Source organism: Ambystoma mexicanum, chromosome 3q (assembly GCF_040938575.1).
Source record: "Ambystoma mexicanum isolate Mex_15411 chromosome 3q, UKY_AmexF1_1, whole genome shotgun sequence".
In the NCBI taxonomy this organism is placed as follows: Eukaryota; Metazoa; Chordata; class Amphibia; order Caudata; family Ambystomatidae; genus Ambystoma; species Ambystoma mexicanum.
Genome location: NC_090926.1, coordinates 1,021,246,822 through 1,021,391,000, shown reverse-complemented (window position 1 = coordinate 1,021,391,000; position 144,179 = coordinate 1,021,246,822).

Genomic DNA, 144,179 nt, shown 5'->3' with positions numbered 1-144,179 from the left:
CCCTTAGGAAACCCAACCCTGGCAAAAATACCAAGGAGGGCCTTGGCCACAGCCTGAGCTGTAACAGGTCTCATAGGAATTGCTTCAGGGTACCTAGTAGCATGGTCTACTACAACAAGTATAAACCTGTTGCCTGAAGAGGTTGGAGGGTCAAGAGGACCAACAATCTCTATTCCCACCCTCTCAAATGGTCCTCCCACCACAGGGAGAGGCACTAAAGGTGCTGCGTTCTTGGAGCCACTCTTACCAGAAGTTTGGCAGGTGTGGCAACTCTTGCAATACTTATCTACCTCAGCCCCCATTTTAGGCAAATAGAAGTAGATAGAGAGCCTTTCCTTGGTCTTCTTGAAACTCAAGTGACCAGCCAAAGGTATCTCATGAGCTAGTTGCAAGAATTGGAGTCTGTTCTCTTGGGGCACTACAAGTCTTTTGTAGTCTCCAGGGATTGGCTCTGTCGGTTCACTATAGAAGACGCCATCTTCCCAGTGTAACCTATACTTCCCAGGCTCTTGCCCTTCAAGCTGAGAAGCTGCCTGGTGGCGAAGACCTTCCAGAGTTTGTCATTCTCTTTGTCCCTTACTGAAGTCTGCCCTGTTGGGGCCACCTTCTGCCAGTAAAGACTGCAGCTCAGGATGGTCCAAAGGGTCCAGATCTGTCATGTGTATCAGGCAGGTAGGTGGGGCTAGCTGGGTGGAGGCTTGGCAGGCCTGGCATAGGTACACAAAGAACCCATAACAAATCCCTCCTTTTATTCCTTGCTAGTGTTTATAGTAACTTCCTGGTTACCACTTCCTGTTGCCAAACACGAAGTGCATGATAACTCATGAGCTCTCTAGTGTTTGGGTGTGGCTGGCTATATAAGCCACACCCAAGATTCTTCCAGTGCTTCGTGTTGCTTACTGTGAACTGTATCAGCAACACACTTGCCGTGCTCTGGATCAGCCAGCATCTGCTTACCTGCTCCGGATCATCCTGTTTCTGCTTACCTGCTCTGGATCATCCTGCTTCTGCCTACCTGCTCCGTATCATACTGCTTCTGCTTACCTGCTCCGGATCATCCTGCTTCTGCTTACCCGCTCTGGATCATTCAGCTTCAGCTTACCTGGTTCTTACTCTATGCCGCAGCCATCTCCAGTCAAGAGGGGACTTCAACACTGGCACCTGTAAGAACAAAGAACAGCATTAACACGCTCGCATCAGTAACGCTGTGCATACTCACCGAATCTTCCAGGTTAGTTGCACGAGCGCACAAACCCCTGTAAGAAAGAAGAGACATTATTCATTGTGCTCGCTCCAATAACGCGGACACTTCTTTCACTGAGCTCTCTCTCTACGCGGTGCATACTTAGCAAAAGCCTACGTGCAAGCTTACTTAACCACCATCGCTCCTGCAGAGACACAGGTGAGTGTGACAAGATCTCCAATAAGATCCTGGCTTTCTACTAGATCTGAATCCTCAGTCTCTAGTTCAGCCACACAGGTTTGTACCTCCCTCTCAGCCTCAGCTGGAGGAGGAATCACAGGTGTGATTTTGGACAACCTAAGAGATTTCCTGGTTGGAAGCACTGGAGTGCTTTCTGCTGGTTTCTTTTTGGAAGTCTTGGGTTTCCCCTTTGCCTCTGGTTGCTTGGAAATTGCAGTTAGTAACTTTTCTTTTTCTATCATCTCCTCAGGAGAGCCTCTCAAGGTCCTCTCCCTTGCAGGTCTGGTGAGCTCCTGTAATCTTTTACTGGGAGGTCTGGGAGTACTTGACACTACTCCAAGATCTTTAAGATCATTGCCCAACAAAACCCTTCCAGGTACTTCAGATTGGATACTAACAGGTAATCTGGCAGTCATGTCATTGCACTGGATGAGAGTTGGTAACTGGGGAAGCATCTGCGTAGGCCCTCCAGCTAACTTGGTGAGGCATTTGGGTGCCTTAGCAACACCCTCTACCTTGAAAAAAGATTCATCCACCACAGTTATGCTGGACCCAGTGTCTCTAATGGCAGGGCTCTCCTGACCATTCACTAGGACACCTTTCCTTATAATACTCTTTAGTATTATTTGGGATAGAATTATACACATCTAAATTCTGTTGTTCCCACAACCCCAAGGATACTAAAGATGCACTAGCTGAGACGCGGATGGGGTCTTCAGCTAGTAGTTGAAAGTTTCCACTGGTCATTGGTACTTCCTCATCTGGAGTGAAGGCTAAGGAGACCGTGTGGACCCCTGAAGGTTTACCCTTACATCTGGGATCCCCTTTCACATGATCAGTTGAACCACAAACATAACATTTTCCAAATGTCTTTATGAATGGTGGCTTGTTCTGACCCCCTTCTGGTCTGGGACCAGAAGGTACACTAGCCTCATTCGATTTCCCTTGTGGCTTAGAATTTTGTTTGTGGCCCTCTTTGGAATTGGAATTATTTGAATTCTCTTTGTTGTCTTTCTTAGGCTGGTTTCCCTCGTCCTTTTTCTGAGTAGCCCCAGAATCCTTGTGAGTAGCCCTGTTGGCAACCCACAAGTCAGCAGCCTTAGCTAGTTTCTTGGAATCTATTTCCTTGGAATCAGCCAAGTGCTGTCTGAGCTCAGGAGAGCAGGCATCATAGATAGACTCCAACATGACAACATTTTTCATTCCTTCAAAAGTGTTCACTCTGTAACCCTTAATCCATCCCTCTAAGTTGTTCAAACAATCGCTCACCCAGCTAGCCCAAGGGGTACGTAGCATCATGCTTTTTGAGGGTCCTAAACCTCTTAAGGTACTGGGAAGGGGTCTTCCCAAAACTAGCAATTAAAGCTAGCTCCACACATTCATAATCCATCCTATCCACCTCCCCCAACTCCATTACCACATCAGATGCAACAGGGGGGAGCCTAGAGAGTAACCAGGGAAGCAATTGATTCCCTGTGATTTCCAGGAGCCCATGATTGTATTCAAACATAGCTAACCAATCTAACACATCCAACTTAGGTTCATACATACCCACAATCTCTTTAGGCACCCGGGGTCTCTTTGGACTGGAAGATCTAGAGGATCCGGGGAGAGAAGCATTTTCCAAAGACAATTTCTACATCTCTAGCTCATGATTGAGCTCCATTTCTTTGAACCTTAATTCTTGATGTTCCTGTTCAGTTTGGGCACTAATTCTTTTGAATTCAAGTTCAAGCCTCATTTTTTCTAGTGACATAAATTCTGGACTTAATGTGGGACCTGACATAGGTCCAGTAGACGAGGCTTGAGGCCTTTGAGCAGGCAGCGGGCCAGAAGGGGTTATATTGTCAGCCTCCTCTTCAGTAATAACATCTTCAAAATTATCATCCTCAATATTTGCTACAGTTGCTGGAGGAGTAGGCACTACAGCCCCATTCTCCAGACTTTGTTTTTCTAACAATCTTTCAATCATTTCTGATTTCTTGCCTTTGACAGGAAGACCTTTCTATCTACACAGATCCCTTAAATAATCAGCAGTATTTGTAAGGAGGGTCTCCTGGCTATAGCTTTCCATCTTTGACTTTTTAATATTAACTTTTAGTGATGTGTTAAGCCTTGTGGTTAATTGAACCAAGGTACTAGCAGCACTCTAAAATGTAAATCCAATACTTTAATCCTCCCCGCTGTACACCAGTGTTAGGCAGAATTCTTTGCAGTTCCCTTAGGGAGCACTACAGAAGATTAGGACTACAGGTATATGCAATAAATCCCCTTTGGTGTCAGTCTGTACCACACAGATTTAGTTGGTAGCTGTGGCTGAGCAGTCAGACTTATCTCAAAAGGGAGATGAGCAGTATTCAGGGTTTCCACAATAGGACTACACACACAACCCACGGCCCTTCTTCGTCGAAGACGAAGAATCCATCAGCGCCGAAGGAGACGCAGGGCACCCCGGCGTCTACCTCAGCAAAGGGCTAAAGACACGCCGAAAAAGCAGAAGGGGAGCCAGGAACTGCCCCCTTCATCTAGAGGAACTCCTGGCCTACCGGAAGGCTTGTCAGACGGCGACGGAAACCTTTCTTCAACGTTGTGGGAGAGGTCAAAGCGTTTCCAGGCAGAAAACACTAATTTCCCCCCCTAGACTACTCAGGGGTACCCCATGAAACTCTGGAGAGACTCCATTTCTGTATGGAGAAGATGGAAAGGTTTATGGAAACCCAAAACCTACCAACACCCAAAAGACCAAGAGAAGGACCCCAGGATGACCCCAGGGTCAAATTTCCTAGGCTGTTTAATCCTTCACATGAGGAATTAAATGTGTATGACCTCACTGAAGAGGAACAACATTTTCAGGAAGAGGATGATTTTATGGGTGTAGAGGAAGAACGAAACCTAGAGGAGGAGGGTTTTCAAGAAGATCCAAATACAGGTGCAGGGGGCTTCGGAGAAGAACTAGAGATAGTTACCTCACACCCCTGGCAGTCCCCATCAGCGTACTCTGACCCTGATGCCATAACCCTATCTCCTCCCAAGGACTCGCCTATTAGAAACACATCTCCTATAGATGACCAGCCTACGTTTAATGCACTGTTGCGCAAAGCAGCAGCACATTTCGAATTAGACACAGGGGAGACCTCTCCTGACATTGACTTTGTGGAAAAAGTAATTAAGGAGAAACCCCCTGTCAGTCAAACCATTCCACTTCTTGCCTCAGTAAAAAGAAGAATCACCCCATCTCTATCCACTCCTGCGTTGGTCAGAGGGGTCAACCCTCGTATAGAAAAACTCTTCAGTCCATCTCCTTCTGACCCTTTGTACGTCAGGTGCCACTCCGTACCAGACTCCCTTGTAGTAACAAATACAAGGAAGAGAGCAGGGGTGCCACTGTCCACCAGCGAGGCACCCCCAGACAAGGAGGGGAAAAAGCTGTATGCCCTGGGGAAAAGAATCACGGCTTCCTCCGCTTTCTCAGCAAGGATCGCTAATAATAACTCTTTACTAGCAAGCTACGCAGACGCACAGTGGAGCAAGCTTCGTAGCGACGCTGAAGAGGCACCAGAACTCCTGCGTACACGCCTTCTGGCCACAATCACGGAAGGGACACAAGTGAACCAAAGCATCGTTAAAAACACTTTAAATGCTGCAGAGAATGCTGGGCGTTCCCTAGTCCAAGGGATACTCCTCAAACGCCATGTCTGGCTGCGCAATTCGGGATTTAAACCTGAAACACAGGCTTCCCTGATCAACAAACCTATAGAGGATACCAATCTCTTTGGTAAGGCAGTTGATGAGGCTCTAGGAAATGCTAAAAAGGAGTTTGACACAATCAAGACCCTTGACCAGATTTCTAGGCCCCCTAACAGACGCGGCTATGGCAATAAGCGCCTTTTTCGTGGCCAACGCCAGCAGCAGAATCAACAACAACAATACTCTGCCAACAACTGGTCCTCTAACCAAGGTAATAGTGGCCAGTACAATCAGAGAGGCCAACGCCGTGGCAAGGGGAGAGGCCGGGCCTCTACCCCTAGAGGCTCCCAGTCCAGTAACAGCAAATGACCCGAAGATTCGGGTCCCCTCCCATGCATCGCCGGTCGGGGGCCGGTTAACATCGTTTCTTCCAGCATGGGAGGGAATAACATCAGACTGTTGGGTACTATCAACCATAGCCCGCGGCTACTGTATAGAATTCAACAGTTCCCCAACATACAAACCCCCACGGGGACGACGCATGACACCACAACACCTCGCCATCCTTCTACAGGAAGTGGAACAGCTACTGGAAAAAGGAGCTATAGAGGTCGTGCCTCTATCTCAGGTAACGGAAGGTATTTATTCAGTGTACTTCCTTGTACCCAAAAAGGACCTAACCATGCGCCCTGTATTAGATCTGCGCCCAGCGAACAAATATGTCAAACCCCAAAAGTTTTGCATGGTAACCTTACAGGAAGTAAACCCCTTGCTATCACAAGGGATTACATGACAACACTGGACATGAAAGATGCATACTTTCATATTTAAATGTTGCCAGCGCACAGAAAATACCTCAGGTTCATGATAGAGAACAAACACTACCAGTTCAGAGTGCTACCCTTCGGGATAGCATCAGCACCAAGGGTATTCACGAAAGTACTGGCAGTGGCAGCGGCCCATCTGCGCAGGTTGTCCATCCCAGTATACCCTTACCTCGACGATTGGCTCATAACAGGGGATTCTTACGAAACATGCTTCTCCAATACCCAAAAGACAGTAGACCTTTTGTTCCAACTGGGCTTCTCCATCAACGAGAAGAAGTCCAGCTTAGACCCCAGCCAGATCAAACAATTCCTAGGGGCTCTAATTCGAATAAAGGACGTCCTCGTCTTCCCCTCCAACGAGAGGGTCCAAAACATGCTGTTTCAGATCCCCCAATATGTGGCAGGTCGAGAGGTGACGGTACGCAAAGCAATGCGCTTGCTAGGAATGATGGCGTCATGCATTTATTTGGTACCTCACGCGCGCCTGCGCATGCGCCCAATGCAAGAGTGGCTCAACAGCCAGTGGTGTCAGGCCAGCGGACAATGGGACGATCTAGTGGTGCTCTCGCAGGCCTTGGTTCTCTTGCTACGGTGGTGGACAAAGGATAGGGAAACCTTTTGCCACACCTGCAGTGGAAGCCACTCTAACCACAGACGCATCCCTTACAGGATGGGGGGCTCACCTATCCCATCAGACTGCCCACGGAGTGTGGACTCCGAGCGTAGCATCCAAGCACATAAATCTACTGGAGTTACTGGCGGTGTTCAAGGCACTGAAAGCCTTCCCGGAACACCTACAAGGAAAGACGGTGATGGTCTTCACGGACAGCACAACAGCCATGTACTACCTCAACAATCAAGGGGGAACCCACTCTCCAGGACTGTCCAAGCTGTCCCAGAACATCTGGAAGTGGGCCCTCAGACACAACATGTTCCTACTGTCACAACATGTACCAGGGGAACTCAATCTGCTAGCAGACGAACTCAGCAGAGACTTCCCCCTGCCCGCAGAGTACGAATGGCGTCTTCGACGTCTTCACACAGTGGGGTTTCCCAGAAATAGACCTGTTCGCAACTCTGGAGAACTCACAATGCCTAGATTACGCCTCCAGGTACCCTCAGAACCAGTCCAAGGGGAACGGTCTATCGATTCCATGGTCAGGGAAATTTGTTTACGCTTTTCCCCCCGACTCCCCTTCTCAACAAGATTGTGCACAAGATGCACCGGGAACAAGCATGATACTAGTGGTCCCTATGTGGCCCGACAACCATGGTTCGCTCATCTGATGGAGATGTCTCTGTCTCCACCAGTGAAACTGCCATGCCCGTACAACATGCTGTCACAGGACAAGGGCAGAACACTGCATCCATGCCCTCAAACCTTGAACTTAGCAGCCTGGCTCCTGAGGTCATAGAATTTGGACATTTACAACCTCCACAAAGGTGCATGGACATCCTCAGGGAAGCTAGAAAACCTAACACTCGTCACCGTTATTCTAGCAAATGGAAGAGATTTGTCATCTGGTGTAGAGAAAGAAGCTTCAATCCCGTTGACTGCTCTCCCACACGAATTGTTCTGTACCTGACCCATTTGCTGGATTCAGGTCTAGTATTCAATTCTATTAAAGTCCACCTAGCGGCACTTTCTGCATACACCACTTCCCAACTCAAAGTGTCATGGTGGAAAGTCCCAGTGATCAAAGCCTTCATGGAAGGGGTAAAAAGGATACACCCTCCAATAGCAAACCCAGCTCGCGGCTGGGACCTAAATGTGCTACTCACCAGGCTCATGGGTTCACCCTTTGAACCCATGCACAAGGCAACTCTTAAAGACCTCACTCTTAAGACTTATTTTCTAATAGCTATCACCTGCATTAGGAGAGTAAGTGAACTACAGGCTCTTTCTGTTCTAGACCCCTTTGTAACGGTTCACAGAGATAAGGTGGTTGTACGCACACACCCAAGGTTTGCACCGAAATTCATCTCGAAATTCCATGTCAACCAGTCAATAGAACTACCAACGTTCTTTCAAAATCCCTCAAATCTAGGAGAAAAGAGCCTGCATACACTTGATGTGCGCAGAGCTGTCATGTTTTATATGGAAAGAACTAGACCACTGAGAAAGACTAATCAGTTCTTTGTCTCGGTGGCAGCAGGAAGAGAAGGAGATGCAGTATCAAAGTCCACTATATCTAGATGGATTGTTCAATGCATCACTCTCTGTTATACTCTTGCTAAGAGAGAACTACCCTTCAAGCCAAGAGCACACTCTACTCGTGGCACTGGGGCATCCATAGCATTCATTGCAAACGTTCCCCTTGAGTCCGTCTGCAAAGCGGCAACCTGGAGTTCTGTACACACCTTTACAAAACATTACTGTCTAGATGCCCACTCTAGAGCTGATTTCCAGGTGGGACAAGCAGTATTAAGACACCTTTTTTCTACTGTTCCTTCTCACAACCCACCTCCAACTCCGGGTACTGCTCACTAGCCTATGCACAGCATGTGATTCTAAGCAGATTAACAAACATCAGAAGACAATGCATTACTTACCGTAAAAGCATTTCTGATGGTTGTATCTGCTTAGATTCACATGCGCCCACCCTTCCTCCCCGCTCGGATGGAAGGAACATAGACATCCTTTTATATCGCTCTCTTTTCTGTACTCACTCACGTCTAGAAGGCTCCCTCAGGGCAGAAAAAATACAAACAGAGTGACCTCGACGCGTGAGGGACTGTGCAGAAGCCCGCCAAAAGGACGAACAAAGGATCCCCGACCTGGGTTAGGATTTCAGAGAAAGACACGAGAAAGAAATATTATTAAAGTTCTGGCAAAAAAAAAACACTGGTTAAAGTTAATAACAAAATAAACAGGCGGTATGTTAGAGGCTGTCAGTAAAAGTGGTAGCCTCGAACAATGGGAAAATCCCATTGGGAAATATGCGCGGTTGAATGTTTACAGTAGTAACCACTGCCATCAGCCAGAAACCTTGAAGAGAGGGACTGTACGGTACCCCCTCGAAAATGAACACTAGGGAAAAACTATTAACCCTTTCCAGGACTTCCATAGTAAGATGGGTTGTACTGGTTTAGTTCATAATTATTGACTAGTAAAGTCAGTGGGGACTTTACATGCCTTGGGAGACAGTAGTCAGTCCCAGGGTATGGAGTCTTAAATTTGGAGGTCGCTACAACACCCCTATGGTACTGCACTGAGGGTGCTGTGTACCACACATGTTAAAAATATGATTCCTTGATAGGCCCCCTAACGCACTTATTTAATTCCATTAGAGACCAGGGGTACACTTCCAGAGACATGTGTACAGCAACCACAATACTACTACTGAAACCGGACAGAGACCCGGCAGATTGCGCAAGCTATCGCCTGATCTCGTTATTAAATGGGGACGCGAAGATCTACTCCTTAATTCTAGCCCGATGACTGGCAATGGTACTCCCGGGGATAATTCACACTGATCATGCGGGTTTTGTGAAAAGGCGACATACATACGATAATATTCGGAGAGCCAACAATACAATCGAATGGGGACGCAGGTCAGGCCAGGAATTCTCAGTAGCAGCTCTGGATGCTTCCAGAGCCTTCGACAGTTTAGACTGGGGTTTCATGAGACTAGTTCTTAGAAAGTTTGGTTGCGGACCAATGTTTACCCGCATGATAATGGCCAACTTTGCGAACCCGTCTATGAGATTGATACTCAATGGGAAAATGACCGAGAACATCCCCATTCAAAAAGGCACAAGACAGGGGTGCCCTCTGTCGCCCCTGATCTTTGCCATGGCTATGGGGCCATTTGCATGTAAGGTTCGGGGTCACCTTGAGATCAGGGGGGTGGAAGTGGGGGTTGCTGGACAACAAAAGGTAGCTCTATACAGGGACGATATCCTTATGTTCTTGAGAGACACTGGACATTCCTTACCAGCAGCCCTACATTTGTTGGAGGAGTTTGCAAAGGCCTCAGGATTTAATATTAACTATCCCAAGTCTAAAGTTCTTAACTTCACAGAAAAGTTAGACCGGATTCCAATATGGGAAAACCAATACCCCCTGAAATGGGAGCATAAAGCAGTTAAATACCTGGGGATACAGTTGACTCCCAGTTACAGTAAACTTTACGGCGCCAACATCCCTGACCTCTTTAAAACATTAACCAATGATCTAAAATGTTGGCAACTCCGGGAACTATCCTGGATTGCGCGGATTACCGCTGTCAAAATGACTCTTCTTCCTAAATTCTTATACGTAATAGGCACCCTCCCAATCAGAATTCCGGGCCCAGCTATTCAAGCTCTACAGAAAGAGGTAATGAAATTCATCTGGGGGGGGGGGGGGGGACCGAGAATCCCCAAAAAAGTACTTTTCAGGCCACAGGTCCTGGGAGGATTGGGGGTACCAGACTTTCGTAGATACTTATGGGCGGCACAAGTGGCCCCAATGCTGCAATAGACAGCCGGGGAGGAGAGTAATCAATGGGTCACATTGGAAAAAATTGCGACTAAGATACAACTTAAAAACCTGGGCTTTCTTGCCACACGAAACAGGGGAAAAGCTCTCTGGTATTGGGATAAGATATTGCGACATAAAAAGATCAAAGTGGGGGGTGGGCCACTCACACCAATCGCTTTTAATCCAGATTTCATCCCAGGCATGCAGGCCAACTTCTGGATACACTGGGGGGGTAGAGAACACAATATGGTATTACATGACATTTATATAGATGGGCTTCCCCTGACGTTCGAAGACTATAAGATTAAGTTTAACATTCCAGAAGGAGAGCGCTTCCATTATGCCCAGCTCGGGCACTGGGTCTCAAACGCAAAGGTAAAAGAAAGGGCAACTAGAGATCCAACGGGGGTGGAAATTACAATGCAAGAAGGCCAGCCGGACAAAGGGATAACCAGATTATATCACCTAATTGAAGGGACAGATCCCGAGGAAAACCTCATATACAGGCAAAAGTGGGAGGCGGACTTGGGGAGATCAATCACTGGGGACACTTGGAGTCGCATTTGGCAGAGAGCCGCCAAAAGTTCTAGATGCACCTCAAATAAAGAAACAGCATATAAATTATGTCTCTGCTGGTATATTACACCAGTTCGTATACACTCAATTAATCCAGAATACCCTGTGACTTGCTGGAGAAACTGCGGCCTTCCAGGGGACCTTATTCACATGTGGTGGTCTTGTCCTTTAGTTGAAACCTACTGGAAAGAGATTTTAAGTCATATTAAAGAAATAACTGGGGTGCAGCTTCCATTCGACCCACTGGTGATACTTCTGGGAGAGGTAGTGGAGGGATGTTATGCAAACTCAGGACCCACGGCCACACTTATCACTCACATGTTGAATGCAGCCAGGATTACAGTTGCACACGCATGGAAAACCAAAGAGGGCCCTGTAGTAGCCATGTGGTGGCTAAGATTGTGGGGGGTGATGGCTATGGAGAAAGTGACGGCATTAGCCCTTGGCTCATACACGAAATATTCAAACACTTGGCTACCGCTGCATGAATTCATGAATGATAGGGAACAGATGTTCTTTAAACCTAGATTGCTCCGGGCAATATCTATTATCTGAAAGCTATGAACATCATGTTGAAATGTGGTTCAACCAGTTGATTTCTTAAAGCAAGGACAGAATACTTTTGTCGCCTATAAATTGGGATATGTGTTGGGGATGGGGGGTGGTGGGGGGCTTTAGTGGTTACTGAACAGGGGTTGTTAAAAGATGAGTAATGGTTTTGCTGCATCCCAAGTAAGGGTAAAATGAGTTGATACGAAATAATGTATATTTGTTATCACTTTTAGTTATGGATGTACCTATTCCTACATTGCTCTGAAAACCTAAATAAAATTGATACATTTTTTTTTTAAAAAGATGATTCCCATGAGGGTGAGAAAAACCCCATAGACCATAAGCACACAAGCAATCTGTCTAAGAGTGGGGAAAAAAGGGGTCTCACTCTTAGCAGGAGAAAAAAAGAAACCCTTCAAATCCAGCAAAGCTGCTGGGGGACTATATAGGTAAGGGAAATTAGCCTTAGAAGAGAATTCTCCCTAACAACGACTAGGTGGACCACATCTTCATCAAGTGGGGCAGGGCCCAGGTAGATCTGGTTGCAACGGCGGCAAACTCCAAATGCCAGATGTTTGCCAACCAAGGAGCCTGGGGGATGCATTCTCCTTTCAGTCGGAAGGCCGGTTTCTGTACACGTTGCCTCTCCTGCTACGAGACATCAACACACTCAGACACTGCCAATGCAGGATGATAGTCATCGCCCCAGCGTGGCTGAGGCAGATTTGGTACCCAGACATTCTCAGCTGTCGCTGTCACCTACGGTCAAGCTACCAGTGCTTCTGAATCTTCTCACCAGAGAATGAGGCGCAATCATTCACCACAACCTAGAATCGCTGAACCTGAGGACTTGGCTCCTGCAGCCCTAGAGTTTGGAGGATATGAGTTTCCGACGGACTGTAGGGAGGTCCTTGCCAAGTTGTCGACTTTGAAGTGCTATGGTCGGAAGTGGAAGCGTTTCGCTATGTGGTGCTGGTCTCTGAAGATTACCCTCCTGAGGATCACGGCCCCGCAGATTCTTCCTTACTTGCCATCCTTGGCCAACGCCGGACTGGCGCACGCCTCAATCAAAGTGCATCTGGCGGCTATCTCCCGCTACGCCACGTCTCCAGGAATATCATCACTGTGGTCTCATTGACTCTCCAAGGAGTGCCTCAAAGGACTATTTCGATCTTTCCTGCCGGTGACGGCTCCTACCCCGTCGTGGGAACTCAACGTGGTGCTGATGAGGCTCATGGGGTCCCTTTAGCAAAACGAAAAGGTGATGGCTGGAAGGTTTTGAATAAATCATAACCACGGGCAAAGCTCTGGGCAACCCTCCAGACCATCGTTTTTCAGTCTGCCAAGCCATTACAGAAGGGGAAAAAACATATGCAAATCAGCCAAAAAGGGGCAGTCCAGCCCGAACTGCTAGGTCACATCCCTTCTGCACGAGACCACAAGCATCCCCAGACATGTTTCAGCCTTGTTGGGCATCATCAGTGAGGAGTAGCTTGGGTCTCTAGGCCCGGCAGACTCGGGACCGACGTCTGGGCATACCCGTCCCACTCGGGGTGACTTTAGCAAAGCGAAAAGGTGATGACCCCCATCGACGTGGAGAGGGCAGGAGCCCCCCACCACCGTCCAGGACCGCAGGACGTCCAGGATCTCAGCGGAGACCTCCCGACTCGACGGAGGCGGCGTGTTCCCCTCACAGGATCCGCAGAAGATTTCTGCCATCTGCCCCCCCTGGGCACCCCCCTGCATCTGGCCATCTGCTCCCCCTGGGCACCTCAGCACAGAAGCCCCTACCGCCTCCTGCGCCCCTAGAAACACGCGCCCTGACATTTTTTAAAAAAACAAAATGTCGGGCGCGATGCGGCCCGAAAGCGAGGCTTGGCATTAGACGTTGCCTAGCAACGGTGTGTAGGCTGCTTTTAAGCCCACACATCCGACGGCAGGCGGAAGCCGGCGGCCACCCAAGGCCAACATAAGGCCGTCTGCCCTGTTTGCCCCCCTCAGACCCCCCTCGACGTGGAGAGGGCAGGAGCCCCCCACCACCATCCAGGACCGCAGGACGTCCAGGATCTCAGCGGAGACCTCCCGACTCGACGGAGGCGGCGTGTTCCCCTCACAGGATCCGCAGAAGATTTCTGCCATCTGCCCCCCCTGGGCATCCCCCTGCATCTGGCCATCTGCTCCCCCTGGGCACCTCAGCACAGAAGCCCCTACCGCCTCCTGCGCCCCTAGAAACACGCGCGCCGACATTTTTAAAAAAAACAAAATGTCGGGCGCGATGCGGCCCGAAAGCGAGGCTTGGCATTACACGTTGCCTAGCAACGGTGTGTAGGCTGCTTTTAAGCCCACACATCCGCCGGCAGGCGGAAGCCGGCGGCCACCCAAGGCCAACATAAGGCCGTCTGCCCTGTTTGCCCCCCTCAGACCCCCATCGATGTGGAGAGGGCAGGAGCCCCCCACCACCGTCCAGGACCGCAGGACGTCCAGGATCTCAGCGGAGACCTCCCGACTCGACCGAGGCGGCGTGTTCCCCTCACAGGATCCGCAGAAGATTTCTGCCATCTGCCCCCCCTGGGCACCCCCCTGCATCTGGCCATCTGCTCCCCCTGGGCACCTCAGCACAGAAGCCCCTACCGCCTCCTGCGCCCCTAGAAACACGCGCGCCGACATTTTTAAAAAAAACAAAATGTCGGGGGCGATGCGGCCCGAAAGCGAGGCTTGGCATTACACGTTGCCTAGCAATGGTGTGTAGGCTGCTTTTAAGCCCACACATCCGCCGGCAGGCCGAAGCCGGCGGCCACCCAAGGCCAACATAAGGCCGTCTGCCCTGTTTGCCCCTGTTCGCTCCGGGGAGCTACTGTTACTGATAGACCCCTGATTCCCCACGCAAAGTTCACAGGCAAACTCTGCATTAAGGAAAAACTTTTTTAATGCACTGAACGCGGATGATCGTATATATACTGGACATTAATCCACGTGAGTACTGTTACTGTTAAACTGCTATGCTATAACTAGCTACAGTAGTGCTCCCCTGTTGCCCCTGTCACGTGCTATGCCCCATGCCCTGGATCAGACACCCATTGTCCTATATTGTGCCTTTTGATCGTTATATGGTTCATGCTATGCCTGGTGTTGTGCCTCACGGTAACCCACAAGTGAATTGTGCCCTATGGTCGCCCACAGACCACATTTCAGTTGTGTTGTGCCCCATGGTCGCCTACAGACCAGTTTAGAATTGTATTGTGCCCTATGGTCGCCCACAGACCACATTTCAGTTGTGTTGTGCCCCATGGTCGCCTACAGACCAGTTTTAGAATTGTATTGTGCCCTATGGTCGCCCACAGACCACATTTCAGTTGTGTTGTGCCTCATGGTCGCCTACAGACCAGTTTAGAATTGTATTGTGCCCTATGGTCGCCCACAGACCACATTTCAGTTGTGTTGTGCCCCATGGTCGCCTACAGACCAGTTTAGAATTGTATTGTGCCCTATGGTCGCCCACAGACCACATTTCAGTTGTGTTGTGCCCCATGGTCGCCTACAGACCAGTTTAGAATTGTATTGTTCCCTATGGTCGCCCACAGACCACATTTCAGTTGTGTTGTGCCCCATGGTCGCCTACAGACCAGTTTAGAATTGTATTGTGCCCTATGGTTGCCCACAGACCACATTTCAGTTGTGTTGTGCCCCATGGTCGCCTACAGACCAGTTTAGAATTGTATTGTGCCCTATGGTCACCCACAGACCACATTTCAGTTGTGTTGTGCCCCATGGTCGCCTACAGACCAGTCTAGAATTGTATTGTGCCCTATGGTCGCCCACAGACCACATTTCAGTTGTGTTGTGCCCCATGGTCGCCTACAGACCAGTTTAGAATTGTATTGTGCCCTATGGTCGCCCACAGACCACATTTCAGTTGTGTTGTGCCCCTTGGTCAAAATGCTCTTTTGTGATATTGACTGCCCCAAACTGCCCTGATTTACTTTGTGACCTGACCAACAGCGTTTTTGCCCACCTACCTGTACATCTCTTGTTTACCAATGCAGCCCCCTAGCCCACACCCCAAAGCGCCTACATACCTCCCTTCCACTTTTTCCATCTTTCTCACATCCCTCTCCTTTCTGGCTACCTGCAACATGCTGCATGCGCACCCAGACCAACATGCCCACCTTTACCCTACCCCACAATCTGATCTCATACACAACACACCGTCATATGCACTCCATCCCACACTCAACTTCCTTACCGATCCGGTCGGACACCACCCACTCCACCTCAGGCTCTGTAGACTAAGAACTCGCACCAAACACCTCCTTACTCTCCGCAGTACTCCACACTCCACACTCCTTAGGAACTACAGACTCAGCTCTCGCACCCATACATCAGCCGCCCAGACTTCCTTCCCTGACCACGCTCACTACCTTAGCTCTCATCACGCTGCATGTGCCACGCCTTAGCCTCACACACCCAAATTCACACCGCCCAGCCCCAGCACCACCAACACACACACTCTACATCCAAACTTAAGATGCGCTCTCATCAACGCGCACTCTGTCCATGCCCATGCCATTGAAATCAATGACCTTATCACCACCCACAATCTCGACAAACTTGCCATTTCCGAAACCTGGCTCCATGAAGCCTCCAGTCCTTCCATTCACCTCGCTCTCCCTGAAAACTATACCATCCTTAGACAGGACCGTAAAAACTTAAAAAGTGGTGGCGGCGTCGCCCTCATCTTTAAGGACACCCTCTCCATAAGAATGTGTAATCAACAATGGGACAATAACGCCGATCTCCTCACTTCCAAACTAGCCCTTTCACCTAATTGCACCATAAACTTTATCACCTACAGACCACCAGGATCTCCCCTTGACTACCAAAAGCAACTCCTCCAAAACATAGGCAACAACCTCAAAAGCACCACCAAAAGCATCCTTCTAGGGGACATTAATCTTGGCTTAGCTGACCCGAAGGACAAAGCAGCCGCAAATTTAGCCAAAGAATTATCTAACATGGGGTTCGAACACAAAATTACTGCACCCACTCACAGCAAAAGCAGTTCCATTGACTGGCTAGCTGATCACAACTGCTCATCTGCAATTACCTCCATCTCAGCCCTTCCATGGACGGACCATCACCTCATCCAATTCACCATTCCTACCACGCCCACTCATAAAACCTTAACTCATGCCCCACCCGCTAAAGTAAGAAGCTCCAAAAAACTCACTGCTGCCAACCTCGCCCCTCTCCTTGATACCCCGCAACTCAAGCATCCATTCCCCCTTGACCCTACATCTCTAGCCAACATCTACTCCAGCACACTCACTCAAGCCATCGATCTCATTGCCCCGCTAGAAGAGAAAAAAAAGGGAAAAAATCAATACACTGCAATTCCTGGTTAACTGAAGAACTATCCATCCTACGCACTAAGAAACGCAAAGCCCTATCCAGGTGGCAAGCAGCGCCTAACCAATCCTCGCTTAATGACTTTAAAGAGATCTCTCTGACCTACAAAAAAGCCATATTCCTTGCTAAATCCGAATCCTACAACCAGAGAATCACTAATGCCAGTTCCAAATCAAGAGAAATTTTCTCCATATTCAAAGAACTCACCACACCAGCCTCCAGCCCAGACGAAATCATCAAGGATGAAGCATGGTGTACAGGCATCCAGGCTGCTCTCCTCAACAAAGTTAAATTACTCCAAGACAAAATAGCCTCCCAACGCAAAGCTCTCAACACCCCCACCTGCCAGCCCATAACTTTCACCTACAACTCTCCTTCACAAACACCCCTTTTTGCCTTCAGAGAAGTCTCAGAGACGAAAGTCAAGGACCTCCTTAAAAAAATCAAACCCTCCACATGCAAAGGGGATATCTGCCCACCCTCTGTAATCAAAGAGTGCGCAGAATACCTCACCCCCATCATCACGGCTTTCATCAATGCCTCTTTCGCATCTGGAAGTGTACCACAATGCCTAAAAGAAGCTTGGGTCCGCCCGCTCCTAAAAAACCCTCTCTCGATCCTTCCTCCCCTAACAACTATCGCCCCATCACCACCGTCCCCTTTCTCCTTAAAATCCTAGACAAAGCCGCACATAATCAAATCCAACACTACCTGGAAACCAACACCATCCTAGGCAAAAGACAGTCAGGTTTCCGCAAAGGCCATGGGACTGAATCTGCTCTTCTAGATTTAAAAAATCAAATTACTAAAATAATGGACACAGGCAAACCTGCCCTCCTCCTCCTACTCGACCTTTCTGCAGCATTCGATCTGGTCGACCACAGCATTCTCACATCGCACCTCTCCAATGCTGCACACTTCTCTCACAAGGCTACCATGTGGATCACATCCTTCCTTGAAGGCAGGGCCATGAAAGTGTACTCTGACCAGGATAGCGCCCCCCCACCACTATCAATTGTGGAGTCCCACAAGGGTCCTGCACCGCACCGACCCTCTACAACCTATTCACCAAACCCCTCTTTGACTTACTGGACTCCCTCAACATAGCGTACACCAACTACGCTGATGACACGCAGGTCCTCCTCCCCCTCTCTGGAGACTACGACCTTGACTCAGAAGCCCTCCTCAAAATCTACTCGACTATCCAAACATGGATGGCTATCAATGGTCTCTGCCTAAACGGAGACAAAACCGAAATCATCATCCTAGCCCCTAACGAAACTCTAACCAAACTCAGCCCCGATTATTCGCACATGCTCATCGACAGTATTAGCATACCTGTCTCCTCTGCCGTCAAGACCTTAGGAGTCTACATTGACGCGACGCTCTCAATGACAAGACAAACCAGCGCCATTGCCTCAGCTTCTGCCCTGACCACCAAACTCATCTACGCCATAAAACCCTACCTCACCACGCCCAACTGCCTCTCCATAGCCAGAGCTACTATAGGAGCCAGATTGGACTACTGTAACGCCCTCCTGACAGGCACTTCGTCAAAAAACCTAAACAGGCTCCAAATAGTGCAAAACAATGCCCTCCGTGCTGCACTTCACATTCCCAAAACTGACCATATCTCACAGGCCAGAAGACGCGTCCACTGGCTCCCAGTCAAGGAAAGGATCAACTTTAAAATCCTCACCCTCACACACAAATGCATCAACCACACAGCACCCCCCTACCTATCTGAAACTATAACCAAGAACTCCTCCATCCGCCCCAGAAGAAGTCATCACGCCAACCAACTCCAAGTACCCACTGTAAAAAGAGCCAAAGCCGGCGGCATTGGCTTCCCTCACATAGCACCTAAGCTCTGGAATGCCCTCCCCAACTCACTCAGAGCAGAACCATCTCTGTATCTCTTTCGCAAATCCCTCAAAACCACGCTATTCAACTAACTCCACCTTCCCTTCACCCACTTCAGCTCGCACACATCTGATACGAAAAGTGTTCGATACGAAATGTTTCCTGTAATGAAAATTGCTTTGTAACCATCTTCCTTCCATTGTAACCAGACTATGTATGTATTCATGTAACAGCGCCACGATGCCCCCGGGCTGACGTGCGCTTTAAATAAATCCAAATAAATAAATGGCTGGAAGGTTTTGAATAAATCATAACCACGGGCAAAGCTCTGGGCAACCCTCCAGACCATCGTTTTTCAGTCTGCCAAGCCATTACAGAAGTGGAAAAACCATATGCAAATCAGGCATGGTCCTACCCCAAAAGGGGCAGTCCAGCCCGAACTGCTAGGTCACATCCCTTCTGCACGAGACCACAAGCATCCCCAGACATGTTTCAGCCTTGTTGGGCGTCATCAGTGAGGAGTAGCTTGGGTCTCTAGGCCCGGCAGACTCGGGACCCACGTCTGGGCATACCCGTCCCACTCGGGGTGACTTTAGCAAAACGAAAAGGTGATGGCTGGAAGGTTTTGAATAAATCATAACCACGGGCAAAGCTCTGGGCAACCCTCCAGACCATCGTTTTTCAGTCTGCCAAGCCATTACAGAAGGGGAAAAACCATATGCAAATCAGGCATGGTCCTACCCCAAAAGGGACAGTCCAGCCCGAACTGCTAGGTCACATCCCTTCTGCACGAGACCACAAGCATCCCCAGACATGTTTCAGCCTTGTTGGGCGTCATCAGTGAGGAGTAGCTTGGGTCTCTAGGCCCGGCAGACTCGGGACCCACGTCTGGGCATACCCGTCCCACTCGGGGTGACTTTAGCAAAACGAAAAGGTGATGGCTGGAAGGTTTTGAATAAATCATAACCACGGGCAAAGCTCTGGGCAACCCTCCAGACCATCGTTTTTCAGTCTGCCAAGCCATTACAGAAGGGGAAAAACCATATGCAAATCAGGCATGGTCCTACCACAAAAGGGGCAGTCCAGCCGAACTGCTAGGTCACATCCCTTCTGCACGAGACCACAAGCATCCCCAGACATGTTTCAGCCTTGTTGGGCGTCATCAGTGAGGAGTAGCTTGGGTCTCTAGGCCCGGCAGACTCGGGACCCACGTCTGGGCATACCCGTCCCACTCGGGGTGACTTTAGCAAAACGAAAAGGTGATGGCTGGATCCAGCCATCACCTTTCTGTTTTGCCCTAGGCTCATAGGGTCCCCCTTTGAGCCTATGCATCAGGCCCCTCTCAAGTTCATCTCGTGGAAAACGGCTTTCCTTGTGGCCATCACCTCGGCCAGGAGAGTTTCCTATCCTGCAAACAGTCCTATCTGACTTTCTACGAATCGCAGTGCTGCAGACGCAACCCATCTTCATGCCGAAGGTTCTGTCGGAATTCCACCTCAACGAACCTTTGGTATTACCTGTTTTTTTTTCCCCAAAGCCTTTGTCGCCGTCTGAAAGTGCCTTGCACTTGCTGGACGTTGCTCTTGCCCTGAAGTTCTATGTGATGCGCACAAAGTGTTTTCGGAAGACTTCTTAACTGTTTGTGAACTTTGGTCCTGTGAACCATGGGAAGGCCTTGTCCAAGACTTTCATCTCAAAGTGGCTCTCCGGCAGCATCACGCACCGTCATGGCTTAGTGAACCGACTGATGCCCGGCCATCCGAGAGCTCACTCCACCAGAGCGATCACTGCAACAAGAGACTTCCTGTCTGGTGTGTCCCTGTTTGGCATCTGCAGGGCGACTATGTGAAGGTCCACGCGTACCTTCCTGAGATTCTACTGCGTTGCCAGGGATTCCGGGGAGGAGTCCAGGGTCGGCCAAACAGTGCTACGCAAACCTGTTTGTTTGAGGTAAGTCTGTTCCAGAGGTAAGAGTTGATTGCCTCTGTTGAGCCTTGCTGCCTCCCGTGATTGTAATGTTGTACTGCTATGTATTCTTATATTCATGAGCATGTGATTCCATGCCAGCCCCATTCTGGAGTAGGAAGAAGTTACTTACCTGTAACTATTGTTCTCCAGCATGGGTATGGCATGGATTCACATGCAAACCCTCCCTGTAACCCCTCTGCGGCTCTTCCTGGTCATACTGCCAATTTACTTGCTACCAAATCTGAAGATGGCTGCCAGAGGAGGGGTTTAGGGAGAGGACTGTCATTGGATGCGGGCAGGATGACCCAGAGGACAGTGATTGGTTTAGGGGAGAAATACAATTTGTAAATGAAAGTGAAACTGTTTTTTCTTTTACACAGGATTCCCGGCCTGACGACTGGGATATTCATGAGCATGTGAATCCATGCCAGACCCATGCTGGAGTACAATAGTTAGAGGTAAGTAACTTCTCCAGCATGGGGTCTGGCATGGATTCACATGCTCATGAATATTCCTCGTCGTTAGGCTGGGAATCCTCGGTAAAGAAAAAATCAGTATCAGTTTTGTTTCTGATCTGTCTTTCTTAGTAGTAACCAATCACTGGTCCCTGGGTCATACTGCCCCCAGCCAATGACTGCCCTCTCCCTAAGCCCCTCCCCTGGCAGCCATCCTCAGATTTTTACCGCACATTCAAGTGTTGGGAGTCCTCATGCTTTAGCTCTCGAGCTTTTATTGCGTTTTACGATTTCTTTTTTCAAAGAGTTAATCTAATGTTTTCGGCCAGTTCAGCCTCAAGCTCCACCGTTTCTACTTCCGATCAACGGGGACCCGTTTCGGATTTTTCTATGAACCTCAAGGGTGAAGTTTTCGTCGAGTTACGCTTCTTGGAGGATTCCAGAAGATCTGAGGCCTACCTCGTGGACATGGCCCAGGACAAGGGAAGCTCGACGCCCGGATCCAAGCTGTTCAGGAACTGCCCTGGATGCGGATTACAGAATGTTGAGGATGAGCATTCGAGATGTCTCTACTGCCTTCACAAAGACAAAACTCATGTGGAGAAGGACTGTGCGTTTTGCCAGAACATGTCGGAACGGACCATGAAGGATCGGCGTATCCGCCTCACCATCTGGCTGGAAGGGAAGAGCCCAGCAGGTGAGAAGAAGAGTTCGGAGCGGTCTTCTAAGTCCTTTGAGGGCTCCCCGGCGACAGGGCTCCAACAGAAGGCAAAGCACCGCGAGTCTGCGGGCAGTGGGAGATCCGAAGGGTCGGGCTCCTTGGCTGCCAGGCAGGGCGCACTTTCACCGACGCCATCAACCACGAGCCAACGCTCTGACTCGGGGAAGATAAAATCTGAGAACCCGGGTAAGCTTCTGGAGAAGATCCTGGTCGATCTCGAAGGAGTCAGCCGAGGGGGAACGAGGCAGTGACCCTCCCCCCAAGGTGAAGGCCTCAAGCGCCAAGGTGGTGAAGGCCTTGATTCACCCGGCTAAGGCCTCTATCGAGGGAGTCGTGGCGGCCATGACGAAGCCTGTGGAGGCTACGCCAGTGGAGGCGACCTCGGGGCCTAGAGTTTCCCTGCCACCGCGGAGGGAATCCTCTTTCCAGCCCATCGATAAGACCCCCGTGAAGACCCCGGTGGAAAAAGAGGCGGGGGGGCGGTGGCCGTTACGGACACGGACTCAGCCTCCGAGGAGGAACTGGTGGAAGTCGTGGAGGGCCTCAACAAGAGGTTTGAGGACGTCCGGTCCCATGGGGAAAACCAGAGGAGGCGGATGAAGAGAGCGACGGTGGCGCCGACGAGGCTCCCGTGGAGGAGGAGCAACCATCACGCCCGTCGCAACCAGTGCCCAAGCCGCAAGACAACTCGGCAGCCATTTTGATGGCTATCCAAACCTTATGCACGGAGATAAGGACAAGGTTGCCTCTACCGCCAACGGACGACCCAGCAGAACCGGGCCCGTCGGGGAGCCCTCCAAGCAAGCGGAGGAGAGTTCATCCCCCCCGCCCTTCCAGCCCTCGCGGCCCGTTCAGCCTTCACCTCCCTCTCCTAATCCTAGGGAGGACACGGGAACAGATACAGCCACGACGGGGATGGATGACGACGGTGGTGACAATGGGTTGGGCCTCCCATCACCACTCCCTCGGGCATCCCAGCCCGACGAAATTGGCTCCTTCCACGACATGATTGCTTGACGACATCTGGGACTTGCTATCCTGAAGAACCTGTCCACGACGCCTGTCAAGAGGGACTGGTACGAGAAGAAGTACCGGGTCCCCCATTCTGCACCTTTGTGCCTTAGGGCCGCGCGACCCCGGTTCCAGTCGTCTCGGCGGCGGCCAAGAAGAAAGCGGCGGGGGCGACGGCTTCAACTTCGACGTCGCCACCTGACGGCGAGGGTAAGAGACTGGACTCCATGGGATGACGAGTCATCTCGTCTGCAGCGTCGACAATTAAGGTGGCCAACGCCCTAGCGATTGTGGCCAGCTACGACAGGGAGTGGTTCAAGATCGCTCCCCTGCTGGACTTCCTTCCGGACGACAAGACGTACCGCCAGGTGGCCCGTTCCTTGTCGCAAGAGGCCTACAGAGGGCGCGGCAAGTCAGGAGGATCCCGTCACCGTCGCCAAGGAGGCCAATGTGGCAAGGTCGCCTCCAAGCAGGACTGAACCGGCCGTAGCGTCGGGCCCCCAACTGAGCACCCCGGTGAGAGGCCGGCTGGCAAGTTTCGTCAGCGTGTGGGAGTCCATCTCCACCGACCGTTGGGTGCTAGATGCCCTGGCCCACGGGCACACTCTCGAATTTCTTTTTTTTTTTAAACTTCTTTTTATTATTTTCGGGAACAATACATATGGAACAACAACCAGACAAAAAATAACTCCACCCCCCATCCAAAGCACCATCAAGGTTCCCTCCCCACCTTTCCCCTTCCCACCCTATAGCCGTAGATGTCCAGTAGCTTGACTCTTTGCGGGCACCATTGTTCCCTAAACTCCCCTTTCAAATAGGTCAGTGTCCCTCCCCACTCTGCTGCGAGTTCTCCAGCATGTTATTAGCTGCATATGTAGCCCATTCCATTGATACTATGTCCCACATTTTTCTTAGCCAGTCTTGTTCTGTAGGAATCGAGGGAGACTTCCACCTCTGTGCAACAAGAGCCATCGCCGCCAGAACAGAGATCACTTTCGCCTTGGTATAACCTCTCTCCCCTCCATCTCCACCCCTACCCGAGAGTATCTCCCGGGCGTCCTGGCCGCCGCACTTCCCCAGAGCCTGGGTGCGTGCACGCGCGAGATCGCTCCAGAAGGGCCTGAGCTTGGGGCAATCCCACCATATGTGGGCCATAGTTCCTTCTTCCCCACATCCCCTCCAGCACTCCCCCGACTTGGTTGGATACATCCTGTGCAAATGGGCTGGGGTATAATGGCAATTATATATGTACTTATACCATGCCTCCTGTAGTTGTACCGCTCTTGCCATCTTCGGGATCTGCCTCCACAGCCTCTCCCACCCCTCGTGCCCCAAGCTGACTCCCGTTTGTTGTTCCCAATTATTCATGTACCGCCAGGAGTGTTTCAAGCTTGTGGGCTCCAATTTCTTATAGAGGTCGGATATGAGCCCCTTGGATCCATCGTGTGTCAGTAAAAATCGTTCAAATTGAGTAAGATCCCATGTTGCAGCCTTTCTTACCTCTGTGGACGTTACCCAGTGCCTAATCTGGAAGTATCGGTGTCTCTCCCTCTCGTCTACCCCGTACTCCTGTTTACAGTCCTCGAATGTTTTAACCCGTGGCCCGCTGAACATATCCCTCAGGGTTCTGCATCCCCTACTCTCCCACTTTCGAAACGCCCCTCACTTCAGCCCCGGCGTGAAGTCCCCATTATTAAAGATCAGAGAGAAAGGCGAGGGGAAGGTTGTAAGTCCTCTTCTCACCACTGCCCTGTCCCAGCTATCCGCCACTCCTTTCGTGATTGCACTTAAGTAAAGATGGGGTGGTCTCAGCCTCCGTGGTAGCCACAATACTTCTCCTAAATGGTGCTGAGCTACCGCTCTATCCATTTTTACCCTGTGTTTGAGTCTGCTGAGAACCATTCCCTGATCACCCTGAGCTGTGCAGCTTCGTAATACCGTCAGATAGTAAGCGTTTAGATAGGTGCGGCCTCCTGCCCTCCCAGATAAAGACCTTAGCTGCTTGGTCTAATTTTTTTAAGACATTTTCTGGGACTGACAAGGGGATGGCCTGAAAGAGATATAATAGACGTGGAAGAATAACCATTTTTAGAACCGCCCTCTCCCCAACCAGGATATCCTCAGGGCACCCCATTTCCTTAAATCTCTTTTGACTGCCAGTAGTATCGGCTCATAGTTTGCCCCAATCCAACCCGCCAGTGAAGGGGTTATCCTGACCCCCAAGTAACGCAGCCCACTAGGACTCCATTTAAACAGAGAGAGCGCGCCCTCATCTCTATCGCTTCCCCCTCCCCTAGGGACAGATTCATCAACTCAGATTTCTGTAGATTAATACGCAGTCCGGACACCTCACTGAATTTGGCAAGTAGCTCTATGCTGGCCTTGATAGACACCTTTGCATTCGTAAGCGTGAGTAGCATGTCATCAGCAAAGGCTGCCACCTTGTGTTGCACCCCCCCGAATGGTATGCCCTGAATGTCGTCTGCCTCCCATATTGCCTGGAGAAGCGGTTCCAAATAAATCGCGTAAAGCAGCGGAGAGAGGGGGCACCCCTGTTTAGTCCCCCGCTGCAACCTAAATGGCTTGGACATTTCGCCATTCAACAAAATACGAGACGTGGGATTTCTATAATTAGCTTCGACCATGCTTATAAACCCCGCTCCCAAGCCCATTCTAACCATCACCTGGAATAAGAACGACCACTCCACCCGATCGAACGCCTTTTCAGCGTCGAGCGCCAAGAGGATCGCCTGAGTGTTCGTGTTACGGGACGTCTCTACCAGGTGGGCTACCCTCCTGATGTTATCGGAGGTTTGCCTTCCCAACACAAATCCTGCCTGGTCCTGGTGAATTAACGATGGTAGGTGCCTATTTTTGGCGAATATCTTGGCCTCCGTATTAATAAGAGCAATTGGGCGGTAGGAAGTGCAATCCTCTGGGTCTTTCCCTGCTTTATGGATAAGGGAGATTTTGGATTCCTCCATTGTAGGGGTGACCCCGCCTCCACCTCGAAATGTATTGAATAAGTTTGCTAAATGCGGGACCAGCTGATGAGAGTACGTTTTATAGAAGGAGGCCGGGAAGCCATCCGGTCCAGGGGCCTTGTTAAGCGGAATAGACGCGATAACGGCCCGCACCTCATCCTCAATAATGGAGCGGCTCAGCTCCTCACTTTCCTCCCGAGATAGCCTCGGGAGAGACAGGTTTCCCAGGAAATCTTCCTGTGATTGCAAGAGCGGGCCCTGTGAAGAGTACAATGCTTCATAGAAGTCTACTAGTCTCCCCTGTATCTCCTCCGTCCTCGTAAGCCTTCTACCCTCCTCATCTTTAATGGCCGTTATAATCCTCTGCTCCCTCTGCCCTCTCAGAAGGCGGGCCAACAGTGAGTCCGCCTTATTAGCCTTGGCGTAGAACCCTTGTCTCACCCTCAACATGGCCGCTTCCGCTTTTTTTGTCCTCAGGATCCCCAACTGTCCCTCCGCCAACCTGTACTCCCTCTAGGCCTGCCTCGTAGGAGTCTCTTGTACCTGTGCTATGGCTGCCTCGACCTCCCTTTCCAGCTGAGTCTCCAACCCTCTTAGCTGCCTGTTCCTTTCCGCTTTCATAGCAATGAGCTCCCCCCTTATAGTAGCCTTGAATGCGTCCCACCTCGTACTCTGACTCGTATATGATTCCTTGTTCCTCTCAAAGAAGTCCCGAATCTTGTCCCCAATTTCCTCCCTCAATACTAGATCCCTCAAAAGATCACCTGGAAACTTCCAACTCCACACTCCCGATCGTCACCTACTGAGACACATGGTCATCTGGACTACCTTGTGGTCAGCTACCCCAAGTGGGCCCACCTCTACGGCCTCCACAGTCCCCAGTAGTCAATTCGCGACTGGGTCTTGTGGATGCCGGAAAGGAAGGTAAACCCCTCCTCCTCCCCCCGGAGAGCTTGCCATACATCCCTTAACCCAGCGTCCTCCCATCTTTCCCTTAATTGGGGAGACGCCACCGTGCCGCCCCCCGCATTCTCTTGTCGAGACCTGTCCCACCCCCTATCCCAAGCAAGCTTAAAATCCCCCATTCATATCACTTGCCCTCTCGCGAAGTTCTCTAGGGTACTTAGGGTGTCACACAGAAACTGGTCCTGGGCTGTGTTAGGAGCATACACTGAAGCAATGGTATAGCAAGAGCCCTTTATCTCCCCCCACACCATAATATATCTCCCATCCGTATCCCTAAGAGCATCTTGTAGTCTGAAATTAATCCCTCTTCCCGAAGGCCAAGGCCACCCCCCCTTTCTTTGTTGGGCCAGACGCGAAGAATATCTGTGGGAAGCCTTTCAAGCGTAGACGGGACTGGTCCTGCCGTATCAGGTGAGTTTCTTGCAGCGCCAATACGTCCGGCATACGGGACCTAGTAAATTGATCCAGCTTTTTCTGTTTGAGGGGAGAATTTAGCCCCCTCACATTATGCGTTAGCCACCTGAAGGTTATGTTAGAGCCCCCGGCCCCCTCTTCCGCCCACCTGTCCACCCAGCCCCAAGATCACCCAGGAAATGACCTCCCCGCCCTCCCTGGGATGGGTGTAAAAAAACTACCCTCTTCATCACACTCCCGCCAAACACGCATGCGCGCCCGATCCCGCTGGTAGCTATGGATCCCCCCCACCACCCACCCCACCCTGCAACCCCAATTTAGGGTGAGACCGCCCCCTCCCCCCTGCTACACCCCCCCACCCCCCGGACACTTCTGTCCTTATTCGTCCCAGGATCGCCTTGTTACCGCAAGTCGCTCCTCTCCCCAGCCCCTCCAACTCCAATGAACCCTTTCGAGGCCCACCACCCCTCTCACAACCGAAATTTAGGGACCGCCCTGGGCCCCGGACTCTACCTCCCCATACTTCCCCATGTGACGCGACTTGTCCCCCTTTTGTGGCCTCCTTCTTTTTTCCCCTATTGTTGACCATTCCCATGGCCTCAGCCTGGGCCTGAAATCGCTTGTTGTAGGGGAGCCCCGATCTGGGTTACCCTCCAAGTCGATGTGCAGCAGATCCGCACCCTCCTGAGCCGTCGTAATACGCCTTGTCGAACCCTCCCACTCGAACACTAGGCCAAATGGAAAGGTCCAGTTATATTTGATACCCTTTCCACTGAGTACTTTCAGGATTGGGCCCATCAGTTTTCTTTTGACTAACGTACTGCCCGCCAGATCCTGATAGAGAGCTATCTGCTGACCCTGATATGTAATCGGTTCTCTCTGACGTGCCAGCCGTAGGATCGCCTCTTTCTGAGCATACCTGGCAAACCCGGTCCAGCTCAACTTGCTCCGGGGAGTCATTTCCCAGTATATCTGCAAAGATGGTCTGTGTCACCGCTTTTAGGTCCTTGTCCTTAACCGACTCCGGCAACAATTTCACCCTAATGTTAACCCTATGGGACCTGTTTTCCAAATCTTCAACTTGTGCCTCCAGGTTCCGGGTGGCCACATCTAGTCTCTCAATTGCTTCGCTGTTGGCAGTGGTATCCTTATCCACATCCTGCAGGCCTTTCTCTAATAGGTCAGTCCTTTCGCCCAATTGCCGCATATCCTGCCGGATCTCCCCCAGAGCCTCATGCAGATCCGCCCTCATGAGCTGAAATTGGTCCTGGAATGTCTTAGCGAGGCTAGTCTGCAAATTATGTACCTCGCCTAGGAAATCTTGTTTGGACATCAAGGTGGTCCCCTGCGCAGCTTCCAAGGGGGTGTGGTCGCTTACCCCCTCTTGTTCCTTCTGCGCTCCTGCTCCAATGTCCTGTGGGGACCACAGTGAGCGAAGGGTGCCAGACATGTCACTTGTACTATGGGGGGTACGTCCTCCTTTTCCCTTGGCCCTGGCAGACATGGCAATCACCTGCCCCACCGCAGCTTTCTCTGCCAAATGCCAAAGCCGCGCTGTGCAGCAGATCCTCCTCGCAACGAACAGGCTGCACGCTCTCCTGCACTCCTTTTAGCCATTGGGGCAACCCTCCACCTCCACTTTTGCCATGAACCCAAGGGGGCACAGGAGCAGCCCCAGTCCCCCACCAGCACCTGGGGGGAAGGAGGGAACTAGGGCTGCCTAAAGGCAGATCCTGCTACCCCCAGTGGGACAGGTCCTCTCCACAAGTCTCTGCTGCACTCCCGGGGGGGCCCACCCGCCCGGCAGACCGGCGCCTTCGCTCTCTCGAGCACAGTCCCAGCCGCGGGAGCCCCCCCCCCGGGAGAACTCCAATCAGCCGCGGCACTGTCCTCCGCTGTGTCCTACCTTCCTCAGTTGCGTCAGCGCCAGCCGCACACAGGTCCCGGGCGCTCCCCTCTCCACGACTCCGCCAGGGTCCCTCGAGCCTTCCCGAGAGGCAGCGCACAGGGCCGGCGATCTCCCGGCGACCGCGCCGGCCCGGGCAACCCGCTCCGCCGCCACCCGAGGCCAGGAAGGAAAATCACATCCCTCATCTGCTGTTAAAAGTAAGGGCGATGCTCAAGAAAGGTGCCATCGAGCTCGTCCCGAAGAGGCTCCAGGGCTCCGGAGTATACTCAAGGTACTTCCTCGTCAGAAAGAAGACCGGCGGTTGGCGCACCATCCTGGACCTGCGTCGGTTAAACAAATACATCAAGGCCCAGAAGTTCTGGATGGTCACCCTCCAGCACGTGCTGGGACAGCTGGAGGCAGGCGACTTCCTATCGTCGCTGGACTTGGAGGATGCTTATTTCCACATTCCCATTCTAAAAGGACACCGACAGTTTCTCAGATTCGTAGTCCAAGGGCGGCTCTACCAATTCAAGGCCCTGCCATTCGGATTGAAATCGGCGCTCAGGGTGTTTACCAAGTGCCTAGCACCAGTGGCGGCACAGCTGCGCCTGCAGGGGATCCATGTTTACCCCTACCTGGACGATTGGCTCATCCGAGCAAGGACAAGGGAGCTCGCCGTCGAGCACACAGCGAAGACTGTCTCACTGCTCACGGATCTGGTTTTCTCCATCAACTTCCCAAAATCCTGCCTGGTTCTGTCGCAGGTCGCACTGTTTCTGGGAGCCAAGCTCGATACAGTGGCACGACTGGCTTCTCCGTCGGAGGAAAGGACGAAGGCCATCTGCTGGCCACGGACGTGGCAAGGGTGAGGTCCATGAAGTCCCTTCTCGGCATGATGTCCTCTTGCATTACCTGGTACGCCTATGCAGGTTGCGGAGGCATCCTCTACAGGAATTCTTCGACGCCCTTTGGATGCAAGCGGCGGGCAGCTTTGAAGACAAGATCCCGCTCAATGAGATCTTCCGCCAAGCTATTCGGTGGCACCTGCGCGCATCTCGCGGCGGGCACGGACTTTCAGACCCCACGGACTTTCAGACCGCAGCACACCAGGAGACGGTGACGACAGACGCCTCCCTGGAGGGATGGGGAGCGCACACCAGAGATCTGCACGCGAGAGGCCTTTGGTTCCCGGAGGAGAGGTCACGCCACATCAATATCCTGGAGCTCCGAGCAGTGTTCTGGGCCCTCAAGTCGTTTCTCCCGTCCGTCAAGGGCAAGGTGGTGAGGATCTTCACTGACAACACCACCACAATGTTCTACATCCGGAAGCAGGGAGGAACAAGGTCCCCGGCCCTATTCAAGGAGGCCCAAGATCTGTGGCATTGGGCCGTTGCCCAGGGGATGTTTCTGGTGCCCTTCCACCTAGCAGGGATAAAGAACACCATTGCCGACTCGCTGAGCAGGTAGCTGAGCTCATGCCACGAGTGGGAACTGCGTCAAGACCAAGTGGATCGGCTTTTCCGACGATGGGGCAAACCCCAGATCGACCTGTTCACGACGGCGACGAACTCCAAGTGCCAGAGGTTCGCCAGCAGGTTTCCCCAGCCGAGGAGCATGGGCGATGCTTTCTCCTTCCCCTGGGACGGCCTGTTCCTGTATGCTTTCCCCCCCGTTGCCGTTGCTACTGTGACTCGTCAACCAACTCACGAGGTCCCGGTGCAGGATGATCCTCGTTGCACCAGCGTGGCCGAGACAGATCTGGTTCCCAGACCTTCTGGACTTGTCAGCATCCCCCCCAGTCAAACTATAGACGGATGCAGATCTTCTCTCCAGAGAAGGAAGCGCCATCCTCCATCACGACCCGGGGTTGCTGAACTTGCAGCACTAGAGTTTGGAGGGTATGATATCCCGGCGGACTGCAAGGAGGTGCTTGCAAAGGCCAGGGCGTCCTCAACTCTCAAGTGCTATGGACACAAATGGAAGAGGTTCTCTGTCTGGTGCCGTGCACAGAAGATTAACCCTCTGCGAATTAGGGCCCCACAAGTGCTGCTGTACCTGCTGTAGCTGGCCGAGGCGGCGCTGGCTCATGCCTCCATCAAAATACATCTAGCTGCGATCTCCCGCTACACCAGAACTACGGGACGATCATCTCTGTGGTCTCATCACCTGGTGAAGGAGTTTATAAAGGGACTGTACCGTTCATTCCCGCCGGTGAAGGCTCCGGCCCCGGCGTGGGAGCTCAACGTGGTGCTGACCAAGCTCATGGGGGTGCCTTTCGAGCCTCTGCATTCGGGACCGTTGAAGTTCCTGTTATGGAAAACAGCATTTCTTGTGGCCATCACCTCCGCACGACGAGTGGGAGAGATCCAGGCCCTATCCTGCAAGCCTCCATACTTGCCTTTTCACGAGACGAAGGGTGGTGCTGAGGACGCAGCCCTCCTTCATGCCCAAGGTGCCGTCGGACTTCTATCTCAACGAGCCCTTGGTGTTACCAGTTTTCTTCCCGTCGCCCTTCGTCGCCGGCCGAGAGGACTTTGCACTCGATGGATGTAGCTAGAGCACTGAAGTTCTACGTGGACCGCACAAAGAGTTTTCGGAAGACATCACAGCTGTTTGTGAACTTTCGACCTGTGAACCAAGGGAAGGCCCTCTCGAAGGCTTCCATTTCCAGATGGCTCTCCGGCTGCATCATGCACTGCCACCGGTTGGCAAACCGACCGTTGTCTGGCCGTCCGAGAGCCCATTCGACCAGAGCGATCGTTGCTACCATGGCGTTCTTGTGTGGTGTGCCCGTACTGGACATCTGCAGGGCTGCTACGTTAAGGTCGACGCACACCTTCAGGAGATTCTACTGCGTCAACCGGGACTCCAGGGAATAGTCTAGAGTCGGCCAAGCAGTGCTGCGCAACCTGTTCGCCTGAAGGTGGGCCTGATGAGGAGGTAAGAGTTGCTTAATGTTGAGTGGTGTAATGCTTAATGTTGAGCCTTGCCAACTCCCGTGGTTGTGCATGTGTGTACTGCTATGTATTCTTATATTCATGAGCATGTGAATCCATGCCAGACCCCATGCTGGAGAAGGAACAAGTTACTTACCTGTAACTGTTGTTCTCCAGCATGGGTCTGGCATGGATTCACACACAAACCCTCCCTCCTACCCCTCTATGGCTCTTCACTTGGTCATACTGCCCCTTTACGTGCTACCAAATCTGAGGATGGCTGCCAGGGGAGGGGCTAAGGGAGAGGGCAGTCATTGGCTGGGGGCAGTATGACCCAGAGACCAGTGATTGGTTACTACTAAGAAAGACAGATCAGAAATGAAACTGATACTGATTTTTTCTTTACCGAGGATTCCCAGCCTGACGACGGGAAATATTCATGAGCATTTGAATCCATGCCAGACCCATGCTGGAGAACAACAGTTACAGGTAAGTAACTTGTTCCTTGTTCCTTATCACCAATGTGACTAAGCCGTAGAGGACGGAAACTAGGCAAGCACTACAGAATAAGGTTTTGTCCTGGCTCCATGCTAGAGTTGGCCACGAATGAGTAGGAATGGAAGATTTAAGAATCCTTCGGAGGACTCAAATACCAGAATGTTGTATGGAGAACAGTACTGACCGTATCATCATTGGTTGTGGCCAGAGTAATTTTCCAGGGTTCTTAAAGTCGCACAAGAAGCTGAACAAGTTGTCATTTGCCTCCAACTTAACTTTTTTTCTATCCTCCTGCTGATTGCTGTTTTAATTATCTTCTTGTTTTGTTGTACTGTTTAATTTCTTTTTTGGCCTTGTTTGGTCTGTTTTTTAGCGTCATTTTTGTTCTTTTTTGGTGTCTTTTTTATGCCTTGTAGTCTGTTTATATCCTAGCGCCCTTATGCATACAGACCTGTATGGCAGCGTTCTACAAATAAAAATTAAAAAATAAATGAACAGCCTCTGCTTGAGAAAGAAAATAGAGAAACGTGTGTAGCCTGACAAGTAGTGAACCATAATTCGAAAAAAACATAGGAATGTGTCAACGCATGTTTGTAACTCTAGACATGTACACCACGCCTCCAAAATCGATATGAGAAAGTACGTGTAGGGAGAGAAAGGAAGAGGGAGGCTGTAAGAAAAAGATTCAAGGGCCATTGAAGGTGAGCTCGCAAGTCAGAAGTGCTGCTTATCAGTGGTTTCGAAGTCACAGGATGTGAATGGCTGCCGCGGGAGATGCAGCTACTGTAGTTCACAGATGGGTCTGATATGATGTGGCATTTATAACGTGCCTGTACACAAGTGTTTCTAAGTGTGACAAGACAAGGAGGGGCAAACAAGGTAGGACAAAATAACAATCTTACAATGCCTTATGTCATTCAGATTGCACAAGTGCGGGGAAGACGGAAGGGGACAAGCGCCAGAAGGGAGGAAAAGGGGGGCAAGTGCAGTTAACACACAAGTGCAGCCAGCTGGTGGCTCATAAGTGCAGAGAGAAGGGACTGTAGGGTTGCAGATAAAGACCCTTAGGTGCTGGGGAGCCCAGTGGCAGTGCGAGGGCAACTGGACATGCAGGAGCCTGGGCCCAAGTTCAGAGGGTGTCCAGTGCGTGGGTAGAATAATAAAGCGTTTGTACTACATAAGCATCTGACTACGTACTGATGTTATTGTGGAATTGCTATGACATCATACATTCTGGCGTACAACAACTCGACAAAGGGTAAACAAGAAGAATAGCATCCTCACGTACCAAGATGATCTACGTGCCTAATTGCTGAGAGAGTAAAAAACTCTGTGAAAACAAGGACAAAATAAGGATAATAGAAGAGTGCTAATAAAGATAAATAATAAACTAAGAGGTAAACATAGAAGTCAAACAAGAGAAAGGAGAGAAAAGTAGAGTTAATAAACGAGTGATAGAAAGAATCAAACCCAAAGAGGGCAATTCGAAGGAAACACCAAAAGAATATACAGATGATATATTTAAGGGTAGATTAGCAGAGATTGCAAGAAGAGCCAAGGAAGTCAAAAAGACCGTAGGAACAGATACGATAGTGAAATGTTGCAAGGTATATTGAAATACCATGCATATGAAAAGAGAACAGTGATGATCTCTACTTACTTGCTAGACCTTTAACAGATCCACAGATATTTTGACTATCCATAAACATACCCATATCGGATTGGACAGCACACAGACATCTCATAGACGCAGATTTAATAGAGCATAAAGAGCAACACTAGATTGGTTCTGGATAGCCAGTAAAAAGAAAAAATAAAGCAAATCTTGATGTTTTCTAGATTGCACAACTCCTTGTTCAATCTTTTTAGAGGATATATTTTGACGCGTTTAAGATTTGTTTTTTGAGGTGTTCATATGTTACTGTGCATATTTTTTCTATATACTTGGATGTGCCCTGATGATGGATATTTTATTATTGAAAATGCATTGGCCAAGATATCTGTTCTCCTATGCTTTTGTTTGATGGTATTTCAAATGTGTTGACTACTCATATAAGCAATCTGTACTTTGTTCCACAAAGGTGATCTATAGATAGATCAAAAGTAATCTATTTAAGGCTTGACGCTACTTGTGCGCTGCTGTGACCACACAGCATTAGAGCTAATCAGCTATAATCTCGTGTACATACCTTCACCTGGCAGTTCCCCTTCAGTTGCTGTAGTGCTCCTCATTTATGTTTGATCTAGATTATTTGAACAGATTTTTGAACTAAGGTGGTGCCCACTCCCCTCTTGATGATTTAAACAACGCCATCATCTAGGCTTTCATCCTTCTACTCTCCATGTCCGGTAAACTTCTGTTGAACATTTTCTGACAACTTATTGCAATCATCTATTGAGGAAATCTCAGAAAGGTAAGCAATTCCACAATGTATGTGCATCCTTCCATGACTTTTTGGCCCCAAAGCAGGGACATTTGTCAAATAGAAACAGGACAGGAGAATCAAATTAAGGAAGTCAAAACTGATCATGTTCGATAACTAGGAGATCCCTACATTGGTTACCAATTGAAAAAGGGATTACATTGCAGACCTTGTGCATTTCCCATGCTTGCCTTTACGGGAAAAATGTCCCATCTATCTCTCTAACCTGCTCTGCTGACTCCCTATCAGGCGAACACGGAGGTCTAATAACGCATGCCTCTTAAAATGCCCAAAGCCAAACTGTCTCTTGTGTCGGTGTTAGGGAGATTTATCATTGTTATGCTTCATCCCCTCTCTAGTGAGAACCCCAGCACTTTGTAATGGACTTCAGGCATTTTTTCTATAACCCTGAATGAGTGGAGCCCTTTGTCCACTCATACATTTTTTTGAGCTTTGTCTTTTGGAAATCTGTTATTTGTATCTTACCTGTTCCATGGAGTCTATTTTCTCCATAACTCTTTAAGGCATATGTATTTTACTATTTGCAGTACACAGCTCTTTATGGGCAGTGTTGCTGGGGACCCTTTGGGACTTCCTTAGAGACTCTTTTCTATATCCTAGAGTAAATACAGTTCTTAAGGATAGAGGGATACTTAGTATCCCTCCTAAAACATTATAGTCTGAGAGATTGGCACACATCACCCTAGGTGGAGTGCCAAAGGGATACCTAGTATCCTCCTTCTCACTGCTCCTGTGACTTTCTAGTCACCTAGGCAACCTATTTATGGCTGGTGGCAGTGGGCGTGTTCTACCAACTATTGTGTGATATTTCTACTGCAGGCTATGTCCATAGGCCTGGTAGTGCACAATAGTGGCACCCAAGTACTAACTTTTGGGCTCCCTTCTTTTTTTGCATTTCTAGTGTGGTTGTTCTTTGTTAGTCCTTCTACCATTCTGGGAGGGGGAACTCTGTGTGTTTTGCCTTTGGCGGAAAGCCTGGGGTGTCCCTGCCTGCCCAGACACACTGAAGCCTAGGGAGGAAGTGGGGGAGGAGTTTTCCACCCACCTGTCCTTTGTCTGTCATTGTGCCTGAATAGAACCAGCTCCCACTGTGGGTCTGGCTGTCGCCCCCTTCTGTAAATTGTAGAGAGAATGCAGAGGAGTGAGTGCTGGAACTGTATAAATGGTGCTCCTGGAGTTGAAAAGCAAGTCGGCCACTGGAAACTGAATTAACCGAAGAAGATGACCAGAGACGAATACAGACCCTTTGCAACACTGTGAAGCGACCACTGCTGTCCTGACCCCATTTTCTATGCAACAGAGTTATTCCGAAGAGGACTCCTCCTTCCCTTTGACTGGTGGGAATAACCAGTCCCAAGTCAAACTTTGATTTGAGCCATCTCTGAGGTCCTGTATGTTTCTAATGCCGTGGAAACCCAATACCAGAAGACGTGCTGCCCAGTTCAGGTGCAACGTAATGGAAAGGCTGAATACGTCACGTCTTTGCTGAGCCATCAAGGACACTCCAGAGACTCAATCCAACTTGGCCAGTTCCCCTTATCAGAGTGTGGGACTGCAGGACCCAAAGATGATTGACCGGGTGAATCGTGTCCTTTTTTTGGTGCTGAAGAAAAGGCGCCAAAACCGCAAATTGACCAGAGAAGTTGCTGAAAGTCGTGCACCAGGTCCGTCCTCGAGACTGCTGCCGAGAGGTCCCTTCCATTGTCCAGCCTTTCATCATCAGACCAAGGAATCCAGAGGTTGGTTCAGAGTGGCAACATTGCAGAACAGCCAGCACTGACACTTTCTTCTAACCAAAGATACTGTGGGGAAGAGGGTATTGCTTACCTTGATCCATAAAGTCACTCCAGAGCGTTGGAGTGCATCTAGAGGTGTCTAGTGCAACCCCCTCTTACCTCCGACTCAAGCTGCTGCTTGTGTCCCTTTAGCGAACCATTTAACAGTGTCTCTGTTGTTGGTTTAGCAATCTATATCTTCCTTCCTAGAGACATAGAAAGTATACTCGGGCACTTTTGACTTCTATTACTTTGCAAGACTTTTGACCCTCTCTGAAATGTCTTTACCAAGGGTTGAGAATTGGACTTTAAAAGATTTGCTGTGTGTCGAAACTGTCTCTATAACTTGAAGCTCCACTTGTATAATCCTAACCAACTGTTTTCCTTACTAAAAATAACTCTGTGTATGCTAACCGAGTACATTACCGTATTATTTTCTGAGTGCGCAGTATAACCGTTTTACGGTAAGCCTGTCTAGACGAAATAGATACAGTTGCAAGCTTTAAACAATTAGTGATTAACAAGTGTTCTCTTTAAAAGTAGTATCAAGTATACCTATGCTTGTTGGTTTATCGTACTAAGTATTTAACAGTGACTCTTGTGTATAGAAAATGTATATTTCTGATGAACTGGTACCTTCTTAAATTAGACCCCCATATCACCAAGAATATTAATGAGCATGTGAATCCATGCCAGACCCATGCTGGAGAACAATAGTTACAGGTAAGTAACTTGTTCCTTATCACCATTGTGACTAAGCCGTAGATTACGGAAACTGGACAAGCACTACAGAATAAAGTTTTTTCCTTACTCCATGCAAGAGTTGGCCACGGATGAGTAGGAATGGAAGATTTAAGAATCCTTCGGAGGACTCAAATACCAGAATGGTGTATGGAGAACAGTACTGACCGTATCATCATTGGTTGTGGCCAGAGTAATTTTCCAGGGTTCTTAAAGTCGCACAAGAAGCTGAACAAGTGGTCATCTGCCTCCAACTTAACTTTTTTTCTATCCTCCTGCTTATTGCTGTTTTAATTGTTTTGTTGTACTGTTTAATTTCTTTTTTGGCCTTGTTAGGTCTGTTTTTTAGTGTCATTTCTGTTCTTTTTACTGTGTCTTTTTTATGCCTTGTAGTCTGTTTATATCCTGTGCTAGCGCCCTTATGCATACAGACCTGTATGGCAGCGTTCTACAAATAAAAATTATAAAATAAATGAACAGCCTCTGCTTAAGAAAGAAAATGGAGAAACGTGTGTAGCCAGAGCTAATCTACCATACGCGAGATTTAGACGCCACGTGAAAAACTGGCTCTGGTCGAATGACAACTAACCACTAATTCTCCTTCCCTGGACCTACCATTGACTAACCACTGTGAATAACTGATATGATATTCCTGATCCCTAATCCGACTCCTTCGTTGCATAAGAGTGCCTCTCGGCCTGTACCTTCTTACCTGCTTGCTAATCGTTAGCAACACTTGTACTATACTTTCTTTATGTATTATTATTATTATTGTATTATTGTATGTAACCAAGCTCAAGTATACTTGTAACTGCTGCGCCCGGCTACCCCTGGGTTTGGAGCGCATTATCAAATAATAAACTAAACTAAACTAAACTAAACTAAGTAGTGAACCATAATTCGAAAAAAACATAGGAATGTGTCCACGCACGTTTGTAACTCTAGACATGTACAGCATGCCTCCAGAATCGATATGAGAAAGTTTTCTAAACTACACTAACCACAATGCATCACATGTGGTGGGACGAATCTTCATCCGGAATACGCAGTAAATTAGACGGAGAAGGATTCATTTAAATACTATTTACAACATACTGATTTTCCAAATCATTAGGGACTATAACAACATTGTTTCTTTTTTCGACCTATGTCAAATGATCATGTTTTGTTTTTCGGCACCATTCCCTATTCTTCATCTTAGATTGAGCATCTTTCCCTTGAAATCAATGGCCACACGTCTTCCAACTTCCCTAAATATGGCCGCCACTTAAAACACTAACAAAGGACTTCTTATTTATGCACACGGGCCAGCGCTCTGGACGCGGACCACCCGGCACACAGAGGACACATTAGTACTAGGTAAGACCACGTTCCCTACCTACTCATACCCAGGGGGTCTTGCCGTCTCGTCTTTAGCTACTCATTTTACACATGTTGAATAACACTGCGCACGTGTAATTTGGCATTTATTATTCCCTTGTTTGAAATGTGTTCCCATGTTATGGATTGCGTCGAGGAACAAACACTGTCAATACTTATGTAGCCATGTTCTCAACTATATTGTGGCTATCTATATTAAGTAATATAATTACCTCTAAGGACGTGCGGTCAAACCGGACAATAGCGCACCAGCGTTATAATTAAAAATAGAGCCAGTTTTACATAAGACAATGTTTCTCTAACAATGTTGTAGATGTACTTATTAACAAAAATATTGGAAACTAATGGGTATTTCTGTAATCTTTATGCAGATGGGATTGAACCCATGACCTATTGGTTTTTCCTGCATTATGCTGGTATTCATGCAATTGAATATGGGTAAGACCACCTATTATACCTCAACCATCATACTTTTTGACTTAATTTTATCCTGTCCATTTACACCAACACCTTACCACTCTAAACATTGCAACAACCACTTTCTCCATCTCCCCTCTCTTCTTTCCCCCCCTTTTTTTCCACTTCCCAATGCGACCATATCTAAAGCACAGTTAAACTAACCACGGGGCTCCAGCCTAAAGTCACACTCCTTTCAAATGACTAGAACACTTTATTTTGCATCAGTGAATGATATGTTAATCAAGCATGTCTACTATGTACACAAGACTGACCTATTATGGGTTCTGCTCATGCACCTTCATTTTTGTTTCTCCTGTGTTTTGTCATTTTGGTCTTTATGTATATCTAGCCTGGATTTGAAAAAGGCAATGTAAACCTGCCGAAACACGTGTCATCCACAAAGGCTATCATCCAAAAAACTTTTCAATTAAAAAGATTTTTGGGGAAAAAACTACTTCCAAGAGGTGTCATCTCTTTATTTTACGGCGCATCGACCTCTGTAAGCTCACCCAATCAATATTATTTCTGATGTTTGTTAATCTGCTTAGAATCACATGCTGTGCATAGTCCGACATCAAGTGGTCACTGCAGAGTATTGCATCTTGTTTTTCGAAATTTGAAAAGGGGACGTCGACATAGGCGTGTCTCTAATACTATCCCTATAGTGACATGTAGTGTACCCAAAATCCCTCACGCGTCGACGTCCCTCAGATTGTTTTTTTCCACCCAGAATAGTGGTCGCCTTATGCGGAGCTCGTAAGATACATTGCCATTACCATTTATTCGAGCCTTTGTCGATTTGTCAGTTATTGTTTAATCCAACCGCCTCCAGCCCTCTTTCGACGGCCACTCAACTTCCCCGCCGAGTCAAGATCTTTGACGGTGGTGGTTTCGACGGAGGCGATCCTATCGGCGCTGCCGAACACGTGGCCCGACCTCACCGGCCTACACAGTAGGGAGAGCGGGGGTTGTTGTGGACATTTCTCTTTCTTCTAGAATGCCTTTCCTTTTCTCCCCCTTTCCTTCGGGGTCGTTATCGCTTATTAAATCCTCAGCTATGGAGAGGACTCCTTTTAGATTTTGCCCTCGTAATGGCAAATTCCTGTGGAAGGACAAGCATAAGCAGTGTAACCGCTGCTTACCCCTCGACCACGACGAGGCCGGCTATGCAGCCTATAAACTCCTTTGTCCACTTACCTAGAATAGTCTCCAAGGACACTCAGAAACGAGTGGTGAAGGAGTCACCGAAACCCGCTCACAAGGTCAGAGAGACGCCGAAATCTACGAAGGGTACGCCGGAACCTCCCCCAACGTCAAAGGGAAAACCCAGAGATACGTCCTCAATGCCGGGCCCACGAGAAGGGTTCTCAGAGGGTGACAGGGGTATATCCTCCACGCTATGGGAGAGATCTCGACGCCTAGCGGTGGAGGAGCAGGCCTTTTCCGCCACTAGACCTTTCAGGGTTAGCCCAGTGGACTAGGGAAATATTTGAATCGTGTATGGACAGACTAGATAGGTTTGTGTCCACCTCTGAACACATTACACACAAAAGGCCAAGAGAGGTACTCCATTAAGACCCTAGGGCCAAATTTCCAAGACTCTTTGACCCACTTGAGGAAGAAATTGATACATATGACCTCACTGAAGAGGACCCACATTTTCAGGAAGATGAAGAATTCCTAAATACTGAGGATCTACAAGACCCTGTAGGGTACTTTGAGGAAGATTCAGACATATGTGAACCACAGCCCTGGCAGTCACCAGGGGCGTCTACAGACCCTGATGTTTTAGATCTGCCCTCTCCTCAGACCACACCGGGCAGAGACCCTTCACCTGTGGATGATCAACCCACTTTCAATGCAATGCTACGCAAGGCGGCAGCACATTTTGAAATTGACACGGGAAATTACTCCAGAAGTTGATTTTGTGGAGAAAATAATTAAGGAAAAGCCGCCTACTAGCCAAGCCATACCCCTTCTTGCCTCAGTCAAGAGACGCCTCGTTCCCTCTTTATCTACACCTGCATTGGTTAGAGGGGTCAACCCAAGAATAGAGAAGCTTTTTAGCCCCTCACCTTCTGATCCCTTATATATTAGGGGTCACCCCATGCCTGATTTCCTGGTAGTAACCACCACGAGGAAAAGGGCGGGAGTACCGCTATCTACTAGCGAAGCACCCCCAGACAAAGAGGGGAAGAAGCTTTATGCCTTGGGAAAAAGGATTACATCCTCGGCAGCTTTTTCCATGTGGATTGCCAACAACACAACTTTGTTGGCAAGCTACGCTGATGCCCAATGGGGATTGTTGCGCGAAGGCCTACAAGAAGCCCCTGAGCCATTTCGAAACCCGCTTGTTAGCCATTGTGACAGAAGGTACTCAGGTAAACCAAAGCATCATCAAGAACACCTTAGATGCTGTGGAAACGGCTGGCCGGTCACTAGTCCAGGGTGTGCTTCTTAAGCGTCATGCTTGCCTCAGAAACTCAGGTTTCAAGCCAGAAACACAGGCGTCCCTCATCAACAAACCCCTTGAAGACTCAAACTTGTTTGGCAAGGCGGTGGATGACGCACTGGAAACAGCTAAGAAGGAACACAAAACTCTAAAGACTCTGGACCAAATCACAAGACCTTCTAATAAGCGAGGTAATGGCAACAGGCGCTTTTTCCGTGGCCAACGACAAAATCAACAACAACAACAATACTCCTCAGCTGGCAACTGGTCCTCCCCTCAGGGAACCAGTGGACAGTATGCTCAGAGAGGACAACGTCGTGGCAAGGGAAGAGGTCGGGCCTCCACTCCCAGAGGCTCCCCGGCTACCAACACCAAATGAACCGAAAGTTTGTGTCCCCTCCCATGCATCTCCGGTCAGGGGCCGGTTAACATCATTCCTACAAGCATGGGAGGGAATTACCACAGACCGCTGGGTACTGTCAACAATAGCCCACGGTTACTGCATCAAATTCAGTCGGTCCCCTACATTCAGACCCCCAAGGGGAAGACGCCTATCGCCAGAACACCTCTCCATCCTTCTTCAGGAAGTCGAACTGCTGCTGGAAAAAGGAGCAGTAGAGGTTGTGCCTCTATCACAGGTAAAGGAGTGTATTTATTCAGTGTACTTCCTTGTACCCAAAAAGGATTTAACCATGCGCCCTGTACTAGATCTGCGCCCAGCGAAGAAAATTCGTAAAACCTCAGAAATTTCGTATGGTGACTTTGCAGGAGGTAATCCCCCTGCTCACACAGGGGGATTACATGGCAACACTGGACATGAAAGATACATACTTTTATATTTCAATGTTGCCAGCGCACATGAAATGCCTCAGGTTCGTGATAGAAGGCAAACACTATCAGTTCAAAGTGCTACCCTTCGGCATTGCTTCAGCGCCAAGGGTATTCATGAAGGTGCTGGCAGTGGCAGCGGCACACCTGCGCAGATTGTCCATTCCAGTCTACCCTTACCTCAACGACTGGCTCATAACAGGGGTTTCTTACGAAACATGCTTCTAAAATACCCAAAAGACTGTAGACCTTTTGTTCCACCTGTGCTTCTCCATCAACGAGAAGAAGTCCAGTCTAGACCCCAGCTTAGTCAAGCAATTCCTAGGGGCTCTAATTCAAACAAAGGACGGCCTAGTCTTCCCCTCCAACGAGAGGGTCCAAAACATGCTGTTTCAGATCCCTCAATATGTAGCCGATCGGGAGGTGACGGTACGCAAGGCCATGCGATTGCTAGGAATGATGGCGTTGTGTATTTATTTGGTACCTCACGCGCGCCTGTGCCCAATACAAGAGTGGCTCTATAGCCAGTGGTGTCAGACCAGCGGACAATGGACGATCTAGTGGTGGTCTCGCAGGCCTTGGTTCTCTCGCTGCGATGGTGGTCGAAGGAAAACCTCGTGTTGGAGAAACCTTTTGCAACTCCCGCAGTGGAAGCCACTCTAACCACAGACGCATCCCTCACAGGATGGGGGGCTCACCTATCCCATCAGACTGCACACAGAGTTTGAACTCCGAGAGTGGCGTCCAAACACATAAACTTGCTGGAATTATTGGCGGTCTTCAAAGCACTGAAGGCTTTCCAGACACCTGCAAGGCAATAAAGTGCTGATCCTCACAGACAGCACCACGGCCACGTAGTACCTGACCAAGCAAGGGGGAACTCACTCTCCAGGACTGTCCAAGATGTCCCAGAACATCTGGAAGTGGGCTCTCAAACACAACATGTTCCTGTTATCTCAACATGTACCAGGGTAACTCAATCTTCTAGCAGACGAATTCAGCAGAGACTTCCCTCTGCCCGCAGAGTACGAATGGCGACTACACAAAGACATTGTCTCCAACATTTTCCCAGAATGGGGCTTCCCAGAGATCGACCTGTTCGCAACTCTGGAGAACACCCACTGCCAAGATTATGCCTCCAGGTACCCCCAGAACCGCTCCAAGGGTAACGGTCTCTGGATAACATGGTCAGGGAAATTTGTCTACGCTTTTCCCACCGACACCCCTTCTCAACAAGATAGTGCACAAGATGCACCAGGAACCAGTTACCATGATACTGGTGGCCCCCATGTGGGCCCGGCAACCCTGGTTCGCTCATCGGATGGAGATGTCACTGTCTCCTCCAGTGAAACTACCCTGCCCGTTCAACATGCTGTCACAGGACAGGGGCCAAACGCTGCACCCATGCCCACAGACCAAGAACTTGGCAGCCTGGCTCCTGAGGTCATAGAATTTGGTCATTTGCAGCTTCCTCAGAGATGCATGGACATTCTCAGAGAAGCAAGGAAACCGAACACTCATTACTGCTACTCTAGCAAGTGGAAACGGTTCGTCATCTGGTGTAAGTCAAAGAGCATCAACCCTGTGGACTGCTCTCCCACACAGATTGTTCTATACCCGACTCACTTGTTGGAATCAGGTTTAGTCTTTAATTCTATTAAAGTTCACCTAGCTGCACTCTCCGCCTACACTACATCTCAACATAAGGTATCATGGTGGAAAGTTCCAGTTATTAAAGCCATCAAGGAGGGAGTGAAAAGGATCCACCCTCGTATATCTAACCCAGCTCCCGGATGGGACCTAAATGTTTTACTAACCAGGCTAATGGGCTCCCCCTTCAAACCCATACATAAAGCAACCCTTAAGTACCTCACTCTTAAGACTGCTTTCTTGATAGCTATCACCTCCATTAGGAGAGTGAGTGAACTACAAGCGCTCTCTATGCTAGATCCCTTTGTAACAGTTCACAAAGATAAGGTGGTTCTACGCACACACCCTAGATTTGCACCAAAGTTCATTTCAAAATTCCATGTCAACCAGTCTATAGAACTACCAACGTTCTTTCAAAACCCATCAAACTTGGGAGAAAAGAGCCTACACACACTTGATGTGCGCAGAGCGGTCATGTTTTATATGGTAAGAACTAGACCACTGAGAAAGACGAATCAGTTCTTCGTCTCAGTGACGGCAGGAAGAGAAGGAGATGCAGTTTCCAAATCCACTATATCTAGATGGATTGTCCAATGCATCACTCTCTGTTACACGCTTGCTAAGAGAGAACTGCCCTTCAAGCCTAGAGCACATGCTACTCGAGGCACTGGGGCATCCATAGCATTCATTGCAAATGTTCCGCTTGAGTCCATTTGCAAGGCGGCAACCTAGAGTTCTTTACACATCTTTACAAAACACTATTGCCTAGATGCCCATTCTAGATCTGATTCCCAGGTGGGACAGGCAGTACTAAGACATCTTTTCTCTACTGTTCCTTCTCACAACCCATCTCCAACTCCGGGTACTGCTCACTAGTCTATGCACAGCATGTGATTCTAAGCAGATTAACAAACATCAGAAGACATGCATTACTTACCGTAAAAGCATTTCTGATGGTTGTATCTGCTTAGATTCACATGTGCCCACCCTTCCTCCCCGCTCGGATGGAAGGAACATAGACGCCTCATTACTTTCTCTCTTTTCTCTACTCACTCAAGTTAGTCATAAGGCTCCCTCATGGCAGAAAAAATACAGAGGGACCTCGACGCGTGAGGGATTTTGGGTACACTACACGTCACTATAGGGATAGTATTACAGACACGCCTATATCGAAGTGCCCTTTTCGACTTTCGAAAAACAAGATGCAATACTCTGCAGTGACCACTGGATGTCGGACTATGCACAGCATGTGAATCTAAGCAGATACAACCATCAGAAAAGCTTTTACGGTAGGTAATGCATGTCATATTTTAATATAGATTTATGTGCAAGTGTTTTTGATGTGCATTATTGATTTTGTTCAGTTTACTTGCCTACGGCTCACATCTTCCTCTTAAGATAAGCCTGACTGCTCTGCCACTGTACCAAGGTCTCTGATTAGTACATGCTGATAATAAGAGTTGGGGAATCTACAAACGCCTAGGTCAGTTTACTCCTCCAAGTGGGACTTCAGGAACACTCCCCTAACAGTCGGATGGGTGTTTTCCCATCGCAGCCCTGCACCTGTGGAACAATTTTTGTCTCCTGACCTCAGATCATGGCCCTCCAATGCAACCTATAAACAGAGGCTGAAGACCGTTCTACTTGAATTGTCCTGACCTGTTCTATTTCTGCAGTCCAGCTGCTTCTTTTTTTTGTTCCTTGTGTGTCTGTCCTTTGTCTAGTGCTTCCATGCCTATGAGCTCCGTTCCAGCGATTTAGACATACAAATAAATAAATGTAATGCAACTCAACAAATTCTGCTTTAACAAAATAAGTGAACACTGATAAATGTTGAGTGAATGCAGACTTTTTAATTTAAGAAAATCTTGATGAAGTACGTTGAGATCCTGTATGTACAGATTGAAAATAATCATAGGTGAGTGGTGCATCATATGAGGCTTATGCCGCATCGCTGTTTTAAAGTGGCAGTGTCTTCTTTCATTTTTACATGATAGCCTATCTGTCTTAATACGTGCCATCTTTTCAATGCTAATAATTGAGAGAAATGGCAAAATAATTATTTATTATCAAACAAGTAAAAACCTGCCCAGTTGAGGTTGTCTACATTTTTACAAATGGCTTGATATGAAACAGGGTTTCTCTCAAATGACTTAAGAAATGTTCACGCCGACACCTCAGCTGGACACAGAAAGCTGTTGTATTTCTTTGAGCTGTTGGATTTATGACAAAAGGCAGTATTTATGTCCGTCCTTTGTTATTATCAGAGCAAAATCGTCTGTCAGACCAGGAGAAAGAGCAAGCGGACCAAGTGAGGCAAGTGCTGGAGTGGAGAAAGGAAGAGTTGAAGTCTTTGAAGCAAGAGAAAGATTGGGTGGACTCCCTTCTTATGATGTGCAGGAATGTGGAGGATACTATAAAAGGTAGGGGCTACTCTGGCACAATTGTAACAATTGCAAACAAGTAGCTGAATTATTGTTTTGCTTGAATGAATATGGCATGTAATGAATGTACTTGGATTTCATCTGAATTGGGAAAATGGCTGTTTAAGAAAACTGCTGTAGACTGCTTTTATTTATACATTTTGGGTAATTTGTCTTAATGTTCAAGAGCACATCAGCATATAGTTCTCCAGCATGGGGTCTGGCATGGATTCACATGCTCATGAATATTCCCCGTCGTCAGGCCGGGAATCCTCGGTATAGAAAAAAATCAGTATCAGTTTCGTTTCTGATCTGTCTTTCTTAGTAGTAACCAATCACTGGTCTCTGGGTCATACTGCCCCCAGCCAATGACTGCCCTCTCCCTAAGCCCCGCCTCCGGCAGCCATCCTCAGATTTTTACTGCACGTTCAAGTGTTGGGAGTCCTCGTGATGTAGCTCTCGAGCTTTTGCTGCGTTTTCGTGCTTTTTTCAGGAGATTTTTCTCATTTTTCCGTTTAAATAGAGCCTCAAGCTCCACCGTTTCTACATCTGATCAACGGTGATCCATTTCGGAGTTTTCTACACCCCTCAAGGGTGAGAATTTCATCGAGTTAGGCTTTTGGAGGATTCCAGAAGTTCCGAGGCCTACCCCGGACATGGCCCAGGAGAAAGGAAGCTCGACGCCCGGGAAGCTGTTCAGGACCTGCCCTGGATGCCAGCTTCAGAATGTTTTCAAGGAGGACGAGCATTCGTTATGCCTCTACTGTCTCCATGAGGACAAGACGCACACGGAGAAGGACTGTGCGTTTTGTGGGAACATGTCGGAGCGGACCATGAAGGATCGCCACCTCCGTCTCGCCAACTGGCTGGAAGGGAAGAGCCCGTCAGGCGAGAAGAAGAAAAAGAAGTCAGAGCGGTCTTCTAAGTCCTGTGAGGGCACCCGGCGACGGGGGCCCAATAAAAGGCTAAGCACCGCGAGTCCGCGGGCACCGGGAGCGCCGACCGGTCAGGCTCCTTGGCTGCCAGGCAGGGCGCATCCTCCCCGGCGCCATCAACCACAAGCCAACGCTGTGGCTCGGGTAAGAGGAAGTCCGAGAACCCGGCGAAGCTTCTGGAGAGGCCCCGGTCAATCTCAAAGATTCCGGCAGAGGGGGAGCGAGGCTCGGACCCTCCCCCCAAGGTGAAGGCCCCAGGCGTAAAGAAGGTGACGATGGCCTTAATTCACCCTGCTAAGACCTCGATTGAGGATGTCGCCGCGGCCCTGGCTCAGCCTGTGGAGGCTACACCAGTGGAGGCAACCTCAGGACCCAGAGTCTCCCTGCCACCGCGGAGGGAGTCGTCTTTCAGGCCCATTGAGAGGACCCCTACGAAGTCCTCGTTGGAAAAGGTGGGGGAGGGGCTGGGGGCCATCGTGGATACAGACACAACCTCTGAAGAAGAGCTCATCGAAGTCGTGGAAGAGGCTCAGCCCATCGGGAGGGATCCCGACGAGGGCGACGACGAGAGGGACGGTGTTGCCGACAAGGCTCCTCAAGAGCCCTCCCGCCCGTCGTTTCCGGCACCGCAGGACACCTCAGTGGCCATTTTGTCAGCGATTCAGTCCTTATGCTCGGAGATAAGGACAAGGTTGCCCCTCCCCCCGACGGAGGTACCTGAGCCAGACCCGACGGGGGAACCGGAGCCAGGACCTTTGTTTGGAAAGTCCACCGCATAAGAGGAGGACGCTGCATCATATGCCACCTCTCCCACCTCTGCGGCCTGCTCTGCCTTCCCCCCGGTCTACTAACCACGGGGATGATACAGGCACGGACACGGCTACGACAGGTACAGATGACGACGGAGGCGACGACGGGACGTGTCCCCCGTCACCCACTGCTCGGGCGTCCCCGCCCGACGAGATTGGATCCTTTCATGCCATGATTTCCAGGGCATCCGAGCTCTTCCAGCTCTGCCCAGAAGAGAAGAAGAAGGAAGGGTTCCTTTACCAACGGCGCAAGGCTAAAAGGAAGACGGTCCTCGCCGTACCGCTTCTTGATGACATCTGGGATGAAGGGCTCGCCCTCCTCAAGAACCCTGCCACGGCTCCGGCAAAGAGGGACCGGTACGAGAAGAAGTACCGGGTCCCCGACGCTGCCCCCTTGTGCCTTCGGGCGCAACCTACCCCGGATTCGGTCGTCTCATCTGCGGCAAAGAAGAAAGCTGGGGGGGCATCGGCCTCGACATCAACTTCCCCGCCGGACGGCGAGGGCAGGAAGTTGGACGAATATCAAGGCGGCCAACGCCCTGGCTATCGTGGCCCACTACGACAGGGAGTTGTGGTTCAAAATCGCCCCTCTGTTGGACTTCCTTCCGGACGCCAAAAGGGCTGAGGCCCTTGAAATCCTACAGGAGGGTGAGATTGCTTCGGACCACGCCATCACGGTGGCAACGGACATCGCCGACACCGGTTTCCGTCAGTTAGGCAACAGCGTTTGCTTGAGACGACGAGGATGGCCAAAGGCCACGGATTTCCGCCAGGACGTACAAACCAAGGTTTTGGACATGCCCTTCGACAACCTGTTTGGGAAGGCGGTTGATGAGTCCCTTCAGGCCATCAAGACAGACACAGAGACTGCCCGGGCACTGGGAGTGCTCCAACAACGACGGCCGTCCTTTCGGAGCTCCGGAGGCAGACAAGATGCCTCCAAGGGATCCGGCAGTGGCTCCTCCACGTACCGCCAAGCGGCAAGATCTTCGTCCCAGGAAGCCTACAGGGGACGCGGCAAGTCAGGTGGTGCCCGTCGTCGACAGGGAGGTCAAGGAGGCAAGGCGGCCTCCAAACAAGATTGAACCGACCGTGGGGCCGGGCCCCCGCCGAAGCACCCCGGTGGGAGGCCGGCTGGCGAGGTTCGTCAGCGTGTGGGAGTCCATCTCCACCGACCGTTGGGTGCTGGATGCCCTGGCCCAAGGGCACGCCCTCGAGTTTCAGAAGAAGTGCCCTCGCATTCCACCCGTGGCCAGGAAGGAAAATCACGTCCCTCAACTACTGTTGGAAGTAAGGGCGATGCTCAAGAAGGGTGCCATCGAGATCGTCCCAAAGAGGCTTCGGGGCTCTGCAGTTTACTCAAGGTACTTCCTCGTAAAAAAGAAGACAGGAGAATGGTGCCCCATCCTGGACCTACAATGACTGAACAAGTACATCAAGGCACAGAAGTTCCGTATGGTCACCCTCCAGCACGTGCTGGGACAGCTGGAGGAGGGCGATTTCCTGTCGTCGTTGGACTTGGAGGATGAGTACTTCCACATCCCCATTCTAAAAAGACACCGAAAGTTCCTCAGGTTCATGGTCCAAGGGCGGCACTACCAGTTCAAGGCCCTCCCGTTCGGATTGAAGTCGGCACCCAGGGTGTTCACCAAGTGCCTCGCACAGGTGGCGGCGCGGCTGCGCCTGCAGGGGATCCACGTCTACCCCTACCTGGACGACTGGCTCATCCGGGCGAGGACAAGGGAGCTCGCCGTGGAGCACACTGCGAAGACCGTCCAGCTGCTCAAGGACCTGGGATTCTCCATCAACTTTCCAAAATCCCACCTGGTTCCGTCGCAAGTCGCCCTGTTTCTGGGAGCCAAGCTCGACACAGTGGCGCGGATGGCCTTGCCGTCGGAGGAAAGGACCAGGACCATTCTGGGCAAGGTGCAGCATCTGCTGGCCACGGACATGGCCAGGGTATGATCTATCAAATCCCTCCTCAGGATGATGTCCTCCTGCATTTATCTGGCGCGCCTTTGTAGGCTTCGGATGCACCCCTTACAAGAGTTCCTCGACGCCCGCTGGGTCCAGTCGACGGGCAGCTTCGAGGACAGGATCCCTCTCAACGAGACGTTCCATCAGGCGATCCGGTGGTGGGGTACCCGCTCCCACCTGTCGGCGGGCACGGACTTTCAGACCCCAGCTCACCAGGTGACGGTGACAACAGACGCCTCCCTGGAAGGTTGGGGAGCGCACTCCGGAGATCTTCACGCGAGAGGCCTTTGGCTCCCGGAGAAGTCTCTCCACATCAACATCTTGGAGCTCCGCGCAGTGTTCTGGGCCCTCAGTTCCTTTCTTCCATCCCTCAAGGGCAAGGTGGTGAGGATCTTCACCGACAACACCACCACGATGTTCTACATCCGGAAGCAGGGCGGAACCAGGTCCCCGGCCCTATCCAAGGAAGCCCAGGATCTATGGCATTGGGCTGTCGCCCAAGGGATGTTTCTGGTGCCTCTTCATCTGGCAGGAATAAAAAACACGATCGCCGACTCACTCAGCAGGGAGCTGCGCTCGTGCCACGAGTGGGAACTACGCCAGGATCAAGTGGATCGACTCTTCCGACGATGGGGCGAACCCCAAAACGATCTCTTCGCGACGGCGACGAATTCCAAGTGCCGGAGGTTCGCCAGCAGGTTCCCCCAGCCGAGGTGCATGGGCGATGCTTTCTCGTTCCCCTGGGACGGCCTATTTCTTTATGCGTTCCCTCCACTGCCGTTGCTGCTCCGGCTCATCAACCAGCTCAAGAAGTCCCAGTGCAGGATGATCCTCGTCGCACCAGCGTGGCCGAGACAGATCTGATTCCCGGACCTTCTGGACTTGTCAACGTCCCCACCAGTCAAGCTGCCGACGGACGCAGACCTTCTCTCCAGAGAAGGAGGCGCCATTCTTCACCACAACCCGGAGTCGCTGAACTTGCAGGCCTGGCTCCTGCAGCACTAGAGTTTGGAGGGTACAACATCCCGGCAGACTGCAGAGAGGTTCTTGCAAAGGCCAGGGCGTCCTCAACACTCAAGTGCTACGGACATAAATGGAAGAGGTTCTCTGTCTGGTGCCGTGCACAGAAGATTAACCCTCTGCGGATTACGGCCCCTCAAGTACTGCCGTACCTACTGTCGCTGGCCAAAGCTGGACTGGCTCACGCCTCCATCAAAATACATCTGGCTGCTATCTCCCGATATACCAGGACTACGGGACGGGCGTCCTTGTGGTCTCATCGCCTGGCGAAAGAATTCATGAAGGGACTATTCCGATCATTCCCGCCGGTGAAGGCTCCTGCCCCGGCGTGGGAGCTTAATGTGGTGCTGACTAGGCTCATGGGGGTCCTATGCATTCGGCGCCTTTGAAGTTCCTGTCATGGAAGACAGCTTTCCTCGTGGCCATCACCTCCGCACAACGAGTGGGAGAGATCCAGGCCCTATCTTGCAAGCCTCCATACTTGACTTTTCACGACACGAGGGTGGTGCTGAGGACGCACCCCTCCTTTATGCCCAAGGTGCCGTCGGACTTCCACCTCAATGAGCCCTTGGTGTTGCCAGTTTTCTTCCCGTCGCCTTCGTCGCAGGCCGAGAGGACTCTGCACTCGCTGGACGTAGCTAGAGAGCTGAAGTTCTACGTAGACCTCACGAAGAGTTTTCGGAAGACTTCACAGCTGTTTGTGAACTTTGGACCTGTGAATCAAGGGAAGGCTCTCTCGAAGGCTTCCATTTCCAGATGGCTCTCCGGCTGCATCATGCACTGTCACCGGTTGGCAAACCGACCGCTGCCCGGTCGTCCGAGAGCCCATTCGACCAGAGCGATCGCTGCTACCACGGTGTTCCTGTCTGGTGTGCCCCTGCTGGACATCTGCAGGGCTGCTACGTGGAGATCGACGCACACCTTCACAAGATTCTACTCCGTCGATCGGGACTCCAGGGAGGAGTCCAGGGTCGGCCAAGCAGTGCTGCGCAACCTGTTTGCTTAAGCTGAGCCTGGTGAGGAGGTAAGCGATGCTTAATGTTGAGTTGTTGTATTGCTTAATGTTGAGCCTGTTGCCACCTCCCGTGGTTGTGCATGTGTATACTGCTATGTATTCTTATATTCATGAGCATGTAAATCCATGCCAGACCCCATGCTGGAGAAGGAACAAGTTACTTACCTGTAACTGTTGTTCTCCAGCATGGGTCTGGCATGGATTCACATGCGAACCTTCCCTCCTTCCCCTCTGCGGCTCTTCACTTGGTCATACTGCCACTTTACGTGCTACCAAATCTGAGGATGGCTGCCAGGGGAGGGGCTTAGGGAGAGGGCAGTCATTGGCTGGGGGCAGTATGACCCAGAGATCAGTGATTGGTTACTGCTAAGAAAGACAGATCAGAAACGAAACTGATACTGATTTTTTCTTTACCGAGGATTTCCAGCCTGACGAAGGGGAATATTCATGAGCATGTGAATCCATGCCAGACCCATGCTTGAGAACAAAAGTTACAGGTAAGTAACTTGTTCCTTTCATATTTCAATGCTCGCAGCACACGGAAAATTCTTGCGCTTCAAGCTATCAAATCATAAATACCAATTCAAGGTGCTCCCCTTTGGCATAGCCTCAGCTCCAAGGGTATTAACCAAGGTATTGGCGGTGCACTTTCGCAGACAATCAATCCCAGTATACCCTTATTTGGACGGCTGGCTGTTCTAATTGGGATTTTCAATCAATGGGAAAAAAATCGAGCCTCTTTCCAAGCCAAACCAAGCAGTTCTTAGGAGCTATCTTAAAGACAAAAGAGGGGCTAGTCTTTCCCTCAAAGGAAAGTGTTCAAAACATACTGCTGCAAATAGCTATCTTATCTGGCCGGTCGTCATATAACCATCCTCAAGGCAATGCGCCTGCTCTGGATGATGGCTTCATGCATGTATCTAGTTCCACATGCACGATTGCACATACGCCCAATGCAAGAGTGGTTGGCGAAACAGTGGTCTCAGGCAAGGGGTCAGTGGGACGATCTAGTGGTTGTTTCGCTAACCTTAGTGCAATCACTTCGCTGGTGGTCAAAGGAAAATCTGTTAAAAGGGAAACCCTTTCACAATCCTCCAATATCAGCGATAATTGCAACAGACGCCTCACTCTCTGGATGGGGAGCCCATTACCTTAACCACATAGTGCATGGCCTGTGGACACATCACAGCCCAAAACCACATCAACCTTCTGGAACTACTAGCGGTAGTCAAAGCCCTGCAAGCTTTTCAAGTGCATCTATCAGGTCAAAGAGTAAATGTCCTCACAAACAGCACCACTGCCATGTTTTATATAAACAAGCAGGGAGGCACAGTCTGTCCAGGCTATCCCAAAAAATATGTAAGTGGGCACTCAAGCGGAACATGTTCCTAGTGTCTCAACACGTTCCAGGGGAACTCAATCTCTAGCAGACTCCCTAAGCAGAGAACCTCTGCCCGAGGAACACGAGTGGCAACTCCATCGAGGAATTCTAGATAATGTCTTCTGCCTCTGGGGTTATCCTCCTCTGGGCGGAGTGACGGCTGAGTGACCAGTGATGAAAAGTCTCTTTTCAACCTCTACAGATTATACGTACTAATGTACTGCAGACGCCAGCTTAAACCACCTAATGCCGGCAGAGCCGCGGCGGAGTGATGGCTGAGTAACCCGGTGACCGGGTGCTGAGCACTCGGTGCCTGGCGTTCAAGGAGCATTTTACTTATTTCTACAGTGATCTATGGATCGCATATCAAAGGACTACGTAGCACAGGTGAGGTGTGGAAAAATATTACTCACTGTGTACACGCAGAACGTTGAAGAAGTATGGGGCCGCGCCTGCAAGGTTGTAATCAAGTTGCCTGGTTTTTGCACAATGTTCTCTCTGTTTTTAATCTTTATTGCCACATGTAACGCCTATGAGGAATGCATTGTACACAGACACAAGGATTGTGATGTATTAGCCTACTAGCTTTATCTATAAATTAAAGAGTAGCTGGCAACAGAATGAGACTAAAGCCAGTGCGACAGGTGGGGCTTAGGAGTGCTTCACTGCCGAAAGGTAAAGGGCAGCAGAGTCTAGGTCCTCGATTAATTAAGGATCTCCCAAAGAGAAAAAGGGGGAAGAGGGACCTTCAGGGTACTCAAACTAATATTACTGGATAATTTGCTGGGACAAGTAATGAGCAGGAGAAGGCAGGCAGGCTGCTGGTGGCGGGAATACCTGGATTAGGCTTGGCATCGGCTCATGGGTCCTCTATGGAGATCCCTATAGTACCTGCAACGTCAGTGAGACAACTGCAAGATATGCCCGATATAATGACAATGGAGGCAAGTGATAAGAACACAGTCTCCTCAGTGCATTTTTCTGTTTCTACTCACTCCATCGAAAATAATGGCTCACTGTTAAACTTGTGCAGATCCCTGAAACGTAATTCTTCGTGGATTGTTCGGCAACTAAATGAAGGGAATACTTTAGGTAATGTATCTTCAAGCCCTGATCTGGAACAGCTGTTTGGTAACGGGGGAAAAGGATACGTTGTGGAACTCCTCCGCGTGGGTTACGCCCGCACATCCAATTGAGTTTTTTTTTTTTTATTTTGAGCTTAAAGCAATCTCAGAAAGACTGGATGGTGTCCTTAGAGTTTGTTCCAAATTGGTGCAGAGTCAGAAGATATTGCAACAATTGCTTGATTTGGTGGTCAAGGTAATGTGTACAAGGCCGCCCGAAAGTGATTAAATGGAAAAGGTAAAGACAAACTCGGGCCCACAGCCTTGGGAGCAGGAAAAAAAACATATACCCCTGGATGAGTTTGATAATACCTGGAGGATGGAAGATTCCGTCAATATAGCTGCTGCAAATGAGGATGACACACTTGAAGCCCTATGTATGGAGATATCATTGATGAAGAGATCTGATCAACCACACTCTTGAGAGATCTGCTGACATTATAATGATGGCAGATAAAGACAAGACTAGAGACCTGCACAATGTTTTGTTTTCAGGTGGGGATGCTCTTAGGAAACCGAGTATAACGAACGGCAAGGGAGTTGCAGCGTTATCTAAAACAAAAAAAGTAACACATACCATGTTGGATGGATCTAAAAGAAGTGTAATTCTACAAGAAGGTGGGCTCTATCAAAACCTAGTGGGGAGACGTCAAATGCTAAGGGCGAGGCATTGGTGGCCCTAAGGTCTCTCATGATTAAATCCACCAAAGATAGAGAACCCAGGTTAGTGCCAATAATATGTTGGAAAAGGCCAAGGGGAGGATTAATAATGGGGGCACTTGCAAACCCAGGTAAGTGTCCCGTATAAAGTTTGGCCAAGATATAAATAAGGACACAGAAATTCTTCAAGATTTGAATTTGGTAATGATGGAGGAGCCTGGGCCTAAATTAATTGAAAATAGATGCAGAAGGACTACTGATTCGATTAAATTAGGATGTATCGTAAAGTTGGTTGAAAATTATCCTGCAGCTGCGAGTCCTTTTTGAATAGGTCTACTTTGTTTCGGGTGTGGGCCACGGTGCCATGGTTGACCTCTATTAGATCAGTAGATATTGTTGAAATGGCACTTCCCAAATTGGATAGTACCTCTAATTGGGTTCTTTTTCGGGTGGCTAGTCCGGCGGTGGCTGTCCTTTTATGTGCTAATGTTGACACCATCGAAGATATGGGACTGAGTTTATCAGTTAGTGGATACGCCATGGGCACTGCTGTTAGGAGGAACTTGGGAATGCAAGGAATCTGTAAGAAACCGGATCTCCCTTAGTCAAATTATAACATACACCAGGTACTTGAACATGGGACAGGTTCGGGAGGGACTTGGGGACAAGAAGAGCCACTAGATGGGTTAAATGGTACTGAAACATTGAACCAGGGCCCATGCGTATATTACTGACCCTTTAATTTGATTAGTTGGAACACATGTGGGCACAAGCACTTACTAGTTAAGGATGGTTCAATGAATCTACTACTGTGCTAAGATGTGTTTGTTATGAGAAACATGGCTTGATAGCCCTGTATATATAGAGGGCTACCCCCTTTACCACATGTTGTTTAAGAAAGGCCCTAAAGGCCGACCCTCCGGTGGGCTAATCGTCGGGGTTAGCCAAAGGCTGTGCTCACGTAAAGTTTGGAAATTCTATGACGGGGGATATCCACTAGGAGTAGAGTTGAGGTTGAATATTGGGAATACTAGTATTGTGATGCTGATGATAAATGTTTGTTTGTTTGTTTGTTTATTTATTTAGTATAGCGCGCAAAACCCAGAGGTAACAGGGCGCAACAGAGGTCAGGAAGATAGGATTACTTAAAAACTTGGTTACAGAATAAGATAGGCATGATATCTTCCGTCCAGTTTAAAATCTATTGAGGAGTTCCTGTGTAAATTGGAAGATTGTATGGCAGAGAACCTCAAAGAAAATGGTGAAGATAGTTTGGTTATACTGGGCAGAGATCTGAATGCTCGGTGTATAAACCCATTGTGCCCAAAATATAGTAATGTTGACCCAAGAAGTATTATGGTTCAAGGAGGAGGTAACGCTAGAGGGGAGGCGTTAGGTTAGTTTCCTTCGTCAATGGTACTTGGGTATGTTAAATGGTCGTACTACAGGAGAAAAACCTGGGCAACATACTTGGGAAGGGTCAAACTCAAGGGCCACGCTGGATTATTGTAACGCTCACCTGATTCCCGTAGAGGCGCCGGTCTTGACTGGGCGTATACCGTATCTTCAAAGGTGATGTGTAACACACGGCTGGCTCTTTGGGCTGGACCTCTGTGCACTGTATGTCTGACTCGAAGGGTAAGATGTCTGCAGATAGAAAATATGGGATTAAGAAACTGGGTTATTGAATGTCTCTCTCTTCTTCCCTTTCTCTTCTCCTGTAGAACCCCAAAGGTTAACGCTCTCACCTTAGGTAAGTGAACGCCGTGCTCTCCATCTGCCTCGGGGCAGGGTGCTGTAACCAGTTTCTTCACTGGATAAGGGGAGCAGGCCTCTTGACTTCAGAGGACTGCTGTCCGTCGTTTACTGCACGAACGGTAAGTTTCGAGTAATTCTAATGTCTTTAAAGTCTTTAGTAATGATGTCTCTTGTTTTGCAGGGTTCCGGCGATGGCGGATGACGGGCTGAAGTGAGTTGAAGATGGAGCCCGTGTGATGAATAGAAGCGCCTGGAAGCACGTAAGTAAGCGCTTGTTGCCTGCTTCACGATGCGCTCTAACTGTCTTTTTATTTTGCAGGTACAAGTTCGGAGCGGCTGCAGGGTGCCGGAATACCCACTGGGTTAGATGTGGAAAGGAGTAATGGCACGTGAGTATTAAAGTTCCCCAATGTCTTTAAACGCACCTTGTTTTGTCTTTCAGATGCGGGATGCAGCGCCGAAGGCCTCCGGAGCGTGCGAAGAGTTGGTAAGCTTTTGTCTTTCAGATGCAGGAATGCAGTGTGAAGACCTCCGGAGCGCACGAAGAGTAGGTAAGCCTTTGTCTTTCAGATGCCGGAATGCAGCGCGAGGCGTTGGTGACAGCCGATGGACCAGGTAAGTGAAGAGCTGTCACTGAAGACCGTAATGCTAACCTGTTCTTTCTTGTCTTTATAGGTGTGCTGGATTCAGGATGGTAAGCCTTTTTCCTTAGGCCCAGGATCAGATGCAGAAGACACGATGAGCGTTCTGCTGCAGAGGATGCAGAATAACGCAAAGCAAGATTCATCCATCGGGTGTGGTTTAAATAGCCTCCTGTAGTGCTTAGGTGTCTCCTTCCACAGCCACGCCTAGGTAAGAAAAGAGTTCCTGCTTTCCAGAAGAGTTCCAGTGTTCTGAATCTAGGGAGTGGCTCCTGCCCCACCCAACAGGAAAAGTAGTTCCAAACAGAAGAGGATCAGAGGCTCAACTGGCAGGCAAGTAAGCAGCATGGTCTGCTGCAGGTAAGTCCACCCAAGCATTATGAGCCCGGCGCTTCCAGCGCTGGGACTGGGCATATTTATGAGCCTGGTGCCACTGGCGCCAGGACTGGGTCCAAAAGGTCCCAATTGGGACTGGTTGGCACTCGGAACCTGGGTTATGGATCTGCTTCCAAGGGAGTTGGGAAAACCCTGACCTTTTGGAAGCAGAGATCATGACAATTATATATTTGGTAACAATGTTTGCCTGATGACGACTAGAGAATTTAAAATTAAAGATATGGGCTATAGTGACCATAGATCATTGGTGTTAGGGAGAATTCTCTTATAAGGCTAATTTCCCAAACCTAGTGAGTCCCCCAGCAGCTTTGCTGGATTTTTGGTTTTTTTTTTTCTTCTGCTAAGAGTGAGACTCTTTTCCTCCTACTCTTAGGCATGATTTTGGGGTATGTCTTTGACTTATGTGCTTATGGGCTATGGGGTTTCTTTTTACTCCATAGGGTATCATCTGTTTTAGTATATGTGTTACACAGCACCCTCAGTTCAGTAACACAGGGGTGTCACAGTGACCCCCAAACATAGACTCCATACCCTGGGACTGACTACTGTCTCCCAGGGCATGTAAAGTCACCATTGACTTTACTAGTCCAAAATTGTGAACAGAACCAGTACAACCATCATATTGTGGAAGTACTGGAAAGAGTTAATCAGATTGTCCCTGTGTCTGTTTTCAAGGGGGCACTGTCCAGTCCCTCCTTGTCGAGTTTCTGGCTGGTGGCAGTGGTTACCACGCAAAATATTCCACCAGAATATTTCCTATGGGATTTCCCATTGATTTTAAACGCACCACTTTTTTGGTGCAATGTTAAATATACCGCTGGTTTATTTATTTAATATTAAATCCCCGGTTGGGTCTTTTCACCAGAACTCTTTTCTAAAATGGCGTTTGTGTCCGTCTCTGTAACTCTGACCAAGGTCGGGCCCTTTGTTCCACTTTTTGGCGGGCTTCTCCACAGAAGCCCTCCAAATGGTTCCACTCTGTCTTGGTTCCACAGGATGTGTGGGGAGGGGAATTGGCACCCTGGACTGCGTTGCCTTAGCAACCCAAGTCGCACACTATTCTGATTGGCCCAGTGGTGAGCCGCCCGGCTCAACACTTAGCATGTGTGAGTGACAGCTAGGCTGTTGAATGGGGGTGTTTCTGCATAAAAGCAGGGCCTTTGGGACTGGAACTGCAGAGGTCGCCACAGGACCTAAGAATCCGAAGAGGGGAGAAGCTGAAGCCATCTGCAACCAACAACACCACCGGTGGTGCCCTGCTGCAAAGACCTCACCACTTTCCCGACGACAAGAGAAGATCTTCTGCTGAAAGAGTCTTCTTCCTCTGAGCTGGTGGGATCAACCAGTTCGCCATTTCGCCTTCAAGGATGTCTCTTGGTCGAATCGCCCGTGCCAAGCAGCCCGGCGGCCAGATAGCCAAGCTTCACCACTTTGACTGCGAATAAAAGGAACGCACCTTTTAACTGGCGAACTCCGCGGCTGGTTTCATCCCTGTGCAGTGCATCGACTCCACGTTTCCTCCTCGACAAGATCTTCTCTTCCTCTGGTCGAAACCACGAACTGCAACTACTGCCAGGAACAACTGCCACCGCTGGAGCTTCCTCAACTTTAAAGGTACTGTGTTCCACTTGGCCTCCCTTTCCACGGTTTGCTAAAGGTGACCCTTAAATCCTTGGCTCTCCAACTGGTTTGGCCCCAGACCTTCTAACTTTACTTCTTGAATCACCCCAACCTCTTTTGAACATTCTGCAAAGACTTTTAGTGCATTTTAAACGGTGTGATCTTGGGCACATTTCGCTCTGCTCCATTTAAAGTGTGCCTGGCCTATGAACTTTGGCTCTAGATTGTATACTGCCTTCACTTACTTGCTTTGAACCTAGAAAAGTGTTGGGAACTGTTTTATTTTTATGCCCTGCTTTTTTCTCTCCCTTTAACTTAACTATTGGAGTGCCATCTAAGTTACCCACTCACATCTGTTTTAACAAATAGTGGTGTTTTAACTCTGACTTGTCTAATAGTTATCAAGGGAGGTGTGTATACTTTACCTGATTGTGTTTTAACTTACTTTTGATTTACAGTGCTAGTGTATTTCCTAAAGTGTGTTTTAAATAAATAATTATATACTTTTGATACAAAGCTCTGGTCAGTGGTTGTTTGCTTTACTGTGTTTTTAGCCCTATTGTGTATACTCTATGTACTGCCCTACTCTTCTTGAGAGAAGTCTGACTGCTCAGCCACAGCTACCAGGTAAATCTGGGTGGTGCAGACTGCTACCAATTGGGTTTACTGCTTACTCCTGTAGTCGTAATCTTCTTGCAGTGGTCCCAAGGGAACTGCACAGGATTCTGCCTAACAATTGGCCCTCTCACTTGGAGTATGGGACACTCAGCAGGTACAGGAATCTCAGTCGCAGTGTTCAGGATTACTGGCTATTATGCAGGAAATTCCATACGTTGGAATAATCCGAATTTGGACAAAATTGGGGGGATCATGGATACCCTCGATTTAGATGAGATAGAATACCCTAGGACCTTGAGTGGCAATGATATTGAAGATTGGCTTAAGAACTTAGCCAATTCTACTGGTATATGTTTTAACAGGTACTCTAGTAAGTGCTAAACCAATAAATACATTTGATAAAGTCATTAGGAAAGCTTAGTGCGCCATAGGTAGGGAAATCTGCAGGATGAGGGGTCTGATCTAAGATAAGGAAGAAAGATGTGATAAAAAACATTAAAAAACGTTGGAAATTCTCTATAAAAAATAGGCAATGGCAAGAGATGATGGGTGTTTTAAGAAAGAGCAACCCAAGAGAGCTTTGGAGGCATTTAAATAAAGCTAGAGCTCCTTCTAATGAAAAGACTCTTAACCCTATTCAAGCAAGTGAATGGTTGGTCTACATAACAAAGTTAAATAGGTTAATAGATACTCCTCTGCCTCCTGCATTTGGAGCAAAGTCTGAATAGAAGGGCCGAATCCTTCTTCTCCTCCGACATGGTCCACACGGCGTAGGCCTGAAGAATCTTCTGGAAGCCTCCACAAAGCAACTCAACGAAGTTTGCCCTTGCGCTGAAGAATCCGAAAAACGGGTCGTAAAATAGAGTAAACTCTTCCAAAAAGTGAAAAAAACACAGTAAAAGCTCGAGAGCTAAACACGAGGACACTTGAACGTGCGGTACAAATCTGAAGATATCTGCCAGAGGAGGGGCTTAGGTAGAGGGCAGTCATTGGCTGGGGGCAGTATGACCCAGAGCTCAGTGATTGGTTTTTAGGAGAAAGACAGTTCAGAAATGAAACTGAAACAGATTTTTTCTTCACCAAGGATTATTCATGAGCATGTGAATCCATGCAAGACCCATGCTGGAGAACAACACTTACAGGTACGTAACTTGTTCCCTACAGGCAGTCCATGATTGGCTCCAGCCATTCTGAAAGGTAAAGAATCTTAACATTTGTGGACCTAGGGGGAACTCTAGTCAAAATCCTGTATAGAGTAGAGAGCTTACTCTTAGGTTAGGCAGCAGCTACATCGAAATGTGGTATTGCTTGTAGATATAAAGTGGTGTGGTTCAGGTAGGAAGTATGTGGGAGGGGTAAATACAGTAGCGTAGTACTCAGTGTGAGGCAGATAAAGGCAAATACTAATGGGTGCAACTACCGTATGGAATAAGGCACGTCGAGGTTGGCATTTCTCATGGTGTAGCGGTTCTGCGATTTCATTAGGAGCGTAAGAAGGCATTGCGCAGGAGAATCGTGTTATAGGGGGGTTGCTTGTGGGTATAAGGCATAAGAAACATAAGGATAGTAAAGCCGGTTAGGATGGTACAATAATAGTTAGTGGGCAGCGTAGGTAGTAATATTTTGGCTGTAGACATGTAATAAGCGCTGGTGGGAGGTGGTCAGTTGCAGTGGCTTACAGCGAACTGTAGGAAAGTGCATATGTGGCAGGGCCCAAGGAGCTTGATTCGGCAAAGGTAGAGTTGGTGCCGGTGTGGTTTTCAAAGTCACGGTAGGGTAGATACCTACTCAGTTTGTGCTGGAGGTGTAGGTCATGTTACCCATTTCCTGCCTTGCAAGGTCAGTAAATTCCTTTTATGGTCATGCTCTGCCCGGGAAAGCAATGCTTTTCGCGGCCTAGTGCAGGGCCATGCGTGTATGCTCCCAGGAGGTGGGATGGGAGTGTCTGGTCCCAATCCACAAACTGGTTTCTGTATGTCTAAAGTTTATGCATGATTTTCACCATCAGTGGTTCTGACTCGACCACTGCTGCGGAGTGTGCGAATGGCAGATCTTCCATTTGTTGGGCTGAGTTTCAGTCTCACCTGAGTTTCTGGATAAGAAGAGGAGTCCTGCAGCCATTCCTAAGAGATCATGCGAGAAGCCAAGTATCCTGCCCAGCTGTGAAGATGACGGGAGAACCGTGGACTCGTCCTAAAATGGCCTGGCATCTAACGTTTGATGCATTCCTGGTGGAGCCCTGTGTGGCTGGTGATCTTTAGAAGACCTTCGGTGGTGCTTCGACCATTGAAGTGGTGCGACCAACCATTCCCGATGTCTGCTTGGTGCCCAGCCATCTGGAGTCTTCGAAGTTGTCCCCGGGACCAACCTGTGGACTGACCAGCTCCAGTCTGGGCTACTGCGATAGAGACATTGTAGTTCCGTGTTTTGGCTCAGAGCTTTGTGGATCCTCAGCTTGTTCTAAAAGAGTCCCTCCTGCGGAATATCAGCTTTCCTGCATCAACAGGACCAGATATAAAAGGCTGACTCTGACTGCAACAACTGTGTCCCCTTCTGTTGGCATGCATTAGTGACCGTCCCTGTAACCTGCTTACCTGCTTCCAGTCGACAGTCCTGCAGCGGTGCTTGCTGCATTGTTCGAGAAGAGGTTGCACCAAGCTCTTTTACCCGACCAGGAACTCTTCTTGCAGCTACAGCTCCTGTTGACCTGTGACCAGACCTAAAGCTTTTCTGTCTAATTGGAATGATTGGAGTTCTTTGTGTTAGTATCATATTTAGCCCTACACCACTCTCACACCTCTACGGAGTCCAAGCCTGACTGCTCTGATACACTACCTTGACTGGGTTTGGCTAGACATTGGTGTCTTGCCTGTTCACTGTAATAGTTTGGCCTCTCAGAATCGAACCCCCAGGGTTGACTCTGACAATCTCTGACAATCCAATTTAACCCATTGGAATTATTGGAGTTCTTTGTGTTAGTGTCATATTTAGCCCTACACCACTCTCACACCTCTACGGAGTCCAAGCCTGACTGCTCTGATACACTACCTTGACTGGGTTTGGCTAGACATTGGTGTCTTGCCTGTTCACTGTAATAGTTTGGCATCTCAGAATCGAACCCCCACGGTTGACTCTGACAATCTATGACAATCCAATTTAACCCACCTTATTGGGCTTTGTAAACGAACAAGTTCTGAAGCACTGACTCGCCAGACCCAATCCCGATATTAATGCTGATATCCACTCCCGCACTAACTGGGACATCCTTGTAGCACTGCTCATTCTGGACAGCCTTCCTCAGGATCTTGTACCCCAGTCCTGTTGCTGGTACTCTTCCGTTGAGTCCCCTGGACTGCACATGATGGTGGGCTATTCTTCCGCTTGATCCCAGAACTCTGGTGTTGATCCTGGATGCAGATCTCTTCTGGAGGGTTCCCCTTAATGTCCCAGCTGAAAGGTTTCCACCTCTTTCGCCTGGAAAGCTGTAAGTAAAACATATTTACATTTCAACTATAACCACATGCCTTTTGACTTTCTCCCATTTGCTCCTAAGTCAAAGTTTTTAGAACCTATCAAAATCCCTGCATAGTAAAAGTAAGTGATTAATCCTACAATGACAAATCTCCAAGGTAGATATGTTACAATAATGTCTTTATTCAAATTACAGCCGTCAAATAACTTTAAACCTTGTTTTAAACATAAACACACCTTCGACAGCGAATTTAAAGAGAAAAAAAAAACAATTACAGAGTAATTTAAGGGCTGCTCCCCATCACGAACATGACATCAGACTGCTGATAATTCGCACTCCAGTATTGTAATTTGTATAAATCCAGAGCTGCTCTTATGATGCAGAATGATGGCAAACAGATTCTCAAATTAATGGCATCTAAAAATTGCAGTCAAATTTGGGCAGTTTTAAATAGCGCCTTTCACGACATTCAAACCCCATTTCAAATTAACGTGGTACAAGAAGCGACCGAGATCTCCTATAATGAGGACCTATGTAGATCTACTAACAAAAATTGTAAAGCAGCAAACATGTCTTGAATAACCAAAGATAGAGACTTAACTTTGATAGAGACAATATTTTGTTTCAAATAGTCAAATTAAGTGCTTCTCGTGCCCCTGGACCCGATGGCCTAACAAACGCCATGTTTTTTTTTTTAACTTTATTTTTGAATTTTGCATACAAATGCACCAACATGGTGCTCTGTCAAAACTTTGGAAAGGGCAAAAAGGGAAGAGGGGAAAGGGGGGAGCAAGAGAGGAAATGTAGGGAAAATAGAAGGAAGAGAAATAACATAACATTACTGTTGCGAAGACAATTGAGGAGGCGAGATTGTCTTCGAAGTATATATTCTATTAAGATATATAAAGAAAGCCCTCAGCTTGACAGAGGCTGCCTTGGTAAACAGATAAGCTCAACTGACAAACCTAGAACCCTGGAGGGCTAGCAATGCATAACAACTGTGACCTCATCAGAACATAGCGGGTCAGTATTCCGAACACTTAATATTATGTACACAGTAACTTCACAACACATCTTCCCCTTTTTTTTAACATCTTTATAATCTGCATCTCTTTACTGAAGCAACTCTATTCTTACTCCAGCAGCCACACCCACAGCTCCTTTCATAACAGCAACCACCTTGACAGGATCCGAACAAAGAGAATCACCCTTCCTCTTTACCACAGCTTTTCTTATCCTCACCCAATCTCCACATTCCACACGCAATTCTTTTCTTCCTCTTCTCATATTCTCTCGCATAACCCATTCACTCTTCTTTGCTCTCATGACTTTCCTCGCTTCATCAACCACCACATCACTTTCCCGGCTCCTCCCTAGCCATGGGGGACACGCCATGGAATAAGGCTTCCGACCCCTCATGAACTCGAATGGACATAGACCTGAGGTGGCATGGGGCGCCATTCGCAATGCCCACAACCTATTCTGAATCGCCGCCAACTTGTCAATTCCGCACTCCTCCCCCATGCGAACACTTTCCATCACACACCTATTCATTCTCTCAACTACTCCATTTGTTTCAGGATGATAAAGGGCCGCCCTCTTATGCTCCACTCCACACTCCTTCAAGTACGCAGAGAAACACCCCCCAGTAAACTGAGTGCCGTTGTCGGTGAGGACGCTCTAGGGAAGACCCTCACTTGTGAAAATCTCTTGTAACACCTTTACCATATTTTCACTAGATATCTCTCTCACAATTCTGAACTCTGTCCATCTGGAGAACAAATCCACCACCAGAACTATGAATCTTCCTCGACCATATCCCAGATCGACAGGTCCCAAAATATCCATTGAAACATCACTCCATATTTTATGTGGGACCCCTACATCGACCAATGGCTGTTTTTTCGCCACACTCCCTTTTCCACTCCTGATACAAAATTGACATTCACCCAACTGACTTTCAATCTCTCTGTCGAATCCCGGCCACCAATAATCTGATCTCAGCACGCTTTTCATCTTAGTCACACCTATATGTCCACCATGCGCCAAATCAATGATTTTGCTCCGAATACTTGACGGGGCAATTGCTTTCTCACATCTATACAGCACGTCATCCACAACTGCCAATTAACCTCTTACTTCCCAATAAGGTTTTTCCAATTCAGTCAAATCAGCCTTGTTTGGCCAGGCAGCACTAATTACATAGGACATAACTTTTCTAATAGTCACGTCCTTCTTCATCTCATCCATCCTTTCTTGCTTGGATACAATTCCCTCATTGTTTACAAACACCAGCTCCATGTTCTCATCTTCCAACGTATCTTGTGACACAACTCTCACTCTTGATAAGTTTTCCGCAAGTACATTATCTTTTCCCGGAATTACCTCCATTCTGAATTTATGAAATTGCATTCTCGTAACCCATCCAGCTACTCTTCGAGACACTTTGTCCAATCCCTTCGATTCAAAAATAACTTTCAATGGCTTGTGATCCGTTCGGATCACAAACTCAACACCCCAAACAAAAGTTTTGAACTTCTCTACAGCCCAATAGCATGCCAATGCCTCCTTTTCTATTACCGAATACCTCAGCTCGGCACCTTTCAACACACGCGATGCGTGCGCTATCACCTCTTCTGTTCCATCTCCCTGTTTCTGTGACAAAACAGCACCAAGGCCTCCCTCACTAGCATCTACTGTGATGATGCTCACTTTATCCGTATCAAAACATCCTAGTGGGCGAGCCATGTCTATCTCTTCTTTTATTCTGGTAAATGCTGCATCACATTTGTGGTTCCACCTGAAATCAACACCCTTTTTTAACAACTTTCTCATCTTCTGTATCTTATCAACATAATTTACTACAAACTTTTGGTAGAATTCAATCATTCCCAGAAATGAACGTAGTTTACTTTTGTTAACTGGCTTTTCAATCTCCTTTATAGAATTCACAATACTTTCCTTAGGCTTCACACCATCGCTTGACACTTCATGACCAAGATAATCCACCTTGGATACAGCAAACTTGCATTTTTCCTCCCTCAAAGTAATGCCTCTTTCTTTAAAAACCTTCAACACTCTGTCCAGATTTCTGTCATGTTCTTCCATAGTTTTGCCACATATCAAAACGTCATCTTGAAAACAAAATACTCCTTCCACTCCTCTAAGCAACCGGTCCATAATCTTTTGAAATACTGACGAGGCCGACGCCAATCCAAACGGCATCCTTCTAAACTGAAACACTCCCTCATGTGTGATAAAGGCTGTGGTTTTTCTGCACCCCTCCTCCAATTCAACCTGGTAATATGCACAGGCCATATCAAGTTTTGAGAAAAACTTACCCCGCCCTACCATGTTCAACATCTCAGCCATGTTTGGTAGGGGATGCCTATCCACCATCACACATTTATTCAGCTCACGCATATCTATGCACAGCCTAAAATCACCTGAGCTTTTCTTTACAACTACAACAGGGGACACCCATTCTACTCCTCTAGCTCTTTCTATAACACCCATGCGCAGTAGCTTTTCAATCTCTTTCTTGACCCCTTCTCGTAACGCAAAAGGCACAGTTCTCAGCTTTGCCACCACAGGCACACTACCCTTTTTTAACAAAATCTGATGCTGAAATCCTTTCACTTTACCTAACGTCTCGTCAAACAACTTGCCATATTTGCTCACATATTTGTTGCTGGAGACAACATGATGATACCACCTGCAACACCTGCTCACTTTGATTAGGATCCAATTTGATCCCAAGATTCTTCTGTTCTCTCCAACCAAGTAGAGATTGACCCTTCTTTGTAGGGTACAACTTGCCATTGCAACTACGACCTTTAAATTCGAAATTACTCCACTTATAACCCAAAAGCTCAATCTTGTCTTGATTGTAACCTCCTGGGTTTATATCGGGCTTCATCAAATCAGACACCACACCTTTGGTCTCTTTCTCAAACACCTCCCTAGACACTAAAGTTATCTTTGATCCTGAATCAGCCATCATAGACACCTCTTGGCCATTAACTTTCAACACAGCATATGGATGCTCACAATCATCCACATAACCATCCTCCATAACCACATTGACTGTATTGACTACAATATTCTGCATCGGCATCGTTATCTCCTCCTCCGACGATCTGCCATCTTCTTCCTCGTTGACGTATAACACCTTCTTCTGACTAGTCTGTCCGGTTTGATAATTTTTACAACAGTTTGCAAAGTGTCCTCTCCTTTTACACTTTGTACACACAGCTTTGCGGCCAGGACAAATGAGAGAGGATGCAAAATGAGTGCTGCTGGCACATCGGAAACACAATCTTTCCTCTCTTCTCTCGTATTTGGGTGGAGTATCTTGGTTCTTCTTTTCTTCTCCCGCCGTTCGATTCGCTTGCTTAGACTTCCCCCTTCTCTTGCTTTTGTTGTCACCCACACTCACAACCTCATTTCTGTTCTCTTTGAGTTCTCCCGCCTCAGACTTTGACAGCTTGGCAACACATGCCAGGGAATGTTCCATGCATCTGGCTACGTCTAGCACCTCATCCACATTGGGCTCATCCCTTAACCATAGTTCCTCACGAATTTTATTGGATCTGCAATGCGTCATGAACTGATCACAAATGTGTTCATCAAATGTGTTCTGAAATTTTCATGACAATGCCAGATGTCTCAATGTGGTGACCTACTCCTCCACAGATTCCCCCTGGCTCTGTGTCCTCATGCGGAAATTGTATCGCTCCAATATGGTGCTTTCCTTGGGATTAAAATGCTTATCCAATTTCACCAAGGCCAAATCAAAGTCATTAGCCTCATCTCCCACACCCTCGCTAGACGGTTGAGGAAGGGTCTCGTAGATTCTTTGACTCTCATACCCCAAAAAATGTAGCAACAGCGCCAACTTTCTTTCACTGGAATATGATGTCCCTCCGGCTGCTTTTAAATAATGCGCAAAACCCTTGCGCCATTGAGCCCATGGAATTTTTGCAGAACCCGATAGGGCATGAATGTAGGTGGACCCGCTATTCCTAGTAGGCCTGCCATTTGTGTGTCATGATGCCCACCTCCAAGGAGCCAGGCCCAGCCCAGCAACCCCAGAGGCAGACATCATTTTCCCCAAGGACGTCTCAGCGGGCCCAAGTTGGGGCCTTTTGGACGCAGTCCTGGCGCCTTCGGCGCCAGGCTCATTCTGGACCCCAGTCCTGGCGCCTTAGGCGCCAGGCTCATAAAGCAAGACATGTGTGTAAGTGTTTTAATGTGCACTTACCTGAAGCAGACCGTGCTGCTACATCCAGGCCCTCTTGAGGACTGAATGGGACTACTTTATCTTTTGGACTACTTTATCACTCGGGTGTGGCCTGAGAAAGAATACATACCTGAGTGGAAGGATACATACCTGGAACTACTTTACAGGCTATTTAAACCACACCCGAAGAGCAGCACATGCTTCGCGTTGTTCTGCATCTAGCAGCTGGACGCTCACCGTGTTTGCTCCTGCATTCGGACTTCTGCCACGCCTGCCAGCATCCTGATCATCTACAAAGGAAGAGAAAGAGAGAATAGGAGAAGGAAAAGACTTTACCTGCAAGATCTGCATTCCGGAGTCAGCTCGCCGACGATCCTGCAAAGGAAGACACTTAATTTAAAAGCACATCGCATCGACCGCCGCAGCGCCGCATGGCGCCTCCATGTTCAGCAGCGATCACCCGGATTCGCAGCCACGCTTCCACGCCTAGGGAGAAAAAGACAAGAGCAAAGGTGAGAGAGAGAAGGGAATGAGGAAACCAAAACCTCCATGTTAAGACTTACCTGTTGGGTCATTCCCTCTTCATTTCGGGTCCGCGCCGCATCCAGGTGTTTCCGGACCCCGGCCCCTATGGGGAAAAAGACATTAGCGTCAATGAGCGAATGAAAAGACATTACCCAAAAACGCTCATCAAGACTTACCTGATTTCTACAGGGATTGCATCTCGGGTCGGTGCCTTTTCCCCGGCATTCCGTACCCCGGCCCCTATGGGGAAAAAGACATTGGGCCTCATTACAACCTGCCAGTCCGGGACCGTGCAAAATCCGTGATGGCGGTAAAAACGTTTCCGTGTCCGCAAGGGTGCGGAAAAACCGCACGATTACACGCTGTCGGTCGCGCGCACCACACGGACTCGGAAACGTTGTTACCGCCGTCACGGAATACCCCACGGAAATGGAAATAACGAAGCCACAAGTGGCGCAAAACCCGTTTCCGCCTCCGCCGCCACGGACACGGAACCGGAAATACCATGATCGCCAAAACAGGAAACAGAGAGGCGGCCATCATATAAAAGCACAATCCATTGCCATCCAGAGCCAGCACAAGCACAATCCTGACTCTGAGAAGCCAAAAGGGACCACCAGCATGTCTGCCAGGATTCCTGCTCAGAGGCAGCGCAAACAGCGCTTCAGCGAGGCGGAGCTAACCGTCTTGGTGGAGCACATTGTGGACAATGCTGAGATGCTGTTCAGCGCCGACCAACGGCGTGCCACACAGCAGCGGAGGAAGGAGGTGTGGGCCGAAGCTGCACGCAAGTGCACCGCTGTGGGCGTGGCAGTGAGGAGCGTGAAGGACTGCCACAAGCGTTGGGACGACCTGAGGCTGAGGGTACGCAACCTCATTTCCACGCACCGCCAACGCAGCAGTGGGACAGGCGGAGGACCCCCTTCCCCACTGAGGCTGCAAGCATGGGAGGAGCGTTGCAGCAGCGTCCTCCACCTAGAGGGAATCCATGGGATTGGGCAGGCTGAGGCAGGAGTGAGCCCACCTGCAGATGCCGGTAAGTGCCCAAACATGAATGCCACATGTAAATATGCAGTTGTGAGTACTGGGCCAAAGGACCCATTAACAACCCCCCCCCCCAGGCAGTGCTTGTGTGGGCCAAAGGACCCATTAACAACCCCCCCCCCAGGCAGTGCATGTGTGGGCCAAAGGACCCATTAACAACCCCCCCCCCAGGCAGTGCATGTGTGGGCCTAGGACCCATTAACAACCCCCCCCCCCCAGGCAGTGCATGTGTGGGCCTAGGACCCATTAACAACCCCCCCCCCCCCAGGCAGTGCATGTGTGGGCCAAAGGACCCATTAACAACCCCCCCCCCCAGGCAGTGCATGTGTGGGCCTAGGACCCATTAACAACCCCCCCCCCGCAGGCAGTGCATGTGTGGGCCTAGGACCCATTAACAACCCCCCCCCCCCAGGCAGTGCATGTGTGGGCCAAAGGACCCATTATGATCCGTATGGCAACCAATATCACTGAATGCAGACACCAGCAATCAGATGCATGTGACTAACACTATTCAATGTACAATCTTAATGACGCATGTGATGCACCCATCTGCCACCACAACAACACTAATTGCATGCCCTTTGTGTCCCCACAGCCGTTTCAAGTGACAGTGATACTGCACAACAGGCCAGCCAATCAGCATCGGCAAGTACACTAGCCACCGCCACCACACAGGAGGATGCTGCCGGCAGTTCTGCACCTCTGGCCACATTACCTGCCACCACAGATGTGCATCACACCACCACCACCACCAACATCCCCACCATCTCCACACTGGCTGAGTCCAGACAGGTGCCACAGGAACCTATCATGGCCACCCAACAAAACACCGAAGGCAGCAGCACTGCAGAGGGGGCGGCCTGCAGTGATAACAGTGCCCCGCAAGAGCACTCGGAAACAGGGCCACAGGGGGAGATGCCCACATTGGAAGACCTGGGCTCCTTCCATGAGCTGGGGTTCAGCCCCACTTCACTGGGGAGTCCCATGAGGTCGCCCACCCCATCCATGGCCGAACTGAATGCCCGCATGCAGCGGATGGAGGACCAGCAGGCTACCCTCACCCAGCTGGTGGAGAGGCAGCTAGAGGAATCCAGGCTGCAGAGGGAGAGCTACAGCGCCTCAGTGCGTCGCCTGTCGAGGTCCATTGGACGCTTTGCGAGCACCATAGTGACCCTTGCACGCCATGTGCGGGAGGGCAATGACCACACCTCCAGGCTTGTGGAGGCCATGTTGGTTGGCCAACAGGCAAATCTGGCACGGATGCCCTCAATCCCTGATTCTGGCCAATCAAACACTACCACCCCATCCAGCTCCACTACTGCCAGTCCAAGGAGGCGCTCGAGTAGGCTAACGGGTCCCTTGGGCAAGGTTGCACAGAAGCGCACACGGAAGTGATGGCATGTGTGTAGGGCAGTGCAGGACACATGTGGACTACAAGGGTGTGAGAGGGGTGGTCACGTTTGGGTGGTGGGGTAGGTAGTTTTGGGGGTTTGGACAATGGGCTCTGGGTGGGGGTGGGCACGTTTGGGTGGTGGGTGGCCCCGGGTGTACAGCTTCCCTAACCAATGCACCTTCTTCCCTGTTGTTATTACATCAATACATCACCATTTCAAATCAAGACATACATGTGTGGACATTGATCATTTATTTTGCAGTGCAACTATTAATTCATTGTCGTCACCATGTTTGTGCATTACTGTGAATGTGCTGTGACTCAAAAGTAAATGCGAATCAGGGCATCCCGTGCTCTCTGGCCATCATGTGCACCCCCAGGGGGAGGCGGTGCCATCCCATCCCCATCTCCATCTCCATCCCCATCTCCATCCCCATCTCCATCCCCATCCCCATCCCCATCCCCATCTTCCTCATCTGCGTCTGGTGGCATTGGGATGTTCCTGCGCAGGCATATATTGTGCAGCATGGCACATACCAGCGTGATTTTGCCCGTCTTCACTGGGCTGTACAGCAGTGATCCGCCAGATCTGCTCAGACAGCGGAAACGGGCCTTCAGCAGTCCAAATGTCCTCTCAATCATTCCACGTGTGCGGATATGTGCCCTATTGTATGCCTCTTCATGCCTGTTCCTTGGTCTCCGTACAGGTGTCATCAACCATGGCGTGAGTGCATATCCCGCATCACCTACATGGGATGTAGATGGGGGAACATGTCAGTGTTTGTGGCATCATGTCCTCATCTGCTGCTGTGCATTCTTGTATCATCATTCATTCATGCATATGAACCATGCAGTGTCTGGAGGTATGTTTTGGCCATCACGAGGAATGTCGCTGACTGCATATGGGCCTACACATTAACTTGCATGTTTGCTGTGCCCTGCGGGTGACATTTGATTGTGTGCATGTCATGGTGCAGTGCTGTCCACACATGGCAGAGTGACTTCACTGTACGGAAGTAGTAAATACTCGTCGTATCATTTACACGCCTCTCGTGCTTTTTGGGGCAGTGTTTCAAGTGAGGGTGGGTGTCTGCAGTGGCACAGGGTTCATGGGACAGTGACGGGATTGGCTGTGGCAGTGTGTGCACGGGCACATTGTGGTGCCCTGTCATGTCTTCCTTCATGATGTTTGGCATCCGCTGTGTATTTGGTAGATGGAAGGGGGGTGATGCATGTGCGGTCACAGCGGCACACTCACAATGCTCATTGCCTGGACACACACACACCACTCCGACAGGGTTGTAGCATCGTCAGCTGTACTCACCCAATAGCCACGTGCTTTGTCCGGCATAGCGTTCCATGTACCGTGGCAACGTGGAATTCCGCAGTACCATTGAGTCATGTGATGAGCCTGGGAAACGTGCGCAGCAGTGTGTAATCAGTTGCATGGCATCACAAACCATCTGGACATTCAAGGAGTGATACTGTTTCCTATTGCGGAACACCGCCTCAATTGCATGTGGTACTGTCAGCTCGACGTGGGTGCAGTCAACTGCGCCTATGCAATTTGGCATGCCTGCTATGGCATGGAAGGCCAACTTGGTGGCAATGACCCCGGGGAGGGTGCGGGGTAGGGCTATGTGTTCCGACACATGGCGCAACATGGCATCCAGTACCTGTACCAGGACTTTTGAGAAACACGGTTGTGATATGCTGTGCAGCTCACCAACCGTGTGTTGATAGGTGCCAGTGCCAAGGAAATGCAGAACTGAGACAACCTTCAAGAGGGGGGGGGTGGCAGTGGGGGTGTCAATTAGGCTGCTGATGTTGTCCTCAATCATGGCGGTGATGTGCAGGATTGTTGCACGGTCCAGCCGGTATAGGGTGTGGATCTGTCCTGGGGTGAGGTTCCAGGGTGAGGCCCTGATGTGTGGTATTGGTGGCTGGCGGCGGGGTCGGGCTGGCTGGGCAATGGGGTTTGCCATAGCTGCAGGGTTGGCTGGTTGCCGCCTGCGCCTCCTCCGCCTACGCCTCCTCCTCTGCGCCATTGCTGCCACCATGTGCAGTACTGCCTGTTGGTTGAGTAGGCCCAGTCCCAGTGCTACTAGCCCTGCTGCCTGCATGGTTCTGTGTTGTGTTGGGCTGGGTGTGGCCCTTTTGTAGGCTCCCAGTGGCCTGCTAGGTCCAGCTGGGCTGATTTGGTGCACCTGTGCCCTGATTCAGTTCAGCCGGCAGTGTATAACGCCATGTTCGCGGTGGCGGCGGTTCCGCCACCGTGATCACGGTATTTCCGCCATTTTTTTCCCGGTATTTCCGTGTCCGCGCTAGTTGTGATGCTCACGGTGTTTCGTGTTGCCGGTAACGGAGGGGTTTCCGTGCAGGCGGAATTAAGGGGAACCCTATTTCCGCGGTGGCGGTTTAGGGTGGTGCTATTACCGGGGCCGCGGGTCATGATTGCGCGGACATGCAAACGGTGCCGGTATGGTTTTACCGGCAGTGTTAATTCCGGACCGGAGTACTTGTAATGAGGCCCATTGACATTAGCATATTGATGCAAGGACAAAAGGGGAACCTTTCAAGGAACTTACCTGGAAGCCAAGCAAGTTTGGTTCTCATAAAACCAAGAATCCAGTGAAGTAACTGGATACCAACGCGCCCCTGCATCAGAAGCAGGAAGGAGAGCTCGCCCTTCAAGACCCTAAGGTGAGACGCCACGGGAAGCACTGAAGGGTTTCGAGGAGGGTGAGAGGGGAAAGGGGGAGGCTGGTAGCATTCCCCGCAGACAGTTAATCCCTTATTCTCGCCTACAGAAGGATACTTTTGCAAGCCGGACAAGCAGGAGTTGGGAGTCCGGTCCAGTCCATCTTCTGAGCCCCGCGCAACACCTTAGAAGAGGTCACAGCAGCACGATCCTGGCCAGCGCCTCCGTAGGAGTCAGGTGAGCGTAACAGAACGCGAAGCCTACCCACAATTTCCCACCCGGGCGCTATGGAGACTTCTGAGACAGACCAGCTGGCCCAGCTGTTGGGGGAATTAAGGGCAGAGGTACACTCAGCTCGCCAAGAGACTAATGCCCTCAAAAGAGAACTCATTCTCTCCAAGGAACAAACTAATGACCTGGCCAAACGATTGCTACAGAGTCAGGCTGGACAAATTCCTTTACCTAGTCCCGGGGGAATTTCCACTTCGTTGGGTTCGAGTAACCCTGTTCAGATCAATCTGCCGGGATCCATGCCTTTAGCACCGCCTGAACGTTTTGCAGGGGACCCAAAGAAATATGCCATTTTTATGAACCAATGTCGCTTACATTTTATATGCAGACCAGGAGCCTTCCCTGATGATGGGACCAAAGTGGCCTTCGTGTTATCGTACCTAAGTGGCTGTGCTGCCGATTGGTCTGTTCCCTTGGTGAACCAGAACGATCCAATTCTCCAGGATTTTCAGGGCTTTCAGGCCAGCATGGAAAGGTTGTTCGCTCGACACTCGCAGGGACAGGCCCTTGACAACGTACTGCTATCTCTACGACAAGGTAGTCAAGATCTTTTGTCTTATATAGCCTCCTTTAACAGACTGGTGGTGGAAACCGGATGGCCTGAAAATAAAAGGATCACTTTATTTCACCGGGGTCTGCGCGGAGAGCTAAAAGACATTCTGGCCCAAGTAGTGAATCCACCCCAAGGCTCCGCAGAATATATTGACTTTGTGGTACAACTGGATCACAGACTTCAGAATAGGAAAGCAGATCGGTCCAAGTTTGAAACCCGAGTACCGATCAGAACCCTCGTAAACCCCAGGAATACCGAAGCTTCGGAACCTATGCAAATAGGGGGATTTAAGGGGCCGTTAACTCAGAAGGAACGTGAGAGAAGGCGACAAAAGCAACTATGCCTCTATTGCGGGGCTTCCGGTCACTTTCTTCGTGATTGTCCAGTAAAACCACCTAGGAAGGTGGTTGGTGCCTCTGACAACAACTTAATGGAACCTGTTTCGGGAAACGACCTGGCTCGACAAGCGTAGAGGTCCGCTTGCCGAGCTTGAAAACAAACTCTCTGACCTCGCATTTTGTCTTGCCAATGGTGCTCGTGGATCCAAAAAAGCCCCAACGGTTGCATGCCATCAAAGCATACGTCGACAGCGGAGCTATCGGAAACTACGTGGACCGCGAATTGGCCTCCAGGATGAACCTTCCTCTCCATCCAAAAATAAACCAGGATGTCATTACTACGGTTGATGGTACCGAAATAGCCTCTGGGCCGGTAATGCATTCCACCACAGAAGTGACACTTGTGAGTCAGGATGGACATCGGGAAGCAATAGTGTTTGATATAATCAAGGCTCCACAATTTCAAGTAATCCTCGGAATTCCTTGGTTAGAAACACACAATCCTCGAATAGACTGGCGAGCAAAGAGAATAACTTTTCCAGATTGTGGTCCCACTTGTTATCCTAGAAATCCAGCTATTGGTTTAGCCACAGTAACCCCCGCCACTGTTCAACTACCGGCAGAATACCTTGAATACCAGGACGTTTTTCAGAAAGAACAGGCTAACACGCTACCCCCTCATCGTTCTTACGATTGCCAGATCGATCTAGTTCCCAATGCTCAACCACCGTGTAGTAGGATTTACGCTCTCACTGAACCTGAAAACCAGCATTTGCGTCAGTATTTGGATCAGTACCTTGCCAATGGCTTTATTCGCCCATCAAAGTCCCCGGTCTCTTCCGCTTTGTTCTTCGTGCCTAAAAAAGAAGGAGACCTTAGAACTTGTATTGACTACCGCGCTTTAAATCAGATAACGATAAAGAATCGTTATCCCCTGCCTCTGATCCCTGAACTTCTTGATCAAGTAAAAGATGCTCGTATATACACCAAGTTAGATCTCCGGGGAGCTTATCACCTAGTGCGAATAAAAGAAGGTGACGAGTGGAAGACAGCTTTCCGCACCAAATACGGGCCCTTCGAATATCAGGTTATGCCCTTCGGTTTGTGCAACGCGCCTGCAGCTTTTCAATTCTTCATGAATAATGTTCTGCGAGAACTTATCGATGTTTGTGTCATCGTATACATCGACGACATCCTGGTGTACTCATCTTCTGAGTCGGATCATCGAAAACATGTTCGAGCAGTTCTAGAGAAATTGCGCCAGCACAAACTATTTGCCAAGCTGGAAAAGTGTGTCTTTCATACCACTGAGGTTGAATTCCTCGGATTTGTTCTGACTCCTAAAGGAATTCGAATGGATTCCCGAAAGGTGGACGCCATCCTCAAATGGCCATCTCCCGGTTCAGTGAAAGGGGTTCAGAGTATGCTCGGCTTTGCCAACTTCTATCGAAGATTCATCCCAGAGTTTTCACGAATAGTCCAACCCATTACTGCTCGTTTACGTAAGAATAAACATTTTGAATGGACTCCAGAGGCCGAACAAGCCTTTCAAGACCTAAAGACCAAATTCACTTCCGCACCTGTGTTGAAGCACCCGCGTCCTGATCTCCCGTATATTGTTGAAACTGACGCATCCAGTTTAGCCATGGGAGCTGTCCTGTCGCAAAGGGATCCGAAAACTAACCAGCTACACCCTGTAGCCTTTTGGTCCAGGAAATTCTCAGCTCCTGAAATTAATTACGCAATTACCGACAAAGAGTTACTGGCCATTAAATCTGCTTTTAAGGCTTGGCGTCATTACCTCCTCGGTGCAAGACACACCATCACTGTAATTACGGATCACAGAAATTTGCAGTATTTAAAGACGGCCAAAGCCCAATCTTCACGACAACTCCGATGGGCTTTATTCTTTGCAGAATTTGATTTTGTAATTACCTATCGCCCTGGCTGCAAGAATGGCAAAGCGGACGCATTATCCCGAATTGGCATGGAAGAACCCAATTCGTGTTTAGAACCTGTGCCGATAATACCTGAACAAAGAATCTTAGGTTTGACTTCATTGCAAACCATCGAGGACGTTGAAACTCGAGTCAAACTACTTTTTGACCCTTCAGCCTTACTGGAATGGACTCAAAAGGGTCCCCACTTCACCGTTAAGGATAATTTACCGTACTTCCAAGAGCGGTTATTTCTGCCAAGTAAGGAATTGCAAGAACTAGTTATTGCTCATTATCATGAATCGTTAATGGAAGGACACCCTGGTATCGCTAAAACGGAAGAAAAGATCAAACGCCAATTCTGGTGGCCTTCTTGGAGAAAAGCCATAAAGTCTTTTGTGATGTCTTGCGGAGTTTGCGCCCAAAATAAAGGTCAAAGGAACAGGCCAGCCGGCCTACTTCAACCCTTGGAGATTCCACCGGCACCTTGGCACACCTTGTCTATGGACTTCATTACGGACCTGCCTCCGTGTGGTGGTTACAACACTATCCTAGTAATTGTGGATCTGTTCTCCAAAATGGCCCACTTTATCCCTCTTAAAGGGATTGCCTTCAGCTTCCATCCTGGCCAAGGAATTCCTGGAGAATATAGTTCGAATACATGGTTTCCCTTCCGTACTAGTCTCAGATCGTGGAAGTCAATTCATTTCCCATTTTTGGAGGAAGTGTTGCCAACTAGCACAAATAGATGTGCGATTATCCACCAGCCACCACCCCCAGACTGACGGACAAACCGAGAGGACAAATCAGACTCTCGAGCAATATCTTCGGTGCATGTTGCACCAATCCGAGTACAATTGGAAAGACATTCTTTGGATCGCAGAATATGCATACAACAATTCTATGCATTCTGGAACCGGTCAAACTCCTTTTTATACTTTGTATGGTCACCATCCTCGAACCTCTGACCTAGATCCACCTCTGACCCTGGAAATGCCCGCAGTAAATCATCTGCATTCCACAATAATCCGAGCCTTCAAAGAAGCTACAACTCATTTACAGCAAGCCAAGAAAAAGTACAAAGAAAACGCTGATTTGCACCGAAGTAAAACACCTCCTTACCAAGTAGGAGACCAGGTTTGGCTAGCAACTAGACATTTATCTCTCAAGGGCCCACGAACTTTCAATCCCAGATTCATTGGACCTTACCCCATCAAAGCCATAATCAACCCAGTGGCCTTTAAACTGGATTTGCCTTCCAACATGCGTATTCATCCCGTTTTTCACGCATCACTTTTGAAACCGGTACAACCAGGAACCCGACTGTCCAAGCCTCCAGATCCTATTCAAATTGATGGGGAATTAGAATTCGAAGTGAAAGACATTTTAGACTCCAAAACGTTAAAGTCAAAACTCTTCTATCTTGTTGACTGGAAGGGTTATGGACCTCATGAGAGATCGTGGGAGCCTAGTAACCATATTCACGCACCTCGATTAATACGAAGGTTCCACCGTAGATTCCCGAACAAGCCAAAGCCCCCGGAGGAAACAACCTTGGGAGGGGCCTTGTGGGGGGGTACTGTCATGATGCCTACCTCCAAGGAGCCAGGCCCAGCCCAGCAACCCCAGAGGCAGACATCATTTTCCCCAAGGACGTCTCAGCGAGCCCAAGTTGGGGCCTTTTGGACGCAGTCCTGGCGCCTTCGGCGCCAGGCTCATTCTGGACCCCAGTCCTGGCGCCTTAGGCGCCAGGCTCATAAAGCAAGACATGTGTGTAAGTGTTTTAATGTGCACTTACCTGAAGCAGACCGTGCTGCTACATCCAGGCCCTCTTGAGGACTGAATGGGACTACTTTATCTTTTGGACTACTTTATCACTCGGGTGTGGCCTGAGGAAGAATACATACCTGAGTGGAAGGATACATACCTGGAACTACTTTACAGGCTATTTAAACCACACCCGAAGAGCAGCACATGCTTCGCGTTGTTCTGCATCTAGCAGCTGGACGCTCACCGTGTTTGCTCCTGCATTCAGACTTCTGCCACGCCTGCCAGCATCCTGATCACCTACAAAGGAAGAGAAAGAGAGAATAGGAGAAGGAAAAGACTTTACCTGCAAGATCTGCATTCCGGAGTCAGCTCGCCGACGATCCTGCAAAGGAAGACACTTAATTTAAAAGCACATCGCATCGACCGCCGCAGCGCCGCATGGCGCCTCCATGTTCAGCAGCGATCACCCGGATTCGCAGCCACGCTTCCACGCCTAGGGAGAAAAAGACAAGAGCAAAGGTGAGAGAGAGAAGGGAATGAGGAAACCAAAACCTCCATGTTAAGACTTACCTGTTGGGTCATTCCCTCTTCATTTCGGGTCCGCGCCGCATCCAGGTGTTTCCGGACCCCGGCCCCTATGGGGAAAAAGACATTAGCGTCAATGAGCGAATGAAAAGACATTACCCAAAAACGCTCATCAAGACTTACCTGATTTCTACAGGGATTGCATCTCGGGTCGGTGCCTTTTCCCCGGCATTCCGTACCCCGGCCCCTATGGGGAAAAAGACATTGACATTAGCATATTGATGCAAGGACAAAAGGGGAACCTTTCAAGGAACTTACCTGGAAGCCAAGCAAGTTTGGTTCTCATAAAACCAAGAATCCAGTGAAGTAACTGGATACCAACGCGCCCCTGCATCAGAAGCAGGAAGGAGAGCTCGCCCTTCAAGACCCTAAGGTGAGACGCCACGGGAAGCACTGAAGGGTTTCGAGGAGGGTGAGAGGGGAAAGGGGGAGGCTGGTAGCATTCCCCGCAGACAGTTAATCCCTTATTCTCGCCTACAGAAGGATACTTTTGCAAGCCGGACAAGCAGGAGTTGGGAGTCCGGTCCAGTCCATCTTCTGAGCCCCGCGCAACACCTTAGAAGAGGTCACAGCAGCACGATCCTGGCCAGCGCCTCCGTGGGAGTCAGGTGAGCGTAACATTGTGGTTCTCGTTACAGGAAATATTTCGCTTATGGACTGTCCTCTTTATAAACGTCCTGCTTAATGCCTTCACCTTCACTTGGCTGCCTCCCCTCTCAATCCAGAGACAATGAGAGTGCGGCTTGACTTAAATATCTTGCTTAATTTTGTTTTCCTGCTTCTCCTCTCTGACCATGAACACTATATCTTTTCAATGTCACTTACAACACATAAGCGGGCGGTGGTCATTCGTATGCCCTCATTTCACCGCGCACACGAGTTCTTGTTGTAACAATAAAATCTCATATGAACAATAATGTGCCTCTATATAGTCTAATACGGTAATCTTCCTTCCCAGCTGGATGCGCCACTATTGTATCTCATACGATGCTTCTCCGGTTTCTCCACGCCCTTCGTCCATACAAGTGTGTCGCAGCGCGGCCCCCTCTCAGCACAGAAGTTATGACCGCAACTACTAGTCAGCTGAGAGATTAACGAAACTCTGACACTGTTGTCCAGGAAAGTGGCTTGCGGGAACAAACTGCACTTTCTGGGCGAGACACGCAAACGTGGAGGTCTTTTCACAATGCCGGCTTAAACAAAAAACGAAACAGCTTACACGATCACAGCGTGGACAGCGGCGCTGGCACTTACTTGGTGATGGCCTGTCCAGCAGCGGGACTTTGCTTCCTCTTCTTGGCGGCTGCTCAACGTTTGGGCTAAACGGAGCGGCCAGCCAAATCACGACACGCGGACAGCGGCGCAGGCACTTAGTCGTAGGTAGAGAGGTCGGCGGCAGGACTTTGCTTCTTCTTCTTGGCGGCTGCTTGACGTTAGGGCAAAACGGAGCAACCAGCCAAATATATTTATGAAGGACGGAGGCTTCTCTCTGGGCCACCGCAAACACGCTAGGTAAGGTGAAGCAGAAGGCGGGCTGTTTGTGGCTGGGGCCTTCAGCTTACAATGGGATCATCAGATATCCCATCCTCGTCGCCATTGTTGCGAAGACAATTGAGGAGGCGAGATTGTCTTCGAAGTATATATTTTATTTAGGTATATATATAAAGAAAGTCCTCTGCTTGACAGAGGCTGCCTTGGTAAACAGATAAGCTCAACTGACAAACCTAGAACCCTGGAGGGCTAGCAATGCATAACTACTGTGACCTCATCAGAACATAGCGGGTCAGTATTCCGAACACTTAATATTATGTACACAGTAACTTCACAACAATTACCCAATCTCGAGTTCCCCTTCAAGGCCGCCTCCCCTCCCACCCCCACAGCACGAGAAAATGTCCGAAACAGTCTTTCATCAGAGTCTGATAATTTAAAAAATCAGTGTAGTCTTGAGGATCATAGTTCCATACTCTTCTTTCAGGTGCTAGTTGAATCGGAGTCCGAAGATTCATTACAATTTAGCAGGTATGTAATATATGGTCCCCAGATGTCGGGGGGCGTGCATGCAGTGGAAGGGTTCTTATAAATTTGTTTTCCACGTCCTGGCAGTATGTTATGTCTTTTTTCCAGTCTTCGATTTTGGGTAGTGGGCCTCGGCTCCATGACATGGCAATCCTCCTTCGGGCCAACACCAGAAGAAGGGATGCTAATTTACGTGCTGCTGGTTGAAGGTATTTGGTGAGAGCAAGAAGGGGCCCCAGTGGTAGTGGGGTCACCTGTTCGCCTATGATGTCTGCAATTGTTTGCAAAACCGAGTTCCAGAAGCGTCTCACTCCAGGACAGTCCCATGCTAGGTGGAGAAAGTCCGCCTGGGCTGCTGCACATCTATCGCATTGGGGCGACGTTTCCGGGTGAAGCTTGTGTTTCATAACTGGGGTATAGTATGTTTGGTGTACAAAGTTGAAGTGTATGAGTTTATAGCGGGTGTTTAGTGCGACCTTTTGAGTTTAACATATGCTATAGGACCAGTCCTCCGTGGGTATCGTTTCGTGAATGGCAGTTTCCCATTTTAGCTTTGTTTTAGGGTTGGGTTTCCCAATATCGACCACCAGGGATTTATATAGCAGCGAGACTAACCTTCCCTCCCCCTGCGCCTGAATTGTGTTGTGCAATAACTCCCAAGTAGGGGGTTGTTTGGGAAATGAGGGGAATATTTTGTGTAAGGTGTGACGTAGTCTAAAGTAAAGGAATACATCCAGGGAAGTGTCTCCGCCCCTGTCTTTGGCCATTTGTGGGGTTAAAAAAGTGCCCCCTGGGAACAGGTCTCCGAAGGAGTGGACATCAATCTTGTCAGCCCATATCAGGAATACTTTTTCATTCGTGAGGGGGATGCCAGAAATAAATCTGATAGGCAGAAGCGGGTAGAATCTTACGTCTACACTGTATTTAGCCGCCATCTTCTTCCAGATTGCGTATGTAGACAAGACTGTGTTGAGCGTGTTGTATGGAACTGGGATCTGACTTATGATGACGGCGCTTAGCAAGTCGGGCGAGGCAAGGGCTCGTTCCACCTGCACGTGTGGGCGAACAAAGTGAGTCATAGACCAGAAGCTCAGGAAGTGAGCCTGGGCTGCCCAATAGTATTTTTCTATGTCTGGGAGCGCTAGACCCCTTTCGACGTCGGTTGAACTAGTGTGTTGTACGCGACACAAGCCGGTTTACCCGCCCATATTAGCTCTAGGACTGCCGACTTGACCTTCTGGAGAAAGGATTTTGGGAGGAGTAACGGGATGTTAATGCATAGGTACAGAAGCTTAGAAAGAATGACCATTTTAGTCAAGGACGTTCTACCCCAAAGTATTAGTGGTAGCGATTTCCACCTGTGTATGCGTTCCTGCCGGGAGTTTAACGTGGCAACATAGTTATCCATATAGATCTCTTGATGGTTACGTGACATGTAAATACCCAAATAGCGCACCTTTGAGTGCTCCCATTTGAAACCATGATCATCAATAAATTCAGTTGTACTGGGAGTCAAGGGGAATACTACCGATTTGGAATGATTAATTTTGAGACCTGACATTTGGCCGAATCTTATCACTTTGCGCATTACGGGGTTAAGATTCACTTGGGGGTCACTGACGAACAATACGACGTCATCAGCATAAAGAGAGACAATCAACCTGTGGGGGCCCAGTTTAATACCACGGAGCAGGTGGTTTTCTCGTAATCTCGATGCCAGGGGTTCCATAACAAGGGGCGAATATCAGGGCTGAAAGCGGGCAACCTTGTTGTGTTCCCCGCTCTAATGATATGCTCGTGGATTTAGTGTTTCCTAGAGTGACATATGACCGTGGGTCGTTGTATAGCAGCGATATTATGCCGAAGCCCATTTGCCTAAGTGTCGCCATCATGAATGGCCATTCTGCATAGTCAAACGCCTTCTCGGCGTCGAGCATTACCGCAATTGCTTGTAGCGTTGGATCTGCGGCCTCTATGACTCCAAACAGTTTCCTGATGCCGTATGTGGTGCTGCGTCCAGGGATGATTCCAGCTTGGTCTCCAATCACGAGAGCCGGCATGAGAGGGAGGCGCCTTGATGCAAGTATTTTGGCTAGGATTTTATTGTCCAGGTTGATTAAGGAGATCGGCCTGTAGGATGTGCAGTCATCTGCGGGTTTGCCGGCTTTGTGCAGCACCATAACGTTAGCTTCACGCAGTGTGGGGGGGAGGCTTCCACGCTCGATTGCTTCTCCATAAACGCGAAGCAGGAGTGGGGCGAGGATGGACGCGTGGGCTTTGTAGAACTCTCCAATGACCCCCTCTGGGCCTGGTGCTTTCGAGTTTGGGAGGGATTTTATTGCTTGCAGAATTTCCTCCTCAGTCAGCGGTGCGTTCAGAGGTTCTCGTAGGTCTGCCTCCACCCAGTACAACTAGGTGTCGTCGAGATACTCTTGTATAGCTTTGGGATCTGAGATACCTGTGGAGCTGTACAGTTTCTGGTAGAAGTTCCGAAATGTGAGAGCAATGTCCTCTTCCGCGTACACTCGTTGCCCTTGATCGTCTTTAACGCATTCAACTCGGGTCGGGGTTCTGTCCATCGACAGCAGCCAGGCTAGCAAAGCGCCCGGTTTCTGTCCTTCCCCATATTGTCGGACCTGGCGACCATGACCCAAGAATTTTATCTCTCTTTCGGCCGTTTCCTTGAACTTCAGAAGTTCTTCCTTCAGTTTGGCTTGGGTGTGGCGGGCTTGGGGTCTTGAGGACCTGGAGCTCTAGTGTCTTCAGACGTAGTTCACTGTCCGATAACTCTTTGCGGATCCGTTTCAATATACCATTTTCTTTAGCTAGGCTTATGCCACGGACGAAGCACTTTAGAGCTTCCCAGATGGTACCGGGCGAGTCAACAGAGCCTTCGTTTGTCTCGATGAAGGCCATTATTTCTTTGTGCAGTTCTTCCACGAAAATTGCATCAGTCAGTGTGTCTGGTTTGAATCTCCAGTTAAGGCCGGGGACTGCTGTGTTCGCTAGGGAGACTTCGAGAGTGACCAATGAGTGGTCAGACAAGTTGCGTGGCAGAATTCGAGTCATCCCCCATTCGAATGGGCTGTGGGTGGATGCCAAGATGTAATCAATCCGGGAGCTAGTGTTATGGACAGCAGAGTAAAATGTGTAGTCCTTCGCGTCTCGGTTGTGGTGCCTCCAGGTATCGAAAAGGCTAAAAGTCTGGCAGATCTCCCGAACTTGCGCTGGCTTTGGACGGATTCCCTGTTGTGTTGTGGGATTTATCAAGTCTGGGATCAATTGGTGTGTTAAGGTCCGCTCCCCATATAATGGTTGCTGCGTTGGTCTTTCCTGGTTGGGACATCACCCAGTTAAAGTTGTTTGGGCTGTCAGTATTTGGTGCGTAGGAGTTCACAATTATTACTTCCTTTCCTGCGATTATCCCCCTCACCAGCAGAGCTCTCCCCTCTGAGTCTTTCTGCGAGTCAATTACACTAAAGTTCGTTCTCCTGTCTATTAAGATTGCAATTCCCCTGGCATAGGAAGAGTATGATGAGAAATACCTGTGACAGCCCAGAGGATTTGGCCCAGTGCAGTTCCGACTGTGGCAAGAGGTGGGTTTCCTGCAGTATGGCAATGTTGATTTTGTGTCTGCGGAGGTACTGGAAGATTCTCCTCGCTTACGCCGGCTGTTTGCCCCCACGGATATTCCAGGTGGCGACTTTAAGTGTTGGCACTGTCATCGGGGTGATCCGGTGAGTTCAGGTTTGACAGGTCCGGATATTGCGACTGATGGTTTGATCCGTATGAGTGACTGGAGGACTTGGCTTCTGATCGGACTGCTTCGTGTAGCGTTATTGTTGTGGAATGGGAGTGCAGGGTATAAGGCGGCCGTACTGAACTCGTATCCCTCCTTTGAGTGGGCAACCCCCAACTGGCCCACGATGAACAGTTCCATATAAAACAAACTGTCAACATTGCCGTGCAAGGGGCGCTGGTAGTCCTCCAAGAGGAGGTTTGCTCCCTCCCACTGTTATGCTCTTATTCCGTGATGATGAAGTTATTGCGTCAATGGAAAATGGACGCCTTTGATCAGTTTTTGCATCCGGAGGCAACGTTATGGCGGGTCCCTTCTTGGTCGGTGTCCCCTTTGTGGGAGACCATTATTTTGGGCTGGTCTGCAGCCAGTGCGATCCAGGCAGTCGCTTGTTTCTTCAGCCATGCTAAAAAACTGAGTTTTTCCCTCGAATTGGATGCGCATCGAGTATTGGATTTGGTTTTCTTGCAGCCTGCGTTTCAGAGCTATGAACGACCGTCTCTGTGTTTGGACTGCTTGCGAGAAGTCAGGGAAGAACTGTATCTTGTCTCCCTCGTACAGTAGGTCCCCTTTTGTCCCTTGCGGCCCTAAGGATTGCGTCTTGATCCTTATAATTTAGTAGCTTCGCTATGATGGGACGCGGGTTCGCTCCCAGGATAGGTCTTGAGTTAGGGATTCTGTGGGCTCTTTCAACTACAAAAAGCTTGGACAGGATCCCTGGGCCAAACAAGTCAGTGCAGATCTTCTCCACGTGGTCCTATATCTTGGAAGTCAGTTGGTGCTCTCTGACTCCGACAATCCTTATGTTATTACGCCGGGAGCGAACTTCCAAGTCCTCATTTTTGGCCATTACCGCTCTCATTTGCGTCTCGAGTGAGGACACTCTGGTCGTCAGGGCTGACGCCCTGTCGTAGAGGTCGGAGACCCTCTGCTCAACTGCTTCCAGCCGGTCAGCGTGCTTGTCCAACCGGTGTTGGAGCTGGTCTACTTTGGAGGAGAGTGTATCCAGTTTGCTTCCTAGGCCACCTATGCCGGCTTTAAGATCAAGTAGTATTTCCCTGATGTCGAAGTCCTGCGTTGCCTCTCCGTTGTGCGGTTGTTCCTGGGTGGGGGATTGCGATCTACTGTCGGGGGGCCCCGTTTTGGTGAAAGAGCAGCTTTCAAAGGTCAGCTTTCTCTGTGATCTATCGGTTTTCCCCATTCTTGTTGTGCATAGGGCCGACTGTGTCCCCGAGGACGTGGCAGGTCTTTGGGACTCAAGGCTGTATATGGTGCCTCAGTAGGATATTCAGAACCCCAGGGCGAGGTACTGGAAGATTCTCCTCGAGTTCCCCGCTATATTCTGTTGCTTGAGTCCTGGGGTGCCGAGTGTTCCTCGCTGTCCCCTCCGACGTGCGCACCGGTGTCGCGCCTCGGGACCCCATCCGCAGCTCTCCGGTTCTTAGGGCCAATGCGGCCACAAGCCGTGCGTGTTTATGCGGCTTAGGGGTGCGCAGGACGCTCGTACCTGGGCTCCCGCGGGTCACGGCCGGTTGCCTCTACGTTCTTCCTGGTGTGGTGTTGGGCCGCTCGCTCTTCTCAGGCCGCACCCGGATGCTGCGGTGACCACAGGGCCCATTGAGAGGTCCCGGGTCTTATCCTGAAGTTGGCGCCGCTGGGATGTTGCAATCGGGAGGCAGGCTCCTCCCAGCCGGCCGCCTTTCCGCTGCCCCAGCCTTCCGCACCCAAGCGGAGGCCGCTTCTTCAGGCCTGCAAGAGGGAGGGGGTCCTTTCCGCTATGTGTTTAGAGGCGAAGCGTTAGATAACAAGCAGATTTAAGCACAGATTCGGGTTCGTAAACGCTTCGCCTAAATGTTGCTGGCGTTAGGGCTTCATATCACCATCACGATGGCTGCGATTGATCAGGATTTCGGGGGAGCTTCACGGAGCTCACAGGGAGGCCGCCATCTTGGAAGGCTCTCTAGCGCCCTCTCTAACAAACGCCATGTTGAAAACTCACCAAGATGCTTGGGCTGATATTCTATTTAACATATTCACTGAGGTCATACAAAAGCGCCTGTTCCATAACTACTTTCACCCATCTCGCTATAGTAGCCGGAGCCGCTGCTTTGAAAGTTTTTCTGCGCGCTATGAGAAGCTGAGTCACATTCTGCGGCCTTACTGCTGCGGTTGCTGCCTCATAACATTTAATGCACTGTGCTACGCAGAGTTTGCTGTTATCAGGGAAGTAGGGCTAAGTGATGACCTTAGAATTAGTCTTAATGCGCTGCGTTAGGTTAAAAGCTACGCCTTCTGGATAGAAAATCTTTCTGTCAATCTTTAGTGCTTTAACATCCAATACCCTTCTGCATGAAACTAAACAGAGTAAGGTAGCCAGCTTTCCGGATATATGTCTCCCTGACAAGAGGTCGTTTCTTGGCCATTGCTCAAAAAACTGCAAATCTTTGTTGACGTCCCAAAGAACCGAATATCTGGATAGTGGGGGTTTGCTCACTTTAACTCCCTTAAGTAGCCGTGTTACTGCTGGGTGTTCTCCAACTGGAGCTCCAGCTACTAGATTGTGACCTGCTGAAATGGCTGATCTATATACCCCCACTGTCCAAAGGCCTTCCCGCTAGAGGTTAGAGGCGCTAAGAAATTCAAAATATGCTCTATAGGAGCTGAAACGGGAGAAATACTCCTCCCCCTGCACCATATCTCCCAGGCTTGCCAAGCGGAACTATAGCTCCGATTTGTGGACGGGGCCCATGATACTTTGATGAGCTCTGTAGCTTCTTCTGAAAGCCCTGGCAAGCACCATCCGCGCCAGAGATTCTGCAGGCTATTAGGTTCTGAGTGTTGTTCTGTATCAGAGAATGAGGTGTGCGTCTCGGATCGACTAGGAGATCCGCCCTGTGGGCAATCCTCTGCGGGAAATCCATGGAAAGTTCCATCAGAACTGGAAACCAGGCTTGCGATTTCCACTCTGGTGTCACTAAAACTAGATCCGCTCTGTCTCTGCAGACCTTTGCTAGAGCCTTCGCCAGCATCGCGAGGGGGGGGGGGCATAATGAATGTGATCCTTACATCTGTGCAGGAACGCATCTGTCCCTGCCACTCCTGGATCAAGCCTCCAACTGAAGCATCTTGGCAGTTGGATATTCAGTCTCGAAGCAAAGTGATTTGTATTGAAATGGGCCCCATTTTCGCTGTAACTTCTCGTAGATTGATCTGTGCAGTTTCCAGTCGCTTGAGTCTGTTAAGTACTGGGAGTTCCAGTCTGCTACTGTGTTCTTCACTCCCGGAAGATATTCTGCTTTGACTGCTATCTCTCTCTCTAGACAGGAATGCCAGAAATCTTTGGCTAGTTCCGCTAACATCTTGGACCTTGTGCCCCCCAGCTTGTTGACATACTGTACTGCTGAGATATTGTCCATCCTTAAAAGGATGCAGCATTTTGCCTGATATCTGGTAAATGCTTGGACTGCGAATGATCCTGCTAGAAGCTCTAGGCAGTTGATGTGTAGCTCTAGCTCTCCTTGCGACCATTTTCCCACTGTCTCTACGAGGCCGCATCTTGCTCCCCAGCCCGACCTGCTGACATCTGATTCTATAATGATCTCTGGTAGATATCCGAATATGGCTCGACCATTCCAGGCCTCCATGTTGCTGAGCCACCAGTGAATCTCTGTCTTGCTGTCCTCGTCTTCGGGAACTAGGTGATGATACCTTCACCCCTTCTGCAAGTATCTTATCTTGAGCCTCTGAAGAGCTCGATAGTGTAGAGGTCATGGGAATATCGCCTGGATAGAGGCCGCCAAAAGACCAACTATCCTGGCTAGAGTCCGAAGCGATATAACCGGTCTCTTCAGAGCAGACTTTAGATCTCTCTTTATCACTCTGATCTTGGGCACAGGGAGCTCTTCTTTCCTCGTGTCCATCATGAAACCTAGAAGTTCTATTCTTTTGCACGTCATTAATGCTGACTTCTCTGTATTGGTCAGAAATCCCAGCCCTGAAATCAAGGAAATTGCCCATTGAACTTGCTTCTGCAACCTCTCCTTGTCTTAGGCCATAAAAAGAATGTCGTCTAGATAGATGATCATTCGAAACCCCTCGTCTCTTAGAGCTGCTGCGAGGGGTCTCAGTAGCTTGGTGAACACCCAAGGTGCGGATGCGAGGCCGAACGGCAGGGTCTTGAACTGCCATCTTTGCTCCTTCCACATGAATTGTAGTAAGTGGCGGTGCTGAGGTGCAATGGGTACTGTCAGATAAGCATCCTTCAAGTCTAAGCATGCTAGCCAATCTTCCTTCCTGAGAAGATCCGTTAGTAGATGGATTCCTTCCATCCTGAAATGCTTGTAAACTAGCCAACTGTTTAGTTATTTCAGATTGATAACAGGCCGCACCTTGCCTTTTCTGTGCACTAAAAACATGTTGCTCAAGAAACCTACTGAGTGAGGTTGAGCTCTTTCTATAGCCTGTTTTCGCGCCAGCGCTTGAATTTCCTTGTCTAACAACTCGACCTCCGCTTCTGAGCAGTGCATGCGTGGTGGGGGACTTCGCTATATGGGAGGGCGTAGGAAATCTAGCTGATAGCCCTGTGCTGTCTGCAGTAGCCAAGCGTCTGCCGAAAGCACGCCCCAACTGTGCATAAAGAGCAAGGTCCTGCCTCCCACAGGCGGATATGTTGCATTGCGCTCTCTCACCAGAGTTGTTATTCTGGTGTCTGAAGTATCCTCTGCCTCTTCTTCCTCTGAATCCTCTGCTTCTGTTTGGAAAGAAGGCGTCTTGTTGATGCGATTCCCAGTATTGGGCTTTCAGTCCTTGAGGCCTTCTGTTTGAGTTAAAGTGGCCAGTCGAGCGACCTCTATATCTACCGGCCCCGGCAAAAACCCGTCCGGGGAAAACTTTCCTTATCGAAGCTTGTGCCTTCTCCAGGGCCGTATAGATTCCTACGAACCCGCTCAAGCATACGGCTCGCTGCACCCAGCCCACTAGGATGAATGGATCCACTGGTTCTCCCGTTTCCTTGGCTCTCTCCGCTAGGTCCATGATCTTTGCTATGGGCCCTGTCAAGTCTAGAATCTTGTCTTGGCAAGATCTCCATGCAAGGTCCATACCTTTCCTGTCATCCTTGCCTGCCCTGGTGACAAAAGTGAGCATCTTCGGGTCTAGCTCCAGAGTTTCGGAGCCTTTTCTTCTAAGCTCTGGTCTGGGACACTCAGATTTAAGGCAAAATCTTGTTTCTTTCTCCAATACCTTTCTAATCTTCTGCGCCATATATATTGCCACTCTTGGCGACGGGGTCCATTCTGTGGACGTAGGGTGTCGAATTGCGTCCGGCTCTAACATATCGGATATGTCATCCTCTGGGGTACTCTCCACTGTGCTGGCTTTATTGGTACAGGCTGTCTTGACTTGCTCTGTTACCTTCTCATTGCTCAAACTTCCATCATCCTCCTCCTCCTCTTGTCCAAACTCCTCGGATGATGAAATAGAATCCCCTATGTTATCCACCCCTGGGGCAGGGGGGTATGAGGCAGGGCACTGCTGATTTTGCCAGAAAAGCATCTTTCAGTCTGTTGAAAGCATCAGCTGCCTCCCGGGCTTCTCTCTTATCCCCTTAATAAAGCCACTTTACACCCCCTATTAGCATTTTCCAGAGGCTTAGTGGAGGTACCCTCACCTGGATCGTCCTGCAAGCCAGCCTTGGTGCCCTGTAAATTCTTGAGGTTTTGTAGTCTCTCCTGTATAGGTTGCACTCCCTGAGCCACTGCCCTCACAAGGGAATCACCTAACGCTCTCTTGAAACTAAGTGACAGGTCCATCTCCTCATCCTGCAGCTCTATGTCCTGCTCCTCGTACTCCTCAACCCTGTCACATGCCATGGCTCTTTATACCCTCAGGGGGACTGAGTAACATATGTCTGGAGGATTGCACAACTCGACCTGTGCTGAATCTGCAAGCTTTGTCAGGAATCTTGAAATTAATGTTTCTCAATCTACTATATGTATATAACATTTATTTTTTATATTATGCCTATGAATATGAGCCTAAACGCCCTAAAGCGGTGTCTCCCGCGGGGGTACGTGCTTTGGAGCTGTGCTGCACAGCTTTCCGAAATCTCTGCGACCGGTGGAGCGAGAAGAGGTTTTTTCGAGCATGCACAGATCGTATGGGCCGGCGCCACAGCCCTCTTCAGGAGCTCGTAGCTCCAGTGAAAACAAAATACGCGCTCGGCTTCATCAGAGGACGAAACAAGCTCTAGTGCGAGCGATAATGCTCGCGGACCGTTTCTCTCCTCTGTGACTATTCCCATCAGCCAACGGGGTATAAAATTGAAATATTTGCGCACAAATAAAATCATCTCATGCGCGCCTAATTACATGCAGCGTGTTCTATACCAGGTAAATATATATGATTAAATATAATATCAGCCCGTGTATTGCCCTTATTTAAAAGCAATACCTATATTTAGTTATGCAACTAAACAATAGAAGGTAAAGAGGGTACTTAGCTGAGTAAGCAGCAAAAAAGAAGAGGAAGGCACCTTGAGCTGGAGGGACTTATACTGTCTGGGGAATCCTCATTGGAGGACGAGACTGATGCTAGGACTACTGGCCATCTGAGGCCTCATGGGAGTTGTAGTGGGTCCACTACCTTTAGTTTACTTACAGATTCATGTATGATGGAAGTTTCTTTTTTATGTCAGTTGTATACTTTAAAAAAAAAAGAAATGAAGTTGAATTTGAAAAGCTGTGGTTAAGCAGTATTAAAGGAGAATAAGCATAATGCTCGCCTCCGGTCTTAGAATTGAATTTCACCACAACTGGGACAATGCAGCATTTACCATTGGCAATGTGTGTATGTGCTTGCAGAAAATTAATATTGAAACAAAGGCTCAAATGTATTTTCTATGCCCACTATTTTGGACTCCAAACATAAAATGTTTAAAAACAATTGGGGAGTTATCAAATTATAGCTGGACAGGCTATGTTTTTGTTTCTAAACAGGAAAAAGACAGTCAACAATTCTTTGTCCAGACCGGAGGCAAGCATTATGCTTAAACTTCTCAATCTTTACTCTTCAGTTTCAACTTTTTCATGAACACATTTTTAAAAGAATGTTTGTTTACATTGGGGTCCTACAAATTCCCATTATCCTTTTCAGTGTGGTAGTTCTCTCCACTGATTTCATTCCTGCTGGACCCTGAAACTCACTTCTTTTCTTTTTCTGTTCTTCAGCTAGATAAGTACACTTTCTAAGCTTCAGAGCATACCAAGCTTAATTTTAGACGTTGTGGTGATTACACTGGTGTTGTAAAGAAATGTATATATAGGGGAAACAGGATAGTAGGTGTGGCAAACATATTTATGATATATGCTGCAGAGCCGCAATGGGGTCCGGCAGTTGGCGAGCGCAAGCAGGGTCCGTGCTCACATCAGTGCACATTAGGTGCCTGCTTGCCCTCTTGGGTAGATCAGGAAGCTCTTCATCATTAGACGCAGGAAGTGGCTCTGAATGCTATGGACTGGCGTAAGCGCTAAAGCGCATGCACGAGCAGCGCAATCTTCTAACGTAGACAGCGTGCCCTTACAAGGAACCTATCCTAGTGAGACGGACCCGCAACAGCAGCTCCAGACAAAAACAGTTCTCCAGCTTGGTGTCTGGCATGGATTTACATGCTCATGAATATTCCCCGTCGTCAGGCTGGGAATCCCCGGTAAAAGAAAAAACTGTTTCACTTTCATTTATAAACTGTCTTTCTCCTACAAACCAATCACTGAGCTCTGGGTACTACCCAGCCAATACTTCCCCCAACCAATGAAGGCCCTCTCACTAAGCCCCTCCTCTAGCAGCCATCTTCATATTTTTACCACACATTCAAGTTTTGGGAGTCTTCGCGTTTTGCTCTTCGAGCTTTCTGCTTTTTTCCGTGCTTTTTCGGTAGGAAAACTGAGCACTTGTGCTCCATCACTTATCCATCTGATCAATGTGAACCCGTTTTTCGTCTTTGTTCTTCGCCCCTCAAGGGCTTTATTCGTTGAGTGTTCTTCTTGGAGGCTTCCAGAAGTCCATCGGGCCTACACCGCGCTGGATTATGTCGGAGGAGAAGATCGGGGACTCCCTCTTCAAGTTCTGCACCAGCTGCCGTTTGCGCAATGTATTCATGGACGACAAGCATTCCCAGTACCTGTATTGTTTGCACCTGACGCACAGGGAAGAAGATTGAGATTTGCCCTGGCTTCTGCAAGCGCACAATGAAGGACCGGTATGTACATCTGGCGACGTGGCTCAATGCCAAGGCCTCTACCCTCAGTGGTCCTCTGGGGCATGCCTCATTCGGAACCGGCCAACCTGAGCGGACTTCTAAGTCCTACGAGGGCGCTCCATCCGTGGGGGCCCAAGACAAGGCCAAGCACTGCAAGTCTGTTTCCGCCGGGATCGCCGTGCCAGCGGGTACCACGACGGTCAGGACGCGCTCATCGTCTCAATCTGCTTCGATTTCCAGCCATCACTCCAACTCTTCGTCGAGGAAAAAGTCAGCTATCCCAGGGAAGTTGCGGTAGAAGCCAGAGAAGGCCAGACAGGACAAGAGATCTGTCCTTCCGACTTACGCCAAGGTGATCCAGGCCAAGACTTCTTCTTTTTCCATCCGCTCTCTCGGCGCAAGGTACCTCGGTGGCGGCCAGAGTGACGCTCCCTCCCAGGCGGGAGGCTTTGGCCAAGCCGGTGGCGAAGACTCTGGAGAAGAGGATGCCGGACCTTGGCCCTAGGCCGACCCCTCAGGACCTGAAGAAAGGGGGTGGGGGAGTGGAAGAGCTTCAGGGTACAGATATTTCATTGTCCGATGATGAGGAAGTTGTTTCCGTCCACACCATCAGGGAAGAGATGGGCGACAACAAGATCGTCTGGGTTACTTGCCAGAAGAGATGACGACGAAGGGGCTGGGGACGAAGACCCAGGCGCTGGGCCCAGCGATCTGGTCCCCTTGGTACCCCCCAAGGATCTGTCGTAGGATATTTTCTTGACCCTCCACACACTGGTGTTGGAGAATCAGAAGAGGATGCCGACGGCACCACCAGCGACTCCACCGATGGGGACCCCGTTGACACTTAGGCCACCTCCGCTGAAGAAGAGGAAGAGGCACCCTACGCCGCCGCCCCAGCTGTCACTGCCCCCCCCCCCACAGGGAGACGGGGACTGACACGGCTTCGAAAGACACCGACGACGACGGTGGCCTCTCACCACCGCCAAGGACTTCTCCACCGGACAAGGTGGGATCTTTTCATTCCATGATGGCCCGTGCATCATAACTTTTTCAGCTCACCCCTGAGAAGAAAAAGGAAGGTTTCCTGTACCAACACAGGGAGGCGCAGAGGAAGACCATTCTGTTGGATCCACTCCAGGACGACGTCTGGGATGAGGAGTTGGCGCTCCTGCAAAGAACGCCTCCTCGGCCCCGGCTAAGAGAGACCGGCTTGAGAAGAAGTATCGGGTGCCGGAGTCTGCATCCAAGGGTCTCAGGTCGCATTCATCGCCGGACTCTATGGTCTCGGCTGTGGCAAGAAAGAAATCGTCCAACCCGTCGTCGGTACCCTCGGACAACAAGGGGAAGAAGTTGGACGCCGTGGGACGGAAAGTCATCTACTCGTGGCGACTACGGTCAAGACGGCCAACGCCCTAGTGATCCTGGCCAGGTACGACCGAGAGCTTTGGTACGAGATGGTTCCGATCTTGGACTTCCTCACGGAGAACAAGCGGGTAGAGGCAATAGAAATCCTTCAGGAAGGTGAGGTGGCATCGGACCATGCCATCACCATGACCCTGGATATTGCAGATACAGGGTTCTGCCAGATCGGGAACAGTGTTTGCCATCGTCATCGTGGCTGGCTGGCCACAAACGTCAGGCAAGAGTTCCAGAAGAAGGTCCTGGACATGCCGTTCAACAGCGACAATCTTTTCGGCAAGGCAGTCGACAAATCTCTCAAGGCCATTAAAACCGACACAGAGACGGATCCGTGCTGTAGGCACACTGCAGCAACACTGTCTGTCCTTTCGTCCCTCAGGAGGAAAGTCGGGGAGGTCTTCAAAGAGTGTCATCAGTGGATCGTCCTTTTCCCGCCAACCCTCCAGTTCCACGACTCAGGAAACCTACAGGGGTCGCTCCAAGGCCTTCGGAGTGGCCACTGTCATTGTCAAAGCTCCAAGGACAGCGCGCCGGCCTCCAAGCAGGATTGAACCAGCTGGGATGTCAGGCCCCCACCCCTGCACCCCGCTGGGGGGCCGCCTGGCAAACTTCATCGGGCGTGTGGGAAAACATCTCCACTGACAGATGGGTGCTGGATGCTCTCGCCCACGGACACACTTTGGAGTTTCAACGAATTGTACGCGAATACCACCGGTGGCCCGGCAGGACAAACACATCCCTCAGCTGCTGCTGGAGGTTTGGCCCATGTTAAGAAAAGGGGCAATAGAGCTGGTTCTGTAGCGACTCGGGGGCTCCGGTGTTTACTCACGATACTTTCTGGTAAGAAAAAAGACAGGGGGCTGGAGGCCCATTGTCGACCTACGACGATTCAACAAGTTCATCAAGTCCCAGAAATTCAGGATGGTCACGTTGCAACACATGCTTGGCCAACTGGAGGAGGGAGACTTTCTGTAGTCGTTTGATCTAGAGGACGTGTCCCCATTCATGACCAGCATTGCAAGTTCCTCCGCTTCGTTTTACAAGGGAGGCACTACCAGTTCAAGGCTCTGCCCTTCGGACTGAAGTCGGTGCCCAGAATCTTTACCAAGTGCCTGGCTCTGGTGGCGGCCCATCTACGACTACAGGGGGTTCATGTGTACCCTTACTGCGACGACTGGCTAATTTGGGCCAAGTCGAAGGACATCGCCGTCGATGACACAGAAAGGGCTGTCTGGCTTCTGACGGATCTGGGGTTCTCGGTGAACTATGCAAAGCAATCGCAGAACGCTCTGTTCCTGGGGTCCAGGCTCGACACAGTGTCCTGTCTAGCAGCTCCATCAGAGGTGAGGACGTGGCCATTTTGGGCAAAGTGCAACGGCTGTTAGCACTGAAGATCGCCACAGTGAGGACCATCAAGTCACTGCTTGGCATGATGTCGTCCTGCATCTACCGGGTTATGGTCTGCAGGTTATGGATGCGACCACTCCAGGAGTTCCTGGACTCCAGTTGGATCCAAGTGTCCGGAGGTTTCGCCCACCGGATCATACTCGAGGAGTTCTGTCGGGCGATAAGGTGGTGGGGCGTGCTCTCTAACATCGGAGGCGCAGACTTACAGAACCCTCCATACCAGGAGACTGTCACGACGGAAGCTTCCCTGGAAGGGTGGGGAACACACACCGGACGTCTCCATACCAGAGGCCTGTGGCTACCGTAGAAGATGCTACACATCAACGTACTGGAGCTACGGGCTGTTTTTTGGGCCCTCAGGTTGTTTCTTCCGTCCCTCAAGGGCAAAGTGGTGAGTATCTTCACAGACAATACCACCACAATGTTTTACATCCAGAAAAAGTGGAGCACCAGATCACTGGCACCTCTCCAGAGAGGTGCAGGAGTTGTGCTAGTGGGCTGTCGCCCAGGGGATGTTCCTAATTCCTTTCCACCTGGCAGGAATAAAAAACACTGTGGCCTACTCTCTCAGCAGGGAGCTCTGCTCTTGCCATGAGTGGGAACTTTGGCAGGAGCAAGTGGACAAGCTTTTATTCAAGTGTAGCAGTCCACAGATCGATCTGTTTGCGATGGCGATGAAACCCAAGTGCCAGAGGTTCACCAGCAGGTTTCCCCAGCCGGGGAGTATGGGGGAACTCATTCTCCTTCCCTTGGGAAGGCCTGTTTCTGTACGTGTTCCCTTTATTGCTTCTACTACTACGAGTCATCAGTCAACTCCTACGGTTCCGGTGCAGGATGAGCCTGGTCGCGCCAGCATGGCCGAGGCAGTTCTGGTACCCGGAACTTCTCAGCATGTCAGCATCCCCTCCAGTCAAGCTGCCAGTGGTCGTGGAAATCCTGCACCACAATCTAGGATCGCTGAACCTGAAGACCTGACTCCTGCAACATTACAGTTTGGTGGGTATGAGTTGCCTGCGACTGCATAGAGGTCCTTGCCAAGGCCCGGGCGTCGTCGAGATTGAAGTGTTACAGACACAAATGGAAGCGTTTCGTGACTTGGTGGCGGTCGCAGAAGATTAACCCGCTGAGAGTCACGGCTCCCCAGGTCCTTCCGTACTTGTTGTCTTTGGCGCCCGCCTTCATCAAGGTGCATCTGGCGGCAATGTCCCTCTACACCACGTCTCAGGCACGGTCTTCTCTTTGGTCGCACAATTTGGTGAAGGAGTCCATCAAGGGATTGTTCTGTTCGTTCCCGCCGGTGAAGGATCCTGCCCCGGCGTGGGAACTCAGTGTGGTGCTGACTAGGCTCATGGGGGGCCCCATTCGAGCCGAAGCATCAAGCTCTGCTTAAGTTCCTGTCTTGGAAGACAGCTTTCCTCATGGCCATCACCTCTGTCAGGAGAGTAGGCGAGATTCGGGCCTTGTCCTGCAAGCAACCTTACTTGACTTTCCGCAAGACGAGGGTGGTGCTGCGGACGCACCCCTCCTTCATGCCCAAGGTACCATCAGAATTTCATCTAAACAAGCCCTTTTTTCCGATGCCTTAGTCGCCGGCTGAATGGACTTGGCACTTGCTGGATGTAGCTTGAACGCTGAAGTTTGATGTGGCCCGCACAAAGAGTTTCCGGAAAACTTCTCTGCTTTTTGTGAACTTTGGTCCTGTGAACCATGGGAAGGCTTTGTCCAAGGCTTCCATCTCTCGGTGGCTCTCTGGCTGCATCACTCATTGTCACTGGTTGCCAAACTGACCGCTGCCTGGCCATCCGAGAGCCCAGTCTACCAGAGCGATCGCTGCTATGATGGCATTCCTGTCTGGTGTCCCCCTGCTGGACATCTGCGGGGATGCTAAGTGGAGGTCTATGCACACCTTCACAAAATTCTACTACGTCGACAGGGATTACAGGGAGGAGTCCAAAGTCGGCCAAGCAGTGCTATGCAACCTGTTTGCTTGAAAGTGAGTCTGGTGAGGAGGTAAGAGTAATTGCTTCTGTTGAGCCTTGACGCCGCCCGTGGTTGTGTATGTATGTACTGCTATGTATTCTTTATTCATGAGCATTTGAATCCATGCCAGACCCCATGCTGGAGAAGGAACAAGTTACTTACCTGTAACTATTGTTCTCCAGCATGGGTCTGGCATAGATTCACATGCAAACCCTCCCTCCTGCCCCTCTGCGGCTCTTCTTGGTCATACTGCCACTTTACATGCTACCAAATCTGAAGATGGCTGCCAGAGGAGGGGCTTAGGGAGAGGGCAGTCATTGGCTGGGGGCAGTATGACCCAGCGCTCAGTGATTGGTTTTTAGGAGAAAGACAGTTTATAAAAGAAAGTGAAACTGTTTTTTCTTTTACCAGGGATTCCCAGTCTGACAGGGAATATTCATGAGCATGTGAATCCATGCCATAGGAAATCTTTCTAAAATCGAGCGACTTAGGCTTAAAAACACATGGCTGACCCGTAGGGACAATAAACATTTTTGACCGAATTAGTCCTTACCACACCCATTCATGACCTTGCGCACACACGCAAGTGTCGTTAATCCAGTTCCACCTTCTAGGCAGGCAAACGGAGATCATAACAGAGCGCGGCCAAAACGCACCATCAAACTCCAAAACCATGATCTTAGCCATATGCATAACTAGCTCCATAGTGAAATTAGCAGACATGGAGGGAGCAGCCTGCGATATCCGGCACTGGTACACCACACTTGCATCTGCTTAATTGATGCTGCTCCGTTTACCTGAATAAATGGAAGACTATGCATGGAGCAAAAAGTGAAGAGGGTGCTCAGTTTTAATAAAGTGTTGGGGGATTCGCTATTGAAGGCAGTGGCTCAAGGGGTGTGTCCAGAGATTAGATACTCTAGAGACCCTAATTTGGGTAACACCATCCCTACACACAGGGGAAAAGCACACGGCAATGTCCCTCTACACCACGTCTCAGGCACGGTCTTCTCTTTGGTCGCACAATTTGGTGAAGGAGTCCATCAAGGGATTGTTCTGTTCGTTCCCGCCAGTGAAGGATCCTGCCCCGGCGTGGGAACTCAGTGTGGTGCTGACTAGGCTCATGGGGGGCCCCATTCGAGCCGAAGCATCAAGCTCTGCTTAAGTTCCTAAACAAGCCCTTTTTTCCGATGCCTTCGTCGCCGGCTGAATGGACTTGGCACTTGCTGGATGTAGCTTGAACGCTGAAGTTTGATGTGGCCCGCACAAAGAGTTTCCGGAAAACTTCTCTGCTTTTTGTGAACTTTGGTCCTGTGAACCATGGGAAGGCTTTGTCTATAATCACCCAGAAAGAGGTGAACAAGCAGGGGAGTAATTGGACCTGGAAGAGGAAGACCTCTTCTACTCCCCTGAGTCACGGTAACTGTGGTGCAAAAGAAACCCCAGAGGTTGCTGATGCTTTCGGGAAATTGCGAGATACATTCCTCCTGAAGTCAGCAGTGCCAAGCCTCCTACCCCCTTCACCAGGGGACGATGATATGGGTGATATGGATGATAAAACAGACACTAGCATATCGTCCCAAGGGGATAAGCCTATTCTCCAGCATGGGGTCTGGCATGGATTCACATGCTCATGAATATCCCCCGTCGTCAGGCTGGGAATCCTCGGTAAAGAAAAATCAGTTTCGTTTCTGATCTGTCTTTCGTAGTAGTAACCAATCACTGATCTCTGCGTCATACTGACCACAGCCAATGACTGCTATCTTCCTAAGCCCCGCCTCTGGCAGCCATCTTCAGATTTTTACCGCACGGTCAAGTATGGGATCCTCGTGCTATTGCTCCCCAGCCGAGGAGCATGGGCGATGCTTTCTCGTTCCCCTGGGAGGGCCTGTTCCTATATGCGTTCCCTCCATTGCCGCTGCTGAACCGGCTCATCAACCAGCTCAAGAGGTCATGGTGCAGGATGATCCTCGTCGCACCTGCGTGGCCGAGGCAGATATGGTTCCCGGACCTTCTGGACTTGTCAGCGTCCCCGTCAATCAAGCTGCCAGTGGACGCGGATCTTCTCTCCAGGGAAGGAGGCGCCATCCTCCATCACGACCCGAAGTCGATGAACTTGCAGGCCTGGCTCCTGCAGCGTTAGAGTTTGGAGGTTACGACATACCGGCCGACTGCAGAGAGGTTCTTGCAAAGGCCAGGGCGTCCTCAACTCTTAAATGCTACGGACACAAATGGAAGAGGTTCTCTGTCTGGTGCCACGCACAGAAGATTAACCCTCTACGGATTACGGCTCCTCAAGTACTGCCGTACCTGCTGACGCTGGCCAAGGCTGGACTGGCGCACGCTTCCATCAAGATTCATCTTGCTGCGATCTCCCGATACACCAGAACCACGGGACGGACGTCTTTGTGGTCTCATCGTCTGGTGAAAGAATTCATGAAGGGACTGTTCAGATCGTTCCCGCCGGTGAAGGCCCTGGCCCCGGCGTGGGAGCTCAACGTGGTGCTGACCAAGCTCATGGGACCTCCGTTCGAGCCTCTGCACTCAGCTCTGTTGAAGTTCTTGTCGTGGAAAACAGCGTTTCTTGTAGCCATCACCTCCGCACGATGGGTGGGAGAGATCCAGGCCCTTTCCTGCAAGCCCCCGTACTTGACTTTTCACGACACGAGGGTAGTGCTCAGGACGCACCCCTCCTTCATGCCCAAGGTGCCGTCGGACTTCCACCTCAACAAACCCTTGGTGTTGCCTGTTTTCTTCCCGTCGCCTTCGTCACCGGCTGAAAGGACTTTGCACTCGCTGGATGTGGCTAGAGCGCTGAAGTTCTACGTGGACCGCACAAAGAGTTTTCGGAAGACGTCACAACTTTTTGTGAACTTTGGACCTGTCAATCAGGGGAAGGCTCTCTCGAAGGCTTCCATTTTCAGATGGCTCTCCGGCTGTATCATGTACTGTCATCGGTTGGCAAACCGACCGCTGCCTGGCCGTCCGAGAGCCCATTCCACCAGAGCAATCGCAGCTACCACGGCGTTCCTATCTGGTGTGCCCTTGCTGGACATCTGCAGGGCTGCTACGTGGAGGTCGACGCACACCTTCACGAAATTCTACTGCGTCGATCGGGATTCCAGGGAGGAGTCCAGGGTCGGCCAAGCAGTGCTGCGCAACCTGTTCGCCTAAGGTGAGCCTGGTGAGGAGGTAAGAATTGCTTAATGTTGAGTTTTGGATGTAATGCTTAATGTTGAGCCTTTGCCACCTCCCGTGGTTGTGCATGTGTGCACTGCTAGGTATTCTTTTATTCATGAGCATGTGAATCCATGCCAGGCCCCATGCTGGAGAAGGAACAACTTACTTACCTGTAACTGTTGTTCTCCAGCATGGGTCTGGCATGGATTCACATGGGAACCCTCCCGCCTACCCCTCTGCGGCTCTTCACTTGGTCATACTGCCACTTCACGTGCTACCAAATCTGAAGATGGCTGCCAGAGGCGGGGCTTAGGGAGATGGCAGTCATTGGCTGTGGGCAGTATGACGCAGAGATCAGTGATTGGTTACTACTACGAAAGACAGATCAGAAACGAAACTGATACTGATTTTTCTTTACCGAGGATTCCAAGCCTGACGACGGGGAATATTCATGAGCATGTGAATCCATGCCAGACCCATGCTGGAGAACAACAGTTACAGGTAAGTAACTTGTTCCTTGCTAAGGCAGAGCCAGAGGACAATCAGGGGAGAAAGAAAGTTGGAAGGAAAAGAATGTCGAGGAAACATACTGAAATGGGTGACATGTTCGATCCGGACAGTTTCAGGCACCCGAAGTCCACTTACTGGCAACTGTCCCTGAGGGTGGCCCTGTACATGGCACATAGGCTGAGGAAACCACTTGAAAAAGAGATGAGGCTCTGCAGGCGGTCAGAATGTCCCCACCCTGAATTATCAGGCAAAGTAGCAGAGACATCAGAACTTGATCCCCACGTGAACACTTTCGTCACCAAGGCTTCAAAAGGGGATGGACCGATCATGGAAAAGCTGCCAAGAGAAGCTTTTAGATTTGTTAGGTCTGATAGCCAAAATCATGAACCTAGCTGAGAGGGCCCGGGACACCGGAGAACCAGTTGACATGGATATTCTAGGCAGCTGGACACAGAGAGCAGTCTGCCTCTTGGGGAACGCAAACTGCGACCTTTCCTCCGAGAGAAGAAGTTTGTTACTCAAAATTGATACTGAACTAGGAGATCTAGCATCTTATGAAGTGGGAGAAGCTGCTCAGGGGTTCCTATTTAGGAAGCATTTGCCAAGGAAATGGGTAAATTCGTCTGCACTTACACCGTCCATGAGAAGGCCCAATCCTCTATAAAGAAGATCTTTCTGAATAGAGTTTTTGCTGGGATCGGCCGCTCCAGAGGTCGATCGGCACACCTTGCATAGAAGACATCAGGGCGCCAAAGCCCAATACTGGGAATCGCGTCAACAGGATTAATTTTTCCAGCTCTGAAATACCGGAGGATGCAGAGGGCACGGATACAGCATATTCCATGGAGAACAACTCAAGACTTAGAATGCGTACCAGCACCATCACATACAACACTCAAGCTGCTTCCTCTCACCAAGCAATAAGCCCCTTGAACACAAGGGCAAGCACAGCGCTAGCCCACCTCCCCATTATCGATGCCAACTATGGCAATCATTGTTCTGTGCAAACAACCCCTTGCTGCCCAGGCCCTGTTCTCAACTCCGAGACTAGAGATAAGTCCTACGAAGAATTAACCATCCCTTCTCATACCCTCCACTGGCACCCTGAAATTCAGCCCCAAGCCCACTCTTGCTATGCTTTGCCACCACGCGACCTCTCAATCTCACAAACCCTAAGCCCCCACCAGCCATAATCATCCACCTAACACTAGAAAAGAGGCAGCCATACCACCCAACAGCCATCCTTACAAACCCTCACCCAGACACCAGTCACCTGCCCTACCCTCTCGCAAAGCCGCACACAATCAGGGCTCAGGCCCAGGCCCATTCGCCCCAACCACAGTCACTCGGCCCCTCCTGACCTGCACCTTCATCAACGCTTGCTCACTGCCTGCCCATTGTTTAGACCTCAACGACCGGACCACCAAGCACAACCTGGAGCCCCTAGCCATCTCTGAGACTTGGCTTCATGAGGCATGTTTCCCGGACCTATCCGTAGCCATCCCCTTGGGGTACACATCTTCTGGAACTACAGACCCTCCTCCAGAAGAGGTGGCATCGCCCTAATAACTAGAGAATCCCTTCCCTTCAGACGGTGTAACACTTCTATTTATGGCACCACTGACCTTCTAGCACTCAAACTCTCACCATCACCCACATGCACTATCACCATCCACTGCCCACCTAGCCCCCTTAAAAACTTCGAGTCAAACCTACTTCATATTCTCCAGGATAACATAAAAGCCTCCTCTAAAATTATCTTGTTAGGAGACCTTAATCTGGGCCATCATGACCCAAACGACCCACAAGAAACTTTGCTATCTGAGCCCTTGACACCCTAGCATTCTGTCAGCGCATTACCAATCCCACCCACAGGAAAGGACATACCCTGGACTGGATTGCCAACCACAATTGCGAGGTCTCCACCAGCACCAACACACCCTGTCCTTGGTCAGACCATAACATCATACACTTTTCCATCCCACGTCAATCAAAACCCCAAACCACACCCAACCCTCTACCTCCAGCTGTGTAACATGAAGCTCTTGGAAGCTCACCTGAGACAACATCTTGCCCCTGCTCAACATCCCAGGCCTCGAGCCCCTGTTCGTCTCTATCCACAAGACAGAGTTAATCCTAATGGGAAACAAAACTAAACAACCTACCCAAACAGTAAAAATCCTTCAACATTGATGCCAACACCATTAGTGTTGCTAATGAAATAATGACACTGGGGGTCTACATAGACTCCTCCCTTACACTCACTAGACAGGTTAATGCCATTGTCTCCTCGGCAGCCTACACGTCTAAACTCATCAGATTAAGCAGACCTTTCCTCTTGACAGATCACAGCATTACTCTAGCAAGAGCAATGATCTTCTCGAGGATAGATTATTGCAATTCTATATTTGAAGGATCCAGTACCAGAAATATCAAAGAACTTCAAATTGTACAAAATAATGCCATTAGGGCAGCGCTGAATATACCCAAGAACAAGCATATCTCAACCACAGACGACACATTCACTGGCTTTCAGTCCAAGACAGGATCAATTTTAAAATCCTTACTTAGCCCACAAATGTCTGGCCAATAATGCACCAGTTTACCTCAGTAACCTAATTGTCAAATCTCACTCTAATAGACCTACTCAAGCCCCTTACACTAACTTCACTGCAACACCTAGATTTAAGAGACAGACAGCAGGCAGGTTTAGCTTTCCTGCAGTAGCAGCCAAATTGTGAAACACCCTGCCAACTCAATTAAGAAATTACCCCTACCTTTGGTCATTCCGAAATAGCCTGAAAACCAGACTCTTCAGCCTCGACTCTCAACTATGAAACACCAGGCCAAGTTTAGACAACACAGTCACAATCAATCATCTAACTCTTTAATGGGGAACTGTTTTCAATCATCCTTTTTGCTATGACTGCTTTGCATACTTGTATACTTGTATTCCGGACATTCCTTGCCTGTTTTGTAGATCTGTACATGTGCACCATCTGTACTGTATTCTATGTATAAGACTGTAACTCTTTACTGTACCACTATGTAACCATTGTTGTAATATGTAGCGCCTAGATGCCTCTGGGTTATGTGCGCCTTATAAATGCCAAATAAATAAATAAATCCCCAACTCATTAGTGGATCCTTTCTAATGCAGTGAACACCATAGCCCCCTCCCTAGTTCCACACAAATCCAAAACAGTCAGACATTCTAACTCTTGGTTTACCCCCAACCTTCTGGAACTGCACACTCAGAAATGACAGGCCGAGCTAACTTGGCTAAAGGATAATGATAATGATGTGTTTTTTATATAGCACCTTAATCCAAAGTGCTTTACAGAACACATATTTACATACAATATCACTCAACCGAAATTGGTACTCATTTATCGACCTCGGAAGGATGAAAGGCTGAGTTGGCCTTGGCATGATTCGAACCTGTGACCAGCAGATCAGGCTCAGATCGCAGCAGCGAGCGCTCAAATCACTGAGCAATCTTACAGGCTTGGATCCCACCGACTCTCTGAAAAATTAGTTCATCAAAATATCCAAACTCTATAAATCTGCCACAATCGCAACCAAATCGAATTTCTTCAGTTCTAGAATCAGCAATGCCACTCTGATGCAAAAGACGTTTTTACCATCTTCAGAGAACTTGAATTTCTTGCACCAACCCCCACGACCCTCACTAAAGGCGTAAAGTGATGCTCCGACATCCTAGCACCGCTACTAGGTAAAAAAACGACACACTGAACATGAAAATCCTTTCACAACAAGCTAAATTCAACAAAAACCCCATAGCCACAAGTATCAGCTGCACTCTTCCTCACTCGCTCCCTCCACCACTCGGTTCTTTTTCAGAGACCTCTCAGAAAGTGAAGTCCTAAAGCTGATGAAAAGCCTGAAACCCTCAAAATGCAAAGGTGATATAAGCCCTGCATCCCTCAGCAAAGATTTTGCTGACGTGCTAGCGCTATTCAATACGGCCTTCATAAACGCATCCTTCGCTAAAAGCACAATTCCTGTTCTCCTCAAAGACTCATGGGTCCTCCCTCTCCTGAAAAAACCTCACTAGACCCAGCCATTCCATCTAAATATAGGCCAATCACCACTGTTCCCTTCCTACTAAAAATCCTCGGCCGATCAGCCTACCTGAAAGTTCAGCAGTTCTTGGAGGACAACCAAATCCTAGGGATAAGTCAATCCCTTCTTGACCTAAAAAATCAGCTAGTCGATATCAGGGATGGATGCTCCTCCTCCTACACCTATCTACGGCATTCGACCTGGTCAGCCAGCAAATCCTCTGCCACCACCTCACCACTTAAGTTAATTTCTCTCCACCTGACACTGCTTGGATTGCATCCTTCCTGGAAGGCAGGGTCACGAGGGTCTTCTCTGAGATTGCCAACACCTCTCCCATCACCTGTGATGTACCTCAAGGGTCTTACATCACCCCAACCCTATACAATAGCTTTACCAGGGCACTCTTTAACATCCTAGACTGTGATGCTGGAAATGCATTGGCGGGACAGGGCCTCCACGTCCTTGTCCTGTACTCCCTTATCATATGTGTTGTGATGTTTTCTTCACAGGAGTCCAGTTGGGACTCCTGGCAGATCAGCTCTTCCTCTTTTTGGTCATGGCGAACAGAGACCCTTGGGATACCCTTATGGCACCCATGGGTGGGGGTACAACCCTGTACCCCTAGTGTATGTTTTTGGGCACCTGTGTGTGTCCCACAGAGCAGGGTATGGACTGGTGGCAGCTCCATTCTGAACTTGACAGGTGCTCTGAGTATCCTCCATTTTGGGATACCCAGGCAATGCCATAGGAATCAGTGAATTCCAGATAGAAGGCAACATGGCCCCTGTGGGCTCTTGGTTTCTATTACCGGTTACTTGTTTTTCACAAAGTCCTGGTAAGCCCTGACTGGCTGTTGGGTGGAAGAACCATATATGATATTGTGGGGAAGTACAGGCCAGACTGGCTGGAGCCTTCCCAGTGACTGCATGTTGTGGGTACACCCTTGTGGTGGGACCTGTGTGAATGGAGTGTGTGACCACTATGCATTCCATGTTATGGGTGTCTGGTTTCTATGTGGATGACACAATGATGGGACAGCCCTGCCTGAAACTGGCATGAATGCAGTGTGGTGTGCTGAAAGGCTGGGTGCCTTCCCCAATCCACATTTCTTGTTATGGGTGTCTGGGTGGAAGCGGAAGTGAATGGCCTGATTGGACTGTGAGCCTGATTGGCTGCCTGTCTGCATGAATGCCCTTCTGTCTGATTGGCTGACTGAGCTTCGCTCCGCAGAGTGAATGAGGGACAGATGTGTATATCTGGGGACCTCTCACTTTCCAATTTGTTCAGAAGCTGAAACTTGAAGCTGCTTATTCTTGAAGCCCAGCTGGAAGAAGGTTTGCTGCTGCTTTCCGTCGACGAGATCTAAAAGCTGTCAAGTCTGTCAGGGACTGATCCAAGAGAAGACCTGGCTAGGAGACCCTTACCCAAGCTACGAGGGAACATCGTGCAGAGGATGATCTTCATGGAGGCACCCTGGAAGCCAGGGCTTGAAAGGCTGTCGACCAGAGACGGGGTCCGCCGAGACACCTTGAAGTAAAGCACCAGGACATTGATGCCGTCGACGTCCATCACCATCGACTGGGGTTCGGAGGTTCACTGTGACCGCTGGAAGCCCGTTGAGTCGTGTTGTCCAGAAGTGGGGACAGCTTGACACCGTGCTGCTAGACTACCGGAGCCACAGCGCTCCACCTTTGCCTAAGAACATTGAACGAAATGCTCCCTTGCCATCACCGTGGACTGCTTTGTCCCGCCGTAGAAAGTCGAAGTTGTCGACGACCGAGGAAAGTCCTCCGGTGGGTGTCCCGCCACCTGAAGTCGCCAAAGACACTGACAAGTGAAGATCTGAAATCCAGCCGTGGTAGAGTCCCGATCGTCAACGCTGACGCCCGCTGCTGGGCCTATGTTCTTCAGAGTCTTCTTTGCTGCACCTAACTCTTTGCATCGAGGTGCACTGCACGCCTCATCTTCGCAGGACATCCACGATCGATCGCCAACAAGCACCGCGTAGGTCGAAGCTGCTGTCTCGACGATAGTGTTCACATTTCTTTGAGGAATCTCGATGCCCTGTGGCTCCTGCTTTAAAGGGAGTCCACTCTTGAGGAATCCGTCAACGAACCGTCGAAGAAACTCTTCTAACTCTAGTACATTGGGGTAGTTGAACATTTTGACCAGGAAACACTATTTTAACATTAATGGACTGGGCTTGTTAATACCATTACAGGTTGCCCAGGTCGGGGGTGGGTGGGAATCCTCACACAAAACTGTCTTGGTAGTTGGGCAAAGTATTCTGCCATTGTTAAACTAACTTGTCTTCCTTCCTGTGTCCTATGCTGATCCACATTACTGTTTGATTTGTATGCCATTAGAACTGTCAGCAGTTGCTGAATTTTAAAAGAGTCAATAGCCAAGTGTGGTACCACATAGATATTGTATATATTTACCATATTAGAATGGCCAGAGTACAAAGTGTGTTATTAATTAATGTATACATCTTGAACCTTATTTATATAAACAACTGTGTTAGCACATAACATAGTGTGTGGCCATTCCTTTATCGGGGGTTTGGGGACTACACTGTACTTAATAACCAGCCTGCATCACCTCCTGAGAGCTTAAGCCTTGGTTGCTCGTCCATTCTACCATATAGAGAATCTTGGCTGGGGTGCTCTGTAGAGGGCAGGAGTACAGATACCCCCCCCTCCAATCTTTACACAGACTGCCTCGTCATAGCTTACACTAACTATGCCGATGATACCCAAATCCTGATCCCATTATCAAGCAACTACACAGATGGCTCCGTCACCCTCAACAATATCTATTCTACAATACAGGCATGGATGTCAGCAAAGCATCTGTCTCAGTAGCGACAAGACGGAAATCTTAATTGTCGGCCCACCAAATGCCCTTAAGACTCCCAACAATCAATACACTGCCTTCCAGATTGACAATTGCCTAGTTCTTGTCTCAACCACAGTAAAGACTCTAGGAGTTTACCTTGACGCCTCACTAACTATGTCCAGATAAGTAAGCGCCATTGCCTCTTCAGCAGCCTACGTCACCAAGGTCCTCAAAGCGGCCAGACCATTCCTCACCAAAAATAACTGCCTTACCATTGCCTGTGCTATCATTGGTTCCAAGATCGACTACTGCAATGTCTTATTCAGAGACGCCTCCTCTGGAAATATCCACAAATTTCAAGTTATCCCTGAGAGCAGCCCTCAATATCCCAAAAAGGGAACTAATCTCCAAAGCTAGAAGAGAAGCTCACTAGCTCTCCATCCAGGAGTGTATCACCTTCAAAACACTATCCATTGCCCACAAGTGCCTCTCCAATACAGTGCCCCCATACCTCACCCAAAGAATCACCAAGGTTTACTCCTCAAGACCCACTAGGATCCCCTACATGGATAGACTAATCGTGCCCAAAGTAAAGAGATGCAAAGCCGAAGGCTCAAGAGTCCCTTACCTTGCTGCAAAACTCTGGAATGACCCCCTACAGTGGGGGCTAAGAACTCCTACTGGATCTTTCGTAAAGCTCTCAAAAATCAGCTCTTCTCCTAACCCGTAAGCCCCCCTGCCCACTGCGCCTACTCATCTGATAATTAACTCTGTTACACCACCACACTGTATGATCAACACGTATGATAATGCTACTCGATTAATGAAACTGTGCTACAGTTCTAACTGCACCTATGCTACCCTTGTTTTTATTTGGCACAAACATGATTGTATGACAAAGCATGACTTCTTGACTTGTGCCTGCAACAGCGCCCCACTGCCTCTGGGTTGTATGTGCGCTATACAAATAAATAAATAAATAAACAAACAGGTGAGGCCCATATCTGTGTTCTACCCCACAGTAGGAGGAAGGACGAGGTGTTTTATAAACTAGTAGCGCGAGTCAGTCAATACAATTTTATTCTGACATTGCATCCATTAACAACGATTAAAATCACAACAAAACATGACCACAAAATGTACAACAGCCTTAACATGTTAAAAAATATCTACAAATAAAACTTGAACAAAACAAAATGCCAGACTTCGTGATACATTAATCATTTTAAAAGCTTCCTTAATAAAAATGTTCTGCGCCATAAAAAAAGCACATTGCCCCTGAGAATGTTGTTGTAGTATTCTTTTTATAATGTGATTCAAGCCAACATTCCTTAAGTAAATTATAAAACTGCAAACAGTTAAAATATTAATAAGATCCCCCTCACACTCAAAGCCACAAGGATGGATCTTCCCTAACCCCGGCCACGGAGCTCTTGCTCGCAAAGATAATACATTTGTTCGAGCCATTAAACAATGCTCTTCGGCTGGCATGTGCATGTCATTTAACTATTGCTGCAGAAGGTTTCGGGAGCACTGGAACATAGGCGTAGAATTTTAAGGAAGGCAACCTAACTATGCATTCCTGAAAGTCACACTTCAATTTCCACAGCCTTTTTTTTTCAATAAACATTTACGTTGCATTTTTGAATAACCATCCCGTGCTTCCCCAGCCCCTAATCTCCAGTGCACCATTATGTTTAGCCCGCTAAGCCACCAAGATTCCTTATCTTTAACAGAATGAGCGCTCAGTTCCCTGACTGCGCCCCGTAAATTAGAATTTGTAAAAGGGACATTTAGACACTTTCAGGAACCGCTGCTCAGCTAATAGGGAGATATTCACCAACCCTAATTCATGTTAAATTGCTTCTGCTGGAGTGCTCGGGGGCAGGCCAATTAACCTGTGTAAACCCATACGTAGGCACCTACTTGGGGAACGCTCCCACCTTCAGCTGTTAGGCAGAAACCTGTGCAGTTCCCTTAGGGAACACTGCAAAAGATTTAAGACTACAGGTGTTGGCAGTAAACCCACTTGGTAGCAGTCCGCACCACCCAGATTTACCTGGTAGCTGTGGCTGAGCAGTCAGACTTCCCTCAAGAAGAGTTAGGCAGTATGCAAAGTATACACAATAGGCACTCAGATACAATAATACAAGCAAACTCTGACCAGAGCTTTGGTATCAAAGTATATAATTATTTATTTAAAAACACACAGTTTGAAACACTCCAGCACTCTTATTGTAAAATATTCTAAACGCAGTTACTATTGTAATATATACACCCCTTTCTCCTTATCAGATAAGTCACAGTAAAACACCACTTATTTTCATACAGAGGTGACCGCTTAACTAGATTGCACTCCAATAAGTTTGTGAGAAAGGGAGGGAAAAAGACAGAATATGGAAAGGTACACCACTCTAAGATTCAGGAACACTATTAGCAAGGCAGAAGAGCAAAAGTCACTGGTGAGCCAAAGTCCAAAGGCTGGGCCCACTCTTAGAGAGAGCAGAGCACAAATGCGCCCAAGATCACATAGTTACACTAGGCTTAGAAAGTCTTGCAGAGGGTTCAAAAAAGAGTTTAGAGAGGCTTAGGAAAGTTTAGCCAGGGTGTGCCCAGGCCAACCCAGGTTCGAAAGCCGGGGGCTAAATCTACCCCGTACAGTCGGTAGCAAGGGAAGCCAGGCGGGACACGGTACCTTAAGTGGGAAGGATCCTCCAGCGGTGGCAGTTGTTCCTGGTAGTGGGTGCAAGTTGCATCGTCGTCCAGGGGAAGAGAAGATCTCGACTTGGAGGAAAGATGAATGCTGTTGCACTACCAGGGCAGAAACCAGCCACAGAGTTTTCCGGTTAAAGGTGGTACCTTTGTTTCACGGTCGTGGTAAAACGTGGTATCCCGGTTGCCGGGGTGCTTGGCACGGGCAAGGCGGCCACGAGGTACGTCGGGAAGGCGAAAAGACGGTGAAACTGGTTATCCCCACCAGTCAAAGGAAGAAGACTCTCCGGCGGGAGATCTCCTCTGTCGTTGGGAAAAATGGTGAGGCAGTCCAGCAGGGCTCCACCGGTGGTGGTGTCGTGGCAGGTCGGCTCAGCTTCTCCCTCGTCAGATTCTTAGGTCCTGTGGCGATTTCTGAAGTTCCAGTCCCCAAAGCCCTGCTTTTATGCAGCAAACCCCCATTCACTCAGCCTAGCTGTCACTCAAACATGCTAAGTGGTGAGCCGGCCGGCTCACCACTTGGGCCAATCAGGATGGAGTGCGACTTGAGTTGCCTAGGCAAATCAGTCCAGGGTGCCTAAATTTCCCTCCACCCCTCCTAAGTACCCCAGACAGAGTGGCACCACTTTGGAGGGCTTCTGTGGAGAAGCCTCCCAAAAAGTGGAACAAAGGGCTCGACTTGGGTTGGAGTCACAGTAGAGAACACAAACGCCATTTTAGAATCAAGTTTTGGCAAAAAATACCAACCGGAGAATTAATATTAATTAAATAAACCAGCGGTATGTTCGAGGCTACCGTAAATAAATAAAGATAGTAGCCTAAAACAATGGGAAATCCCATAGGAAAATATTCGCGGTTGAATATAAAAAGTAGTATCCACTGCCACCAGCCAAAACTCGATCAGGGGGAATGGAGACGTGCCCCCTCGACTAACAGACCCCGGGGCAATTGAATTGCCCCAGCCAGTACGTCCACAATATGATGGTTTGTACTGGTTCTGTTCAGAATTTAAGTCTAGTAAAGTCAATGGTGACTTTACATGCCCTGGGAGACCGTAGTCAGTCCCAGGGTATGGAGTCTATACTGGGGGGTCACTATGACACCCCTGTGTCACTGCACTGAGGTGCTGTAACACACATCACAAAAACACATGAAGCCCTATGGAGTAAAAGACCCCATAGCCCATTAAACACATCTAGATTCAAAGAAACACACTCAAATCATGCCCTCAAGAGTGAGGGTAAAAGAGTCTCACTCTTGGCAGGAGAAAAAAAATAAACCCCAAAAATCCAGCAAAGCTGCTGGGGGACTCACTAGGTTAGGAAATTCAGCCTAAACAGAGAATTCTCCCTAACATCAGCACCAATGAGAATTGCTGTGTTAATCTTGGCCTGCGGTACCTGCAGACTTTTGTCTAATCGTTTAGCGCCAAAGTGATTGTAAAAATGCAAATGTCCTCCAAAAGCCACTGATGCCTAGCTGCTATGCTTGTATGACTTTTTTCACAAGCCACTGTTGGCAAAAAGCAGACCAGGATATCTGTATTCGCTCACTACCTCTAATGAATGATTTTCCAATAGCCAATTGTATGCATTCTTCTTTTACCAATAAGTTAAATATTGTTTTTTGCCAAATTCAATGACGAGCCGTGGTGCAAGCTATCCAGTGACGTTTGGATATTGCAGACAGCCACAGGCTTCTGATTTCAATTTACAAGCATCCCCTCACAGGGAATACTCCCTCCTCCTTAAACCCCCCCCCCCATTACCCCACCCTACGTTTACAAACCACGCAGGAGGTGACACTGATACTAGAGAACGAGTTACACCAACTCTGCGCGAATAAAGCCATAGAGCGAAGCAAACAGAATACACCAATATTTATCAGCAACATGTTCCTGGACCACAGGAAAAGGCAAGGAGAGACCCAAGATACATCTAAAGGAGCTCAATGGGTGGATAGTATACAGGCACTTCAAGATGGAGGGCCTACGCCGTCCCCGGGACATCCTACCGAAGGAGTACTGGCTTGCACGGATAGACCTGAAGGCCACTCATCTGACCGTAGCAATAACGAGGGAAGACGGACCTTTCCTAGGCTTCCGGTGGGGAGAACAGATTTGGCACTTCAAGACTCTGCCATTTGGTCTCTCTTCGGCGCCAAGGGCTTTCACCAAGCTAATGAGACCTGTAACAACAGCCATCAGAGAGTGAGGGATCAGAATGATCATTTACCCAGAAGACAGTCTGATCCTAGCTCTTATAGTTTAGCCCCTATGGGTGATGGAACTGCTTGCTTCTCTTTGGTTCCTTATCAACCAGGTGAAGTCAGCCATGAAACCCAGCAAGAGGACGGGTTTGTGATAGATAACAGGAAAGGGACTCTGGAGCTTCCAGCAAAAAAGATAAGAGATCTAAAAAAGGAGATCAGAGCATGTCTCAAGAATTCATTAATATCTCTGTGTATGTTAGCGAGAATAGTGGGTCTGCTGACCTCCTCCATCCAGGCTATAATTCCGGGTCCTTTGCACTACAGCGCCTTCCAGGGATTAAAAATCTTACACCTGCAACAGGTGCTGAAATATCATCAGTTGATTTCCCTGCATTAAGAGGGGAGGATAGAGCTAGAATGGTTGCTCCGGAACATGGATGCATGGAAGGGGCGAGACATTTTCGGAGAATTTGTCATAGAATCGGACACCAGCCGAGCAGTCTGGGGGGCCTGATGCAAAACCTTGGAGATGGGAGGGTAATGGGCCCCAGAAGAGCTAGACATTCATATCAATTGTCTAGAACTTTGTCTTTTGCGATCAAAGTGCTGGCGAAGTACAGACTAGACTGCTACATTCTCCTGAAGATGGACAATGTGGCAGCAGCACTATATATAAATCATCTAGGGGGTACAAGATTCAAATTGTTTGTAGAGTTAGTGAAACATTACTGGCACCATTGCTTGGAGAACAGAATATCGGTCACAGGGGAGTACCTGCCAGGGGTTCAGAACATAGTGGCAGACAGGTACCTGGAGTTCCAATCAGACCCCAGCGACTGGAAACTCCACAGGGGACTGTAACTGAGGTGGGAGAACATCTGGTGTCCCATGAACATAGATGTTTGCCACCAGACTGAACACACAGACTCACAGATTTTTCAGTTGGAGGTTATGTTCAGACGCTCTGGGTACAGATTCTTTCCTACACAACTGGCAGGGGGCTATCCAGTACCCATGTTGAGCCGGTTGTTAGCGAAGATACGCAGAGGAGGAGCGGAGGTAGTGATCAGAGCTCCGGCATGGAAATCGCAAGCTTGGTTTCCAGTTCTGATGGAACTTCCCTTGGATTTCCCGCAGACTCTCCCACAAAACCGGGACCTGCTCACAGACCTGACTGGGAAGTGTCACCCTGAGTGATGGGGACTCTACCGATGTTCGCCTGCAGGGTGTCGGGGGGAGCGGGGAATGATGGAGCTTGCCCGGTATTCCGAGCCAAGCTGTCCATCTTCTCAAAGAATCGTGGGCACACTCCGGGGGCTATAACTCTGCTTGCAGCAAGTCGAAGGACTGTTGTCATGGACAGAGACTTGCAAGGGTGTCCCTAATTACGCTCACGCCAGAATCAATACACCCCTCTACGGAAATAAGGCAAAAGGCGATCTTGTAAGGATAACAAGTTTAATCTTACAAAATGAGAATGGTAGCAAAGGACTCTGCTGCCTGAACAGTCGTCTCCTGTCCTTCTCCCCATTCCCTCCTGCCAGAGTGGTCTCAAGCAGGGTTTTGTATAGGCCTGTCTTGCCATGGTGATGTCACTGGCGCTGGATCATGACTTGAGCCAAATCCGTCCTCCTTCCATAATAGGAATGGTCCAAAGCCTTCTTTCTTCGTTGTCAGCAGTTTTGTCAGAGAATGCGATTATACATTTTGCTAGCTATGCAAAAACACACTGTTGTTCTGCAGACTTTTACAAACCTTGAGGCCTAGCCCAACGAAATAATAAACATTTTTATGTGTACACACATTTTCTAGTCATTCTCTCCATATTCCACTCATCCTGCTAACGTTTTACCTGGGTCCTGTAGTCTCCTCCACACTTTAATATTATAATTGATCCCATTCTGCATTTTGTCGCACAAAACATGTAATTCCTATTTTTAACCTGCATAGACCCTTGACGGACAGTGGATACCTGGTGAATCAGTTCGTGCTGGCCATGGCGACGAACACTGCACACTGGGAAGGAGGGTGAGTTTCACTCATATATAGCACTAACATTTTACAAATCTATCCAGCTAATAGTTACTTGCGCCTTATATTTAGACAATAACTACCTTCTTTATTGCTTGCCTATGTCTGTGTATGTGATTGTTTGTATGAGAGGGCCTCCCAGTGCCCCTCCTCCGCCCCTAGTCCATTATAGCACATTAAAGAGGTCTTGCTTAACTCTAAAGTGCTTGGGGGTTCGTGAGGACCCTGGTTCCTTCCCAACCGTCTTCATCCCGTTTCTGCCCCTAGAGTGCACCTACTGAACTTCCTTGCTTTACTGACGGTTACCAGTAAAGCGTTCAGGACTTTAGGAGTCTACAGGTCAGAGATTTCAGCCGGGCATGCTCTCGTGGACGGCAAGACAGTAGGCAACCACCCAGCGGTAGTGGGGCTGATTAAGGGAGTACGATTTTGCATGCCGTCTCTCTCGAGATATATATGTCAATGGGATATCGACATAGTTCTTTATGTATTCGTTAGTTGGCCGTCAAACACATTTTTGTCAATACAACTATCTGGAACACGATCTATGTTACTGTGTCTAGTTTCATGCAGGAGAATTTCAGACGTCAAGGCTGGATTGGAAAATGTACGGTCCCTAGGGGGTGACTTTTACTATCGCCAAAAGAACGAAGACTAACTCATCCACAATCTCTTATCCCTACTTGCCCGGACAGACTGCAACCGACTTGCGAGATGAAGCTGCTGATAGCGTACAGGAACCCGTTTAAGGCAGTAGCAGCAGCTACCATAGCTAGGTAGTGCGCAGGCAGGAGTGGATATGTCCATGCAGTAGAAGAACAGAAGAATAACTGAGAGTTGGGATTTGGTGATTCAGCAGAACGCGTGCAGGTCATTGCCAATGACTGTGTAGATGTCGTGTGAAGTTCGCACTGTGTGTCAGGTTTAGTTGGTGGTCGTCTCTTGCCACAAGAGACATTTGTTCGAGGGGTCTGACACCATGTGTGAGGGGTCAGAAATGAGAGGCGGACAGAAAGTGGTAGTGTTTTCGACATCAGACGTCTTTATTAAAATAAAAGGGTTGGATAAAGGTGCCTCCGTCCCTATCCTAAAGAGTTTCCCTATCTAGGAAACTAAAACGAAAGATCAGTCTTTGTCTCGTCAAGATTATATACACTGTCCTTGTTTGCAAGCATACCAATCTGACCCTCACACTAGAAATGAACAACTAGCCAGGAAGTGAGATGCAGGGTCCAGGAGGAAGGAAATCAGTGGAGAGAACTGCTCGACTGAAAAGAATGATGGGGATTTGTAGCTTCCTAATGTAAGAAAAAGAAACAATGTTTTGTAATAAGATCAAGTTTTAAGTTGAAACAACCGAAGACTAAAGATTGAGAAGTTTAAGCATAATGCCTGCCTCCGTGACTTTAATCGATTCAAGACTCCCTGAGCTGTAAGCTTGGGTATTCTTCTTTGCCATTCTACATTTTCTCTTATTTGTCATTAAGATTAATCAAAAGCGTGATATTAATGTTTTTATTGTGTTTGTGGTCATGTTATTTTTCCCATGTTCCAACTGTTTATCTCAATGTTTGAGAAATCTTGTAAATTTTAATATTGACATGTTTTTAATGGTAAATAAAATACATTAAATGAAATGATTAAAATGCAGAAGGATTTGCTGAATGTCACAATGTATCTGCTAAAGGGGATTTGTTTTACTTAATGGAATATGTTCTTATGTTCTTGATATTGGGCTATTTTTTCACATTGTCTTCTAGAAATGAAATGATGAGGTAGGGGCAAATTAAGTTGAAATAATGACATACTGCTAAGATGTACTAATGTTTGCTCTTTCTTTTGAAGTGGACACTGTTGCACTTGATGGGATCCATTTTGCTGACCTAGGCCTGAAACCACTAAATGAAACGGTGGAAGTGAATCTGCTGAGCTCTCCTGTGGTGTCTAAGGTTGTTGCAGTGACGTATTATAACCTGAATCCAGCTGATAAGGAAATGGCTGAGCAGTTGCACAAATTTAAGGACAGCGGCATCTTCAATCACTGCTGGGAAAGGGAGGCTCAATCCCTTGTCCAAGATGCTGAAGATAATCCTAGCACTGAACTTACATTAGAAGAGTTGAACAGGAACCTATTTCAGCCTTGTTTTGAACAGTATCAAGAGATCTATGAAAGCTTGTTATCTGCAGAGCTGACATTCGAAGTGGTGAATGACATTTTCAAAAGTTACAAGGACCATTATGAAGAGTTAAAAAAGGAACTGAGGAGGATGTGTTCTCTTGACCTAACGGACAATGGAAAATGGGTAGACATCCGTGTTAAGCAGATCGAACAGTACCACCAGCTTCACCTGGCCATTGACTCTGCTAAAGTCATTGCAGCGGTCAAGAAAGAATTGAACCTGTCTGGCAATTTTGAAATCCTGGAGACCTTGTTGACCTTTGTAAGTCTATTTCACCTTAAAGTACAAAACATTTGTCTCAAATGAATTAATTATTTTCTTATGCACCAATTGTTGCTTCAAAACTTGGCACTTGACAAATGACAGACAAACCTTTAAAAATGATTGTTATTTAGAAATGAAAAGTTCCAAGACACCAACCTAGTGGGTAAGCAAAGGTTTTTCACACTTGGTCTAACCAAACTGTTTTTGGTGGCATAGTCTGGACAGTAATGTTTAGACTTGGATCAGCAGTTTGATATGTACGTACAATTAACCACACTTGGAGTCATGTTGTAGTGGGCCACACAGTTGTATGAAAAAATAGCATTTATTTGGCCAAAATGTATGTAGGTACTAATTAAGGATGCTATATTCTCCACACACACATTTCTGAGTCTTGTGAATCATAGGGCCACCATCTATTAGTTGGTGTGGAGTGTTGTATCTTGTTTTTCATTTCAATATGAGAACACGGGTGTTCCTGTCACACTATCCCATCCCTATGTTTACAGGTTCTCATGATCCCTTACGCGTCCAAGTCCTCGTATTGTTTTTTTAATCATTTTTTTCCCATCGGTTTGGACGATTACATGCGTAGTTCATAAAATGTTTAATTTTCAGGTGAGCCGCTTGAGCCCAAGAAGGAATACATCATTTGCTAGGGTTTGTTTACTGAACACGACTCAATGTCGGACCAAAGCGACTTGACGACAGCGAACAATGACTCCACTCCGAAAGTCTACGAGTTGGTGGAGTGGGGGAAATATGTTCCTAAACACCAGGAAGTCCGTAGAAAGCCTCTATACCCTCCAATGTCCTTTCATATTAGCTGCCTGGAAACCTGCAGCTCCCATAGCTGTTCATGAAATTTCAGTTCATTTGTGCAGGAGAGAAGGGCTAACATGTTTTACTTTCCTTCTATACAGGGTATAATATAGAGGGACAAGCTGATGGGACAGTCTATTTGTAATTTCAGAGACTACTGCTTTGCCTCTTCCCTGAACCAGACAATTTTTGGGACAAAAAAGTTGGTAATATTGCCCTCTATGCTCTTCCTAACTGGCAGAATAGCTTAGTTGGTTAGTGGTTCGACAACAACCCCCATCCTAGAATGTGAATGAGTAAGGGGCTCATGGTTTCTTTCTATAGATCCCAGCCCGCCGGTCAAATAAAGGACCCGTCCATATATTTCCCCAGGAATAAGTGTTAGGGAACTGGAATCTGTCTTGGTTTCTGGGATACAGGACCCACTGGTGGGAGAGGTGATGTTACCCCTCTCTTTGCCAGATGTAACAACTGTAAAGCTAGTATTTACTCTATTTATGTGGGATCCCCACTTGTGTCAACTGAGTCCGATCCCTCTCCTGACCGCATATGTGAGGGGTCAGAAATCGGAGGCGGACAGAAAGTGGTAGTGTTGGATAAAGAAACCTCTGTCCCTATCCTAAAGAGAGTTTCCCTAGCTAGGAAACTATAACTAAAGATCAGTCTGTGTCTGGTCAAAATTATATACACTGTCCTTGTGTCCAAACATACTAATCTGACCCTCATACTGGAAATGAACTGAAAGTGTAAAGGAAGTGTCTCTGATATAGGTTTGATAAATCCAACAAAAATATCCTTGGATCCAGAGGGTGGTTCCCTAGCCCTGGGTGTCTTGAGTAGGGTGGCAAAAGTGTCTCTCTCAAACAACCACTTCTTAAGGATGGCAAAAGTACCTCTTTGAAACAACCACTTCTTTTCTTCCTTATATCTGATTCAGGAAGTTTCTGTACAAACAATATGTTCCACACAATTCAACCCTTTGTAGGTTTCTTGGCACTGAGTTCACAAACCAAAGATCCTTATTCACAATGAGATGTTCCATCTAGGGTTCTCTTATAAAACTATTTGATATTTTAGCGGACTACGTATTTGTCCATCAGAAAACCTCCTGTGAGCTTTTTAGGTCTTTGTTTATATCCTTCCTCTAAGTATTTTGATTTTAACAGGAAAAGGGGTGTTTGTCAATTTCACAGCTTACACGTGCCTATTTTCACTTGCCTGTTTTTTGTGTGTCTTTGATTCACTTGTTTTGCCATGTTTTCTGCAAAAGTAAGTAAGTGCATTTATTTCTATGACGTTAGTGGACTTCCTGGTATACTCCCCTACCAGGAATCCTTTAGTAGGCTTCTCAGATCCCCTGTTATGCTTCTCTGCCAGGTATCTTCTCCCCAAATGCTCACTGCTTGATATGCTACGCTATGTAAACCAGGGTTATCTGTTAATGTTCTCATTATCTTTTAGTATAGGGTAGTTGTATTCCTTCACTGTCTATACTTTATTGGCTTAAGGTTCTACTTGTTTCAACTTTTCCCACATTGACATCTCATATATGGAGAATTGTCAAAGTTCTTTCTTTAACCTCCTTCACTAGTATTCATTGGCTTGTAGCAATACTTGCTCCAACCTTCTCCATGTTGACATCTCATACATGAGGACTTGGGAACATTCAGTCATATTCTAGTTGGTCGGTATTCAAAGTAAATTCTTAATTGCTCACATGCCTGTTAGTACACCACATCTTTGGGCAGACTCACCGGTGTCTGGTAGCATTCGCCACCAGTAGCACTATGTTGCAGAGAAGCTTTCGCTCTAGGACAGTGTTTCCCACTTTGCAGACCTTCTCTCAGCTCTCATACCAGCTCCACGGTCACCCGCCGGTAAGCTTGCTGCTTCTGGACATGACTGCTCTCCCGGAAGCTTTGCTGTTGCTGCTGGTTCCCCAGCGGTTCTCATACAGTGCCTGCTGTATCTTCTGTGGCCTTGCGCCACAATGGTAGGTACTGCTGGCGAGCAGAAGTCTGAAAGCATCTGCCTTCTCTAGCACAGTCTGTTCCCTTGCTGCTACCTTCTCCCTTGGTTCTGCTTCCTCCTTCCGTTCTGCTTCCCTTTTCCTCCAATGCAAACACCATTTTTAAATGTCAGGCACACTTGGACCTCATCACAAAAACTAGCCCGCATTTTCAGCTTAGTGTTTCCTTTGATCCACTTTAACTCCTCCTCCCTCTTTCCTCTGGTGAAGGCTGCAGCGCCGGTGTGGGAGCTGAATGTTGTAGTGTCTAAACTGATGGGTCCTGCGTCTGAAATAATGCATTGAGCCCCTTTTAAGTTTGTCGTGGAAGATCGCCTTCCTGGTGGCGTTCACCTCAGCCAGCCAGGTCTGGGAAATACAGGCTCTCTCCTATGAGCATCCGTATTTGTCATCCACGCCACTAAAGTAGTTCTACAAACTCATCCTTCCTTAACCATGGGTACAGTGCACGTCACACTAGGGATAGTATTACTAATCACGTCCTGTGACATCCGTTTTTGAGTTTCGAAAACAAATCTTGTAATACTTTGCGACTTCCACTAGGTGTAGGACTATACAGAGCGTGTGAATCTAAGCAGATACAAGCACCAGAAATACAAATAGGGTGAGTAATGTATCCCATTTATAATGCTCTTAATACCAAAGAGGTTTCGAAGCGTGGACCTGGGATTCGAACCTGACTCGTTCTGCGTCAACTTGCATCCAAGACAAGCGCGTTGCCACTGAGCTATACTTCCTATGTCATGTCAAAGGTTCCGTCTGCTCTTCATCTCAATGACCCATTGGCCTGCTGAAAGGGCAGTGCATTCGCTGGACGTTGTTTGTGCCCTGAGGTATTATGTTGCGTGCATGAGGGTCTTTCGAAAGACGTCTCTGCTTTTTTTGTCCATTTTGGACCTGAGATATATGGGAAGGCCCTTTGTAAGGCGTCCATCTCCTGGGGGCTCTCTGGCTGTATCATGCATTGCCATCGTCTGGCCAACTGACCACTTCCAGGCTGGCCGAGAGCCTGTTCCACCAGAGTCATCGCAGCTATGACAGCATTTCTCTCTTGTGTTCCCCTGCTGGACATCTGCAGGACTGCTACGTGGAGGTCTACCCACTGTAAGGAAGGCATGGTATCGAAGTAAGACAGACACAAGGTGACCACAATTCAAGCGTTTTTATTGAACTTTCACAAGGGGTTGGAAAAACGCCTAACTAAACCTAAATCTACAGATGGGAGCAAGCTAGGACCATCAAATAATAATAATGCAGTCCTATTCTATTGCCAATCCTTACTGCTACTTTACAGTGGCAATCCCACCCGACTACACCATATTTAGAACAGATAGGACCCACTCACAAGGAGGAGGTGTCGCTATTATAGCCAAGACTAAATTACAGCTTAGACCATGTCCCATCGAAAGTATAGAAGGGTATGAAACACTACTCGTAAAATTTCCCATAAATGCTAAAACTACTATTAATTTAATAGTAATTTATAGAGCACCTAGCCCTAACAACCACCCAGAGACTGAAATTCCGTTGCTATTAGCTCCACTAATAAAACCTAGCTCGAAATACATCATCCTGGGTGACCTCAACCTAGGTTTCAATGATAGCCAAGATGCCAAAGCTGAATCACTTCATTCCGCCCTGAAGGACATGGGTTTCAGCCAACTAGTTAATGCACCCACACATATCAAAGGCAGGACCCTTGACTGGATCCTCTCCCTTAATACACCCATAACCATTGACGCCATCTCCCCTCTCACTTGGTCCGATCACCATAATATTGTATTTACTATCAATCCCTCCGAACCCATACAAAAGAAACCTAAAACCATGATTACCTATGAAACTAGAAACGCCCGCAAACTCACGCCAGAAAACCTCACGCCTCCTCTTTCAAAAATCCTAGATTCCACCTCGATCACTAGTGACAACCCCTGTCTCCTAGCTGACATATATCACAACTGCCTCACTGAAACCATTAATGCCATAGCACCGCTCACCACCAAGGCAAAACGCTCAGACAAGCGATCTAGCTTCTGGTTCAATGAGGATCTTATCGCCCTCAGAAGAACCAAACGCGCGCGTGAACATACCTACAGAAAGCATCCTACTGCAGAGGCAGAAAAAGCCTACCAAGAAATAAACAAAACCTATAAAACAGCTACTATTACTTATAAATCTAATGCGTACAACAATAGGATCAACAATGCCACCTCAGACACCAAGGAATTATTTGCCATTCTAAAAGAATTGGAAAACCCCACCCCAGCCATAAACCCAACCATCCCCAGCAAGGAATGGTGCACCACTATTCAAGACGCACTAACAGCCAAAATTGAACTACTCCAAATAAAAATCACATCCAAAAAACAATCACTAGCCGATAAACCTGCCCTCCTTAATCTAAATCGACCACACCAGGAATTCACCAGCTCCCCATTCCAGTTCACACCAGTATCCCAAAACGTAGTGTTTGACACCATCGCCAAACTCAAAGCCTCCAATTGCAGAGGCGATTCTGTCCCCGCATCAGTAGTCAAATCCTGTGCCCACACCCTCACCCCTATTATCACCAACTTCGTGAACGCGTCCTTCAATGCCAACCTAGTACCAGCTAGCATCAAAGAAGCCTGGGTCACCCCTCTCCTGAAAAAACCTACCCTAGACCCTACGGTGCCCACTAATTACAGGCCAATAACAACTGTCCCATTTCTCCTCAAAATATTGGACAAACTAGCATACAACCAAGTCCAAACTCACCTCAAACAAAACCACCTCCTTGGCACGAGGCAATCAGGTTTCCGCCCCAACCATAGCACAGAAACGGCGCTCCTTGACTTAAAAATCCAGATGGATACCATCAGAGACTCAGGAAAACTCTGCATCCTCCTCCTACTCGATCTTTCCGCAGCGTTTGATTTAGTAGACCATAATAAACGGTGTGCCACACTAGCGAAAGACTTTAACTTCTCCACCGAAGCTACTACCTGGATCAAATCTTTTCTTGCTGACCGCACCTCCAGGGTCGCCATAGGTAAAGAAGCCGCCAACCCAATCATAGTACCCATTGGTGTCCCCCAAGGGTCCTGTCTCTCACCAACATTATACAATGCATACACTAAACTCCTCTTCTCAGCGCTAGACGACATGGGTGTCATCTACACCAACTTTGCAGATGACACCCAGATCCTCATCCCTTTATCGGGAGATTACACTGAAGACACCGACACTATCAATAAAATATATGCCATAATCCAAAATTGGATGGCACTAAACAGCCTCTGCCTCAATGATGAGAAGACTGAGGTTCTCATTGTGGGCTCCCAATCCAAAATAGAAGCCTTACACCTTGATTACTCATCCATCAACATTGATGGCACAAACATATCAGTACTCAAACAAGTCAAAACACTAGGTGTCTACCTTGATGCCAACCTCACCATGACCAAGCACATTAACGCCCTTTCCTCCTCTACTTCCTACACCGCTAAACTTATTGCTCTCAGTCGCCAATTCTTGACACCCACTAACTGTATCACGCTGGCAAGAGCTTTAATCTTATCCAGACTCGACTACTGCAACGTACTCTACCTGGGCACCTCAAAAGCCAATCTAAACAAACTACAGCCTATTCAGAATAAAGCCCTTCGGGCGGCCCTTGGAATAAGGAAGTCAGATCATATCTCAAATATTAGAAGAAACCATCACTGGCTCCCCATCAAAGCCAGGGTCACATTCAAAGCCCTGTGCGTCACATACAAATGCATCCACTCATGTGTCCCCATCTACCTCAACCACGCCATCACCAAAAAAGTATCAAAGAGAACCCTCAGATCTAACAGTCAACTACTCCTAGCCATCCCCCGATACAAGACTACCAAGGCAGGAGGCAGTAGTTTCCAATATCTCGCACCCACATATTGGAACACTCTTCCCCTCCCCATCAAAAATGAGCAAACGTTCGCAGGCTTCAAGAAATCTCTGAAAACGTGGCTATTTAACCAAGACTAAAAGCCTCTTCCATGCTTCAGGAAATATCACTGTATTTAAGCCATGCATTTAAAGTTTTCATGTATGATTATTTTGTATTCACATGCACTGCGCACGACTGGCAATTTCCAAGAAATGTTTTAACTAAGCTGTCTGTAACATCGCTGTGGTACCTAAGGGTTTGGGCGAGTAACAAATGCAATAAATAAATGAAAAAGAAGTGGTGTTCACAAAATGATAAGTCAGGATGTACGGGCCGTTGGCCACCCTTCCCCACGTTTTCAGCACGGGGCAAGGCAGTTCACTCGAGACAAGCATACACACTGGCTTCTTCGACACGAGGATACAGTTCTAATTGCAATATCAGGACCTTCTGTTCCCAAGTCTCTTTTTCTCATCAAAGTCTCTTGCTTCAGAGGGCCTGATGTTCAAAACAAAAATAGCAAGTTGTTTACTTCTTACAATTATGTGATTTGGGTGTCTTACCCTGGACCCCCTCTGTTAAGGAGGATTCTCAGAAATGTGCTAATTCCTCTCTACCTTAGCGACCCCCAGCACTTTTGCTGGACTCTAGGACTTTTTCATTTTCAACCTGGAGCGAGTGAGACCTTTTTCCCACTCTCTCATATATTTTTCTGTGATTTGAACGTTGCGTTTCTTTTGGTTTTTGGAGTCTGACAAACTACATAGGCATCTTTTTACATAGTGACACACAGCATCTTCAGTGCAGTGTCATAGGGAAGGAAGTCATTCAGATTTCCCAAAGGTTTAAATACCTTCTCTTGGAAAAACTACTGTTTCCAAGAGCAGTGAAGTGAAATTGACTTTACATACATTTGTAACTTTCTAGACCTAGCACACACTATGTTCCAATAGGCTGCTGGAGGGGTTACTTATTATCCCCTTTGTCTAGTTTCTCATGTAACATTTTTTTGTTACCCTTTCCACAGTTAATGGCTGGTGGCAGTGGTTTACTTTTTACTGCCGTTGTGTGTTTTTACCACGGGCTGCGTTCGCAGCTGCAGTGAAGCACCCATGGGGGCCCATTTTGTCAAAATGACCCGCTCTTCTTTTTTCGCCATTTCTTGTTCTAAAGGTCGTTCTTGAGATTTACTCTGCACGCCAAACCAGGTGTGGTCCCGTTGTTCGTTTTGTCTTTGGCAGGATTCACGAGTGAAGCCGGTCGGGGGCAGGAAGTGAGGGAGGTGCCCAAAACTCCCTGTGCTTAATCCCCTTGGTTACAGGAATGCACCCAAAGGTGTATGGCCGGCTGGCTGTCCGATAAGGACCGCCACCCTGCTGGGTGATTGACAGCTAGGCTGGAATGAATGGGAGAAACCTGCATAAAAGGCGAGGCTTTTTTGCTTGGAAGGCAGAGTCGACCACTGGATGAAGGAATCCGAAGAAGAACTTGGAAAAGACACCTGCTGCAACTCCGGACCGTTGGTTTGCCCAGTGAAGCCCTGTTGCTGTGCTGAAGCTATGAATTTGCCTCGACTAGAGAAGCCCTGGAAGGACGACTTCTCCCCTTGAGTTAGTGGGACCAATCAACTCCAAAGTAAGCCCGTCTGGACATCTTCTCGAAGCTGGCTGTACTTCCAGTGCTACTGCTGTTGGAACCGAAGTGACAGGGAGAGGAACACCAGATCGAGTGCGTTACTTTTAAGTCGGACCCGAGCTCCAGGAATATCCTCCGGACTCCCACAAAGCAGGACTGACCAAGCCTGAGCCACCTCAACAGAGTGCTGGACCACAGATGCGAGGAATGTCTGAAGTGGTATCCGAGAACCACGGTGGTGCCACTGATTTGAAGATTGCTGGTTGCTGTTGTTGACCGTCCCATTGCAGTGCAGGAGTCCCCAGAAGTCTTCCCTCTTGTCCCCATGACTGAGGCCCAGGAACGCGGGATCTGCAGAGATGCACAGGAGCAGAAGCCAGCTGGAACCATTTTTTCTAACCAAAGGTACTGTACAGTCTAAGAGAACTTACCTCTTGTTGCGTAGCCTTACTTGTTCTCAGTTGAGGCTTGTCTTGGTTGCTCTTTAGAGTTGCTTGCAGCTAAACAGCTTGTGGCCCTACATTGATTCTTCTTTTCTGCAAAGACTTCTAAAACATTTGGCAAGACTTTTACTTACCTGCAAGAAGTGGTTCAGCTCACCTACATTTTTGCTAACTTGACATTGACTGGTCTGACTCCCTGAATGACTCTTCTCTCCTCTGACATTGTGTTGCACCTATCCTTCCAGGAACAGGTTAACTTACTTGGCATTGGGGGGCTCAGAAAGTACTTACCTGCTTCAGAATATTTGTGTGATCTTTTGTTGATTCAAATAACCCTTTTCTTTTACACCAATCTCAGTATTGTTCTAAAAGTACCAGTGATATATTAATGTCCAGTGTCCTAGCTATTTAAGTCACCTGAGGGCATAGGAAGTGTCTGTGTGCCATCACCAATGGGTATTTGCGTATTGAGAGAAACTAAGAGTGTGTATTTTGAAGTGTATTTCGGTGTTATTATTATATTGCCCCTTATGAAGAAGGCTTAGTCAAACTGACTGTTAAATAAATTAATAATTGTTTAATCAAGAAACCTAGTATAAGTTTTTATTTGGATACTTGTCACTGTGAATCTCTGTGTAACCACCCTACTGCTCACATTGACACCTCTTGAGATAAGCCTGGCTGCTCAACCACACTACCAACCTGTGTAGTACAGACGTATACCAAAGTTTGGGTTCCTATTGCCAGGAGGTTAAGGTTGTTGTAGTGCACCCAAAGGGTACTACCCCAAATTTTACCTAACACCCCATCCGGGCTCATATCCCTTTTTAGATACTGCGGATCTAGGGTTCCACAATTACACTTTCTTGGGTGACTCAAGGGTCACTCCGGATCTCTCTGTCGGGGCTCAGATCCCTTCTTGGTTTTAAATTAGCCTGACTCAGCCCGGCTCGGGCCAATTGCAGTTCACTTAATACTCATCTAAGATTTTAGAATGAGCACAGGCTTTTGCCTGACCCATCGCAGGACCACTTCAATACAAAGTTCCTTTCTTACTATGCAGTTGCCATTCAGTTGGATAACTAAAAGAGACCTTCGAATGAGAACCCACGTGGCGCCGGACCACTCTGTACACAGTATCTGGTTTGGCTTTTCCCCAAGTACATTCACTCCTTTAATTTCCACTTGTTTGCACCTCTCATCACATGCGCTTCAAACACGGTCCTTTGTGGATTTTTTCATACAATGTTGCCACTTGCAACCTTGGTACAAACATAAAATGGTTTTGTATCAGTTTCGCCGACTCACCAGGTGTGCTGCTTCTAGTACTAAGGCGGCAATCACCCCTCCCGGCCTGGGTTATTGACACAGGACTGCCCCGGATACTTTTGATGCACAGCGTAGATGTGTTCTGTTCCAGTTCCGGGTCTTGGACTTCTCACTTTCCAACGCTCATAAAAGTATTGGTTTCTAGAGATCAAGGGTACTTCCCTCCTTGCAACCCTCTCCGGTCTCGCCGCCTTTCTCCTCCTGTTAAATCGCCACCTTGGAACTGCTGCTTCCTCGTGTGCTTTTCCTCGCTCAGTGTGCTTTCGTGCTCTGCCTTTTATCAGGTGTGTGTAATGATTAGTAATTGCTTGACCTTGCCTGACCAGGATGTTGGGACATGTCAGGTATACAGCTCTGCTGTTAGTCTGTTGTCGCTCACTATGAACTGTCCATGAGAAAGTGTTTGTGTCGGGAAAGGGGGGGCGGGGTTGAGTTTCCAGGTATCCTACCTGTTAGGTTGGGGAAAAGGAGTTACAGGAAAGGGGATACTGTGTCTTACCCTTAAGTGTCCCACTTCCACTCCCCAAAGACCCCTCATCCAGGTGTCCTCCCGCAATGGTCAACCCCCAGGAACTTGATCCAATAGCGATGGCCGTGTGCTGGCCACCTGGATCACCGGGGTAGCGGGTGAGACACCTTTAGTTTTCTCACACCACACCTTCACAAGATTATACTGCGTCAACAGCGATTCCAGGGAGAAGTCCCGGGTCAGCCAGGCGGTGCTGCTCAATCTGTTTGTTTGAAGGGAGTTTGTTTCAGGGATAAGTATGTTGCTTTTGTGAGCCTTGCCATCTCCCGTGGTTGTGTATATGTACTGCTGTGTGATCGTATTCATGAGCATGCTCATCCATACAAGACCCCATGATGGAGAAGGAACAAGTTATTTACCTATTTCTCCTGTTCTCTAGCATGGGTTTTGCATGGATCCGGGAGGATAGCTTAGGGGCAACGTGCCTGCCTTGGAAGCAAGACGACATGGTTCAACACAGGTTCGATCCCCGGGTCCGCGCTTAGAAACCTCTGGGTATTAAGCACGTTATAAATAACCTATCATATAAACCCTCCCTCCTTTCCTGCCTTGGCTCTTCTTGTTTCATATTGCCACTGTACGTGCGCTACCAAATCTGAAGATGGCCACCAGGGAGGACCTTAGGAGGAAGAGTGTCATGGGCTAAATGTACCAAGGATTCCCAGCCTGACTAAGGATAATATTCATGAGCATGTGAATCCTCGCGCCATGAAACACATGTGTATAGGTGCGCTATAAATAAAATATATCATATATTAAAACCCATGCTGAAGAACAGGAGTTACAGGCAAATAACTTGTTCCTTAGTTGTCATTCTTGGGTAAGATTTTTCAAGTGGTTGGAAGACTGCATTCAAATAGTATTATCTTACAGTACTTTTCTGTTTTATTGCTCTTGTAACAGACTCAAAATGTAATGCTATTTCTGATGCTTGTTAATCTGCTTAGAATCACATGCCGTGCATATGGTCCGACATCCAGTGGGAACCGCAGAGTATTGCATCTTGTCTTTCGGGGACCGAAAGGGGACATCGGCATAGGCGTGTTTGAAACACTATCCCTATCGTGACGTGTGTAGTACCCAAAATCCTTCACGCGCCGAGGTCCCTCAGATTGTTTTTTTCCGCCCAGATAACTGGTCGCCCTATAGCGGAGCTCTTCATGAGACATTGTTTATCTTACTGAATTGTCGGTTTAATCCCTGTTAAGTCACTTCGCCCATCAAGAACATCTTCAACGAGGACTACGGGGGAATCGTCTACGGCTGTGGGTTCCGGCGCCTAAGATCCGGCGTTCGTACTTCCACGTGGTCGGGCCTTCTGGCCGGCCTACACAGTAGGGAGAGTGGGCTCGGGGTTTGCCATACTGTTAAGAATTATGTCTTTCCTCTTTTCCACTGCTTTCCTTTTTGGTCTGGTCACCCTTCCCTTCTGCTATGGAAAGGACTCCATTTAGATTTTGCCTTGTGTGTAGGGTCAGATATCCGTGGAAAGACGAGCACACGACGTGTAACGCTTGTCCCCCCCTAGAGCACGACGAGAAGCGGTGTTCGGTGTGTAAACTCCTTAGACCTAAAACCCTTAAGGAGCGCCGGTTGAAGCGGTGGGCCGTGTACGGAATGTCACGCGTGGAGCCTCCCTCCCCTGCCGCGACACCAGCCGAAAGTGACGGGCGTACATCGGATGACCAAACGTCCAACGCGGACGTTATAGACCTTGAGGCGGACTATTCTAGGGCCGCCACGCCCGTCCCCGACCCTTCCAGTCTCGACTACGGTCTTGCTACAGGGACCACACCCGGTGACAGGGGCGTACAATCGCATCGCACAAAGCACACAACCCAAGCGCCCTCCTCGACGACTTCGTCGAAGAAGGCGAAAGCGCCAACGGGTCTGCCGGAAACTTCGGCGGCGCCCACGGATCGGTCTGATCCAAAGCCTTCAACGCATCCGCAGCAACGCATGACGACTGGGCATAACAAACATAACAAGGGCGCTACTCCCCAAACTACACTCGCCGAAGTTTCAGAACAAGAAACTTCGACGGATTCCAAGGTTTCCAAGGCCCGTACAGGCCCGAAAACTACGAGTAGGCCTCTACCTGATAAGCCATCCGCTGCCCCTTCTGGAGCCACGGAAGCCATTTTCACTGCCGACACATCATCGGAGGAATTGTCTCCCGAAGATTTGGTGACCATTCGTAAGAGCATCAATAAGATTGCTACGGCGGTGGGCCTAGTACCGGTTCCGCCCACAGTTATGGGCCAATCCGCCGAAAAGTTTTCCACGGATTTAGAAGACGATCCCGAAGACTCTTACGAAGAAAGCCAGGTACCCCTCTCAAGCAACCTGAGGCGATCCTCTCAACGCCCTAGGGCGGAGAACATGGTTCCTACTCAGCTAGGTCCATTTGGGTCATCCAAGTGGACCGCGGAGCAATTTGAGGGGTGTAGGGATCGGCTGGAGCAGTTTTTCAGGGTTTCTGAAAAACCTCCGCCGAAAAAAGCTCAGGTAGGCCCTAACCCTCAAACACAAGATGTCCAAAACCTAGATGTCCAACACCAAGTTGACTATCAAGAAGATGTCCAGATGGACACGTATAGAGACATCTATACAGAAGAAGAGGAGTCTTCTTTTCTGGACAACTATGGGGAAGATCGAGGAGCAACGGACAACTGGGAGGACACCCAGCAGGACGATCACAACTCGGATATCGTCTACCTCGACTCTCCCCCATCCACCCTGCTTCGACAAGCTTCCCCGGTGGATGATCAATTGGCTTTCAACAACATGTTGAAAAAAGCAGCGTAATTCTTTAAAATTGCCACGCTTGAAGCCTTGCCCGAACAAGATTTCGCGGAGGACATTATTAATGAAAAGCCTCCGGCAAGCCAGTCTATCCCTCTCTTGAGCTCTGTAAAGAGGCGGTTGGCCCCTTCCTTACTCACACCCGCTCAGACTAGGGCTGTGAACCCAAGGGTCGAAAAACTTTTCCGACCCTCCCCCACCGACCCGCTTTATATCAAAGGACACGCAATCCCAGACTCGCTGGTGGTGACCAACACTTGCAAGAGAGCAGGGGTTCCCCTTGGTACGAGAGAATCACCCCCGGACAAGGAGTCCAAAAAGTTGTATGCCTTAGGCAAACGGGTTATGTCGGCGGCGGCCTATACCATCCGGATTGCCAATAACACAACGTTACTGGCAAGCTACGTCGACGCCCAATGGAACCTACTCCAGGAAGGCCTTCAAGAGGTTCCGGAACCAACCAGAGCCAAGCTTCTCGGCATTGTCTCGGAGGGTAAACTTGCCAATCAGAATGTGGTAAAGAATACCCTGGACACCGCAGAGACAGCAGGCAGGTCTCTCGCACAGGGTGCTCTCCTAAAGAGGCACGCGTGGCTGCGCGCGTCGGGCTTCAGGCCTGAGACCCAGGCATCCATTATCAACAAACCCATCGAAGAGGCCAACCTCTTCGGGAAGGCGGTAGACGATACGTTGCAGACAGCCAAGCAGGAGCACAAGACTATTAAGTCGCTGCACCAAATTTCTCAGAAACCCTCTTCACAGAGGGGCAGTAATTCTCGGCGGTCCTTTCGAGGACAAGCCCGCGCCGCTCAAAATAATTTCGGCACAGGCAACTTCAACTCAAGTCAACCTGCTGCAAGCCCCACTTACTACCCCCAGAGGGGTCCGAAGCGTGGAAAGAATAGAGGCAGAGGCTCCAATTCCAATTCCAGAGGAGCGTCAACTTTGGGTCAGAAATGACCACCAAGTCCAGGTCCCCTCCCATGTCTCCCTGGTCGGGGGGCGATTAACATCTTTCCTCAAGGCATGGGAGGGGATAACTTCAGACCAGTGGGTCTTAAAGACGGTCGCCCACAGTTACTTCATGGAATTCGCCCGACCTCCACAGTTCAGACCGCCGAAACATCAACGCCTTTCACCGGAACATCTGCAGATCCTGATCCAAGAGGTGGAAGCGCTGCTGGGAAAGGACGCCATAGAAGCTGTCCCGATTCTTCAGGTAAATGAGGGTATCTATTCAGTGTACTTCCTTGTACCCAAAAAGGATCTCACCATGCATCCTGTTCTAGACCTGCGCCCAGCGAACAAGTTCATAAAGCCCCAGAAGTTTTGCATGGTAACACTGCAAGAGGTGATCCCATTGCTAAAACAGGGGGACTTCATGACAACATTGGTTATGAAAGATGCATACTTTCATATTTCAATGCTGCCAGCGCACAGAAAATTCCTAAGGTTCGTGATTCAGGACAAATACTACCAGTTCAATGTACTCCCCTTCGGCATAGCCTCAGCGCCAAGGGTGTTTACCAAGGTCCTGGCAGTGGCAGCGGCACACCTGCGCAGACTTTCAGTTCCAGTTTACCCTTACCTCGACGATTGGCTCATCACGGGGGACTCGTTCGACGTTTGTTTTTCGAACACCCAAAAAACAGTAGACCTACTGTTCAGCCTGGGATTTTCTATCAACGAAAAGAAATCCAGCTTAGTCCCCAGCCAAGTGAAACAGTTTCTGGGGGGCTCTAATTCGTACGGAAGACGGTCTAGTCTTCCCTTCCAGCGAGAGGGTTCAGAACATGCTCTCTCAGGTTCCTCAGTATGTAGCCAGTCGAGAGGTGACGGTACGCAAAGCTATGCGTTTGCTATGGATGATGGCGTCATGCATATACTTGGTCACCCACACGCGGCTGCGCATGTGTCCCATGCAAGAGTGGCTCAACAGCCAGTGGTGTCAGGCCAGCGGACAATGGGAAGATCTGTTAGTTGTCTTGCCAGCCCTCGTTCTCTCTCTGCAGTCGTGGTCGAGAGAGAACCTCTGGAAGGGGAAAACCTTCACCACCCCTACAGTGGAAGCCACTCTCACGACAGACGCATCTCTCACAGGGTGGGGGGCTCACCTGCTTCAACAGACAGCGCACGGAATGTGGTCCCCTCAGGTAGCGTCCATCCATATAAATCTACTGGAGCTACTAGCAGTGTTCAAAGCATTGAAAGCCTTTCAGGAGCAACTGTAAGGGAAGACAGTGCTGGTCCTAACCGACAGCACAACAGCAATGTATTACCTGAACAAACAGGGGGGCACCCCACTCTCCAGGGCTATCCAAGCTGTCCCAAAACATCTGGATATGGGCTCTCAAACACAAGATGTTCCTGATATCCCAACATGTTCCAGGGGAACTCAATCTTCTGGCAGATGTACTCAGCAGAGATTTTCCTCTGCCAGAAGAGTACGAATGACGACTGCACAAAGACATTGGCCCTCATTACGACCCTGGCGGAAAGCGACTGACCGGAGCGCCACAGCGTAAATAGCGTTTCCGCCATTGCACGAAGGAGCAAAGTGCGGCCCATTCCGACCCATCGGGCACGAGCACCACGGCATGGCGGAAGTGCAAAGTCCGCGATGGCGGAAATGACCCCAAAACGGCCCACACCGCCGCCGTACGGCGCCCTAGGTGCAATACCGCCACCCCTCTTAGCGGTCACCGCAGTGTGCGCCTACCGGAAAGTACGGTGGCCGGAAATATACGGAAACGGAAGTTAAAACATGGGCCCGGAACGGGAAACATCCCGGCGTACACCTATAAATACACTAAAACCACACAACCACTAAAATCACTACCCTGAAACACACCCCAACCCGTCAACCACCCTAGCGAAACCAAGAAAAATGGGAAAAGTAGCGAAGAAAGCGTGCGACCGCAAGCGGCAGGTCCACTTCTCCCGTGAGGAACTCACCGTGCTAACAGAGACCCTCCAGGAGAATGCTGCCGTCGTCTTCTGCACGCAAATGACCAGGACGGCACTTGCAAACAAGAAGGCCATATGGGCTCTGGTGGCACAGCGGGTAAGTGCGGTGGGGACCGCACCCCGCACCCCACAGCAATGCCGCAAGCGATGGGACGACCTGCGGATACGCGTCCGCAGCATACTCTCTGCCAACCGCAACATTGCCACAGCCACCGGGGGAGGTCCTGAATCACCCATCAAGTTGACCCCCTGGGAAGAAATCTGTGCCTCCACCATCGGAATGGAGAGCATAGAGGGAGTCGGAGGGATGGAGAAAGGAGTGCAGACATCCGAAGATTCAGGTAGGTGGGCCAGATAAAACAATGCCAAATCCACACAGTCCATCCATGTGAAGTACCATGCGTCCACATAGTGCAACAGAAACACATGTCCAGGAGAACGTCCACACACATCGGCCTGCAAGCGCACGTTAAAACCCACAATAAATACATAAATAATTAAAAACCCCTAATACACGCACTACACGTGCAGCAGGCACACCCTAACTGCAGGCTGCCAGACAACTGCACCCTCACTCCACACACAAATCAAAGCACCTCCAAGGCCCCGACCCAAATCACCCTCAGGTACCACCCCAATGCATGTGATACAATGCCATTCCAATTCCCACAGACCCATCAATAACCCTCGCCCTCCTTTACTCCACCACAGGGTCCGATCCAAACGACGAGCTACAGGACACCCCTACCAGCACACCTGCAAAGAGGGCCAAGACCAACGGCCAGAGACCCTCCACCTCAGCTGCACGCATCAAGACACGGCAGCAGCACAAATCAGGTGGCAGCACAGAGGAGGGAACATCAACAGGCACCCCAGCAGCCAGCATGCCCACAACACCACCACCACAGGTCCCCCCAATGGATGCCACAGAAGGCACTGCCTCTGGTGGCAGCAGCACCATAGGTGACACCCCATTGATGGCAGCATGCTCGGACACAGAAAACGGGGATGCCGAAGTCAGATCCATCCATGACCTGTCCCAATCCCCCTGTCTGTTCCATCCCGTACAACATGAGGATACCACGCAGGGGCACCCACCAGACGACGACTGGCCATCCCCCACAAGCCCTGTGGCAAGGCAACATGAGGACAACAGCCCCTCTGTGACACCCCCGCAAATGGCCATGGCCCAGCAGAGGCAACAGTCCCTCGACCAGTTGATCGAACAACAGCAGCAACTGGCCACACTCCTCAAGGACCATGCCGATGAATGTGGGGGCACTAAGGCAGACATAGAAACATCAACTGAGACACTTAGGGCAGAAATGGCGAGAGGTACAGAGACGCTAAGGGCACAAATTGAGAGAAGCACCGAGAGCCTGAGGGGGGAACTGCATGCGACGTCCAAAGACGTATGTGCCGAACTTGCCGCAGTGCGCCGTGTGCTCACTGAGCTCTCGCAAACCCTTAGGGACATGCATGGACGTGAGCAGGCAGACACATCATCCGTTGCAAGTTCCGTCCAGGGCAGCCCCCAACGTAGATCTGGGAGGAACCTGCGCTCCACAGGCAGGGGTGCCCCTGATACCCGCAGAGGGGGCATGCAATAGCGACAGCCCACTTACAATGAGCATCTTTGGACACTGGTGTTCGGGGGGGAGGTAGGAGGGTGGAGGGGGTGTGTTGGGCTCACTTGGGTGGCGGGTCGATAGGGTGTTTAACATGATATCACATATGCCATAAAAAGTGCACGATCAACCAATGAGAAGTGTGGACATTGATCTTTGTGTACTAGGCCATCATAGGCGTACAGTCCATATTGTGCATGTCCCAGACACACGCAGTGCCACGAGTCCCGTGTCCATGTATCAGCCACCAGGCGTGAGTGCTAGAAGCATACATCAATGAGATGCTGACGAATGTCACGGGCCTCCGGTGCCTCGCAGACTCCATGAGGTGCTGCCACATCCCCACCCTCATCATGACCATCATCAGGTGCTTGCAGTTCTGCGTCAGGGGGCATGGGCACATTTCTACGTACGCACATGTTGTGGAGCATGACACATGCCATCACCATCTTTGCAACCTTCTCATGGCGGTACAGGAGTGCCCCGCCAGACCTGCTGAGGCAGCGGAAACGGGTCTTCAGTAGGCCGAATGCCTGTTCAATGACTACACGGGTACGTGAGTGGGCATGGTTGTAGTCCTCCTCATGCTGGTCCCGTGGGTTCCGGACTGGTGTGAGGAGCCATCTCTTCAGTGGATATCCAGCATCACCTGTATGTGGACGAGAAACGTATGATGTGGAATGCCATTGATACGTACGCACACCCCCCCCCACTTCCTGGCAGGTCAATGCCAATTCACATACCCCACATCATCATGCATGTAATGAGACTCACCGAGTAGCCAGGATCTGTTCCCTGCGTGTCGCTCCATGTAGCGTGGTATTGTAGAGTTCCTCAAGACCATCGAATCATGGGTTGATCCAGGGAATCGGGCACAACAATGTGTAATGATCCTGTTGGAGTCACACACCATCTGTACATTCAGGGAATGAAATTGTTTTCGGTTGCGGTACTGGGCCTCCATGGCATGTGGGACGACCAATTCAACATGGGTGCAGTCGATGGCACCAATGCAACCCGGTATGCCGGCAAGTGCATGGAATCCCACTTTTGTGTTGGTTATTTCCTGCTCCGAGTGTGGTAGAGAGATGTAGTCGTCTGCGTGCTTCAGGAGGGCATCGAGCACTTGCAATAGTGTCCGTGAGAACAGTGGCTGAGAAATGCCATGCAACTGTCCGACTGTGTGCTGGTAGGTGCCTGTGGCCAGGAAGTGGAGTACAGACACCACCTTCAGTAGGGGTGGGATGGCGGTTGGGCTATCTATCATGCTGACAAGGTCAGCCTGTGTCATGTCCACAATGGCGGTTATGGTGTCCCGGTCCAGACGGTAGAGGGTGTGGATCTGCTCATCAGTGAGGTTGAACGGATGTGCTCGGAGGCGTGGGATTGCGGGCTGCCTGCGTGGTGGTAGTGGCTGTGCTGGCAGCCCTTGCTGGCCCTGCCTTGGCCTCCTCCTCCTCCTGCGTCTCCTCCGTGCGGCTGGTTGTAGTTGGTGTTCGTCTTCTTCTTGGAGTCGGAGCGCTTGCAGTGCTATCAGGTCCCCCAGGGCCAACATCGCGAGTCCTGCCGGTAGCATTTCGGTGTGGTTGTGGGAGGAGACTGGCTGTGCAATTTATGTGTTTTCAGGCTGTATGGCCTCCACCTGTGGTGATTGATTCCACCTGTGCAAACTGCTCTCCCCTTTGGCCGAGCACGTCCCGCGCACAACGCTGCAATTCGGGGAATTGTATCTTGCTATTGCAATCATGTATTTGTACCCGATGGCCGTGTAAGATTGGTTGATATGTTCATTCTGCTGTGGTCCCATTGTTTCACATACTATCTGTGCAGTCGCGAACTGACTTGTGAGGGGTCAGTGGAACGTAGTACTCGAGTAACGGTGGACCCTCATGCATCACTGCACCGAGGTTCAACGACGGGCGGGGCGTCCCATTCGTGGGTGAAGGCAGTTGCCATTTTCACACACAGCCGCACTCGATGGAATAATTAGTGATTTCAAACGGCCACAGATGCCTTTTCGACGTGATGTTGCAAATGAGGAATTCGAGGGGCGGCGCTTTCGGTTTCCAGCTAGCGGCGAGGAGATGCCCACAGGTCTGACTGCAAATGTAACGTTCTATTGTTCTATGTCCTTGAGACAGGGCCCATGGCGAGGGAGCAATGATTGATATGAATAGTTTGGGATGCGCAATAGCTACGTGGGCGATGAGGCCGTCCGTTCCCAAAAACATGTTACTTCACAACACTGGAATTACGGGCTGGGGCACTGTGGATTTAGCAGGCTGCATAACGCACGGACTCAATGGATGTTTCTAATGTTATGTGAGTAATTATTCAGGCATTTTGATCCCGGGATGAGGGAATGATGGATGGATGCATGGGCAGGTGATTTGATACAGAGTTTGCCATGTACAGGGCTTCTTGGGATCTATCCGCCTCCCCTACGCTATGTGATGCAGGGCTGCCATTGTGGGACCATCGTCCATCTGGCCTTGTTGAGCCCTCCCTGTCTCGAGGCGCCCTCAGACACTTGTGTCCATGCACGTTAACATTCCCATCTGATGGAATCTGTTTTGACAGACGCATGCACAGGTACACTCGTTTGTGATGGTGTTTGCACCTCGATATAGATGGCTATGAGTCGCAAGTGGTTTTGGGGTGGTGATGATCCTTTTGGTTGGGCTAGCATGCATATGGCTGTGGATTTCGTGTGATCATTGAAGTGAGTAGTTGGAATGTAGTTCTGATGGCCATTCTGTTCTTTTTCTTTTCTTTTGGTTGACAGGTATCTCCTCCCCTTTTGCCACTGCCATCTGTATGCCACTCCTGCAGATGGATTTTACTCCCGACACCTGCTGCTTCGTGTTAATCAGTGGAGCAGCATTATGATCTTATGGGACGATCGCCAATGGGCCACATGCCCTTACGCAGTACTGGTGGCTCGGAGCAACATTTCGGCCTTTCAGCTGGACTAGTGCCTCCCCATTGGGACGGGCCTGCGGTTCTGTGCGCTTCCATGTTGCCTTTTCGTACGTGATTGTGGCTCTGTGTACCATGGGGGAACAGGGCGACACACAGGTAGTGGCTGGTCATTTCTTGCGGAAGCAGCCCACAATGGTGATTGGTGTTTTGGAGTTCATGGCCTGATGGCTGTATGGGCTTGGTGATTTTGATGTGCATTAAATTTCTATTCGGATTTGGCCCGTGTAGCGTTTTTCTTTGCAAGTGATGTGGCATATGCCAATTTGGGGGGCGATGTATTGTGAGGAGATCTGCATCGGGTTCCGGCTTCGGGGTTTAGTTGCGTGGTACTGTACTGGCCGCGTTTGCCTACGAAGCCCAGTGAGGTCAGGGATGGGGGCTGGCAATATGACAGTTTGAATGTTGTCATGCTCAGGGGCGGGGGATTGGGTTTTGTGTGACAGATGCCGGTCAGCCAGGTGGACTGGTGGAATGATGTGATTTTCGGAATATTGCTGGTCACAGGTGCCTGTGTTTGCGTGCGTTTCTTGGTGGGGGACTGTGGTCATGTCCATTGGGATGGCTTCTGTATTCGTGCCATCTGTGCCCTGCAGCTCCCATTGGCCCCTGTTGTGTTTCTTTTGTTCGTTGGCATGCATGGGTGACTTGTACATTTCAATGGTTGCATTGTGGCTTCATTGCACCTACGGGGAGTTGTACTTTGTGGGCAGGGAGCGGTGTACAGGCACTCAGTGGGGCCGTTTACAGTTGATTCGCGATGCCGTACTTCTCGCCATGGCGGAATGGTACATTACGCCATGCCTGATGGCGTTAGGTACATGTCCGCTAGGGTCGGAATTGGCGTACCGTTGCACCATGGTGGTGTTTGCGGTTTGGCATGGCGCGCGCGCGCGTGCTTGGTGCAGTTAGCGTTGGCGTTCACTACGGTGTCGCTAATGGCTTCGTACTTTGCGGTGACGGGTCATAGTCGCACCGAGCGCTATTCGATGGCGGTATTGCATTTCCGCCATCGTTTTTCGATTTCCGCCAGGGTCGTAATGAGGGCCATTGTATCCAACGTCTTCTCAGAATGGGGGTTTCCAGAGATCGACCTGTTCGCTACTCAGGTGAACGCCCAATGCAAAGATTACGCCTCCAGGTAACCCCAGAACTGATCCAAAGGGAACAGTCTCTGGATAACTTGGTCGGGGAAATTTGTCTACGCTTTTCCCCCGACTCCCCTTCTGAACAAGATAGTACACAAGATGCACCAGGAACCAGTCCCCATGATTCTGGTGGCTCCCATGTGGGCTCGCCAACCTTGGTTCTCGCACCTGATGGAAATGTCCCTCTCCCCACCAGTCAAGCTGCCCTGCCCATACAACATGTTGTCTCAGGACAGGGGGAGACTCTGCACCCATGCCCACAAACTCTGAATTTAGCAGCCTGGCTCCTGAGGTCATAGAGTTTGGACATCTGCAACTCCCTCAAAATGCATGGACATACTGAGGGAGGCAAGAAAGCCTAACACACGTTATTGCTATGCCAGCAAATGGAAACGTTTTGTCATCTGGTGCAGTTCCAAACGCGTCAATCCCACCGATTGCTCGCCTTCACACATTGTGTTATATCTAACCCATCTGTTGGACTCTGGGTTAGTCTTCAATTCCTTAAAGGTTCACCTAGCGGCGTTGTCAGCCTACACCATGTCACAGCAGAAGGTGTCGTGGTGGAAAATACCTGTGATTAAAGCCTTTAGGGAAGGGGTTAAAAGAATGTATCCCCCCCCATCACTCACCCAGCCCCTGGGTGGGATCTAAATGTGGTTTTAACTAGGCTCATGGGACCCCCTTTTGAGCCTATGCATAAAGCTAGTCTGAAAGACCTGACTTACAAGACAGCCTTTCTAGTAGCTATCACTTCTATCAGAAGAGTTAGCGAACTACAGGCCCTCTCGGTTTTGGACCCCTTTGTTACAGTCCACAACGATAAGGTAGTTCTGCGCACTCATCCCAGATTTGCGCCGAAATTTATTTCAAAGTTCCATGTGAACCAATCAATCGAACTACCCACGTTCTTCCAGAGACCTACTAACATGGCCAAAAGAAGCCTTCACACACTAGATGTGCGCTGGGCAGTCATGTTCTACATGGATATAACTAAACCACTGAGGAAAACTAAACAATTCTTTGTTTCTGTGGCAGCTGGTAGAGAAGGGGATCCTGTCTCTAAATCAGCAATATCAAGGTGGATTGTCAAATGCATCACACTATGTTAAACTCTTGCAAAGAGAGAACTGCCCTTCAAGCCTAGAGCACATTCTACTCGAGGCACTTGGGCATCCATAGCAATTATTGCAAATGTTCCCCTAGAGTCCATTTGCAAAGCGGCAACCTGGAGTTCTGTACACACCTTTACAAAACACTATTGCCTAGACACTCATTCTAGGTCTGATTCTCGGGTGGGACAAGCAGTACTAAGACATCTTTTTTCTACTGTTCCTTCTCACAACCCACCTCCAACTCGGGGTACTGCTCGCTAGTCTATGCACAGCATGTGATTCTAAGCAGATTAACAAGCATCATAAGACATGCATTACTTACCGTAAAAGCATTTCTGATGATTGTATCTGCTTAGATTCACATGCGCCCTCCCTGCCTCCCCGCTCGGGGTGGAAGGAACATAGACTACTTACTACTTTCTCTCTTTGTGTACTCACCCACTATATCCTTGGGCTCCCTCAAGGCAGAAAAAATACAATCGGAGGGACCTCGGCACGTGAGGGATTTTGGGTACTACACACGTCACAATAGGGATAGTGTTTCAGACACGCCTATGCCGACGTCCCCTTTCGGTCCCCGAAAGACGAGATGCAGTACTCCGCGGTTACCACTAGATGTCGGACCATATGCACAGCATGTGAATCTAAGCAGATACAATCATCAGAATTGCTTTTACGGTAAGTAATGCATGTCATATTCCTTCAGCATGGTTTTACCTTGTTTAGAGATATCAAGCTTGTTCCAATACATGGGCTCTAAACCCATGTTAAGAAATGTCTTAAATAACCCATCTTGATTCTTTTTTATCAGACATTAAGGCATCTGTTTTAGTTTAGCCTCTGGGTTTGACAAAAATAAATCCTAGCTATCCCTAACTCTGAGGGGTTTCCCTGCCTCAACAATACTAAGGAACGTCTGTGTCAGGGTGTTAAATAAACAGTCTTCAGTTTTGTGTCCAAAACCGTAAACTGAGCCTTACATTCTAAACTAAATACAAGGTGAAAATGGGGATTTCTTTGAGCTATAAACGTATAGCTTATTCTTGAAGTGCCAAACGTACAGTTCTTAGGTGCACAAACGGAAAGAAAACAAAGTTCCACCAGAAAAAGGGCTTCCCTTCCCCCTAGATTTTTTCTAGTGATCTTGATAATGTTTTGTCACAGTTCTTGCAAATTTTCTGGCATCCGTAAAGGGGCATGAGTCTTCCCTAATCGGACACACACTTTCACATATACGGGTCCTGACCGTTTGCCAATCCTTCTTCCTTTCCCTGGTATACTCTCCTGCCAGGGTATTGCTCCTTGTTCCTGAAAAAGGGCGATGAACATTCCCTTTTTTATCCTTGTTAC